Source organism: Aythya marila (genome assembly GCF_965140915.1).
Source record: "Aythya marila genome assembly, chromosome: 22".
Lineage (NCBI taxonomy): Eukaryota > Metazoa > Chordata > Aves > Anseriformes > Anatidae > Aythya > Aythya marila.
This window is the reverse complement of record NC_139063.1, coordinates 4,464,058-4,595,085: the sequence shown is the minus strand read 5'-3', so window position 1 is coordinate 4,595,085 and position 131,028 is coordinate 4,464,058. Positions and strand designations below refer to the sequence as shown.

Sequence of the window (131,028 nt, the reverse complement as noted above, 5' to 3'; positions counted from 1 at the left end):
AGAGCAAGCCAGGGAGCGGCTGTGGTGCACGCAGGGCACCGTGATGCTGCTGCCCTGTGAAACCTTTGGTGTGGGGTTACTGGGACGGTTTGGGTGGCTTTGGAGAGACGTTCTGTAGCTGCCCGTCTCCATGCCACAATTTCCCCACTGGGTTAATAAACAGTCCCTTCCCTTGCTGCTGCCACCCTTTTGCAGGTGCCATAGGGCACGGTGACCCAGGACAGGCTCTGCAGCACAGGGTGCAGTGGGATCATGGCCCTGCTGCCCTGCACAGCTCGGGGTTTTTAGGGCTTTGGCGGGTGTGAAGGAGCCCCTCAGCTCTTCCACCACCAAGCAGGGATGGAGAAATAACAAGAAGGAAGCAGGCAGGTGGGAGAGGAGAGCAAACCTGCTGGACCCTGATGTGGTGCAGCCCACGGGCTTGGTGTCCTTGTGGTCCCCATCCTCCTGATGCCCCCATAGCCACGGTGTCCCTTTGCCTCCCATGTTCTCAGCATCCCAGTGTCCCCGTGGTCCCCATGTCCCCACCATCCCATGCACGTGGACCCCCCCAGACCATCGAGTGACTTCTCCACCTCTTTTTCTCCCCTTCTCCCTTCCCCACCCTGCAGGAGGAGCGGCCGGGAGGGCGACGATGACTGCCGAGAGCGCCGAACCCAACGGCCCCGTGCGGGAGCCGGCGGCGGGGGGCACCAAACCGGCGGCCCCCCCAGCCCCACAGCGGCGCCGAGGCCGAAGGCTGCGCCGCAAGTCCCCGCCGGAGGTGCAGGTGAAGGGGCAGCTCCGCATGCGCTCGCCGTCGGGAGCCTTCGTCATGGTGGGCATCTCGGTGGTCTTGGTGGGCATGACCATCGCCGTGGTGGGCTACTGGCCCCACCGGGGGCACGGGGGTGCTGGAGCCGGAGCGGGGAACGCCAGCAGCACGGGGGACATGAGGAGGGAGGTGGCTGCCGGGCGCGCCGTGCCCCACAGCGAGAAGCTGAAGTTGATCGGCCCCGTCATCATGGGCATCGGGCTCTTCATCTTCATCTGCGCCAACACCATGCTCTACGAGAACAGGGACATGGAGACCCGCATGCTGATGCAGAAGGGGCTCTACTGCATGGCCACGGGGCTCCCCGAGGGGACCGGCCCCGAGGACGCGGACAGCCCGCTGGCACCCAAGGCCAGCCCCGAGTGCTTGGAGGGCTGCTACGAGGTGGACCTGTCCCTGGGCAGCAAGTGGGCTGACTGCTACGGCCCCAACCGGCTGCAGACCACGGCTGAGTTCCTGCAGCGCCCGGGGGCCTCCCCGACCGCCTCCCTGCTCAGCCTCCACTCAGAGGGCACCCTCGGGCTCTCCTCGGCCGTCGGCGCCTTGGCGCTGCCCATCATCAAGCTCAACAACCGCTTGCTGGATGCAGCAACACGGGGGGCCGGGAGGCCTGTGGAGGCAGCCGAGCCCCACGCTGAAGCCCCACTGCCCCCCTGGGCTCTGCTGTCCCCTGGTGGCAGCAGCGTCCCGCCCCGGGGCCAGGAGCACCGCGGTGGCCACGTCATCGTCACCGTGGAGGAAGGCTGCCCCGTGGCGGAGCTCGGCCCCGATGCTCAGCCCCACAACCCGGGGCACTCCAAGTCGCTGGACCTGGGCCGGCCGGGGGTGCTGCTGGTGGCTCCCATCAAGGACCGCAAAAATCGGAGCTGGCCCCGGCTCGACCACGTCACCCCAGGGGCTTACGCCAAACTGGAGAACCGGGGCGAGTCCTCGGACCGGCTGCTGGAGCCCAACGAGACCCCGCGCCGTGCCGAGCCCCGGCCCAGCTCCTGGGCAGTCGGGGTGGAGGGGGGCTCGCGGGTCTGACAGCCCCACAGGCTACAGGGTCATGGTTTTTAAGCGGACATCACCACACCGAGGGGTCCCCGATCTCGAGGAGGGCTCCTGGGTTGGGACCTGTGCTCCTCCCTGCCTGCTCCTCTTCCTCAGCAGCTTCCTCCTGGATGCTCTCGGCCCTACAAGTCCTGCTGGTGGCTTTCCCGGAGGAGCCCTCGCTTTGACACCCAGCGCAGACCACGGGACGGGGACACGGGGTGGGCAAAGCCCCAGGGCACTTCATTGCACCAGGGCGAGGGTGGGGGCACCGGGGGGGTTCCCTCACCCAGCCCCAGCGGGAAATTTGCTTGAGCAGCGCACGCCAGCCCGGCCGGGCCATTAAATGTTCTCTCGATGCCACGCGGTGCCGCCTCGTCTCGCCCTCAGGGTGCTTGGGGTCGGGAGTGCAATGTCCCCATTGCTTCAGCCCCAGGTGTGCATGGGAATATTTGTGGATGGGGAAAGTTTTGTTTTTTTTTTTTTTTTTTCCCCGGAGAAATGTCACCTCTTCCCTGTGGCCATTTGGCCCATGCAAATCGCTTCTGTCCCTGGAAGTGCCAAGGTTTGCCCTAAGGCAAGGTACAGACCTGTGTCAGTGCTCCTTTGCAAAGCCTGGAGCTCTCGCTTTTCCCTAGGGAGTGCCCAAGTGTCGGTACGGGTGGCATCTTCCAAAAATCAGAGGGGTTTTGTGTGCTTGGGCCACATTTCAGGATGTGAGCACTGCCACAGCCAAGTGTCGCGGGCACCAGTGTCCCAACACCTCGGCTGTGCTCAGAGCACGACTCGTTGTGGGAAGCCTCAGCCCTTTTTTTCCTCTCCTCATCCTCACCCCAGCAGGGTGGGTGAGCAGAACAGTGCCAGGTCCGTGGGTTTTGTGCCCCTCCGGGGTCCTGCTGCCTCCTTCTGGGCTCAGCATCCTCCAGGGAGAGCCAGCACCGCCCTGTGCAGTCAGGATGCTGTGTGCCCCCCCTGAGTATTTGCAGATAAGGTGACAAGCTCCAGGTGATGCTGAAGGTGCCCGGGGCAGCTGCAGGTGCTGCCCACCCTCGTGTTGTCCCAGCAGCTGTGAAATCCCAACAAATGGGGGAGTTTCTGGGGTGCAGCCATTCCCAAAGCTGGTTTTGGGGTGATGATAGATTTCCTGCTGGGATGTGGGCAGCAGGGGGATGTGATGGGGCAGAGAGGGCTGTGTGTGTGCTGGTTTTGTGGTGCTGCTGGATTCCCTCGTGTTATTTGGTGCTGTTTTGGCTCCAGGGGCCAGTGACGTGTGGGTGCCCGTGCTGGGATTTCAGGCCGGACAGCCACACAGGGGGGGAGGCTCACTGAGGGGAAGAAGCATCTGCTGCTCCTTTTTCTCGCAAATGAGCAATTTTTCCTCCAGCATTTCTTTCCCAACCCTTTCACGGTGCCTTTGCCATGCCCTGAATTACCCCAGGAAAGGAGCGGGGGGCGTCCCTCCTGTGTCCCCCTGGCTGCAGCCACCCAGCAGAGCTCACGGCCCTGGGCAGGGGGGACAGGAGGAGATGCGTGGTCCCAGTAGGAGGAGGCACCAGAGGTCCCAGAGGTCCCAGCAGTGCTCTGGCAGAGGCACAGGACATGGGGTGGGATGTGGGGTGGGACACAGGGGGCACCGGGTGGGCGCCGGGCTGCAAAGCCTCCCCCTGCGCTCCCCTTTTCCCTGCACGCCGCGGCGACACCACTTACGTGGGGACAAACCGGGGAGGATTTTTGCAGCATCCAGCACCATGACCCACGCCTGATCCTGCCCTGGGTCCAGAGGCGAGCGGCGCTCAGCAGTGCTCGTCCTGCCCCGGGTCTCCAGCCCCTCGCTGGAGGCAGCAGCGGGCGCCCCGGGGTGCTGAGGACGCGGCCGGGACGGGAGCGCCGCTCGCCAGCGACTTGGGAGGCACAGAAATGTGGCACCGCAGCTTGGGCTGGATCCCTGCCCTTTCCCATCCGGAGAACAAAGCCAGCCGTGGTGTGGAGCCGGGTGTCAATGGCTGAAATATGTTTTCTCTGTGTGAAAAGTTTTTTGTTTTTTGTTTTTTGTTTTTTTTTTTTCCTTTTGATCCCGTCACTGCTTCTCCTTCTGAAGCAAGCACAGAGCTTTGGACTCGGAGACTGCAGGGACAACGTCTTTCTTCAGACCAAGCCACCCCTGCAGAACATTTGGGCTTGGCAGCTGCACATTCTGGAAAAAAAACAAACACACATTGCCAGCACAATTGTCCCCAGCAGCTCTGGGGCAGAGCAACCCCATCCCGACCGCTGGCTCTTGTCACAGCCCAGGAGCCCCTTTGTCACCACGCGGGGCTGTGCCAGCTTTGTGCAGCGCTGGGGACAGGGACAGGGCAGCGGGATGAGGGGATAGCAGGCCTGGAGCTGTCGCTTGTCCAAGCTTTCATCAGCTGGCACCTCACCCCTCATTAGCGATAGCGCTTGGCACCAGGGCTGGGAAAAAGCAGATTAAAGCCTAAAGGATGCAAACGACCGGTTTTAGACCAGTCAGGGTTTTCCATGCCATGTTTCTTTTTCCCCCTTTGGAAATTTGGCATGGCTTGTTTCATTGCTTTTTTTTTTTTTTTTCTTTTACTTTTTCATTTGAATTTCCACCTTGTTTTTCGAACGCTTCACCTTCTCTTATCCCCCTTTGCTGCAAAGCACCCCCTAAGCCCCACATACACCTGCAGCGCGATGTCCCACGCTGCACGGGGACCCCCCTGGGGTGTCCCACACAGGCTCCCCCAGGGCTGCGGGGATGCAGAAAGGGGCTCGGGGTTTGGGTTCCTGCAGCGCTGCCCCGGGGTTGCCCTGGCTGCGATCCCGGCTTTTACGCTGCCACTTAATCTCCAAACGATTTAGGCACGGGTTCAATGCAATAAGCAAACAAACAAGAAGTCACCGAGGGGGCCTGCCCTGCAGCGGCAGTGTGGGGACGTGCCAGGAGGCTGCAATGGTCTGAAAATAACTTTTCCTTCACGTGGAAGCAGCTGCAGCCAAACTCAGTGCCGGGCCCAGGAGCCGTGCGTCGGAAAGCGGCAGCCAGAAACTCGAGGACAAACCCGGCCCTGGGTGGGTGCTGCGGGCTGGGCTCGGCTGCTCCTTCCTTCCCTCCTGGGCATCCATCCCCAACCAGGGCTGCCCCACGGAGGGGCAATTCCCAGCTGCAAAGGAGACGTTCCAAGTGCACAACTGCCTTCTTGGTTAACACGGCACAGCGAGGAGCCCTGTGCTCTATCCCTGGGGAGCATCCCCTGCACGTCCCCCACCTCCATCTCTGCTTTGGGACCCAGCATTGGTGTTTTCTTGCTGCAGCAGCGCTTCCCCTTCCCCTTGCCACAAAGTTAACCCATCCCGAAAGCCTCCCATGCTACACAAGGTGATGCTGGGCACTTCCTTCTTGCCCAGCCGTAATTTGGGACAAAAACGGACAAAACCTGGAAAAGAGGCTGGGGGAAAATGCTGCGTTTTGTGCCCGGGAGGTGCGGTGAGGAGGATGCAGCCGGGGAGCCCCCAGCTGGGTGGCATCGCCCACAGCTGTGCCCACCCCGGCACCCGGAGGTGCTCAGCTGCTGCCCACCCCGCTGCTGCCCCGGGGCTCGTCCGCAGCCATTTCCCCTCCTGCTCCTCTCCGAATGAAGCAACAACCACGACTGCCTGGCTGGTGAGTCCTTCCTATCTTTTTTTTTTTTTTTTTTTTTTTTTTTTTTAAAGAGATTTAAAGCCTATGCGAAGGAAAGCTCTCTGCTAGCAGCGGTGCACTTGTAGTACAGCCAGGGAATTCAAGTGCTGGTGCATTATTTAGGGAGAGTGCTGTGCTATAAATCTCCTTGTATAGGCACTGCGCAGGGAAGATAAAGCCGTGGGGCTTTGCGCACGGGGCTCAGGGCATCGCTTTGTGCACTGAGCAGTGGCGCGGTCCTTTTTGGTGGAGAGCCCCTGCTGGTTAACCACGGGGGTCCCTTTATAGGTTTGGGGTGGCCCTATGGGGCTCAGGGGCACCCACAGGCCTTTTGTGGGATCTGCTGGGTGGAAAGGGCTGAGCTGAGAGCTCTGAAGCCCAAATCTGCCACCAGCCCATTGCTGTGCTGGCTGCTGGCTGTCCACCGGCACTCGAACGCGGTGGAACTGGAGCCCAAATCTCTGGGGCTGTGGTTTGGAGCCCAGCAGGGAGCACTGCTCGTGCTGGGAGAACCAGGGGGAGGACAAAGCCGCTGCTGCGTGCCCGGGACCCGTGCTGGTGGCACCTGCTGGCTCAGCCTCCCCCCTACCTACTCCCTACCACTTCCCCCTCTCTTGCCAGATGCCCCCAGACCCAAAGTGTGGGGGGTGACCCCCATGGGGCCAGCCGTTGCAGCCCCTCCATCACCAAAGGGGATGCCCGTGGAGATGCTGAGCTGCAGGGCAGCAGTGTAGGGAGATGCCTGGCACGCAGCAGGCTGCGGCTTGGGGCTTTAAGGGCTGGAAACGTGGGTTTGGGGCAACAATTCCCATCCCAGGACAGCCTGTCTGGAAAAGCTCGGTAGGTGTGTGGTGCTGTGCTGGCTCCCTCCTGGAGGACCCTTTATCCCCCACGGGATCATTAGCTTTGAGGGGTTCGTTAACTGCTCTGCTTCCTCATCGCCCCCTCCCCATGGTGCTGGAGGTCCCCGTCCAGCCACGTGTTATCGAATCCAAACATCCAGGCTTGGGTTGGAAACCAATTTATTTATCCTGGGGCTTGGGGTTTGTTTTCCCCAGCCTTTGGATCGCAAATACAAAATTTCCAGAATTCTGTGACCTAGAAGATCTCCTTTTTGCTTTCCTTTACCCCCGAGAGTGTCCCACAGGAGAAAGGTCTGGAGGACCCAACCACCACGACCATCTGAGGTGCCCTGTGGGTGCTGGAGCTGCACCTACACGTTGGGGACACTGAGGCTGCAAGGCTGGGGTCCCCAAATGTCACTTGGCCATACTCTGGTGGGGAGCGGCACGAGGAGCTCTGGGCACTGTGGGACAATCAGCCCAGTTTCCCGGCTCTGTGGGTTTTGGAGGAGAGATGGTGCTGGTGATGGAGCAACGCGACGTCAGGGCTGCGGTGTTTGGGAAGCCCAATATGGAGCCACTGGGTGGTACTGGTGTGCACTGGAGAGAGGCCTCCTGGAGCTGTTGGAGGCTTCCTGGGGCTGGCTTGGTCCTGGGCGCTCTGCAGGGCCATGGGGATGCTCTGCTCCCCCAAATCTTGGGGGTGATGGAGAGAAGGGGACCAGGGCATCACAAGGCCTTACCCCCCTGTGCCTCAGTTTCCCCAGCTATGGAGGCCAAGGCTCAGGGCTCAGCCGCACCAGCTCCTGCAGATGCAGCTCCTCCACTTTTAGCCTTTAGAAGCCCAGCGGGGCACCCAGCAGGGCACAAAGGGCAGGTCTTCAGCCCTATCCCCCTTGCTGAAATGTGAATATTGGGGTGCAAGCCTGTCCCAGTGCCCTGGTCCTGGGCAGGGGAAGGGGCTGTGGGTCCTAAATGGGACCTAAATCCCTCCTGGCTTCTTCTGAACTGACAGCAGCGACCCTGTGGAGCAGAGCAGGGCCTGGGCACGCTGGCCCTGAGAGCGGCCCCAACCCCGGCCCCGTGCCCTGACCCACGGGAAAGCAGCGGCCGCCACGGCCCCCGAAACCGAAGGCACAGCCTAAAAATATCCCAAGCTGGGGTGCGAGTGGGAACTTTCTGCTCCCAGCGGGACCGGGGCAGGGGCTGGGAATGGGGGAGCGGTGCTTTTGGCTCCTCCAAATGGATGGGAGCCCCGAGATGGGGCCGTTCTCCTTGCTGTGGGGCCCCTGGGGGGCTCTGTTGTTGGGACGGGTTTGTTTTTCCCTTTTTATTTGCATCTCTTCAGATTTCCATGGTGTTTGTTTGCCTGTTGTTTTCCCCCCCCACTTGCAGCCAGGCAACAACACACCGCAGGGCTTGGGCGAGCTCCCTGCCTTTGCGGAAGGGAAACTGAGGCAGGGGCGAAAGGGAAGCAGAGCCCCGTCTCCAGGCCAAGTTTTAACTTCCCCAGCTGGATGCAATTCCAGGTTTTGCCAGCTTTGCCCCATATTCTGAGCCCAATGCATCTCCTGGCTGGCAGCCCCATGGGGACAGGGGCGATGGGGGTGGGCTGGGTGCCGACTGCCCCCCGGCACCGCGCAGGCTTCTGGCTGCATCGTGCTGGGGGATTTGCTGCAGTCCTCTGCATCCCCCGCTCCTGGGATGGGGTTATTTAAGGAGCATTTCGGCGTGCTGCCATACCTCGTGACCCTAATGGGGTTGGACAAAGCGAGGAGCCTGCGGCTGGAGCTCCGGGTGAACCAACACGCGTCTCGGCTCTGCCTCGCTGCGCTCCCTAAGTTGAGGCACCCTGACACATCGTGGGGGAGCCAGCTCCAGCAGTGGCTGTTACCCAACTCTGTGGCTGGCTTCTACGGCTCCTTTTTTAATTCTGCCTCCAGCTCACTGCGATGTAAAACTTGGAGTGGCTTGAAAGCATCCTGGCCCCGCAGCCAAGCGCACGCTGTCAGCGCAGCGTGGCAGATTTGGGTGAGAGAGGTTTGACTTCACGGCCACGTTGTCACTCACGGTCATGGCAACAGGGTTATGCAAACCTTTCCTGCCTGGTGGGGAAACTGAGGCGCGGGGATGCAACTTTGTGCCTGGTTAGGAGCCAGCAAAAGCAACCCCAGGCCCTGCAGGGAGCGCTCGGTGCTTGATCCCGCAGGTGCCAGCCCCATCCCGCCTGCAGCAATGGGCTTTTGGTCTCTTCTTTGGGCTAGCAGCCAAGGTGCCCCGTCAGCATTCTTGTCAGTACATCTCTTGCTCCTAGAGAAAGCTGCTGCAGCCAGAAAAATGAGACAGGCCCCAAAAAATCATTATTAGCCACTTTCCCTGCTCTGGTTCCATCACATTTGCTCTGGGCTTGGCAGCGGTCGCTTAGCAGAAGCTGTCACCTGCGCTCACCCTGAGCTCCACGGGCGGCTTTGATATTAAACGGTGATGCTTTAGTGAAAGAGGTGATCCTTGATGACAACAGGCTCCGTTACAACCATTGTGCCCCAGCACGTGCCTGGCTGGGAGCTGCTCCAGCCGCTGGGAGCAGCCGCGGTGGGCACGGAGCGCGGGAGAGCTCTAGCGGCTGCGGCGCACAGCAGCGGGACGGCACCGGCCTGAGCCTGGGAGGCAAGGGGCTGGAAAAGCAAATTGCCCCAGCTCTGGGCTGGGAACAGATTGCTAGACAAGGGGAGGAGGAAGAAGAAGGCTTCGGAGGCAGGGAGACGGTTTTGTTTGAAAATTTATTGAAAAATGCAATACAAGAAGCAATACTGAACACTTACGTCTGTCTAAATGCTACGGCCACTTTCCCTTTGATTTACTATGAAAGTCCAAAATAACAGCTCCCATCGCTATTAATCTATAAAGATTTGCCAATTTTAAAAGTCCCTATTTTTATAAAGAAGAATGTAAACAGCTAGCCTAGACAATTCACAATTGCCTTAAAAAAACTTTACAAAGCTCCTTCATATTCTCAACTAAATCTTTTTTTTTTTTTTTTTTTTTTTTACAAGTTTAATCTCTAAGGTCGGGGCACTACCACCTCTTAAGGTAATTGTACAATTAGGAAATCAGCAAACCACAGTTTATTAAAACCAGAAATCAGTCGGTCCTGTGATAACACCACTGCTGTTCAGAGCTTGCTGTGCGGCAGCTGGCGCTGCCCTTCCAGTTTAATGGATGCGACCAGGTCACGAGCTCCTCGCCTTCCTTTCTATAAAAACATTCATTCATATATAAATAGCTTCCATATAATGTATATTATACAATCAAGACAGTCTCCGGGTGAATTTGTAGAGTGGGAAGAGCTGGGAACGTTCATAAAAATAGACCTTACCGGGTTGTTTTGTCCCTGGGACTAACGCAGCGCGCCAGGAGCCAAGTTCTTAAAAGCGCGGTGTAGGAGGAGGGGGTGCCTGGGGGTAGCAGCTGCAGGGAGCTTTTCTCTTCTGCCCAGGCTGTGACTGCTCTGTCCAGCTGGGCTGGGGTGGCTGTGGGAGAGGGTCCCCCCTGCCATGGGGTCAGATCCGGGGAAAATGTCAGGGAAATGTCGGCTGATGCCCAACGAGCATGGCTAAAGGCTGCTCCAGCGAGCGCACTCGCCCCAAGGAGGACCCCGGGGCCAACTTGTTTGGAACAGGCGAAAAAAGCAGGAACTTAAAGGGAGGAGTGTGAGTGCGAGCAACGTGGAAACAGCCACCCAAAATCCAAGAAAAAAAATAGAAAAAAAGGGTTATTCTATTCTATGCCCACTTAAAAAAAGGGGCATGTGCAGCCACGGTAAGCACACGTTCCTGCAGCCCTTTGGGTAAGGAGCTGCCGCTGGTGGCAGTGGGTTTTGCAGCCTAGAAAGCTCCCATTCAGGGTGCTTTGCTCTGGTCAGGGCTCAGGACCCCCAGCTGAACACCAAGGGCCAAGCATCAGCCGTGCCCCACGTCCCCCTAAATGCTTGTGCCTGCCAAGTGCCTTTAAGTGCTACGGACAAACTTAATTCACCCCTGGCTTTGTCTGGGAGAGCTCAGAAATCCTCTTAATGGCTGCTCTGCCCTTTACTGCCCATTTACCCATCAGTGAGCGGCTACGGGGTGAGAAGGAAGGAGCGAGTGGCAAAAAATAAAATAAAATCCTAGAAAATGGGCATCACCAGACAGCTGCTCAGTGCGAAGGGTGTTTAAGGCAAGAGTTACCCAACTACGCCCAGGACAGAGCAGAGACACTGACCTAGTAAAGGGTCTGTGGTGCAGGAAAGGAAGCAGAGGGCTGTGCAGGCATGAAGAGGAAGACGTGATCTCCGCACTGCAGCTGTGGAGCACTGGGCTCCCTAATTCCTGCTGCTTGGGGTGCTCGCAGCGAGGAGAAGGTGCCTGCACGCAGAGGCAAAGCAGTGCAGGAGGGCACCGAGCCCCCCGCGCAGCCACCAGGATGGGAAGGCTGCAGACCCAGGGGCACCCGCAACCAGCAAGGTTCAAGGAAAGCAAGAATCCAGCAGCTCCAGTGTTTTCAGCATGGGCTCCAGTCAATACTGACAGCTTAATTAAAATTGCACCTGAACCTGAGAGGCTACACTCAGCCACAGTGTAGTTCGAAGGCTGTTTTTTTGGCTAAACAGCAAGTCCTTGCAGCCTGAGCTAAATCCAGTGACTTCTGAAAGAAATTATTCAAATTTAAAATAGCAGAGAGCTTTTTTTATTGCCATTTTCTTCCCGTCCTCGACTGAGGAGCAGCAGCGAAGCACTCCACGCCCTCAGCTACCAATGTGCCACACTACATAAAAAAATAAAATAATCACAACCTCAAAGTCTTCACAAGTGTCTGGGCAGACTTTACAATTTTTTTCCTTTTTTCTTTTCCTTTTTAAGTGCTGGAAGGAGAAACCAGGGCATGCCCACGAAGCTCAGGAAGCAGCAGCAAGCGCTCAGCCCCGGAGCGGTGGAGGGAAGTGCACCCAGCCCGAGGGGCAGGCGGGGAGAAGCGGTGAGTTTTGGGGTCATCGCCACCTGGCTGGTGACAGCCCCTGCAGGACACTCCAGCAGTGACTGCAGGAAGAGGCCATAATGTGGATTTGTGTGGTTCAGATGGCTGGAGTGTCAACTAAACAAGCACTATGCACTTTATTTTTCTTTTTTTTTTTTTAAAAAAAAAGACATTTTGTATGCGGTCTGTAAGCTAAGCCCAAAGATGCAGATGCCAGCCCTGGTATTTCATTCCAGCAAGGCGGTCACAAATCCAAACGAAGTACAGACCCTTAAACCAAGAGGGGGTGTCAGCACTTCCCACGTGTGCTGGATTGGCTTTATCACAACCAGCAACACCTGACACCTCCCAGTTGCTTGTTCAGCCTCTCCACATACAGCTTGCAGGCCTAGGGAAGGATTGTCTAAAGGATTTTAAATTAAATGGTAGTAGGATATAACACCTTGCCCTGATATATGGGTAATGTGTTTAGCTTTAAATAAGCACTGGCAAAGGGGAGAAAAAAAAAAAACACCCAACCCATGACTTACACACAAAAAAACACATTTAAAAATCAACAAAATTAACACCAACAAGTGAAAAACTATGACACTGAAAAAACTCAGTTACTGTGAATGCCGCATAAGCCTACCTTAATAGCATTCAGAGTCCAAACACCTTAAACACACACTTCTAAGGGCTTTTTAATATAATGGCATCTAGAAAACACAAACAGGCAGAGATGCACAGGAGGAAGGTGAGGTGCCTATCACAGTCCCCTTAAAGCTCTAGAATTCACAGTATAAGATACTCGAAGCAACTTCCAGTATTCCTTAAATCTAGCCAACTATTAATTTGTGTGCATACGCTACACCACACAACCCTACTGCGTTCAAACATCGGGGTCCGAAACCCAAAGGTAAGGAAACTCAAAGTGAAGGTAGAAGCTCTGGGTGCCCCCGTATCCCGGCTGGAGTCTCAAACTCCCTAGAGCTAAAAATCAAGAGGCAAGTGGAAATGCTGCACAAACTCAAGTCTGACCTTTTAAACTGACTCTTCTGGCAGAAGGACCCATTGCTTTATGAACACGAGCACAGATTCTGCGCTCGGGCTATGTGTTGGTGTGGCTTATCTCCATTATACCTGACAAGGCTGAGGGAATAAGACTTAAAAACAAAAGGAACACAAAACCAACCCTTTGAGCCCTGCAGTTCATGTTTGGGCCTGTATCTGAAGAGGCTATGCGTGAGAGGGAATGCAAAATTGAAAACCTGTAAAAAATATTCAGTACAGTTAGAAATATGGCATACTGTTTGTCACAATATATATATAAAAAAGAACTATATCCAAGAGGATCCAGTGGATTCTGGAAAATCACAAGTAAAATGTCAAAGCGCAACTCCTAATAAATGATATGAATGTTCAGTCTCTGAGTGTAAAGTCTTGTAAATCCGAGGTCTTTGTGCTCCAGGTAGTTTTTCTGTAGTTTTGCTGGGTTTCTTTTTCCTGGTGTTGTCTGGAAGGAACGCTTCCTAGGAAGAGAAACACAGTAAGTTACAGCTTCTAGCAACCAACTCTCTGTGAAAGAGCTGAACACACTTCCCTGAAGCCATCGGAGAGCTGAGAATAAAAGATGGGCTACTGCCAGTGGCACAGAGGCCAGGCTCAGCGCCTTTCCCCAAAGGGCCAATGTTGAGAGCTGCAGCCCCAGGAGCCCTTAGAAAACCCCTGTCATTTTTGTTAGAGTTTGTAGAGAGTTAAAAGGTGAAACCATAGTGCCCGTTAAATGACTTGCTCTTTCCTCTCACCTAACTTGTTCCCGTTCCACTTCCCAAGCCTGTGAGCAGCAGCTTTGTCTGCACAAGGGCACCAACACCACGGGCACACAGATGGAGCTGGAGTCCCCAGACTCTTTCCCCAAACCACCAAGCTGCAAAGTGACCTTCAGAGCACGTCAGGAGCAGCAGGATGGGGTGGCCCCACTGCCCGGAGCTGACACGGGCAGGGGTCTCTGTGACAGTCAGGGTGCTCCTGAGGTATTGGAGGTGGCCGGTGAGATCCAGCAGCCTCATCACACACGTAGCTTCTTTTAGACCTTTTTTTTTTGGCTGACTTCCACTGCAGGATTAGTCTGCATTTGTGACTGCTACATCAGCCTTAAATGATTTAGTAGGAACAGTCTGAGCAGGAGCCATCAGTGAACAATAATAATTTTAGGTAAATTTTGACCACATTGAGCCAAACAGCACTTGCACTGAGCTCCAGCTACCTGCCCCAAGGAGAAAACAGCACCTGCCCTTTCTTTGTGCATTGTCCCCTACTTACACAGCCTTGCTACTCCTCTGCAATCTCGGTCTCCTGGTGCACGACCACTTTGGTCACCGACATGTCCGGGTGCTGCTCCTTCGCCGCTTTTATGGCCTGCGCTAGCACCTGCAAGAGGCAAGAGACCACGCGTCAGAGAGGTGCCAGAGTCCGCACGCCAGCAAGGGTACTCGAGCTCACGAGACGCTTTCTAACTCCAGGGAGAGAAAAAGAGAAGTGAAACCACTTCAGCTGCACAGTTTGGAAGGAAACGTGGCTTTCTGCTTAAGCAGGCTGCAAATACTTAATTCCTCCTAGGAGTAAAGGCACGGCAGGAATAAATGTTGTGCATTGCGCTGAGCCGAGAATTAACAGGTCCTGAAGACTCCTGGTCCCAGTGGGAACACAAGGCAAGGAGGAAACTGCTGCAATCATTGGGTAATTTTGGATCCACACACATCGACACTATGGGAATTAAAGCCTGGCCATGAACTTCAAGCAGAGGAAGTGTGCCATCGGGCTGTGCTGGGGAGTCCTGGCACGCAGCGGGCAATGTGCCACCGCAGCACGAGCTGGGTCCTGCGGAGAGGACAACTTGCAGTGGCACTGGGTTATTTGTGAAAGGCAGGATGGTTTTCTAAGAATACATCACATCTCTCAGCTGCCCCATCCTAGAAGATAGATGGGAGCAATTAAGCCAACTGTTTATTCTTCCAGCAAGTGTGACTAGCACATTGAGGCTGTTCTCAGACATCTTCTGTCAGAATTAATTAACTAGTTCTTGTCGTACAAATATTTTCCAGGCCCATGATACTTGCAACTAAAATTAAATTCAAAGTATAATTCTCTGATGACAAAATCATCACTTCCAACACATGCTAGAGGCCAGTGAGGCTGACTCATCACAAAGGCTTTCATATAAAGCCTGCGAGATTTAATGCAGGCATCTCCTACCCAGTGCTAAGCACGGGTGGTGCTGAGGGCTATGCAGTGACGTCTGGCACTACACTGCAGCAATCCTGCTTCAAAGTTCTTAGAAAATGTATGCAGATAATCCAGATGTCAAGGAAAACCTTTATTTCACATTCTTGCAGATATTTTTAAATCGCATTTTTCCAAAACAACACTTGTATTAAAAAATTGTGCCAATACCAGCTTCGGAGCAGAATTAACCTTTGCTGGTCCAGCTATGAAACTGCATGCAGTCAAAAAGGAATTTATTATTGAAATCAGTTTTGAAGCTTTATTTCTACTCCAGAAAAATGTCCCTAGCTTGTTTTCTGTTAAAAGTTATCTTCAGAAAGGCAGTCTGGCTGTCTGGTTTGTGCCAACTCTGAAAAGCTCTTTTGGAATGCGTCCAAGCTCCTACCTGGTCGTGGTCTACATCTGCATCTCCTGTGATGACAATCCTCTTTTCAATCCGCGTCTCTGAAATGCCACCTTTTACAGTCTAGCACAGAGGAAATACTACTGTTAGTCGAGAAGTGAACAGGAATACAAGCGCACTGGGGCTGCCTGTCTAAAGATGGTATCCAAAAATAGCATTACCAAATACTGCTGGCATACCACAGTATCAGCATCACGGAGGAAAACTGCCACCACTCATAAAGAAAAGCTGTCAGGTATTCAATGATCTCCTCTTGTAACTGAGCCGGTGAGGAGCTTTGACTCAGTACATTTCTCTCCTGCTGTCCCAAGGGATGGCTAGAGCCATGTCCAGACCTGACTCCACTTAACACATAGCCTACAGTCTTAATGCATCAGAGGCAGTTCTGGGATCCTTGGGCTTTGTTATAGATATTAATCTCTTTTTTTATTTTTTTAAAGGAACCGGAGCTTAAACTTTTTTTTTCCTATTACTCAACCCTATGCTCTGTCATGTTGTTGTTTTACTTTATTGTTTTATTTTTGTCGTCACTGTTTTATCGCGTTCCCTGGCTGTTACCTTAGTGATCTGCGTGGTGGTGGTGCTGCTGGTGGTTTCTGAGGTGATGGTTTGGGCAGTGAGCAGGATGCCAGGGTCTAAATCTCCATTGCCACCATCCGTCTGTGGGAGACAAAAGAAGAGCCCGTCAGCCTCCATAGGCAGCGTGGACAGAAACAAGGCTTCACGTCAACAGAGCAGGGTGCAACCTGAGGATAAAAACTCATCTCAAAAGCAGACTGCAGGATTTATGAGATGAAAGGACCCGATCTGCAGTTGGCTGCACTGCTCTCAGCTGCACAGGACCCCTCTTGGTTCTCTGGAGACTCAGCCTCTTGGACCCACCAGCAGTGGTGCAGGAGGAGCTACTTCCCACTGGGCTGTACTTCCAAGCAACATTTGATTTGGAAGGAATTTTTTTTCCCCTACCCTTTCTCCCTCCTGCCACCACCTTGTACATCACTTACTTCAAGCTCTGCAGAAGCACTGACTTAAGCTACTGCCGAACTACACACTATTGGTTTTGCAGCTGGTTACTTGGTTCCCAGTTTGCACAACTTGACTTCTCAAGGTCTGCCTAAAAATCCCAAAGTCCTCTTTGCTAATCTGCCCTGGCTCTGCTGTCCGTGTCTCCCTAGGAGGGAAGGAACAATATCCATGAGCAGCCGGTACCTGGAGTTACCACAAGGTGGGACCATTGTCCACAGGCCAGGAGAAAGCTAATGGCACACCACAGCCCATGCACGGCTGACTTCTCCCAGCCCTGGAAACTCCCTTTTAGTTGTTGTTTCCCTGGAGTAACAGCAGTAACCTGAACAAAGCTCTTCTACCCCTCATTTCACCTGCTGAGAAATCAGGCAACATGCTGCTGTCCCACACAGATGCCCAAAAGCTTGCTGTGCTCCTGGGCTTGGGGACAATTGACACCACAGGAACATCTGAGCTACACAGAAGCATAAAGAGTATCTCCAAGTACCAACGTCTTTTTTCTTTTAAACCATTAAGAGCACAATTTTGGAGATGCTTCTCTAAGCACCCAGCGAGAGCTAGACCCAGCAGAGCCAGCTGCTATGTCCAATGCACACCATAGGCAGCAGAAGTGTTGGTGCTCAGCCTTGTTCTATTCCTCAGCACCCAGTATTCTGCCCTCCTCAGGAATCCCAAATCATACAAAAGTGGGTCATGGGGTATCCAAACCCGAACCTAATCACCATGCCCTACAGTCACTACACACCAGCACCATCGGCTGCTTTTAACAACCACAGTTCGGACAAAACCAAGCTAAAAAAGAATCCAAATTCTCAATACACATCTATTTAAAAAAAATCTATTTTATACTGAAGATTAAAATTGACCTTAGCAGTGAAACCATACCTGCATATGCCGGTATTGCTCCACTAGCATTTCCAGTTTCCAGTCACTGCAGACATACCCACTCTGATTATGGCTTTCTGCAATATTTTTGTTTTTCAACACCTGTTTCAGTGCTGAAGCCTAAGGGACAATCTTCAAACATTTTCAAACTCATTTATAAACAAAGTTCTGAAGAGGCATAAACAGCAAGGAGAGCTGGGGAAAACAAGCCAAACCATCTCTTGCAGAAAAAAGGCCAACTCAGGCCAGCTCTGCAGAGCCTAATCCACATCCCAAAGCGACCAGTGGCTGCAGATAAATTCTGTTTGCAAACACACACCTCGAAAAAGTAATTACAGCTCTTGAAAAGCTAATTACACATCCTGGAAAAGTAATTACTCTCCAGGGATAATAAAAACACTGCCACACTAAAAACATCAGATGCACCTGCAAATACTGTCCACGGGATTCGTTCACCTCTGTGCTGCACCTCGGACGTTCAGAGAAAGGCAGGTGGTAACAGACGGGGCTCCTGCCTCACCCAAAGGGTTCAGATACATTTGGATGAGTTTAATTAAGCCCCTGGAAAATTAATCCAAACACACCTTACCTGTGCAGCTTCGTAGGTGATGGTCTTAGTCTCCGTGTGAACGATGGGGACTTCTTTTGTTGGAATTTCGCTTTTGACAGCATTGGACACGTCGGAGATGGTGACTGTCTGTGTCTTCACTAGGGGCGGCTATGGAACAGGTTAAAAACAGCTCAGTGAACACCCAGGAAGAGTTCCCACAGAACTGTGTGGCTGCCAAATGTTCTGACACTGATCTGATAAAAGCACTGCGGGAACCCAGGTCAGCCCGGAGTCTTTATTTCTAAGCCTCTGGTACGACACACTTCCAAAGTCAAAGATCACGTGTGAGGATTAAACAGACAGAAATCCTCTGGACCCTCCCAAATGCCGCGGTCTCAAGGCAGCCCAACAAAGGCATTAAGGCTTTAAGCCGTGTGTCACAATACCGTGAGGAAACTGTCTCCACTGATCATTAACTTTCTAATTACTAGAAGCCCATTGCCAGCTGCCAGTAAGAGATGGCCCTCGTTTACTGGTATGTTAAGATTATCACAAACCCTGGACAAATGAAGACTTGCTCACAGCTGAGAAGCTTTATCCTGGCTACAAGGGAAACCCTTACTAAAAACCCTCATCACTTCCTAGGTCTTTAACTTTTATTAAATCAATGTCAGACAAAACAGAAAGGTGACATCTTGGAAGAGAAACGGGGTGGGGGGGAGAGAAATCAGTTGTTCCACCACCTGATAATCATCCAAAGGAAGACAGAGTTAGTTCAGACCCACGGTGCTTTCCCAGATCACTCCAGCTCTGCTCACCGGCCCCAGCCTGACAGATGCCACCGTGATTGTTAGCGGGGTGAACGGACACCTCTATCGAACGTAAGCGATTGACCGTCAGCAACACTGAAGCAGGCAAAAATATCTCCCACGGTGGGGAGCAGAAAGGGACGTCAAAGCCCACGGTTGCGATGTGAAAGCGCACTTGACAGCGCTTCAAATTTGCTCTGCTGCACTGTGGCTCAGCCTTGCAGTGCAGCAGGAGACAGCAAAATCCTTAAGGAGCTAAAATTACACGCCCCTGGAGCCTAAACGATTCCCTTTTGGGGGATGTGCCGGGACACTTTCATCGAAGAAAGGCAAACAGCGTTGCGCCGAGGCAAGCCTTGTATTTAATGCAAAAATAAATTGAGAGGGGCTCATGTGCAGTGACTGCGGGAGGTTAACCGGGTAATTAGCTCCAAGAAAGAGGCCAAGTAAGCGAAACTCCTCTTTGTGGGTGCGTGGCATCTGCTTGCTGCAGTGTTTGTTTGGGGTCCCAGCCCAAAGCCAAACGGGGAGGTTTGGGGGAGAGCAGGCGTCGGGGCTCACTACCTGGAAGCAGCGAATGACCGCCGGCAGCCCGTTATTAACGCTCGAGTCGGGCCGCTCGCCATTTAGCTTTCTAAGCGGCTCTCCCACAAAATTGTCTTCGCCATCCTCTGCCACCTCCTCTCTTCCCCAGGGCTGCGGCGGAGGGGCAGCAGGGACTGCTGCAGGCTCCAGCTCAGGCAGCTCTGAGTCAGCCGCCTGCTTTTCCACGGCTGCACAAAGCCCCTCGGCGCAGCTCGGGTCCTCCTGGCCCTCAGGGAGGCTGGGGGCAGCCTCCTCCTTCTCCTTCTCCTCCTCCTCCTCCTCCTCCTCCTCCTCCTCGTCCTTCTCCTCCTCGCTGCTTATGGAGGAAGCACCAAAGTCACGGCTCGGAGAAGGCTCTGAGGCGGGTGGCATTTGGGTCTCACTAAAAGCTACCGACTGCTTTGGGCCCTCCCATTCAAAGCCAGTGTTAACACTTTTCCTCTCTGGCACTGCAGCCACATCCTCTCTGGAGAGAAAGTCACTCATATTCTAAAAAGAAACGAATACACAAAAAGGCCAGAGAGAGAGAGAGAGAAAGAGAGAGTTAGGGAGAACAGAAGGTCATGAAGCATCAAGACAAAACATCGGCCTCTTATAATACATCACATCTCCAGTAATGCATGCAACAGCAGCGGGTCTTGAACATTTCAGAGCTTGACAGCCTTTGTGACACACGATGTATCCGGTGGATTTACTGCCACAGCCCTCCTGGTGCATTAGTAACCCATGGTCTGAAGGTTTAAGGAATTAACATTAAAACGACACTCTACACCTAAATGAAGAACCATCACTTCACAGTTTTTGCCCAGTTTGGAAACAGGAATAATTTCAGTGTAGCAAGCAGGGGCCTTTGTGCACATCCAAAATTCACACGTGCAACAAAACTCACCAGCTACACTGAAACCATACACCAATGCTGCTTTCAACTCTTTGAAATATTTCGTGTTGTGTTTTAATTTGCACATGGAGAGCAAGAGAATAAACCCAGAATTATTGTGCACGACCAATCTGCAGAGCCTGTGCTTTGCTGTCTTCCTGTCACCTGAGAACACACCTCTGAGCACCCTGTTTGCTGCTGCAGTCTCTAGGATAACACAGCCATGCCTGCAAAAAGTCGTAATGGCAAAATTATTGCAAGAATTGGTATTGAAATCAACTGATTCTGTTACCAAGAGGGTCCTGAGCTGGTGATGCAGCCTGGTCAGCTGAAAGAAATGGTACTGCTTCTTCTAGACAAGCCAGCTCCACGAACCTGCACAGCTTAGCACAAAAGTTTTCAGCTGAGGAATAAAGAATTGGGGCTTGAAACTGGAAAGCCAGACGTTGACAGTGATGTGTGCTGACCCCATCACCACCAAACGTGCAGTTCTCAGCTGCACTTAACCAGTTATTTGGGGCTACTGAAATATTTGTGACATACTTTATCGCAAAGCAGTTGGTGCAGGGAAACCTTTGCCATAGCTAAACCTCCTGAAGGTACAACACAATTGGTATTTGTGATGGTGCACGGTTGAGAAGATTGGTAATAAAGCAACCCAGCCTTCTGAGAAGCAAGCAAGCATGTCTATAGCACCTGAGGTATTTTAGAAGAGTGCCAAACCCGAGGGTTTAGCTAAGGCTGGTGCTATGCTGCCTTCCATTCAGCTCCTTAGCAAGTTCTCAACTAGGTCTTCGCACATCTCTGGGAGCCCTCTAGCCAGAAGGGAAGCAACAGTGACAAAAGAGAAGAGAAGGGTTAAAACATGAACAAGACAAAAAGCTTTAGCAAAAATCAGCTGTTTGCCCAAGTGATGAGTACTTAATACACACTAATTCTCAGAGAGAAGCAGCATTTTTGGCACAAGCTGTGAATGACGGCTCCAATCCTGCCATACCCTAGAAATTGTGTTTCTCTCCTTATTGGCATGGAAAGCTGCCTTTAAGGCAGGGCAGAATAGCAGTTATCGACACGTGCTATTTTAGACATATCAAAACTGCTGCCTCATCCAGCGTCAGGCAACAAGGAGGAAAGAACCCAGAAGGACGCCACTTCAATCAGTGCTAATTACTGCTTCTTATCAATAATTGACAGCCTCATGGATGATTTCTGGGAACTTTGTATAAAAACAGCCACATATCTGTACGTCCAAAAACAGTGATTAAATTTTCATTAAAGTACGGCAATTCTGTCATCGTCAACTTTTACCCTAATTCTGTGGTGGTACTAAGATGAACAAAAACTGTTGCATCATTTTCTATTACAAAGATTCTCTGGGCAACCAAAAAAAAAGTAATGTGCACTTAAAATACAGGATCTGAAGCCTGTGGGTTATTTGGTTCAATGCATCTTCTGTACACCAGAAGCTTTCACCCTGACTGTCCTCATCTAGTGACACAGTTCAATAGTATTTTAGGAATTGTAACTGCTTTATGTAGGAACAAACAGATGCTTTTTTTAGTAACATTTCAAGAAAGGACTCTTCCAACATTCCTCCAGGAACTTTTCAGTGCCCAGCTTCTGTTTGTTCTGTTCTTTAACGTTCCTTATGTCAGGTTCTTTATGTTATGATAGATTACCTGTAAGATTTCTGTCCTTTAGGATTTCCAGCCTCTTGGCCTCTGTTAAGTTCCTGGGCTATTGCTTAGGAAAATGCATTTAATAGGAGTGAAGTTGCAGCAATTAGCACTGTGATGATCAGATCAGACTACACACATATGGGAGTGCTATTTCTGAATGAAAACCACTTCCATATGTTCTCCTCCATAAGGTACACACAGATCCTACCCTCATTTTGCCTGACACAAGATACTATACTGCAATGTTTCCCAGAACAGAGAACGAACTGAGGTTATGAAGTTCGAATTCCCATGACTTAACCATGCTTTAAAACCTGGATTCATGTGCTGTCAATGTCTCTGACAATGTGCCTGATGTCTCCTAATTCTGTATGTCACAGCTTGCAAAGTAAGCAGGGCATCTTGAGAAGATATATTACGTCTTCTGCAGTTTAATGGCAAATAAATGCCTTAGGAACAAGATTTCCTTACATACCAGCTAGGGCACTACTTCGGCCAAGAGGCAGAATGAAATCCACAGTTAAAACAAAGCAGATTAAGCAGCTATAAAAACACGGGGCTGTTTAAGAGACAAACATTTGCATACAATAAAAACAACCTCCCAACTCCCTTTCGTACACAGAAAGTAATTTGCATTTGAGAAGCATCTTGCATAGTAAAAGCACGGAGGAACAGAAAAGCTTGAATGAAGCCTGTGGTGTGGATATACTGCTCTTCGATAGAGCACAGCGCAGCAATAAACATGCAGACTATAAAGACAGAAGGAAATCCTGATAAGATCAACTGACCAGAAGCACTTTTTTCTTGCCTTCCTATGCCACCATTAAGAAGACAAACTAATTAAAAGCTATTTCTTTCTACATGTAATTATCTATTTATACACACTTTTTCTTTTCCCCTTTATTTTTTTTTTAATACAACTATGTTTGTACCTATATTTCAAAATGCAGTTTACACGTAGGCTAAAAACGATCATTGCACACCAGAAGCAAACCACCAACCCAGCTCTCCAGGAATTTCAACATCTGTAACAAATTCTGATCTTATCAAGATTTTTTTTTTCAATTTGCAAATGCAAAAGCATTCCTACTTTCAAGGCTCAGATTTGCAGAGTTCCAAGTTCTCCTTGAGACCCATGAAACCTGGGAGTGCCTGGGCTGCAAACTACTCATTTCCAGAGAAACAAAACCAAACCAGGTACACCTAAATCAAACACGAAGCAGACTACTTGCATAAGCCATACGCAGTGTAAAGAAAATACAGGACAGGATGCAGTGCCCCAGAAGAAAAAAAAATCAACCAAACACGAATGCAACTAAAACTTTACCCTGCTAAATACAAATCTTGGTGCACCCGATGTTGGCAAATACTGAGCACACAGCTTATTTAAAGTTGTAGTGTAAAAAGTGGCACACGGTAACTCAGACTGGGGATAAATTAATAACAGGCTTTGATACCAGATACTGAAAGGATTATTTTCGAAGTATGTTTGCATAAAGTTATGGTTGCCTGTATTTTTTTAATTATATTTTTAAAATTTTTTTTTTTTTTTAAAGAACCTGCTATTTCGGATGGGGATATAACCACATGAACCAGCTGCCCTGACCACGCTCCTCGCACTGCCAAGGACAATTTCCATTTCCTTGCTCTGCATCTTTCCTCTCCCAGCAGAACTCCTGCACGACTGCTGCTGCAGCCCGTGCTAGCATGCTGCTCTGCTGCCCTTCTCCCTGCAACACTTCGATTATCCTCAGCCCCAAAGAGATTCCTGTCTCACTGGAAACTTAAGGATCGCCAAAATGAAGTCAACCTGTCAATTACCAAAGACAAGTAATAAAAATTATTAAAAATATTAAATGGCAATGTGTGCTAACTCCATACAACAACCACATCCAATGCTATAAATCCTAATTAGCATTTCCCATTGCCTTCTTCTTCAGCAGGGCGTTGCAGCAGCTAACGCTGGTGCATGTTATTAGGTTATCCCCAAACAAGTATGCACAGAAGCTAACAGGCTCAGTGTGACGTCTACAGATGCACGAGTAGATGAAGTTGCTTTTGCAGCAAGCCACACTCACCAGTAAGAAATCCCAGATCAAATGATGAACGCTCAATCTCACAGCTGTCAAAGTACTTGAGTAAAAAGTATTATAAAGCACAAAACAAGATATCCTTATTTTACAGTACCTGCTATGTCTTAGAGAATTTCTTTGCCTTAAACATAGAAATAAAAAAGTTTAGAAGCCATTCAAAAAAAGCTTGGCATTTGAAAATGACTGCCATTACCCACGGATTTGCATTTTTGGGCAGGTTTTTCAATTGCCATTGATCTGATTGCAACGTCCTGACAAGCCCAGTCAGACAGCAGAAAGAGAAAAGAGAATTTAACTGAAGTTAAAGGTAAGGCTAGAAAATACAGATCATGCTTTAAGCTTAATGAAAGGGTTATATTGCTGTCACGAACAAGAATCCCAAGAAATTACATGACACAGCAGCCCCTTCCAGTGCACTGCATCAACTACTTTGCAAGATGAAACAACCTCCAGATCGATGCTTAAGTTTCCACAATCCAGCTGCTGAAGAAGACACTTCCAAAAGCACTTCCCTCTTCCCTCCACCCGTCCCATCCCTCCAGGTGCCAGCCCCCCTCACACAGAGCCGTGTTTTGCTTGGCTCAAATTCCCTCAGCAGAGAAAAAGCTGCGGGTGGCATTCCAAATGCTGCCTCGGATTTGGTTTAGCTGCAGCAATGGAAAACAGAGTGAGGACACTGGCAGGGCTTATAACCGACACCACTTCTGTACTGCTGCATTTTGCCTGCCTCGTTTGGCAACGTTTGGGCTCTGCTCTGATGCAGGCTCATCGGGAGGGCACAGCAGAGCTGGTGCTGCTCCGGCACGGCCAGGTTTGCTTCTCCATGACTGCTCAGAGCAAGAGAGAGTAAGCTGAACAGTTCAGCCAAAAGTAAATAATCCCACAGAAGAAAAGTTGGGAGCTAAAATTTAAAATGTCTCTCTCTATGGCCTCTAGCCATGGTCACAACCCGGGCAGCTCCAACCAGCTCCAATTCATGTGAGACTTGCATTGTGCCACCGAGCAGAAAGGCAGGGGTTCATTAGGAATGCGGTTTCTTCACTCACAAAACCAGAAGGGAGCATTTTTCTCCTCAAATTAATACAATGCCACAGGGAAAGGCTCTCAAAGCTGCAGGGCACCATGTGCAGCACAGGGAATTCACAGTGGCACAATGGCACAGGACGATCCTCACCGAACAGCAGCGCATGAAACCCCTCGGCGTTACTGCAGCTACTGGCAAAGGAGCAGCACAGAAACACAGGACCTGCGACACTGCTGCTCTCCAAAGACTTTCTGCAAACTATTTTACCTACCATTCAGCCTCAAGAGTGAGAAGTTAGCATTGCATTAAGTATTTAGCAGAGGGCTGGACCTTTTGGCTCCTCTGCAAACAAAGCTCTTAACTGAGACAGATTTAATCCTGAATCAAATTATCCTGGCCTCCTTCTGAGCCTGCACGCTCCTCTGCACATCAGGATGAAGCTCGCACAGCTGTGTCCAGCTGCAAGCCAGGTGCTGGCTCTCAGACCCCACCTGAATCCCACCGCACGGGGCAGCTGCTAACAGCTCAGGGTCTGATGGTGCCTGGCTTGAGAAAGCAATACGTGAGTTAGTCCAAGTCACAGCACAGGTCATAAGCCTTTTTTGTTAATAAGCAGTGGAAAGAAGAATCTGATTTGCAATAACATTTATTAATGATAAATGTACATATTTACAAAGAAAAATCTGAGAAAAAATACAAAGCCAAAAAAGTGTTCCAAAAGAGAGCATTGTCGTTAAAAAAGAAAGTATTTTTAGTCCCCACAAACTGATCCAACACAACCATGTACCACTGCTAGAAGGTCACAAGGTGGCACAAACCAAGGCTCCTAGGACAGCCTTCACCCACAGCCTGCAGGCCTTCCCTCCAGCTTTACAAACCAAGAGATGCAAGCAGGGACACCAGGAAAACACCACGGGCAGGGTCTCCCACATCACCAGCACTAGAGAGCATAGACCAAAACGCTTTGAAATCAATCGCTAACTCTTCCTTGGGATAAGCTTTTCTGGGAAGCATCCTACCTCAGTCGGTTATGTCAGAACAGGTGTGATCAACTCATGACCACAAAAGAAGAAGAAAACCCAGTGAAACAGTGAGATAATCTCAGAGTGACAAATTCCCACCGCTGACACAGAGAGGCTTCACCTAAAACCTTCCTGAGGAGCCCCGAGGTGCAGATAGGGCAAGGCCAGTCCTGCAAACGAGGAATGCCAAGGAAACCTCTCCTTATTTCAGGGCTAGACACAAATATTGAATTCCTCCTCTTTAGAGCCATCCCCAGTTACTGCACAGACTGTATGGAAGGAGAACTGGTCTTATGCTCAACTCCGTATCCTAACACAACCTTCCTGTAGAGACTCAGTTCATCTTTGATCAACCCACTGGGTTGAAAAGCAAAGCAGCACACGACAGGAGATGCAGACAATACCAGCTGTCTACCCTAATCTCTCTGTTATCTTCTAACAATGGAAAAGAAAAGGTGGACTTTGTTTTACAGTACTGCATGCCTCTTCGATATCACCAGCGAACATCGTATACAGAGCCCACTACCTAATGCAGCCTCAGAGTTGAAGCCAAGTTTGAAGCCATCGGTCAGGCTCAGGTGCACTTGCTGCTTCTAAATATTCACATCCACCGTTTCTCAAAGCATGAAAGCCTAAGAAACCATTCTGCATTTTATCTGGAGATCAGAAAAGCTGCTGTCAGGACAAGAAGATTCGGAATAGAAAGTAAGCACAGAGCCAACCACAGGCTCCGCGATGGAAAAAGCTGAAGGGACTGAACCTCGGCTGGTCCCTTACTCCAGCTGCTGGCTGGAATTCAGGTGGAAGCACCAAAGTGTCCCTGCAGCAGAGCAGTCAGACTGCAAAGCACTGGGGAAGTCTAATTAACAGCAAACCACTGGCAGTCTTCTAGTGGTTAAGCCACTGGCATGGCAGAGTCACCGAGATGTCATTTCTGCAGCAGGTCACACTGAAGGATCAGGATTTCCCTTGAAGATCTGGATGAAGTTACATGCTGCAGACATTTTCAGCTTCCCTTTGGAAGAAATGACCGAGTTGTGCAACAGGGTGGAACTGCAGCACGCACAGCCAGGGGGCTTTAATCCTACCACCGTGAGCACTGCACGGTGCTGCTAGGGGCTAGGTGGGCTGCCAGCACCTTGCAGCCTGTTTGTTCCTGAGGAAGAAGGGAGCAAAGTACACGTTAGTTCCTTTAGGAAAACCTGAGACCTCTGCCCTTGAACTAAGCCAGATCGTGTCAAGTCTCCCCTGCACAACACCGAGCAACCTGAGTGGACGTCAGGAAAAAACAGGGAAATTGGGAATCAACCAGCACAGCACAAACGTGCCCAAGATACCTAACGCACAAAAACGAGACCCTAGGAAGGTTGCCACGGGCAAGATGACATTTCTGTTCCTGATAAGCTACAATCTTTCCCTGCCATTAAAGATCATATCCACCTGAATGAATATAGATAAGTGGCCTCTACACTGCCACAGAAATATAAAGAGTTTGTTCAGTTTCTTTATACTCTTCAGTGATAACTGCTCTATAAATTCCAAAAATGTTCCTGAGCATTCTCAGAATGTGAAGTTTAATTTTTTTTGCTGACAACCAACCTTATCTCAAAATTAAAAAAAAGGAAAAGTGAGAGAGAGACTATGTTAATTAATTAAATAATTGTGTTGCAGTGACCAACAGAGCGCATCTCTCATCACTCTGTGATAAGATTATCTTGAGCAATGCTTATGTTCAAACATTGCTCTGGGCAAAGATTTTAGACTTCAGGTCCTTTGGAAATGGCAGAGAGCTGCAGAAACCAGGGCTTTGCAAAAGCCACTGTTATGGCTTCAAGGAATTTGTCATTGGTTGGTGCGCAGTAACCCAAAGAGTGCTCAATGCAGCAATCCTCAAACAGCACCGTGACAGCTAACCTGAGCAATGGCTTTTTAAAAGGTTCATGTTTAAGCTGTTCTTCTCCCTGAAATATAGACAGAAAAAGGAAAGAGAAGGATCTGAACATCCCCTGTCCCTTCCCTCCCCACGTCGTGCTGTGGAGGACAAATGGTCCCTGCTTTTCCTTATGTCTGCTCCAATTTTTGAAGGGTAAACTTTTTGGAAAGCTTCTTCCATCCTGCATCTTCTGCATCGCACGCGGCACCTCAGCATCCTTCTTTAGCTTTCCTACCACTCCTCTCCAAGGCCCGCTTTCTCAAGATAATGTTCCTGAATCTCATCCACGGGCATCCCGAGCAGTGCCGGAACCCTGCTGGAACCGAGCGGCCACGGCTGCTGCACAGGCAGGAGGAGGCAGCTCTCCATCCAGCTGCACCACACCTGTAGCCACACAGCACTGAACACCCGTTTCCTTCTGCTATTTCTACTGCTGAAAGAGGAAGACTGTGTATCAAAGGCAGTGTATTAAAAAGGGAAGAATACTTTCCGAGGAAAATCAGCATTCAGAGAAAACAAAGTCCTAAAGGCACAAACTGGTGAACTCATCGGAGCACGTTACGAGATCTGGGGACAGAGTGATCGGATCAGAAAGATTCCTGGGAGATCAAAACGAAGGGTTCCACTTGCAACCTAAATTTCTGAGACAGAGTTTAGAGAGCCTCAGCCTACACACTGAGAGTAAGAGACAGCTCAAATAGTCCGTGATATGCTAGGATCCTTCCGACCAGGCAGCACATGCCAAGTTACGCACAAACCTTAATTGCCTTGCGTCTTTTTCCTGTAAGCGTATTTGCTAGCTTCCTAAAGTACACTGTTCACACAGATACAGACCTATAAAGGGTTATAAATACACATATTTATATATATTCACACTTTTTAGTCCCTGTAATAGAGTTCTACTCCTTTCTCTTCTATGCTGTTGGAGCAGCTGCCAACACTGCTGGCACTGGTGGCTGTTCTCAGAAGTAACTGCTTCTACACCACTACTCTAGAGAAAGCAACAGAAAGCACATTACTACTGGAAGGAGAAGCGGTTGGCTCAGCTCAGTCCCATAATTGCTATATACAGAAAAGAAACCCCTTAGACACAAAGTCCCATCTGCCCTCCAGCTCGCAAACCTCTTGTGCTCAGCCTGGCAGAGCAACTCCTCTCGCATCTTTCGCAGCTCGATCGCATTCACTATCAAGTTAACTTGGATAAACAAGAGCATTTTCCAGACATTTACATTTGTAGGCAATAAACAACAAGCGGCATGCAACGGTTTTGTTAAGGAAGTCAAAACAATTGATGGCTTTAACGTTAGAACCGTGTCCTGAGCACAATTGTCTTTTTACACGCTGGGGTGAACCGAACAGTGGGAAAGTCAACATGCTAACAAGGCGACGTGTAACAGGTTATTCCATTCCTGTGACCTAAGCAAACATGCTTCAGTTAGCTCACAACAAGTTAAAAAACACATCTGAAGTGCACCAAGACCACCAGGTTCAGAAAAAATGATTAATCTATGTTTACAATAAGTAGTTCCTGCTAATGGATTTTCTCCTACAACGCGATGGATTTTCTTTGAAATGAGAACTCGGGTGCGAGAGGGAAGCTGATGCTTTGCAGAAGGCTTCCCACTGGGAAAATCAAAAAGTTGCCTGTCCCTGTCTATAAGTTAACACTAATAGCAGCACTGACAATCAACACTTTTTATTTAAATGCCAATCTGTTTCCTAGAAAAGGAGTGGTTATGGATTAGATTCAGCACATTGCTATGAAGCCTCTTCAGGCTTTTGGATCACTATCAAATGCTCCTCTGCTTGTGAACAGCTTACGTTCAAAGCAACGAGCTTAAAAGAAGTCTTCAGCAATTGCTACATTAAGTCGAGAAGGGCTGCAGAGGCAAACACCCCCTGCCACGGATTTATGTTCTCAGTCTGCCCTCTTACAGCTGAAGCCTCTGGAATTGGGGACACGATTTAGAGAATTCATTTTTGTGCGCAGAGCTCTAGGAAATGTCAAAATAGATCTGGCAATCCATTACCACTCCTGCCAGGCCCCGGATCACAGCTACACAATAAAGACAGAGGGATTAACGCTAGCGTTGCAGGACGTCCCTCCCCGGGACAGCAAACTACGGAGATCAAAGACCAGGACAAGGAAGATGCAGCAGAGGCTACGGCCAAGAGATTCAGGAGCTTTGGTCTTGAGGTTTCAGTGTGACCCTGTTCCCACTCAGAGAAAGAGCAGCCACCAAATAGTCAGTGCTATCACCACAAGAAAAGACATCATAAAGGGAATACGCGGAGAAGGAAAAATACTAGAGTACAGCTGACACTTTTTGAGGGATTTCTGCTCTTCAGGAATTGGAATAGAAACCTTTGGAAGAGTTTCTTCACTTGCTTGCCGGGGAAAGGCTGTCTCAGTAGGTATCTCCTGCTTTTTTAGTTTGTCTTCATCCTGTACTAACAGAGGACGTTCCTGTGTCTGCTTTCGTGGTAGGAGATCAAGAAAGACAGAGAGAGATGAACAAAAATGACAGATGGAAAGTGCCCAACGTGACACTTGGAGGTGTGCAAAGTTTTCGGACAGTCTTCCTGTCAACGTGCTAATCGACTGCTCTTAAAAGCAGAGTTTTTATTTATTTATTTAATATTATTTAGAGCTCGAATCACCCTGCCACCCGAGCTGCAAAATATGGTTCTCTTACAGGGCTCATGGATCCCTGCATCACGATCCACGTGTGTTTTGCAACTGCCCTCCAAGAAAAGCGCATGGTTGAAGCCTACTGAAGGGTGTTTGGAATTGCAATGGTTCGGCAGAAAGGGAGCTTTGTGGCATCACCAAGAGAAATGGTGTAGTACAAAACGTGGTCTCTGACAACTTCCTATTCTACAGTGCCCTTAAAAAATAGCTTTTGTTAAATAACATTTAGACTTCAGTGCAGGTACAAAATTATCTTTTGAAAGTTCTGACAAGAGTATCAAAATTTCAATTTTTGAAAATTCTACTGGAACAAGTGAAAAACTTTTACATCTTAGAAATCCCGAGCGTGGAACAGGCAGGCTGCCAGCACGAGTGCTCCAAAGCCCTGAAATCTCGCTCTGCGTTTTAGCACTTTTGTTTCTGGAGCCTCGAGAATGTGAAAACCCAGAATGAATAAATCATCACACGGGATCATGCAAGGGCTCTAGCACTTTCGCTGGAGAAAGACAAGATTGTGGGAAGTGTTGCTGCGACCTGTCCAAGTGGCTCTCCAGCCCTTCAGGTCCGCAGCTGTGGTCAAACCCAAGTGCACCTAAGAAAGAAAGAACTTGGCTCTAAGCTCTCTCAGCTGAGCCAGCCTCCTCTGGTCAGTGCGGTATTTTGGGACTGGTTCTTTGCACACCCCTAAGTGCTGAGTATCAGGGAGAAAGTAGCTGGGAGACTGGGCAGCAAAAGAAAATATAAAATGCAAGAGTAACATGATCATTAAAACAAAAACGGAAAGAAAGACAACATAAAAAGAACAGGGTACAGTTAATCTTTCATAATTGCTTTTCTCTCCGAATATACGGTTACATCTTTCATGCAGCTTTTTTCCAACCAGCCATGCACCAAAGGAAGCAAATTGAAAGCTGCAAAAGCTGCAGCAGTGCAAAAAGTCCTCTCAAGTGTTAGGCTGTGAGTTATGAAACTACTCCATGTAGCCAAAAGAAAAATGTTATCCAGCAGCTGCTCTCGAGTTTTTGCTCGGTGCCATTGCAATAGCAAAAATCTGGTTCAGCAGCACATATCCGAACAGCAGCTTTACCTCAAGCCCACCAACCTGTCTCTCAGAAGATAGGACAGTGACTTTCTTGACCTGGACACACAAAGCGTGTAAGATTCAGTTGTCTTGCAGTAAAACATACGGGAACAGCAGAAAAGCAGCCCCTGGCAGAACACCCCTTCACCACCACAGCAGGGTTGTGATACCACCATGAGCAGTAGAAATAGGATTGCTTTGCATTATTCACCAGCCCTAAACATCACACACTGATGTGCAGGTCACGTAAAAATTCCTTCCCGGTAGGTGTCATCTCAAAGATGCATTTCTGGAAGTTCATGGCATAATGTGTCCACCTCCATCGCAGAGATGAGGCTGCTTCAAAGGAGCATATTAAGAGGCAGAGTGAATTTCCAGAAATGCAAATCAAGGGCCGACCCCAATCTTCATGTCACTGTGGTGCACTGCAGCCTTCCCAGCCCACATCAATCCAGTATTGTGCACAGCAGCCCCCTAAGACCCCACATGCCATCACCATGCAAGGATTTCTCCTGAATAACCAAGAATTTCTTTCTCAAACTGCAGCTGCTGAGCTTGAGAGCCCCTGCTCTGTTCCACCTGCACTCCATAAAACACTTGGTACAGCAGGCAGAGCTCTGTGTCGCTCTGCTGTGCCCTGCTTTGCCAATTCCTGCAGAAATTGCACTAAAAGACAGCAACCAAAGGGTGAAGTTCATCCAGGTGCTATACAGGCTAATTCCAAGGATGACAACAAGTTAATTTGGCGGGTGTGGGAGGGAAATGGTTTTGATAACAGGAAAAAAATCCCTATAATTTTCATGGCCTTTATGCTTTGAGCAGTCTGTAGTAAACTTGGCCACTAAAGCCCCTCGTATCCATTCTGATAACCCTCCATCCTCTGCAAGATTATTTCTGTTTAACAAATGCCACCCTTGCAGTGGGATGAAGAGCACCTGGAAGCTTATCTGCAGAGCTGTGGGCAGGAAGGGGAGAAGCTAGGGTTAAAGCAGGAGAGATTCTGCGACTGCCTTTGCTGCAGTCAGGATTCAATTTTTCAGTTTTAATGAAAATCTCATTCATTATTTAAGGGACTGATTACCACTTTCACTCACAAGCTTCAAATCTGAGCCAGGAAGCGCCAGTATTAATATAAAGAGAGAAGCTGCCTATTATCAAAGAAGAAACAAGCTGGCAGACATCTCTGCTGCTCCATCTCCATTTCTTTGAAAAGTCTGTTTTTTTTTGGAGGAAATTAGTGAGGGGACTGTGAATGTACGTGGCTACTGACGTACAGGCAGTGCTTCTGCAAGGAGAAAGCCTTCCATCAGGTAGGAACAGCCCTGCTCTCATCGCAGCACACCTCACACCTGTGTGCACTCGCAGATCCCAGTGCAAAACTAAACCCAGTGACTGGATTAACTGGAGATTGCAGCGACATTTGAAACTGATGGCATGCGAATGTTCCTGCACTGCATTACCTGCAACGATCCCTTCAATTTAGGGCTTTGAGGGGTTGGGGGACACCAGGAATAAGTCAAACCATGTGAAATATGCTATCAGCATGGATGACAGCAACGCTAGGAAAAGCATTATCGAAACCAGGTGAAGAACTCCCACGTTTTTTATACAATTCACAAAAATAAATCACGTTTTATGGTACTAAAACTAAAGCAGTCATTCTCTCTGAGACCATTAGGCATGTTAAAAGTCACCTCAGATGGAACCAAAGCTCCGGGGAGCTGAGGCTCGACCTGAGCTCGCGAGGCCGTCCCTGGATGCAGCACCTTAGGGCACGCAGCGAGCCTCCCCCCGCACGGCCTCAGGGTACTCACTCCGTCCGCTCCCGTGGGAATCTGCCCGTTGACGTTCAGCGTTCGGAAGGGGGAGTGAGTGGACAAACGTTTGTCCCATTCACTCGGCCGAGGCTCCGGGACAGACTCCATGAAGTTCTTCTTCAACTCGCTGATGTTGGCGTGGTGCTTCTTAATTTCTTCCTGGGTCTTATCTAGATCCTGGTAGCGAAAGGACAGAATGAATGGGGAGGCACAGAGACAGGCACCTACAGTTGCCTACGCTGCCACATAGCAAAGCTGCACTCAGCAGAGATGTTGCCGACTTCCATCAATTGTGCTCACACTGTAAACACACCAAGGGAACGTCCTCTCTCCTTTCTTGTCTTGTAGTGAGCAAATCTGCAACCAGCACAGCGGGGTGTCTGCCAGGAGCGAGACTTGCCGTCACTTCAGCTCAAGCTACACCGAAACAGATGACAGCCGAGTTGTTAGCTCGTGGGATTTCGGCACGTGGGATTTACTGAATTGCAAGACTAAGTTTGTTTGGGTTCTTCAATTTCAGGCTTCTAAATTGGGTGGGTTTGCTTTCTTTTCCCTTTGCTAGCCTGACTTTTCAAGGGTACAAAGGCAGTTAAAGTTAAGGAACTTTTTTCCAATTTCACTCATTCTCTTTTTATCTATTCTGTCATCTTATCAGAAGTTATCTGTGGTCCCAGAACACCCCCATCACTTTATTTTTTTTTCTCCTCTCATCTCCAGGAGCTATCATAAGAGCTTTAGACTTCAGAACTGAAGATGAGAGGGCAGACCTCTACAATTGAGCTGAGAATTTGCTTTATGCTGGATCAATCAGGAAACTCCTGCTGAAATTATTGATCTGGAAAGAGCCAGATTTCTACTCTGCAATGCCAGTTTACAGCATAAATGCACAGACTTCAAGGCAAGTCAGCTCAGTTCAACTGATGTGTTCAGAAATAGCCTTTCCTTGCAAGCAAAACAGTTGGTTTAAAACGAAGCTTTTGCATAAAATAGGCTTAAGCCAAACAACAACTTTTCTGGACAGTGCCAAAAAGCAGCAAGCCTCACTCATTAGAAAAGGGGAAAGTAAGGTCAGTAGAAGCATCACTGGCAGATTTCGCTCTTTTTATGCTTTTAGTTGTGACTCAGCCCATAGATTTTAGAAGATGGGAGAACAAGTGCTTCTGGAAGCAAATGCATCCCTAAAGGAAGCCCCCCTCCACCCCACCCCGATACCTGCATTCCTGCAGCGTACCCAGGACACGCCACCTTCAGTTTACGGGGTTATAGCCCCAACCGCCTCATTAACAACATTTGCTCTTTTTGGCATGGTGCTGGGGAAACAACAGCTTTGGCATCTGTCCCAGATAAAAGCACGAGGCAAGTGCTTGCTCATTAGAAGAAGCACGAATAGGTCTGCTGAGGACGCCGCGGTAAAGTCGGCCGCTGGGACCTCTGCGTGGGTCCAGGAGCCCTCCGGCTGCCCCTGGCTGAGAGAAGAGAAAGCCCCTCGCCTGCCTGCCACGAGCTGGTCCTGAGAGTCTGCAGAGAAGCTAAAGCCCCAGAGTGACACATGAAGCCACAACCAGTCTCAAAAAAGCATCTTAAGGAACAAGCTCTCGGAGCATTAAGCTCTCCCTTGTCTTTTTGCCTTTTCCTAAGACCACGGAGCGCGGGTTGCTGAGCACTGGGCGTTAAATGGCTTTCCATAAAACCAAGCAGCAGTGAGTGTGGAGTACTTCTCTGCAAGCAGTTGTGCTGGAAGTCACCCGATCTGCCAAACGCAGGGAGTAAAAAGAAGCAAAAGGGGGGAGGCGCCGGGGCCAGCCCTCTTCTAGGCAAGGGCAGGAGCACCTGCAACAGAACCGGGTGGAGGCGGGCGAGGGAGCAGAGCCCAGTGCCACACTGATGGGAAAAAGCCACTTAGGAGCAACGTGTAGGTAAAAGCTCTGCGTGGAGGAGGGGAGAAGGAGCTGCTCGCGTTGGCCTAAAGAAAGCGACAGGCACAGTCTTCGCAGCGCGCCGGCGGTGGCTGAACTCTGCCCGTCTGCTGACCGCTCGCTCGTGTCCGAAAGCTTAAATTGTAGCAGTCAAAAAAAAAAACCCAAAGCTGCAAAATGTTTAAAATTCAGATTAGGAGAAGGCAGTTAGTACACTTCAACTTTTGAGAGATACCGACAGGGAAACCCTACCAGCTGCTGGTGCTGCAAGGTTGAGTAGAAACACGTAAGGCAGGAACAGAGTACCAGAAGCCACAAACGTCTTCTGTAACACGGTGTGTAGGAAAATATATGATTGGCACGTTCTGTTCTGAGACTGTGCTTGGGTGGAACCAAGGGTGAAGGGCTCCCAGTGCCAAAGGGAACAGCTCTGCAGCCACACATTGCCCCGAGCCACCAGGCCAGCCCCAGGGGCTCAGCACCAAGCCATTGCTGGGGATGCTGCAAGGCAAGAGGGAGGTCGCAGGAGGATCACAGCGACTGTCCCACGTGGCCCCAGCTGAAAGTTGGGCTGGTTCGTGCCTCTGCTTTAAGCAACGTGGCTGGCCCAGTGGCCTGAAGGCCATGGTGGTCACTGAAATTTAATTTACTTTTTTATAAACTGTCTTTGCTCACAAGAAAATCATTTATTTCAGGCTAGGAGAGACTTGCAGACGAGCACTCCCACCACAATTCGTGCCAATAGGAGCACCCAGCTCATCACCCACGGGTCTAAGAACAGAGCAGGCTGAGCACACGGCTCTGCCAATCATATATTTTGGGTAAGTATGAGAGAATGAAAGTCAGAAGAGGTAGAAGGAAGAATGCTTGTGCATTGTCATGTTTACTGTCAGCATGCAAAAGCGTACTTAAAAAAAAGTCTTTCATGCAATGGCATGCAAAAACAAAGGCGGCAGCAGCAGAAGAGGAAGAAAAAGTTCAGCACAGAATGCAGAAGGTCTAGGCAAACGCAACTGAAAAAAGCTTCAAGTTCATACAAACCTCCAACATTAAATTGCTATGCCTGATATAAATGTTTTCACCATCTAGTCTCTTTGATCTTTTCTGTGAAAATGAAAGAAAAGGGGGAACAAAAAAAAGAAAAGCACAAAAAATTAAAATGTTGTTCTTGCGGGATTCACAAATTGGCAAATTAAAAAGTTAACTCAACGTTTGGAGCGCAGCGCTGTGCCGGTGTGGGATGGGCCACGGAGCCACAAGAACGCCTGCACCGAGTCACCACCAGGAAATGGAAGTTGGGGCTCATGAGAATGGGAAAATGCAATGGGTCCTTTAAAGAGACAGCTCCCAGTGTTTCATCGGCTTTTGCATTGATTTGGACTGCTCTCCACAAAGAGACAGCTCACTGTGCTGCTGTGGAAGCCTTGCACGAAGTCAAAACTTCATATTCCTGATAGTGATGCATGCCCGCCACAGTGTACTAGGCTGGTTTGGTGCTCTATGTGCAATTTTTACACGGTCTCAATGTGCATAGTAACTATACTTAAAACACCTTTCCCATCTTGAATTTTTCCCCTATTACTCAATCAGTACAAAAAAAGTATTTTTATTTTTTTTTTTTTTTGCATTTCCGGGAATGCAGACTGAACGGTTTTCTTTGGTTTCTAACTAAATTTGTTCCAGAGAAGCAAACATAAACTTTACAGGTCATATAGGTTTATAGGTATATGTTTCTCTCTAACATTCAACATGCAAATTTTAGCAATCAGACTGTCTATGGGAAAAAGCCATTCACTTTGAAATCAAGTATTTGATTGTTGCAGTTTAAAAACAACAAAAAACAAAAACCCAACCCAAAGCACATGAAGAAATTGGAGCACTGTCTTTTTAAATCGGTTACGTATGCATGAATGATATGGCAAATTTGTTTGGTGAAAGTGGAAAATGGCTAACCTTCCTCATTCTTATCAGTTCTTCCTCTTTTTCTGCAGGCTGCTGCTGTGTGGCAGTGATAAAAAAAAACAAAAAAACAAAAATTGTTGGTTCATTTAACCATGTTGAACCTTCAAAAATGTGAGCAACCTAACTGAATTATCGGCACAAACCTGGGGCTGGTCACCATTCGTAGTGGGTACTGTGACCTCAATGTGCGTTTTCCTCACCTACATTTAAGAAATAAATTGGTAAAAACATTTCTTGTTAGTAGACTTTTTTTTTTTTCAAGAGACAATTTAGTTTCAAAACACAGCTGCATCAGGTTGGTTTTGAGATGCTGGGTGAACATGCAAAAACCAACATGCAGCCTGCCAGAAGGAGTTAATAACACCGCAGCTCTCCATCAGTCTGTTAGTTCAACAGCACAGTCGAAACAATTCTTTCAGCTTGAGAAGTATTTGCATTTGCAGCTAGTGCTCTCTAGTGCTCCTGAAGGCTGGCTTCCCACTTGCGTTAGATTTGTCAGGCGATGTTTTAAGACCTCATTTGCAGCTGGATCTCCCAGGGAGACCGGTACCAAAAGCAACTTGTTCAGACCAACACAGAACTTCTCAAAACCAACAAATGAGATGTTACGCACGGATACTGTGATACGGTCATACGGTCAGTAAGAAGAGACCTATCTTTAAAATGAACCCAGCAGCACAAATTTAGTTCTTTACTGACCGTGAGTAGAGAGCCCAGATTGTCTTAACATTTTAAGGAATGTGTTTTAGGGAAACTGGATTGCCAAATACTCTGAAGGTGAAAGCATCGGGGGGTGTTAAAAGAAGTGATACAGCTACATTTGAGAAACAGGGTAAATTTGGCACGTTCAAATCCACAATTTCCCCCCCCCAACTACATTTAAAGGAAAAAAAAAACAACACACAATTTAAGCATTTAAGAAAAAAGAAACCCACAGACCTGTAATAAGGGAAACGGGATGAATAAAACATACTTATTCTCAGTTTAATGCTAGGGAGGGTCAGCAGCCGTGCAGGAACAGGGATACTCAAAGCAATGTCCTGAAGATCTCCTTCAGCATTTTTATTTAGAAATAACTGGCCATGCAGGCCAAGAAATTTTTTAAAGCAGCTGTCCTTTCTTCACCTCCACTTCCCAGCCCTAACTGACAGCGATCTCCCAGGGAGTATGGCACACAAGACCATACATCTAATGGCTTTTATGCATACAAGACCATATGCAGAACATGTCACAGGAAAAATGTGGCTCCAGTAATGCAGAGAACAACTGAACTTCTGGGTAATGTGGAAATCGTAACTCAAGGCATGCACCTCGGCTGCAACACTGAAAGCTTCCAGTCAATAACATTTGCAGAATATTAAGGACACTGTAATATGAACAATTTTTTTATACATCATTTTGACTTAATACCAATACACAATATCAGTATCATATCAACACCAGCAGAGGTCTCAGACATCTGTGGAAAGCGTGAGCATTCTTTAAAAAAATTCATTTAAATAACTCCCCTTCAAGGTCTGAACAGCACCGTTAGCAATGGAAGTTTCTGCCTAGTTTTCAGAAACATCCAGGGAAAGCATATTAATTTAAAAAAATTAAATGTTTAGACGCTTGGCTGCGGACCTGGTCTGTGTCAGTGCTTTCACTGGAATCCCTCCTGCTGTCATACCAGCAAACAGCAGACAGCTTAGCAAAGGGTGAGCCCCAAAATTCAAGTACCATGAACTCAAATATCAATGTGTGCAATTCTTGCCCATTTTTTAAGTGATGTATCAGCAAGATGGGTTTAGGCTGGAACTACCAAAGGCAGAACCACCCTGCCTTCACGTGGACATCCTTCTCTTTGTATCCTGAGGGGCAGGGCTGGGAATTCCCTCGGCCCCACGTCCCCGTACCTCCCTCCCATCCACTGCCTGGGTGAGGAATCCCCTTTCTCATCACAGAGGAAGGGAAGGCGCCCAGAGCTGCTGCTCGGGCTGGTTTTGAGCTGCGGCTCCAGCCTGGTACCAGCCTCTTCCAAAGAGAGCCCAGACTGCCATACCTTGGATGCATCAGCTGGCTCTGCCTTGGCTCTCTCTGGTGGGATCTCCTCACGCTTGGTCTCAGCTTTCACTGCTTCCTTTTCTGCTTTGGACACAGCGATGGCTTCCTTCGCATCGGGCTTAGCTGGAACAGCTTCAGCGAGGTGGCTCTGGGCAATGGCTGGGGCGGAGGTGGGCCGGGGGCTCCTCTCGGGTGTTATCACTGCCACTGCTGAGGGGGAGAGAGACAGCAACAAGGTTCAGAGTGGGCAAAGCTCCATGCAAAGTCTTCCCAAATTACAGTGCCGTAGTTTCAAGAGGAAGGGAGGAGGGGGAAGGGGGAAAAGGGGGGAAAAAGAAAGAAGATGTTGAGCAAAGCAGCTTGTGCGTTTAGTATGGGAAAGTTGAGATTATTTTCCTTATGGTTGAAATAAAATAAAATAAAACCCCACACGAGATGGTTTACAAAAAGCAAGCTTGCACTCTGCAGAGAAGCCACGCCAGAAAGGCTAATCTATTTTTGACGTTGTGCCATTGATTCCCGGGTCTTTCAGACACAATCGGAACAGAAGTCCATTACGATGCAACCTTCAAAATAGAAACACTTAAGAGCTGTGGTGAATTCCTGACCTCCTTTGGATGTCCTCAACCAGAAACGGATGGTTTCTAGAAGAGCAACACCGTTTTTTGTCCCATTTCCCCAAACTTTTCAGCAATCCAAAGAAGAAACTACTACAACAAACACTACAAGCATTTCTCCATAAAACTTTACAGCAACGTCCAGGTGGCCTTCAAAGCAGAGTCACGCTGTGGTCTGAGATGGGTAACTCCTGCTGCAGCACACGACACCACTCTAAGATATCCATTATCTCCAAATCAGTGAAAATGCAGAAATTAACAACATGCTTCAAAGAAATCATCTTTCAAGAGGATGACTGTCTTAAACAAGAGCACTAGGTATGCACAAAATCAACTGCCTCCTTCCTTCCGTGAGTTCTGACTTCCCAGACACGCTCCTGATCTCAGAGCTGACACTTCCAGCAATATCCAAGCTAATCCTAGGCAAGAAAGCCAGCCCGCAAGTAATTCACACTGCTTATCTATAGACACGATAAAGTATTTAGCTCTCCTGATGCTGCTTTTTGGGCCATTCCACTAAAAATATACCTAGTCATATTTACAGAGTCATAGTTTATAAAGGAAAAGGCACACTGTGCGAATTACCACAGCCAATACTAGGTTACTAGTGTCCATCCAGCTAGCCAACGACACCAGAAAATTGGGCATTAAAAAAGAAATTATAATTATAAATCAGACCAAAATTCCACTTTTAAAACAAGCTCCTGGACACCAGGTCTTCCTGCAATCCACACTAGAAGCCCAAGACACCACCACTCCCTGCATCCTCTCTGCCATTCTTCAGCTCGGCAGCTCACTTCCATGATCCAGGTATTTTGTTATCCCTTCACAAAGGCAAACAGCCCAACATCTTGGTGTTATTTATGCCCCAGAAGTGGTGACAGCTGCCGGACAGGTCGTACACAGGGGCTGCGAGATGGCAGCCGGTCAGGCTTAGAAGATGACACACAAACCATGCTGTGGGAACAGCCGTTGTGGTGGTACCCAGCTCCTGCAGGACCTGCTCTAATTCTCCCATCACCACCAATTTTTCTTCCTCTTCTTCAAATGGGCTTATCTCAACATTGCCAAGAACATGTTTGGCTAAAAATGTTGTGTGTGTGTTAAAATGGCACCTTGAAGACCATACAGGAAGGGAAATAAAGCCACCAGTAAACCTGCAAGGCTACCTCTTTTTAGGGACTTGTGCTTCTTTCACAGTGCTTCAGAGCATCGAGACATGGCAAAAGTGGTAAAAAGCACCCAGCTTTTCCTTTGCCATTTAGCGATGAGCTGTGTTCTGGCCAGAACTGTGTTACTCTAGTTAGGTTTACTTGGTTACCTACCTCTAGCTCTTCTGATATGCTGCTCTGGATTTAAACACAGTACAATGCACTACTCCAAAGTACACGACTTAAAATATCGATCTTTAACATCCTGGTCAAGAAAATGGGAAGAAAAGTATCAAGAGGAAGAAAAAGCGTGAAGGAGGTGAGTCAGAAGAAGGGGTGGCTGCAGTAGGAGACTCTCAGACGTGCTCAGGTTCGGGGCTAACACAGTCGCTGCTGTGTGCTCTGCTGCAGAAGGTACCAAGTGCAGGGAGTGGTTCAGTGTTTGCCATAATGTTCACAAAACCAGGTGAAGTTCTTGGTTACCCCCTCCACACCTTCAGTCTCCTCCTTCTGTAACAACCGACCTTGCTTAGAGTTATGATGGGGGTGTAGCTGCGAAGCTGCTGAAAGAAAACCCAGTTGGGGAGGAGCGGCCCCCACAGCCTGATTTTTAGGGACAGCAACCCAGGAGTGTTAGAAGGCCACCACACGTTAAGCTGCCGTTAATTCCAGCACACAGCCAAGCCACCGCACGACACTCCACTCGCGTTTCACGCAGAGGCAAACCCTGGTAGGAAACACTCCAGGGTTACAGCAGCAGGGCCCAGCACACCTGCAAAGCCAGGCTGCGATTTTACTGGCGTTAACACCACTGCAAACAGCACAGCCTGTGTCCTACAGCACTTCAACCACTTCAACCCCGCAGGATGCAGCACGGGCGGCTGACACCGCACTGCTGCGGCTGTACCTGACCGCTTCTGCAATGGTTCTGGCGGCTTTGGCTTGGCAACGGGAACCTGAGCCACCTCTACCTTCTCCTCCTCCTCCTCTTCCTCCTCTGCAATGGGTTTCATTTCAAAATTTTCAAGCGTGTGCTTGGCTAGAAAGAGTTTTGCATGCATTAGTGAAGCGTCTGGAGACTGGCACGGACACACAGCAGGAGACAGGGAGCAGAGATTCCTCGCCCAGGCAGTGTCTGAGAACAGCAACAAGTTTCTATACCAGGTTGATTAGTAATAATTCTCCACAGTGCAACTGTCTGTCAGCCCTTCTAGCACTGCCAGTCCCAGCAGTGGATTAGGTGAGAGTTAAAAGCAACGTGAACAAGCTTTGCGAGCTTCTTTCCTAGGCAGGGACAGAGCTGAGCTATGGGGGGGACAGGAAAACTGGTCTCGAGCACCTCACTCGCTCCCAGCTCTCAAATCTGAAAATTAAGGACATGCAGCCATCTGTCCTGGGGTCTTAAATCCTAACTTTCCATCTTCTGCTTTTACAGCAACAGGCTTTCTCTGCCAGGCTATGCTGACTAGTAGGAATAGAGAGGGAGACAGAGGTAGAGGAGTCAGCCACGTCACTCAAGGAAACCTTGATCTAGATTTCAGACCAGAAAAGCAGCAATGTCACAAGCACACTGTAAAACCTTCAAGGTAAAAGAAGGGAAGCAGAAAAACACACAATGCATTTGCATATGAATTATCTCCAGTCCTAACACACCACAGGCATTCCCTATTTAAGTGAGGAAGAAAGTAAATATTTGACACCATGACTGCTGATACACTCATTAATATTCAAATATCCTGTTGTACCTACAGACCTCTGTTTAGAGGGCATTAATATTTATTAATAATACCTATCTTAAGAGAAATCTAGGCTCCATGTAGCAAAATGGAAGGCATTTCTCAAAACCACCAACAGAAACCAAAATAGGCTTAAAAGTTGCAAGCAGTTCCAGGGATGAAGTCTTTCAGAAGCTTTACAAGAAGTTTCAGGATCACAGGTAAAGAAATTTGAAGTTTTCTAATCCACATTTATAGAACCACCAAAATTTATTAAGGAGACAGGTCTTAAGTGCCAGTACATCCTAAACATTCCCCCACCTCCCCAAATTGCTGTCTAGCCAGGTGCAAGGCAGAAATTTAACAAGTCTCCCAGAGCTGCCCATCCTCTGGCTGCAAAACTCTTCTTGCAAAGAAACGAAAAAGAAAGCCGCCAGGTTTGGTGAAACTTTTCAGAGTTGTCAGGAACAAGCATGTAAAGGTGTCTCAGTGGGGAAAGGATAGGAAAGGCGCTGCGGAGAGTTGTAGCCACCACCGCTATACCTGGCTTCTCTCGGAACTGATCCGCGGGTTTTGGTTCGGGAACCTCAACCACCACCACCTCCTCCTGCTTCTCTTCCTCTACGGCTCTGAACTCAACTTTTTGAGTCGCACGTTTAGCTGAAGAAATGGCGCACATGTTAACAACTGCCCACACAGCAGATGGAGAAAGGCTGCAGACTTCAACCCGGACAGAAGCGTTACATTCACAGGCTGCTCTTTCCATGCTCTGACATTCAGGCACGGGATTGCAGCCCCGGGCCCTGATTTTACAAGCACCCCACGACCCAGATCACGGGCAACCAACTCACGCACTCCCCCTTTCACACCTCACCTCCTCTAGTCTGCTGCTACCGTTTAGAAATGTCAGGGAAGAGCACACCTAATAGATGTGCCACCAGCTCCAATATTAGCATCCCTTTAACAGACACCAACAAAGTTTCAAACAGGAGTGGCAAAACTCTCCCCCTTGAGGAAAACAATGTAATTTAAGAAGCTACATTAAACAAACATCCTGGTAGAGGTTAATTCCTGATTTGCTAAGAGGAAAACATGCTGAGGTTGAACGAGGAAATACCAGAACTTTGCAATAAACCTTCAACACCCACCTACATCCATGCACCATTTTTGTCAGCCACTGCTTGGTGGTACTATTTGGTTTATCTTTTATATCCAGGTATTAAAGTGAGAAGTTTATCTTTTATATCCAGGTATTAAAGTGAGAAGTTATACTTTTGTTTTCTTTTTTAAATAAAGAATGCAATCTAGTAGTATTTAAGTAGTACTTAAAAATTTTCAAAGTAGTCAAAACTCTAAATCCACTAAATCACCTTTCACCTCTCATCAAAGCAAGAGTCAGACACACAGCAAGTGAGCAGCATCGTGCTGGATCCAGCCAGGACGCTGCTGGAAAGCGACGAAGCGCCAGGCACCAACCTCCGTCGAGGCTCCTGGAGGCCCGCTTGCTCGCTGTCCTCTCAAACTGGGGCGCGGGTCTGTCGATCATGGCACTCGCCTGCCTGGTCTGCGCCTGCGTCCGGCCGCTGTAGCGGAACTTGGAGCCCAGCGCCAGGAACCTGCTCTTGGGGATGGCCTCGGTGGAAGTCAGCCTGAAAACCACACACGCACGTTTTAAAAGCATGCCTCCAGATCTAGGAAGCAGCACGTCAAGGGAAATTAAAAGACATTTGTATTATTTTAATTTTAAAGCAGTCTCTGCATATGCTCAATTAAGGAAACAACACATACTAACAATAATCACCACCTCTACATAAAATAGAAGACCTCACATAGAAGCTGCCTAGAAATTTACTGCAACAAATTTTCCCTGCAATTATTTCACTCTAGTTGTTGCTGAACGCTAAGGAACACTGAATGAGTGTTCATTTTCCGCTTTCACCTACAGCATTACTTAGTCAACACTGACAAAGACAAGCCTGTGACTTAGAAAACTCACCTGAAAAACGTGTGATGCTCAACACAAACTTTCCACAGCTTCTTTGCTGCCCGGTAACTCGGTAACTTGAATCCAATTGTACTTTCATACTGTTCTTGCTGCAGGAAACACAAGTTATTTAGGTTTAGCAAGAAGTAAATGTGGCAAGAAGCCCGGTCCTCAGCCCATTGACCTGCCCTGCCTGCAGCTCTTGCCCAAGAGCACTGCGCTGGATGTGTATTTGCTTCCTTGTTGTTGTTGTTTTAAGTGAAAGCAAGACAAAAAGCCTTTGAATTGCCATGTTTCCAAAAAAGGAGGAAGTCCTCCATCAATTTCAGCTGGGAACTGCTTTCAGCCTGGATGTGGGAATACCACGCTGTGCCAGGAGGTGGTGCTGGATGACACCTTAAAGCTTCCACCGTTTCTTTTAGCACTTCAGCAAAGTTGCGCTCTACTTGAAGAGCAGAACTTGCCACCAAGTCAAGAACAGAAACACAGGAGAGTGTAAAATGCCCACTCAGCAGAAAGCTTGCTACCTTCCAGTTTGTTTAGTTGGTGATAATCAGAAGGTAGTTGAACAAAACAATCCAAGGAAGTCACAACGTACCTCCCCTGGCCGAATCTTAATAAAGAAGCTGCTGCGTTTGTAGGAAATCTTCAGGACTTTGGGCCAAGGAAAGCGGTTGATTCTCAGCTTATCTTTGTAAACAAGAAGGCCACTGGAACAGACTCCCAGAGTGATATCCACTCCTTCCAAGTCCTGAGGAAGAAAAGGAAGATTTAAGTGGAGACCAGTGTCAGGGTTACAAGTTTCAGGTCAATGTTTGTCCTCCAAATTACTTCAAATTATTTTGTCTTTCCATGAAGCTCTTAATTCATCCCCCCATCTCCCAGACTCCCATTTTCAGCTCCTTATGCAACCAGGGCCAGACTTGCTTTTCCTTCACATTTCTTGCAGTCTCCTCCCTTCTGTGATGCTGTTTGCTCAAGGGGCTGTGCCTGGAGCCTACCCTGCATGTCCCTGAGAGCAGTGCCTCACCTCACAGGGAGTGGCTCACCTTGCAGGCTCCTCAGAGCAAGGAGCCGTGTACATCAGCAGCTTTGTAAAGCTTCCTATAATATTTAAATAATGAACAATCAGGAAGAATCACTTCTCTTACAATGCTTGCAACAATGCTTGGAGCATTTCTTTTCTGTGTCTATGCTTTTGTAACAGTAGCCAGCTTAATTCCTATATCCTTCAAAGGGGGCTTCCTGAAATGGGTAAACTTGCTCCTAACAAGGGAAGAACGATCAATTTACAACATCTACAGTTGGTGCACACACACTCATTCTCACCTTGGCTTGGTGAAGGTCAACTCCGTACATGGACAGCTTTTTTGCATTCTCAAGAAATTCCAGATCTGCTTGGGCTGGAGTCATGGATCTGGGGAAAGAGAGGAAGGGCTTGGTATTCTCATACATGGAGAGTTAAGAGGGGACGCATCAGACTTCACAGAACCATTTACTCGTTAGATCTTTTGCTTTGAACACAAACAAATCTGTGCCCAGATGATTAATTATTAAGTTACTCAGAATGCACAAATTTGTGCTTTGAGACATCCTCATGAACACATGCACCGTATTTCTGCGGAGCACTACAGACACCGGCCTTGAAAGCAAGCTCTGTGGCAAGGAAGTGCAGGGTACAAAACCTGATGCTGTGGAAGAAACACCAATTAAGCTGAAGGCAAGGGGTGACACGTAGTGTGCACCTAGAAGTACCGCCTTGGGACCTTCCCAAACCCAGCTATTGTTCTCCAAAGGAAAGGCAAGGACAGCTGAAATCACTTAGCAGAGATTCCTGCTGGGACAGACTAGATGAATGAGCCGTTTTCTGGGAACAGATGGTACCCTGTCTGCAGGAGAGGCAACACATCAGAACTTCCCTTAAGAGAAACATCCTGATAATGGAGGCTATTATCGGTGTTATTGAAGCGCCCTTGTTAATAAGTTTCTGTTGTGCAAGGTGCCTCCAACAGCTCTGCTGGGGGAGTATTCAGTTGCATACATTTCATTTTGTTCGCGGCTTTGATGTCTTTCTTACTGAACACCCGCATACATCTCGTGGGCAATGCAAATAGAGGTATTTAGTGGTGCTGGACAATGAGCACAGTGAGGACAGTGCCCTGTGCAGGACCTGGGAGCAGTGACCATCTCCAGCACACGCTTTGTGCTTTGCAAATAAAGCAGCAAGAGACAGAGCATAGCTCAGCAGGTAGGTTTTCCACTGGAAACCCTCTGACAGTTTAACGTTAGAATATGGACGAGAAATGAAGTGGGGACAGATTATAACCTTCCTCCTGCACACACAAGTTCATTAAATAAATCTACATCCCATACTGTGAAGCAGCCTTGTAATGCAGCCATGAATAATTCAGCAATGCGATCTGCCACTTCCAGGACAGCTGACGGCCTTTGACTTCAAGTCATGAAGCCTGTCAGTGGCCCAGTACTTATTTTCCCTCATTTCCTCTCCTCTCGGTGCAAATGGAGGGGAATCAATTTAGAGTATCGATTTGCGGGGTTGAGTGAGGTGTTAATTGTAGCTTTGGTAACAGCCAGGGCCTCTGTCCACCCTCCAGTGCTGCACTTAGGTTATTAGCTTCCATGTGCCTGCGAGAAGGTCTCTGCTCTGCTCTGCTCTCGTTATTAGTGTCACAACCAGCAGCTTTCTGCAGGTCAAGGGGCTCCACAAGGCCTCAGTATCTGGGAGCAGTTTTATGTTTTTTTTTCCCCCAAAGCCCAGATGGACCGATCTGAACTGTGAACTGTGAATTGTGCAGAAGCTGCTGGCAGGCCACGGATGCTCCCCATGTCACTAAGCTCTGCGGAGCTTCTGCAATCAGAGCACTTGAGAGCATCTAGAAAAACAAGCTCAAAATAAGATGAGGAAGAGGTTCTGCTTTTATGACTCTCAAATCTAATATCAGAAGGACTCCCAGGAATCTTCTAACCTCACCAGGCCAAGACACATCTGCCCAGGTCACTGCCGCACTCAGAAACATGAGGAGGACAGCCTGACTGCAGCTTCATACCTCGAGCATTATCTGGAATATTTCCACATTATAACACGCTACTTAATGAGGAGGCAGAAAACCCCAAACATGCTGCAGGCTACACAAAGAGACAGGATCTGTTCCAACCAGATTACAATCCAAAAATTACATAAATCTAAGAGCAAAAATATGAAAAGACAAAGAACAAGGTTAAAAGAAACAAACTTGAATTTTCACATGAAGTAAAACCCATTTTCATGGATACTGTTGAAAAGGAGCTCCCACATGGAACACCTGTTAAAAAACAAAACTAAACTAAAAGCATGTTTTTTTCTTCAAGCAGGAAGAAAGAATTCTATATACTGGAAGGATTCTGTTATAACTCTAAACTATGAAATCTTTTCAGATTAGCTGATTTTCTCAGTAGCTGAAAATTCACACCTTACTGCTAAAGCTGCTGCCATAAAAACTGGTGCAGCATGAAAGCAAACCCATACAGCAGAGGTGGGAAAAATACAAGAAAGCCCCATTATTCCACCTGCTGCCTTCATGCTGCCGTGCACAAACGAATTCTCCAGCCATTGTACCTCACCTGTATGTTTTATGAAGTTCCATAACCTTCTCTTCAAGCTCTTTAGTCTGGTTTGGGGCCAATTTAAATTCACTGATATAATCTGCGCTGTGTAGATCAGGGTCATAGTCTCCCAATTCGGACTGCACTGTGTACGAGCCCAGCAGAGCCAAAGTCGCAAAGGAACAAGGCAGCCGCCCCGTAACGATGTCTTGTCGAAGCTGAAGACACAAGTAATACCTTTGGGGAATAAAAATGAAAAAAACTATTTATAGAGAACATAGTAACTTTAAGAAACTTGTTCCCAAGCACTGAACATCATCTTTTTTATACTGCTGATGTATGAAGCATGCTGTTTGTCTCTAACATGTATTTTTAATTATGGAGCAACATTCAACACAGTCAAGAGCAAGGAGGACAGAAGGACCTAAGGTCACCTCCACTCTGGAAAAGAAGCAGAGGACACTTACTATCAGAAGAAATTATTTTAAAACAGAAGTGTACTTTTGTATTCAAATATACACGTGCCAGGATTATCAATGACACTGCTTTATGCAGGTGGACTTCAGTGAAGAGAGGAAGCATCCCCACACACACAACCACTAAAACCAAACAACAATAACCCCTCCAAACAGTTCCTCAAGACATTGATCATCCTGTTGAAGGGTGGAAAAATGCTTCAGTATTAACAATTTCTACTCAATCTTCCAGTTGCTGTGGTTTCCCAAAAGTGATCACAACTTTGCTCAGTAAGCTCACTGTCTGGTAGCACAATTAGCAGGGAACTCACCTCGTTATATCCTCTGTCAGTTGTGCGGGATCTGGTGGATAAAACTTGACATTGAAGGTGAAATCCCAGGGGCCTCCTGAAATTACAAAACAAAATTGGAGAAAAACAAGCCCACCAGAACAGCTTCACAATATCCAGCTCTCAGATGCTAATACTGATTTTAAATGCTGCTCACTCACACAGCCTGCTGCTGCATAAGCAGGCGGTGTAAGACATGATTTCATTTACAAGAGCTAGGAAACACGCACGAACAAACAAAGCAGGGCAGACAAGTACACGTGAAAGATGTCACAACTTGTGGAAAAAGAAATAAATCCATTGCTAAGAGGCTAACTTACTCAAATATTTTTTCACTGATTAAAAGAAAAGATTCACGCAAAGAGGTCGGACATGTGCCATAGGTTAATGAATTGGTATTTTATCACTTGACCCAATTTTCAAATTTCTCATAAGGAACAGATGTGCTAATCCACTCAACAGCCTAATGCGCTGTGGTCGTGTGGTTGGACCACAGCTGAACCTCAGCACCATGCAAGCACCGGTCTCTGGATGAAACGGTGAGCGCTGCGACAGGAAGAGCTTGACAACTCGAGACCTAAATACTCCAATAAAGCTTGCTGCAAGCCTCGTACTGCAATGCTGCACACGTTAAATGGAGCGAGGGCTCCCTTAATTATATCTACAATAGACATTATTTGTGGTATGGTTAGCCTCTGTCTAGCTAAACAACACACTGCACGACTTACTTGTGTACACGGCCACGTATACCTAAAATGCAGCTCTCCATCACCCCTCCCAGCAACCACACAAGTGCAGCTTTGGGACTGATATTTAACAGTGTGCGTGTAAATCGCATGCTGGTGTAGGAACGGCCGACTGAGAACTGCTTGCCTGTGGTGGAAATGCCCCCTGCCTGCTCTTTTAAGCAGGACAGTAAAGCTACCAATTTTTTTTATCTTTCTTGAGAGTTAATCCTTAACTCTTTTTGAAGAGTTCAAGCCAAGGCTCCCTCTCTTCCCCGAAAAGAGTAATCACGTTTAGCCACAGAAATCATCCTGGCAGACCCGTTAAACTCCAGAACTAATTTTCAGTCGCAGCTCTCCCCTGCTGTGCCCTTCAGCAGTGTAGCTCAAAATATTTATTTCAGAAGACAAGATACCCTTGCTGTTAACTTGCTAGGAGATTGATCAAAATCGCAACCACACGATTCATGGATCTACTTCTTAGGCAACACCACAAACGGCATTGAACACAGGGCACCTTGCTTTCGTTACACAGAGTTCAACACAAGTTATTTCAAGAAGACAGCTTAGGCAGCAGAGTTTTCCTGTGCAATTCAAGGGAGACACAGAGACTGGCTCCCTGTGCATGTACACCAACACGGCTTCTTCAAGCAAACTCCAGTAAGGTGCCATTTAAAGCACCTCAGAGGGACGGATCGTACAGCAGGTTGTTTGTTACCCATATTTGCTGAATTTTACCTGCACTGCACTGCAAGGCAGGAGCAGCTCATGCCCTTTACACACATCCTGTTATTGACTCAAAGAGAAGCTGATAAAAGCAGGAGCTTTTCCTACTCCACGGCCCTGCAGCATTTCCCCCCCAGGCAGTGCTGACACGCCTCGTCCTGCGCCCCCACCACGCGTACAGAGAGCAGAGCTTTACTTGTGAGGCTGTCAGACCTTAGGCTTGTTCCTGAAACAAAACAAAAGCCTCTAGAGTTTATTTAACTTTGACACTGCCCTCGTCTTGAACTGATTCAGTGCTAGCAGAACTTAAAATACTCCAGAGAGCATCTGGCATTTGTCCTGATGCTACTCGAGCCCTCTGTTTATCATTCCAGTACCCCAATTTGGGCTCCGAAACAGCCTCGGAGTCCACAAAACCTTGCTCCAGCATGCAGCTTTGCTCAGGCTCTCCCCAGCTCCTTTTGGCTTTAAATGGTGCCCACTGACATCTGCTTTCCCATCCTATTTCAGTGCTGCATGGTAGTGAGGACAGCGTGGATTTGCACAGGACAAATACATCCCTGGCTATGTTTTTGCATGGAAATGACACTTTTCCTTAATTCTAGAGCATTGCCAAGCACTGAAGAAGAAGGGAAAGGAAGCACAGACTGCTTGAACTTGAGCTGATCACTGCCAGACACCCTGACTTGAACTCTCACCGATCCCTGGGCACTCAGGACTGCACCCAGAACCACACACACTCAGGGAAGGGAGAGAAGCCACACACACCCACATGATAAATTTGATCTACTTACCATGAACCTGTTTTTTTATTTCTTTGGCAGGATCCAGCCATGTCTGTAAGAGGATAAAAACATTCACAGTTTAACAGACGTTACAGAAACACCACAGCAAACTGCAACTCGCTAAAAATACAGCAAGGCGACAACGTTTGACATGAACGCAGCCATGGAAACTGAAGATATACAGCATTTTCTGAAACTTTTACTCCAGTCTGCAGTCCCTGTGTGTATTTCCAATCCCTCACGTACGAAGTACTCATAGGAGAGGAACAAGGAACATGGGTCCAATCTGAAGCTGTCCTCTCCATCGAGGTGACTCGTAATTCAGAGGCTCAGCACACGCAGCTGATGAGCATCCCACACCACATGGATGCTCTTTACAGAAAAGGATTTAAGTGAAGGAATTTATGGCGGCTCCTAACAACAAAGCAACAGCATCCAAGGCAACTCTGCCCAGCATATTCTGCCCTGTCAGATCCTGCTTTTACTAATATTGCAGCATAAAAGGCAGCAAGCACATACCAGCGGGCACGGTCTCAGCCACATCCAGCTAAGAGGGGCACTTGTGCAACACATTTTTTCTCAGAGACCTTTAAAACCAGACAAATTGGACACATGCATTCATTTTAGGCACCCTATCCACATACTTGCCCTATTCAGAACAAAGGTCGCCAAGACTTTCCATTATTAGCTACGTTCTTTAACAACCTAATTGCTGAAAGAGGAGTGAAAACATCCAGCAGCTGGGGAGCGTGACATAAACTTAGTCTCTTTTAAGTATGACTCAAGTTGCTAGTAATTATCTCAGCTACAAATTTAGAAATACATCCTTTTTTTCCCCCTCTGTAATTTGGGGTTTTGTGGGATGCTGGTGCAACATCAGCCTCAGAAAACCACTCCTGTTTTTGCCAGCACGGTCAGAGCAACACCTGGCATGCCAAAGCTGAGCCTGTCCTTTGCAGAGGCCACAATTTGCTCCCCGGAGGGGCTGGCATGAAGCTCCCAGCCCCCTGGAGAGGCTACAGGCAACCACCACGGTCGTTTTTGTGAGGTCTGAACAGGATTTGGACGTCCAGGTCTCCTGAGGTGAAAGAACTGACTCACTGAATCCTCCCAGCTAATCTTTCCTGACTAGAAGGACATTCAGCTTGATGGCAGGGAGACAGCGATACTTAGATGTAATCTTATCTTTTTATGTGCTTGCTCCTCTAACCTATAAAACCAGTGATAGGAGCTCCAGCGGAAAGGCAGACGTATCAGGCCCGCTTGCTTTCCAGTCACAGCCACTCTTTTAAGCAGAGAATCTCCATGCATGTACTGGTACCACGACTGCTTCAGCACCAAGCAGCTGCTCCTTCCACTTTCACCCTCTGTAATTTCTGCCTGGATTGCCTGTCCGCAGGAAGGTTTATTGCCTAAGTACAGGAAAACCTGCACACCTCCTCTCCCTGCCCATGAATATAGACGTGCATCTCCCTGCCTGCTCAGAGCAGCTGCATGAGCTCCTCTGTTGACTTCCTATCACGATCACTTCTACCAGCCAAGCAGTAACTCGATGTCAGGGTTTTGAAGTTACAGAGAGAGATGGAGCTTGAGGTTTTCAAGTTCAATGACGTGTAACCAGAAAGATTTAAAAAAGGAAAAAAAACACAACAGAAAACCCCACAGTGTTTTCCCCCATCACAACAGAACAGTCTCCAGGCGAGCAGCTTGCTCTGCACTGGAGCTAACCCCATGCACAGCTCTTTTCCTTCCTCCTCTGCCGGCTCTGACACACAAACCTGACAGAACTGTCTGTTTTCAGTCTCTACGGTTAAAAAGCTGCACAGCCTCTCAGCTCACGTCAAGCGGGGGCGAAGGAAGTGCACGTGGCTGCCTTCAGAAGAATCGTGGCGCTCCTGTGAGCGATCGGCGGCACACGGCTCCGGGAGATGTGGCAGCACGCTGCCCCCAGCACAAACAGGACAAATCGAGCCGTGTTTCGCCTGGATTAAAAATCCATATTTCCAATTATTGAGCCTTTTAACAACTAATATATATTGCAGCCACTGTAACCTTGCCCATAAGCGAAGCTATAGGTGAACAGTCAGAGCATGGATCAACGTAGCTGGTCTAGAGGACGTGAAGGTGGCCCCTTGTTTTCAATTTCACACACTTTTGGCTAGCTTTATTAAACAGAGCTTGAGTAATTGCTCGAGTTAAAGCATAACCAGGGGTTTAAAAGATAAGACACTGCTTAGGTCTAACCAAACAAAGCCCTTAAACTAAAACCATATGAGTCAGAGATTTGGTATGAAAAGCTGCACATGTTCTGTTTTGCAGGGCAAAGCCTTGGTTCAGAACCAAACTCTCCGACACCGGTGCCGGGTCGGCAGCTGGCACTCAGCGCTCCTCCTGCCATGCTCTCCCTTTTCGAGGGCAAAACGGTCATAGAAAAGGGATGTGCACTTTGCTGCTGGAACTCATCACTGTCCTTACACATCCGTGTTTTCCAATTGAGAATCCTCTGTACAAAACAAAACAAAATAACAAAAAAGAACAACCCAAGGCCCAGATCTCAGCCCAGAAGTCCTCCCAGTGCCTGTCTTTGGCTGGCACGCAGGCAGCAGGAGCTGAATCCATGCTGGGAGCCAGCAGTTGCTGCGAGCTCACTCGCTGCACATTTTAAGCCTTGATTCACTCCCACTCCCCTGCCTGTGTTCCCATTACGAAGGTGCTAAAGCTACCAGTGCAGTGCAGTATTACCACCCAGAGAATCCCCCGAACCAGTCATTATTAAGAATGGCAACATTTGCTGGCTCTGTATCGGAGGAGGAGGCCACCCAGGGTAAAATAAATACAGCATGAATTCATCCAACTCCCGGATTTGTTACCGAAGCAGGAGGAAGGCAGTCGCAAGTCAGAGAAGGAAGAGAAAGCAAACCCAAAGCCTCTTTGGGGACCACACTCCACGCCTGCAGAGACTTTAAACGAACACCTAAGGCACATGCAATGACTGCTCCGTGCCCAAACCACCGCAGTTTTACTGCTGCTGCCTGCTCAGCCGCATGCCTTCAGTGAACACAGGCTCCAGCACTGAAGTCCCCATGCAGCGTGTCAACATTTAGGTCCACCTTCTGCCATCTAAGCAGCGCTAATCTATTCTTAAAGTCCTCTTAGTCCTTTCCTGGGGAGGGGATCAAAGTAGTTTGAAGAAGAGCATCAGCAGCTTATGCACCACCTCGTCCATGGAGCCTTGCACAGAGCTGAATCCACCCAGGTGCAGACCATAAACCACCAACTTCTTACCCTGGAGGTCGGCGTGTCCCATATGGCCAAACCAAAGTAGTCTTCTTCCAAGAGATTGAGGTGGTCACAGACTTTCTTGAGTAGATCCTGCCCCTTGGCATGTTTCTGCAAATACACAAAAAACATTTTTTAGCGCAGGCTGCTCTTTGCCTGCAAAAAGGGAACATAAAACCACACTGGATGCTACCATGAAGGGAAAAAGTCCTGACTAGCTCAAAATCCCATGTCCTGGCTGCTTCTGGCTGCTCTTTCCTATAAGGCTTCCTTCTTTACAATATCCAAACTGAGAAGCAATGAGATCTGCAGCAGCTCTTCCTGCTCCCACCAGCTCCACATCCAAAGCCCCTCCAGAGCCGTGCTTTTCTAACAACCCCAAAACCAGAAGATTTGTGTGGTTTTCCCCTCCCAAAGCACACCTAAAGAACAGGCAGCTCCCAGCCCCAGGCTCTCAGACAATCAGGCACTGATCAAAGGATGAGCAGTGTGAGGGATGAAGCTGCTGCTCCAACCCACCCTGACAGCCCCCATTTGGGGCATTGTTTTTTTTGGGGGCAACCTGGCGAAGCAGGCTCACAAAAGAATCACGGGCTCAGAACAAAAGGCCCTCATTTCCACCCTCTCCTCAACCCGAGCTGCTGCTGGCAACCCAGCTTCCCCAGCTTTGCCCGCTTAGCACACTACTTCTCGCCTCCAGAAACACTCTTTGAGCATTTCTCATCTCCTCTTTTTTTTCAGAATCCTGCAGAAGTGAAGTGAAGGAGCTGGCCCTCGGAGCAGATACCCTTTTAGTCCACAGCGTGAAGGAAAACGTCCCTGAGGCGCAAAAACTATGGTAACCACAAGCAGCTAATTCTATTGGTGGCTTTGCTACAAGGAAAGTGCAGCTCCAGTGACGCAAAATAAGCTTTACTAATGCATCGCTTGTGCAGACAGCTCAAGCTGTATTTGCATGGCTACTGATCAAAGCCCATGGCTGTGTCTTCCTGTGGTCCTTCGGCTGTAGGGCTGTCAGTGCACACGCTGCAGCTCCCCCGTTAACACGCTGCATGCGTCAGCCTGGGAGCTTTCTCGGTGAACTGGCACTTAAAGACATGTAGGAATTAAAAGCCTTCTATGGCTGTCAGTGGGACAGAAGGTTTGAAAGCACTCATTCTTTTCGAATAAAGGCATTTGTGCTGGTCTTTGCCTACACCTTTGCAATTCCTTCCCAATTACATCTTCATAAATTACTTCTCCAAATGCTACAGCGGGATTACATTGGCATTAAAGCCAAGGGTACTCGACAAGTCAAGAGCTTCTCGCTGCATAGCAGCCCCTGCCCATCTGCTCCTCGGTGCCTCACGGGATGCTCCAGACCCATAGCAGCGCACCAGGGACACCGCATGCGATGTGACGGCACCCAGAACACAGCAGAGCTGGATCAGTGCTGTAGGGGAGCTGCCAAACACACCCACAACACCACGACAAACCAACTGGGGCCGCAGGGCCGAGAGCCACCGCTGCCGCACCAGCCTTCTGGAGGACAATTTGCTTTTTGGGGGGCTGAGCCTGATATCTCCAGTAAACATCCTGGGCTTTGGTAGCGCTGGGCGCCGATCCCACGCAGCGACAATAGCCGCGCTGTTACACAAACTGCTGACCTACTTGCCCAGGATCACCCAAGGTAACCGCTTCCACAGGGAGCCCCACGCCCCGATACCCTCCCGCAGCCCACAGAGCTAGCGGGATGGAGAAAAACAAGCTGGAAGCAGGCTCGAGTGGTAAATACCGGATTATTAATATTCCGGGCAAGTGCTTCGATACTGAAATAGGGATTTCTGCGAGCTTTTTATTGCCCTGACAGCAAGACAGCCCCGCGAGAGAATGCACAAAATAAAGCAAAATAAAAGCTCTCAGATGAAGGGTTTTGCGGTGCTGTAAGTCAACATAATGATTTTAAATTGTTTACTCCAAATATATTCAGCTCCAAGCTAAATGCAGCCTGTTTGTCTTTACATCCACCTGCAGGAGATGTGTTAGCCAGCAGCCTGATCGGCAAAGGTGCTCTGGGTGAACAGAAAGCACAAATCAACATGACAACAGGTTTTATTCAAATGAAAGGGGCAGAAAATATTTAGACAATCCCAACCTAACGCAATAAACTAAACTCTGGGATAAAAATGAGCAAAAAGATGAACAGCAAATGCAGTAACTTTTTTTTAAACTTCCACCTTTACAAAGCAACGTACCCTGCAAGTTCCAGAGCTATAAACAAAAAAGGCTCCTAGGCACAGAGAGATTTTTACAGCACACTAAATAAGTTATTATAGCTTACAGCAAGATTGTTCTGCAGTAAAGCCTGTCATGTAATTCACTGGCAGCAAATTAGACCCCTATTAAATAGTGTTTGTGGTGGTTTTCAAGGAGGAGAAGAGAAAGGGAAAAGAGAAGAAACAACCCCTGAATGTACTTACATCCACAGCACACTCAAAGATGGTGTCATCCAGCAAGACAACTTTGCAGTACATGTTTCTGTGTCTCTTTACAGCTCTCTGGGCAGCTTTCAAATCCTTGTCGGCTTTGGTCTCTGGAGTCTCCTGTTTGGGCTCTGGCTTGGTGCACTCCTCCTTTGCTTCTCCTCCTTCCTTGCCCTCCAGGTCTCTGCTGTCCGGCTCCTGGTCTTCCCTCCTCTCCTCCTGCGCAGGCTGAAAACCCCAGCACATCCAAGTCGCCAATTAGATGTGTCAAACAAAAAGCCATCACAAGAAACGAGCACTGCACCCCGGAATTAGTTATCTGGCCTAAATGTGTAGCCCAGGACCTGGAGCAGCAGCTTGGGTGGGCAGGGTAACAAGTGCGCTGCGTGGTGGCAATTTTTAAAGCCCTTCAAGTCATTCTCAACTCTTCATTTAATAAAAGATGTAAAAAAAAAACAAAGGGCCGATTAGAGAAATTAGGGCAGGTTAGATCATGCAAATCTTCATGGCCTTAATGACTGTGCCTTTTGGATTAGCAAGTGTTTTCTGTCCTAGGCTAGAGACCTCATGCCTCCACTGCCAGAAGAGCCAACAGCCACAGGGTGCCCCTCTGCTCCCGCTGTCACCCAGGAAGATTTGCTTTGCTCCAACACACTGTGCTCAGCACAGTAACAGCGGTACAAGGGACACTGGCACTGAGATTTTGTGGCCCTCTGAGCTGACCCAACAGTTCATGGCCACCGAAAGGGGAAGGCAGCCTTCACACCCCTGACGGCCTCCCCTTTTGCCCACCGAAGCACTTTATGAGCCAGCTGAATTCACTAAACTTGCAGAAAAAGACGCGGTTTGGGGACAGAAGGAGGAAGGAAGCTTTTTTTTTTTTTTACTGCCATTTCAGCGGGTTAAATAAGTTCATAGCAGGATTTGACAAGTGCTGGAAGTGGCTCAATGCAGCCGGAGCACGCAGCCGTGGCAGAGGAAGGGAGAGCAAAACCCTGTCTTTTCAGCCTGCGGTGAGCCGTTAATTCAGCCCATCGCATCTCATGAAATCACACCCAGGCACAACTGCACACAGCCAGCGCCGGCTCCAGTGTTTGAAACCTAAATAATGTCCACAAGCTGCTGACTTCTGTTCCAGCAGGGCCAGGATAATCGGGAGCAGAGAATCAGTCAAAGCTCGTAATGCCTGCTGGTCAGCATTTATCAAAGAGGCAGCACCTCGCAAATGCTTTCACGGCAGAAATATCTGCCGAGTGTCACAGTTCAAAAAGCCACTAACGTCAATCTAAAATAAGAACTAACAAAAACAAGTGCTTCGTCTGAAACAGACGGCGCTTGCTGAAGGAAGGTGGTGGGTTTTCTCTCCGTGCACGCTCACTTGTGCATAGAGCAAAAGCAAATCAAAGCTAAAAAGAGAAAGAAATCATGCATCCCCTCTTGAAGAGGCCTCTTCAGGGCTGAAATTGCCTGCAAATTTCCAGCTCCCCACCATGTCCCAATTCTGAAAGGTACAAAGCACTAGCAAAGATCAGCCTGTATTTTTCAAAGGCTCGGAAATCAGGGAAAACAGAAACACGTTACCTACAGCCTTCTCTACGACTTTGCAATTTTAAGGCAGTGGATTTACAGCTGCCTACTGTTGACAATACCAACCTGTAAAGTATTTCTCAAAAAGTTAGTAAAAACCTAGAGTTTGCAGTTCAAATCTAACACCCCACTGGAGACCATCCAAAACCTAAGGGCAGCAGGGAAAAAAATGCAGATGTTACCATAAACTTGCTGTCACTCTGGGACTCCAACAATACACACAGGTTGGCTGGGTTTTAGGAAATCCCCGTCTCACAAGAAGTAGCAATCACCTCCTCTAGCTCCATGCAGCCACACTAGTGATGGCAGGGCTGCAGCTAACCAAGATGCCCACCAACGAATAAGAGAGGCCAGCCAAATCAATAACCAGAGGCCCCCAGATCAATAACCAGCTGCTGCTTTGTGCATGTCTCACCACTGGTGTCTCTGCCTCACTTTCTACCCGGCTTTAAAAACTTTAAATCTTGCATGAAAAACAACCCTGGCTTTAAAGAGCAGAAATCAGAAAGCTACTAAGAGCTGGGCTCAGCACACGTGCTATGCAAAAATCCCTGTCTACATGATGCATAAGCAGAAAATATTTGTATTTGGCAGGCTCAGCAACAGCCCAGACTGAGCAGATGACCAAGTCCTGAAATGCCCCACTTACACTCCTCGAAGCTCACAAAACCCTTTCCCAGGTTCACTTTCTCTTGCAGTCCTCACCTCACAACACTGACCTGCCTTCTGGACATACCAAGCACACCCAAATAAGAAATATTGTCGTGAATAACAAATTCAAATCCAAGTCCCTGGGGGAATTTCCATGTTCAGCAGGGTAAAGAGTCAGTACGGGGTACTTTAATGTATGCTTTGAAGTGTTGTTACAATTTCAGGAATAGGAATTTTGCACTATGCTCTGATACAGGAGCATGCTATGCAGCACAAGGAGATGATGAGCCCTTTCAGCATCTCATGGGATTTTCTAATCTACCTTACTATCAGAGAATAAGATTTTTTTATGGTTTTGTCTGAAAAGATAGATTGACAAGAACAGAAGGAAGCGCGCCACACCGAGCAGGGTGTGTTACCTGTGTTTCGGCGCTGCTTAAGGAATGGAGGTCGAGCGATGGGTCAGTTTTCAGCTCAGGCTCGGGAGCTGCAATCGGGGCCTTCACCAGGATCTCTTCATCAGGGCTGGCTCCTAACCCCACGTCTTTCTGGTCACCTCCACCTTCTGTGGGTGCATCGGGGTCTTTGTCCTCTTCGGACACCTGAGACTTGGGCCTCCTGAGAAAGGAGGAGAAGAGGCGGGAGAGGCCGCGGCCCTCGGTGGCACGGCGCTCCTTCTTGCCCGGCTCCTCCTGCGTATCGCCACCAGAGGCCTTCTGCTTCTGCCCCTCGGCGGCCTGCTGAGCCCCTTCCTCCGGAGAGGCCTCTCCCTTGGGTGTTTCGGCGGCTCCTTCCTCCTCCTCCTTCGCTTGCTGCTGCTCTGAACTCTCGGTGTCTGCCGCTGGGCCCTTCTCTGTTGTCATGGTGGCGCTGTGGGAGAGGTACCAAAGGTGTCAAGCAGCAGGACATTGGAGCGGGCATAAAGCCAGTCAGACCGAGCAGCACAGACACACCACACTCTCCAGGCACACCACCCCGTCCTGCCAACCCCAGCCCTAAGCAATTAGGAACAAACAAATCCCTCCTTCCACTCAGGTTTGCTTTGACAGAAGCATCTCCACCACACACAGTGGTTGCCCACACATCTTCCACCCTTTGGCTGTCCCAAGGCCCTCTCCCACTCCAGGTCCTTCACCCCACTGCAGTACCGCCTGTAAGAGCAGAGCAGATGAGAACACGCACGAGACCCCACAATTTTCCTCCTACCAAGCCCTGCAAAAATCCCACACAGCCCACAGGGGCTTGCAGCAACCTTCGCCACAACTGCAAAAGGAAGCCGCCACTTGAGACAAACCCCACACAGCCAAGAAGAGTCATTATTAAGTCTAAAATCCTAGAACTATTAAGATTGGAAAGGACCTCCAAGCTCACCTGGTCCAATCATCCCCCTTACCACCACCACCCACTGACCCTGTCCCCAGACACCACGTCCAACCCCTCCCTGAACACCCCCAGGGACGGGGACTCCCCCACCTCCCTGGGCAACCCGTCCCAACGCCTGAGCACTTTTGCTGAGGAGAAATGTCTCCTCATTTCCAGCCTGAGCCTCCCCTAGCACAACTCAAGGCCGTTCCCTCTGGTCCTGTCACAGTTCCCTGTGAGCAGAGGCCGACCCCAGCTCCCCACCCCTTCCTTCCAGGCAGCTGCAGAGAGCAATGAGGTCTCCCTGAGCCTCCTCTGCTCCAGCCCAAACACCCCCAGTTCCCTCAGCCGCTCTTCACAGGACTTGTGCTCCAGACCCCTCACCAGCTCTGTAGCCCTTCTCAACCAACAAAAGCCGTTGCTCTCTTCCAAATGTCCCTAAAACAGGCCGCAGAACCTCACAAGGAACCAAGAAGAGGGACACAAAACAGGGAAAAGGCTCTGCTCAGAACCACTGCCCTGCTGCAACTCCGCTGGTCTACGTGGGACAGATCCGGCAAAGCCAAGCAGGCTTCGGGATTCACAAGACCTTTGTGCTGCACCATCGAGCATCTGAAAAATTTCCGATTAAAAGGCTTCCAAACAATCCCCATAATGGAGAGCAGATTTCTTCAGAGGCCGCGTCGTTAAGCTGATGCAATGTTTATTTCAACTTTAGCCTGGGCTGTTGACACAAAAAGATGGAAATCACATGAGAGGAGTATCTATTTAAGGTATAAAGAGGACCCAAAATAATCATGCTTTAGAGGGGATAGAACTAATCTTTGCGCGTTGCATCACATGTATCTGCAGCAATAAATTGCCACTGCTTACGCAGAGCAAATAGCATATAATCCAATACGCCTCCCAATCCCCCAGCCCAGCCCTCAGCGCACAAACATTTGCTCAAAACACGCACTTAAGAAACGTTTTGAGATGTCACCCTCCTACATAATTATTGCATTCGACAATTTTAAATTAATTCGTACTAATTGCCAAAATAACCGGAGTGCTTGGAAGACAAAAGCCTTCCCAGCTTCCAAAGCACTCTTCCCCTGCATTTAATGCAGAAGCTTAATACTATTTCTAAAGCTGTGGTTTATAAAGAAAGCAGCATTAGGGACCTGCTCTGGCTGTACTTCTCCAGACATGTAAATTCCCTGAGTTTAGCAGGGATTCTTTTTTTACAAGGAAAAAAAAAGGCTTTTTTTCAGGCTTTTTTTCTTTGGAAAGCCTGCTAGGGCCCAAGAGGCAGCAGTGATGGATCTGTGCACCCAGCAGTGTGCTTTGGAGACATGTCGGATTTGGGACAGGGGCTCTGAAACCTACGCATGATCCTCCCCTCAGTGAGCTTTCCTGGGAGAAAGATTTTTTTCCAAGCACGGAGAGGTGGAAGGCACTGAAGAAGCAGCTTTCTACACACAGAGAGGAAATGGCATGAGAGTAGCCACCCTGCACGTGGCCGCAGTCGAGCGCATCTGCGTGCACCTGATGCAGCCAGGATGCTGCAAGGGAAAAGGTGCTGCCAAACCCCAGGCATGCCACAGCTCTGAGTTGACCGAAGACAGATCTGTGGAAAGCCACACTTCAGCACTTCTCATACTCCAGAGCTTTGCACGGTGGAAAACAGGGCGGCACAGTGTAGTGACAGCACGGGCAGGTCATTCTCCAAAATGCGGTGAGTTGGACGTTAGGTCACCCTTCGTGGAAGTCTTGCAGGAGTTTGTTTTTGCAAGATTATCGCAGAACAGGCTCTCCGAGAAAGCCGTGAAATCCAAATCAAACAAAAAGCTACGGCAGACGCAGCACCCAGCCGGCTCCCACCGCCGCCCTCGGAGCGGCTGCGTCACGCCTGCTGCTCGCTGCCTGGGGAAGGCAAAGCCCCGCAGCGCTGGGCTGCCTCGTCCCCTGGGGGAAGCAGCACAGACTAACCCAGAAACATCGGCAAGAAGGAAAAGCAATTTCATCCAAACCACACACGAGACATGAGGGCGTTCAGGCCCTTGGCTCGTGCAGCTCTCGGTGCCGTAGGATACCTGGCGAGCACGCTGCTCACCGCCAGCTCAGCAACAGCCTGTGGAGTCGCACTGCCATCACACCACCAGGAATTCAATTCACACCCTCAACAGCTCTCCAAAAACGACTGGGTAGACGTCACAAGGCAGTGCAAGGGATAACAGACTACGTTTGTCACCCTGAGCCCATGGGACAACACACTCAATTGACATGGCCAATGGAGAGGGCAAAGCTCCCGCAGCACCAGCGCATACGGCCGTGTTACTGCCCCAGCACGAGCATGCAATAAACGGTGAGATCCCTCATGCACCAGCTGCCCAGACAGGCTGCTTTGTAGTTACTTCCCACTGTGTTTATTTTGAATAAATGCATTTGTAAGAATCGTTATCCAAACACACACTCGAAGCGCGCTGCTCTCTTAAAAACAAAAAGGCAAAATGCGGAGCAAAGGGAGGGGGCCTGGCAGAGCAGGCCTCAGCAACTGAGGCAAACAGAAGGGACAGCCCACAAACAAACACTTCCTCTGGACGTAGTTTGCTCCCTTTAAATGCTAACATTCCTGGAACAAGCCTGTTTACTTGCTTGGATTTCAAAGCAGCAACCGCGGCACACTGCGGACGGCACTCATCCCAGCGCTGGAAGGTGGGACTCGCTGGGGACCAACAAACATCCCCACGTCTTTCCTCTGCACCCCAGGAATCGCGTCAGAGCTCGGCTTCCTTCAGCCAAATCCCCTTCCCTGGGCTGGGGATGCGGTGACGGGCACGTAGGAGCATTTCCCTTCCCAATAAACATTTCATGTGGCAGCGAGATGCCAGCACCGAGAACTCACCGGGTGCAGCCGAACGTCCTGCGGCATGACCTGAGCGCGCTGCCCACTGCTTCTCTCCCTTTGAAGCTTTACATTCAGAAAGGGTTTCTTGAGCTTTCGAATGAAAGCAATGGAATTTGTAAGCAGGGCACATAACCGAGGGGCTGTACCACTTAAAAAAACTGTTCCTTCAACCTCTGTGGTACAGAGATGTTCACTACATAGCAGGACACGCACAGCAGAGCTGGCCTGAAGAGCCAGGTTCCTGCTCTGCTGCTTTTCTGCTCGCTATTTGGACAAGGCATGCCCACTCAAACCACAAGCAGGTTTTAAAAATCCATTTTCTTCCATCGCTGTTCCACCAGGCAGTTGTGCAGACCCCACAGGAGCCCCAGGAGCTCTGCGATACCAGCAGCAGAGGGACCTGGTCCTCCTGCTGACTGCACATCGCCGTGCTGCTCACCTCCCGCTCTGCCCCATCACATCTCTCACTGCTGGGTTTTGGGGGAGGGTTTTGGGAGAGGATGAGGGTTTGAAGCCAGACAGACCGAATAGCGGGATCATCACAAGTCTAACGGAGAGACAGCGCTTAATGCTACGGAAATGAGCAAAGCACAGCAAAACGTACACGCTGCCTTTGGAGATTTCTGAGTAGATATCTGCTCGCTTCAGAAAAGAGTTCAAGTACGTATTCGTATGTAAGCATTTTGATGTTTAAGAACATCCTGCTTCAGACAGGAAGTCTTCAGCAACAGGAAGCAATCTGAAGAAAACGTAATTAAAGGCACTCGGAGCAGGTTTTATGAACCTCCCGTCCCCTGCACAGCAGATCCTCCAACCCCCCAGACACCCTCTGACCTCCCCAGCCTCCCAGCTCACCTCCTTCTTTCTACCCAAGGCCCTGCAGCATCGCTGGGGGGAGCACACGGTGCCTCTGCAAGCTTGCTTTCACCTGCAGAGTCACTTCTCTCCTTTAAGCAAAATAAACTTGAGGCTTAAAGTGAGTAAAAAGCCTAACGGCTGATCCTGTTCCTAATACCTGTGGTTTGAGCCCATGCTCAGCAGCATTTGAGGAGCAGAGGGTATCAGAGCTCAGGTCCAGCCCCACACCGTGCTCTTGCAGACGTCAGAAGAAAACTCCCAGCAGAGCAAAGGCAGTGCTCGGGTCCGTCCCATCCACGGGCACACTCCCTCATACCTCTCCTTTCTTCCTCTTCCCCTCACCTCCAGCCCAGAAAAAGCCGAGACAGCTTCTGCATTAGTCACGTAAGAGTTTGCTGCCTCCCAACGACCCGAAACACGTGGGATTGCAATTGTGGCCACACGTGTGAGGCTGCGGCCGGGGCCAACAGCCTAAGGCAGCACAGCACACTTCGTTGGCATCTCCCGGGAGCAGAGCCCTCCCTTACGGCACCATTTTAGCTCAGCACAGTCCAGCTGCGGTCTCACACCTGCTTTAGGTCTTTGGAGCGGGACAGAGAGCACCCTGCACACGTGCTGGAGGCGACAGGCTGACAATTTATCTGAAATGCACATTTTGGAGTTGCTCAACAGATCCCTGCTGAGAAAGCCTTCCAGCCCCAGGGATGCAAAACTACTCACTTCGCTCCCAGGAAGCCGTCATTAGGTGACGATGCATTAGCGCTCTGGAAATAACCGTGCTGCTCGTTTGGGTCCTTTGCTGACAAATTTCAGTGGCTCAGAGAAACAACTGTGGTCAGATACACATCCCTCAGCGTCCTTACCTGACAGCGTGCTCCAGCCTCCCGCATCTAGGCGCATGAATAAGCTACAGCACGCTCGCTGCTCCAGCCAGGAGTAACACCTACGTCCTGCTCCCAAGCCCAGAAGAAAACAGCTCCCACCGTTCCTGTGACCCAATCCTGGGTGGTTTTGCCTTTCAAAGAGAGAGGAAGGCCTGCAGCCAGGCACACTCCCTTCTCAGAAGGCAAACGTTTCGCAGCGGTGCGCACCAGATAACCGCACCCGTGCTGCCTGAGCGCACTGCCTCCGCCTCCCTGCCCCGAAACGTGCGGCTCCACCGAACGCTCCTGCTCCGGCGAGAACTGGAGACAGTGAGAAATTGTCAGCGAGAAATTTCTGCTAAAAATAGACCCAAAAAAATCCAATAGTTGCAGCAACAGCAGGCTCTTTTTGAAGCACATTCTTTCCCATTTCACAAGAGGTGCAACTGCGCGCTGTGAGACACGGGGCTTGGGCTGAGCACGCGGCTCCCGGGGACCTGGTGCACATGCAGCGAGGCACACACGTGTAAAAGGTGTTTTCAGGTGGGAGATGGACACTGAAACTGCACTCACCTCGAGCAGAACACGTGTTTGAGCAATGCATCCTATAGATGATTTGTAATATGATTAAGAAAACGTAGCAGAGGACTCAGTGTGCTTTTCTTTCCAAATAAAATAAGAAATTCAGATGCCTCCCAGTAAACACCTCTAGAGATTTGAAGCTGAACCTCCACAGAGCTGCCACTGAAGGCTATGGGACAAATAGGTCTGGCAAAGCCAAGCAATAAAAAACTGTCTGTAAAATTCTTTTTATCATACTTGATTAGGAGAATAATTAGCATGGGCACTGTACAGAGCCAATGCGCATCATCTCCTTGTGCTGATACGCTGGGTGCTAACAAAGGGATGCTGTGGCCCGGCCGGCCCTACTCCCACCCCAGCAGTAGGACGAGGTGCTGCGGGCTCTACGAGCAGGGGAAGAAGGCAGAGGCACACCGCAGATGGTCCATTATAACCGCCCGGATTTAATTCTCACCAGCCCAGCCCTCGTAATCTACTGCACGGCGGCAGCACCGTGCCCTTCTTTCATCTTCTGGTGCCGTACAGCTTTCCTATTTAAATGAGGGCAAAAAATAGTAGCTTACCATCTGCTGGAAGCAAATCATTTCTGTCAAGCTGAATAGCGGGCTTACGGAATGACCGGACTAAACGGCGCATTAGAGGCGTGCATTACAAGCGAGCGGAGCCGCAGCACCGACCCCGGATCCCCAAACACCCTCTGGGATGCCACAGACCTGGATGTCACACGAGATCCAGAAGAGTGGCTCATCAGCAAACCCCGAAATTTAAATGAAGACATGTGCTTGAGGTCAACGACAGCGGGTTTGGCAGGGTATGCCCATTTGGGATGCGTTAAAACTGACTCAAACTTGGAACAGTCGGACCCAAAACAGAGGGACATGGGAACAGGCACCACAAGCATTGCTTCCCATCATGTAGGAGCAACTCTCGGGGCTCTCCCAGCCCTACATAGAGGGTAAAGCAGAACCAACCCCCCTTTGCCTCGAACACGAGGCAGAAACCCTGCACAGAAACAATTCTGCGAGCCGCCCAGGCGCACTAAACCCTACAAAGGAAGCAGCCAGCCCAGCTCGGGGCGGTCGCTGAGCTGAAACCCGGCTCTGCAGCAGCCTCCGGTATCTGCCCGGCCTCGGGGAGGAAGGGAGGGACCCGAGCACCCGTCCCCACCCAAGGCAGCTCCAGCACCCGCCGCCTGCACCTTGCCGATAGCGCCCAGGCTGCTGTGTCCCATGGGGGGGACCCGGCACGCACAGCACGGGGCTGGCACCAGAAATCTCGGCAAAAAGAAAAAGCACCGAGGCGCACGGCAGCAGGACCTGTGCTTGGGAGAGTGCTCCAAGCAAGCAAAGCCGAGGACAACCTGGCTTTGCTACACTGGAGTCAGGAGCTGGGTTTAGGATGTCCTTGTTCCCACTCCCACCCCATCCCAGACCCACTTTGCACTGGAGAAACGGCACAGCCAACCCGCGGCGGCTCCACGCGTGGCAGCAGCCCTCCTCCTCCTCCTCCTCCTCCTCCTGCAGCAGGATACTTCCTAAGGCACCAGTTAAACAGAAATAAGCCACACATCTCAATCGAGCCAATAGAAGGGGTTTTGCATGCATTATTCATGAGGGTTTTTTTTTTTTTTCCCTGCCTTAACACAGATGTGTTTACTCACACTGTGCCTCATTTACACTCGAGGTTTAACATAACAGGGCTCGTTTTCCTTCCTTACAGCTTCCAGCACAGGGTACAAACACTTTCCTCTTGTGCCGGTTTGCCTTTGGTTGTTTTCCTAGCGTGGCTATAATTGGAACCGGGGAGGGACCCGCACGCTGCTCCGACAGCCCCACGAGTGCCTGCGGGCACCGAGCACCAGGGGCAGGACGGACGCAGCCCCAGCTCGTGCACACCGTGGATGTTTCGGTGAGCTGCCCGAGCTGTGGTCATCCTTCTGCAGCACGCTGCGTCTTCCTCCAAAGCCTCGCCCTCGTGGAACGCCCGAAATTTTTTAAAAGGGAGAATAACTGGTCACGGTAAGAGTAAATAGAAGAAACGTCAAGTATGAAAGCAGGGCTGGCACGTCCTGAGTCACTCCGGGCTCACCTCCTGCCCAGCCCCAGTAAAGCAACCCGAAAGCATCCTCAGCACGGGCTTCACGCCACTGCTGTTCCACGCCTGCCACGGGGCGTGCAGGTATTTCAACGAGGCAGCACGACACGACCCTAAGCTGGTTCTGAGACCTCCTCCCTTGTAAAGCAGCTTCTGCTTCTCCGCCTTCCAACACCACAGAGAGCCGAGACGTTTGGTGCAGAGGCTGCTCCTTACCCCAGCAAGAGCCATGGCCAGGCTTTCCAGGGCTGCTCAGAGGCACCAGCAGCAGCAGCAGGGCAGCTTTGTTGCTGTTCAGAGCAATTTGGCAGCTCACACCAGCACCCAAGCCGCCAGGCTCAACTTATTTCTGTGTTTTGCCCCGGTGTGTTCACCACAACCATGGGGCAGCCAAGAATTTGTTTCGCTGCAATCGTGAGCGAGCCCCAAACATCGTACCTGTAAGGCTTAACGCAGGGACCGGGGATGCTCAGGGGCACGGAGGGGATGTGCTGGCCTGGAGGAAGGCTGGAGGGAGGAAGACCTCCGCTCTGGAGCCAGAGGCTGGGGAGAGACCCAGCCCTGGGGACAAGAACGATGGCTATAAAAGCTTGGTCAAGCCCCAAGGGAGTGAGTCAGCACCCAGGGAGATTCACCCGGCTGAGTTTCGCTGGGTGGGTGCACAGCACCGCAGGAACCGTGCTGCTGCAAGAGGCTTTGAGTCAGGCAGCCACCACCCTTCGGCCGTTTACCTCTTCTGAGGGCTTCTCCTTGCAGGGCTCAGCCCCGCACACAGCAGCACGGGGCAGGAAAACCTCAGCAGGGAGGAGAAAGCCGCTCCCATTGCAACCCCTGAGCTGCAGAGCATCACAGAAAGAGCCTCAACCTTGCCACTTGAAAACTTCCATGACCGTGGAAGCTTAGCTTTAAAAACACCAAAAAGCTCCTTGGAGTTGCCCAACAAAACCCCAAGCAGCTCCCCACTGCTGTGGTGCCACAAGCACGGGGAACGCAGGAGGGACAGACCCGGAGCAGGGACGCACCTTTGGGCACCAGGTGGGGGAATTCGGGAGCCAGAAGCTGTCTGTAAAGCCTCGAGGTGTGGATTTGGTTTGATCGAGACCAATTCAGGTTGTCCCCACCCCGAGGGCTGGCGATGGGTTTTGGGGCTGGGGGAGGCAGTGGGACACTCACCCACCCCGAGGCTGCACCGCAGCGTTCGGGTTCAAGTTTGCACAAAGAAGATATCGCTACCCAAACCTCCCCGATCCCCAAAAGGAATATAAATGGAAATAAAAGTGCTCCAGAACGAGTCAGGCACTGGGCACCGAGGTGTTTCTGTAGCACAAGGAATAGCAAGAGCCCTCAAGGTGCCCAGAGCCTCCCCGATCCCAAAACCACAACCGGCCCCTTCCACGCACAGCCGGTGCTGCCTGAACCCCCCCCGGGAACAGAACCCCACCGGGAGGGCCGCAGAGCAGTGAGTAACTGAATCCTCCCGTGCTCAAGAGCCAATTAGGCCCAAATTAGCGCAGCCCCGTCCTGCCCCTCTCCCCACAGCCTCTCCTTTTGGCACTCAGTGGCTGCAGCAGACCCGTGTGGAGCCCTGGCCTCGCAGCCATCCCCACCAGTGTTTGTTTGTTGTTGTTTTTTTTTTTTTTTTTTTTTTCCCAGCCGGCAGTGAAATCAGGCAGCTTTCGCTTTTAATCCCCTTAATTAGGGGGTGTGCGGCAGTTTTCATTCCTTAATTACATCCAGTGCCACAGCTGATGCAAGGCGTTTGCAAACAGCCGCTTCCAGCCTCTGGATCGCAGCCGGGTTCCCACGCGGCGCCGCCGGCAGCCCTCGGGGTGCTGTCCCCAGACACCCTCAGAGCACCCCAGGGGCAGCTGTCCCTACACACTCACCTCTTTTAGGGCAGGATCGAAGTCCTAAAACAGCACTAAAAAAGCCCCAGCAGCACAGCGGGGGTGCGGCTGCTGGAAGCTGGCAGGGGAAAAGCTGCAATTTCAGGCAGCGCCCTCGATATTGGCTCACGGGACAGAGGGGCAACATTTTGGGGTCTAACTCGGTTATTTTGGTGCGTTGCCTTTTGGTAGCCGGTCTCTAGGTTCACAATGGTGCTTCCATTGCAGTTGCTCAGCTGCCAGGAATCCCTTTGATCCCCTGGGAGGGCGAGTGCCTGTGAGCACTCAATTACCCCGCTCCTGCTGCCGAACCCAAAATAATTACGCCGCCACCTCCTGCCTGCCCACGGGGCCATCAGGCCGTTATTCCACGGGGGTCCTGCTTTGAATTACTGCGCCCAACGCGTGCCCTAATGCATTCATCGCTCCAGGGACACGGCAGCTGGGCTCCAGCAGGCAGCCTGTCCTACCAGCCATGGGAAATAGGACATTAAACATCACCTGGGGAAGAGGGGGAGCGCTGATTAAAGACACGCAGAGGAAGATAACGGGATGCTGCAGGTGTTTGCCACTGCTGGGGACCCCAGTGAGCAGCCCCGCTCCCCTGCACAGCGCCCACTTTGCTCATCTCTGGCACCGGTCCCCCAGCCCGCAGGTGCTGCAGTTGTTTGCAGGGAGGAAACGTGCCCCAGCGCTGCCTTCCTGAGACTGCAGGAAGGAAAAGGAAGCTCTGCTCGCTCCGAGTGACTGCAGGGACAGAGTCCCAGACACATTTTGAGCCCACATTACATGGGCTGCTTGTCGGCTGCTGCCTTCCCTTCTGAGCTCGCTGGGTGTGCACGGGAAGGAGCGAGCCTCACGGAGGTTTTGAGACCAGGGCAGCACCGAACAAACACCGGCCCTGCGATGTCTGAGGTTCTGGAGCAGCCTTTTTGCTTCTCCAATTCCCCTCCTCGCAGTGCAGGGCACCAGGAGGACAGCACCAGCACTGAGCATCGTGCTCCTGGCCCCTCGTTCCCGTATAACACGTCGCAGCAGCATCCTCTCCAGCCATGCTCAATTCTGCTGCTGATCCCAACAGCACCCAAGCAGGAGCCCGCAGGCTGCCCTATAGACAAGAAGGGCTAAAACTCACCTCCCACCCTGGCAGTCAGCAGCCCTCGACCTGCTCTGCCTCCTGCACCGCTCCTCTCTCGGGAAATTGTTCCCTGCTTTGTTCTCCCCACTCTCATTTCGCATTAAACACTGAACCAGGAGAAGCTTGAGGTCCCCAAACACACCAAAGAGAGCCCCGGGGCAAGCTCAGAGGCTCGCAGGCAGACCACAGGTGTGTGCTGGAGAAACCCAGGCTCAGCTTTGGGGATCGAAGCAGCTTTCCCTGCTCCACTGGTGTGGGGATGCTCCCGGCCAGGCTCAGGCTGAGGAGACAGCAGCAAATGGCACACAACTTCTTAAAGACTGCAGTATTAAATTAATAATAATGACGAGACGTGCCGGACAAAAATACTACTTTAGCAGGGGAAAGCAGATGGAGAAAAGAGAACACGACAGGTTAAATATCTCCTCATTAAAATAAATCGTTGTGATTGCTGTCAACTGACACTAACGCTGCTTTCTGGCCAAGCCACCCATCTTGGGCACGCAACTCAGTGTCCTACTGCTACTTGTTTTACAAGTTAGGTCCCCAATAATCCTTACCCTACTCAAAGTGTGCATGCTTGCGTGCACACGTATGCACCCAGCAATGCAAATTCAGTATTAACAGCTGCCTGTGGCTTTTTGGAGCAGCTCTGCTTATTTTTTCCCTTTTTCATATTTAAATCCCAGTTGTGCAATTGCCTCACGCCCGGCTGAAGCCTTTCTGAGCCTGACACGTCTTCATCCAGCTGAGAGCCACAGACCCATGGAGGGCTCAGACATGCAGCAAGCACCAAAACGCCCAGCAAATTAAGAATATCACCAGGGTTTTGGACTCGCTGGTCTTGTCCCGTTTGCAGAGGGAAGGCACCGAGCAGAGGAGCCGCAGCTCAAATTGTGCTGGGGAAGGGCTGTGGGTGCCCGCCAGACACGCGAGCTGCTGACGGCAGGAGCCGCACAACAATATCACTGAAAGCCGCATTCAGGGAGCACAAGGGAAGCAAATGCCACCCAAATCCTCTTTTCTGCAAGCTCCATGGATAGCATTGTCAGGGCTAAAACCGCGCTCAGGAGACCCTTCAAACGTAGCCAGGGCGAAAAAGTGGAGAGAGCAAAATGCGACCGTGAGCTCACCCGGCTGCCACCAGGCAGCCGGCTCGTGCCGGCCGGCTTTTTGCTTTTAAACGCCTTCTGAAGCCTCCTCTTTTGCATTTCCTCGCCGGCGACAGCTTCAGGTTCTCTTTATAAGCTGCAGGAGCTGAAGGCGGGCGGTACTCATTCCTCGGCAGCGGTTCCACAAGACGAAAATAACGAAGAGGCAAATGAGGTCTGGGCGCCGGGCACGTCCCCACCTCCAGGAAGCCGGCTGCTCTGCGTGGCCAGCACAGCGGCCAGGAGGGTGGCTTCGTAACAGGAGGAAAAAGATGAGACACACAAACATAGAACCAAGCTCCCCTCGATGTGCTACGCAGCACTGAGCATCCCTCGCCGTGCTGATGGCTCATTTCGGAGCTGCGACTTCAGCTCGTGCATGCACAGCCCCGGCTTGTTTCCATCACTCATGCTACAGAGATCACAGAAACTGCTCTGATGAATTAAAGCTCCCCGTTAAGAATATCCCATTACCTTATTCCTAAGCAAAGGGGATTCCTAAAGGCCTCACCTCCCCAGTGCTGTCCTGGGGGGGTGGTGGAGCCAGGCCCCAGGGCTGCGCATCGCGGCATCGCTGCGCTCGCTGGCCGAGCACACGGCGAGTGCCAGGCTGGGGGCAGCGGCACCAGGCCAGGATTGGCCATTTTTTACCATTTCCTGGCCATTTTACCTGCTGTCATTCCCCTCCTGAGCCTGTTTGTTTTGTTTAACCTCCCGCTCTTAAGCTACCATCCAATTACTGCTCCCAATTACTCAGCACTAAAGAGCCCGCGGTAATTACAGAGAGCGCTCGCCGCACGCGGGGTCGGTGGCACCGCTTCAAAGGGGCCCACATCGGGACAAAGCCCTGGGGGCTCGCGGGCCACCAGGCGAGCACGGAGCCCTCCTGGCCACCAAGGACTGAGCCTGGGCTGCCAGCACAAGCAGCAGCCGGGGTGCTCGGAGCCAGAGCAGGCTTGGGAAGGAGCACGGGGACCGCACAGCACGTGTCTGTGTCACCAGCACAGGGAGAGATTTTGCAACTTGCCTTACTCAGACTTAACACCCACCCAGGCATAAGACGTTCTTTTGCAGGACCCTGAGAAAACAAAGCATTTTGAAGGCAGATGTCAAGATTTCATCAACTTTGCTCTCTTTTCCTGCAGCTCTGCAGGCAGCCGCCCATTGCGCAGCGCCGGGGCAGTGCCACCCCTGCCAAAGAGCTGCAAGCCACTGCCACAGCCACCTTCTAATTTTTGTGTTGATAATCCTGGAAAATGTATGTTTCACTTTGGGTGGTGCTTTTTTGCACTTTCAGTGCTAAATTCACTCCCAATGACGTCAGGCCAGGGCAGCGCCAGCCTTCTAGGAAAGGGGAAAAAGATGGAGAACATCAAGGGCTCCTCTCCGCGCTTCGATTCTGCTGCCAGCCCACATTTGGGATGGTTCAGCTGAGTACTTAGGACAGCACAAGGTGTCTTTCTAACCCTGAATATATTTAGTATGAAGAGTCTGCCTGCTACCCTGCAGCACCCCTTCTCCTTGCAGGAAGGCAGCCTGCGTACAGGACACAGAGCCAGAAGGCACCACGCAAGGTGCCACGTGGGCCATCACATGCACGACAAAGTAGCCACTCAGAAGCCAAATGTCTGCACTGCTCTGAGTCAGAGTTATTTCCCATTTGCATTTAAAAAAATATATAATTCACTGCTTGGAGCAGCAGAGACCGATTTTCCTTTAAAAGAGAGCACCAACTTACAAGCCCTGCTTCCCAAAGCAGCACCAAAAGCTCCCAGACCCCACAGAGGAGGACGCACGGCTGCAGGGTCGCTCTGCGTCCTCTCCACCCCAGCAGAAACTCACCACGTTTCTGACAGGTGGTTTTGGTGCAGGGGGGGCTCCCCGCCTGCCCCCTGATGTTTTTCTAGCGGTGAAGTCGAAGTGCTGCTGGAGCTACAACTGATCAGCCTTCGGTTTCACTCTCACCAACCACCACTTGTTTGTTTTTTTTTTTTTTTGCTAGAGTCACAAGTTTCAGAAGGTGAAACTGCTTCCAAAGCGCCCACCTACCCGCATTTTTTAGCTGATCTCATGGGTAGTGCACCAACGGGGCACAGCTCCATGTTTCCTTGCGCTCCTGCTCGCCATGCCCAGGACAAAGCCCTGGTTGGAAGGGTGACAGCGCGGGGCAGAATCGGGGCTGTGGGGTTTTTGCAATTCTCAGCTACGTATGATGAGACCTCACCAAAAAACAACTCCCAGCCGCTCCCAGCAGCAGCCTTAGAGGAGAAATCGAGCTGCGGAAAAAGCAAAATACTAAATCTCACTTTAATTGCAAGCCTCCCTGCCTCGCCAGAGCCTTCCCCCCATTCAATAACCCACGGTGTTACAGGAGGAGGATCACCATGTGTCATCAGCGGGTCAGGTGAAATCAAACACCATTTTCAGGAGCTTTTTGTGGAGCTGAGGAGCCACGATGTACCCGGGGCTGGCAGGAAGGGACGGGCACTGAGCTGAACTGTCCCACCTGAGATGCTAAATGAGACAGAAAAAGCTTGGTCCAGCACACAGGTGGGGAGAAACGTCGGTCCTTGGATGAGCAGGAGAGCAAAGTGCCCGGCAGCCCCCATCCCCGTGGCCAAGGAGGGGATTTCAGCCAATTCCTGGGGAAGGGACGAGGAAGAGGAAGGGAAGGGGAAGGGGAAGGAGACACAGACAGGCGGGAGCTCAGAGCTGATAGCACCGCACGTAAATAAACAGAGGAAGCGTTTGTTGCAGCGAGCATCCCGGTGGCCGGGAGGGAAGCAGCCGCACACAAGACAAAACAAAAAGCTCCACAACAACCCGGCTCCAGAGGAGCTTCTTCCTCCAACACGGCACACAGGCCAGGAAGGCGACCAGGGAGCTCAGCACCCAGCCCTTCTCCATGCAGCCGCTCCCGGGACTCCTCCTGGCCTCACCTCCCACTGAATTATTTTTCAGGACCCCCCGAGGGCTGAAGGCAGCCGGTCTGTGTGATCAGCTCCGCACCCCGAGCACCGGCAGGAGCCCTCTCCCCGTCTGCACACACCGCAGGGGCTGGCTGCACAGGGAAACCCAGGGAAAAGCAACAAATACTGAATCTATATTTTTATCTCCCAAATTATCTTCTCCTCCTGGCTGTTCCTCCTCCCCAGGAAAGCACAGAAGCCCTTAAACCCTCCTTAGAAGCCAGATATCCAAAGTCTTGCTGAAAACAGTCGCTTTCCCCACAGCCGGGCACCTCCTCAAACCCCAAAAGCTCCTGATCTGCACCCAGAGGAGTTATTTCAGCAGCTGTAGCACAACTTGGGTGTCCTGCTGCCATCTTCCACGTGTTTATTCCTCGTCTCCTTCCTGGCTTCTGACTTCACGTGCTCACTTTCAAGTGGGCAGCTGGAGCTAAAAGCAGCAGCAGGGCAGGGGATGGGGACGGTGCCCCCACCTCTGCTCCAGCCCTTGCTCCTGAGCACCCCCAAAGCGCCGTTTCCTTGCCAGCAATCCTTGTCCTGCCTCCTACAAGAAGCTTGGGAGCACATCCTCTGCCTTCAGCCTGCGCTGAGGCACCTTTAGGGTGTGAATATGGGATTTATTGCCCCAAACACACCCACCCTCAGCCCCTCTCCAACAAGCTCCATGCCCAGCACTGCGAGCAGGACTAGACAGCCACGTGCGAGCACAGTTCGGTGTTTAAAACATTTCCTAGCTCAGGCTGCTGAACGTGGACCCGACCATTTGATGTTACCCTCCCACGAGCCCTGCCAGCGACAAACGAGGCTGCCGGGAGCGGCCGCTGCCCGCACGCTTCCCATTTTCTGGGTGAAAAGAAGCAGAAAACTGGGGCATGAATATAAAATATTCCATCACGTCAAAGGGATAAAAGCGAACCACGGCCCTCGAAATTTGTGCTGTGGCCTCTCCCTAAACACCCCCACCGTCTCTCGAGCAAACCCCAAATATCACCGCTCGGTTTTGCTGCCCGTGCACGCCGGCATCGCAGGGGAACACGGGCAGGAATTATCAGCCCTGGTTTTGGGGCCCAGCTGGGACACTGGGAAATAAATAACGCTTGGGGGGCTGCACAAAATGAGCCAGGATTGTCCCCGCTGGTGGCAGCCCCGTGGGTAAAAGCCCCGTCCCATCTTCTGCCTCCGAGGGTCTTGGACTCGGCGATCCGGCCGCAAAGCCGCGTGAGCAGCTTAGTCATTTATTTAACGAAAAGCTTTTAATTATCTCTCTCACACACACGCATTACGCGGGGCGGGGAAGGGGGGGAAATAATCAGCCTACAACCGGCGACCCGCGAGTTCAGGAGAATTGTGTTTTTCACAGAAACGGCCAACTCGCCCAAATCTGCTGCGCTCAAACCAGGCCCCGAGCTGCAGCCGTAATTCGGGGCCGGCTCGCAGCGTGCGAGCACCCAGGGGTGCCCGGTGCCCTCCGGGAGCTCCCGAGCGCGGGTGCTGTGCACTATGTGTGCTCTGAGCACACCTGGAACGCGTTTACACAGGGATCTGGATCACGATCCGGATGAGACTCATCGCCTGCGCCACGCACCCAATGCCCAAACTCTTTTCCTCACCGTGAAAAAAATTAATTTTAAAAACAAGCAAAAAAAGAGAGGGATTCCGCAGAATTAGGAGCGTTTGGGTCGCCGGCGTTACACAAGCCACGATTCCTGCGAACACGCAGCGAGCGTAAACAACGTCCGAGCGTAAAGAGCCCAGGGACGGTAATCTGGATTAACCACGGACCTCCCCGCATAATCCACCCGCTGGTGGAGGGCAAATCCCCGCCGTGCCGCAGCCTCCAGCCCTCTGCATCTTAAGGGCCCGCGGCCAAGAGGTGAGGGGCCCGAGGTGGACCCGCTCCGTACGGCCCCCCTGGGCTGTCTGCACGGGATTACGGCCAAAACTGAGCCCCGAGGAAGCGGAGCGACCGCTGCAAGGCATCGCCGAGCCCTGCTGGTGAGCCACGCGGGATACAAAGCGCTGCCGGCGGCTTCCCCAGGGGGATGCAGGAGACAAAAACAAAATCCGAGCCTGGATGCGCGCAGGCGGCATTTCTCAACGCCGGGGAGGTGGCATCGGGATGAAATGTGGTTAAGAAGAAGCTGGTAAACCTGAAACTGAGTTTAAAAGCACAAAACGGGATTCGTAACCAGAACTGATAACGGGACTGCTGCAGAGCCCTCTCACTCCAACCCCACCTGCTCCACAGCACGCACCCAGTGCCCAAAACCAAAAGGTTCCCATCCAACAGAGGCCAAATTACCAAATTCCTGCAACTCCAGCCACCCAAGGCTCCCCAGGGACGCTGAGCAGCCCCCAGCAGAAACCCCAAAGTGGGACCAGCACCGTCCATCAGCACCGTGCCCGCACACCCGGCCTTAGGGCAGCCCCAGCACCCAAATCCGGCATCACAGAGCCGCCGAGCGCCCCACGGCTCCAAGCCCACGAGCCCCCCCGGCAGAGCAGTGCTTCGACGGGTGCTGGATGGGTTCATAAAGGCTTTACAGGGAAGCAAAGTGCCTCCTGCCTGACATCCCAGCATTTAAATATCCACTCCACGAGCAGCAAACGGAGCGGCAGGGTGGATTTTTTTGCGCCGCTTTCCAAAAAGCAACCTGAAACGCTGCATCCATGCACGCGGGCAGCTGGCAGGCGCCCTCCTGGAGATGTGAGCGGTCGGCTCGGAGCAGAAGGAGCCCAAAGCGCTCGGGAAGGGGCTGTGAGGGCTCCTTCCCCATCCAGGCAGCGGTGCCGGGCAGGGGGCTGCCCCCAGCAGGGATCGGCTTCGCGCTGTTGGGGGCGATTCCAGCACAGGTCCCTCCTGTTCCTCTCACCCAGCCTCACACGAGCAGCAATTTGGGTGATTTCGTTAGGGAACAAAGCTCAGAGCTGTGTGTCACGGACTAGGTTTAACGGTAAGGATCCCTGCGCTCGTCCTGGTGCCGCCTTCGGGAGCGGGTTAGGTCTGCCCAGGATCCCAGCCCTATTGCAGAAGGTTTCGGTGTCAGCCGCCGCTCAAATCCCACCAAACATCCCCAAAACCATCGCGGAAACACACCTCAAGGTGCCACAGGTCAGCACCATCCATGCTGGACATTAAAATAAATGTCATGTGCACGGGGTGCCCAGCAAGGAGAACAGCCCCGTTAGCCACCGCCCCAAAACATCGCAGGAAAACCTTTAATGAATTCCTGACCCCATTACGGCACCACCACAACACCACAGGGGTCTCGGCCCCGTGCTGCCAGCCCTTCCAGGACGGCACTGAGCCTTTTTACCTTTTTACACTATTTTCTTTCAGTGGGGCTGTGAAATGAGAAGTGAGTGGTCAGGAGGAGCCTCCACGGGACAGCGTCCCCACACATCCCCCATAACTCACGAACAAAACCCGTTCAGTTAGGAAAGCCTTAAAACCCTAAACACTAAAAAGCGAGGGAATACAAAAGCTAGCATCGCGCTGCTGTTCACAAATAGGATTTTTTTTTTTTGCTGCCCTGTGTTTTTAGCAATATCCCCAGGAATAACCTGAGAAACAACCCAGGACCGGGGCAGACCCCGACACCGCCCCTTCCCGGTATCCAACTCACGGGGACACCGCGGTGCTCCCGGAGCGGGGGGCGGCTGCCTGCCCCTTCCCACCCTGCCACCCAGCTGTGTTGGGGTGGGCAATGGGGTGGGCAATGGGGTGGGCAATGGGGTGGGCAGGGACGTGCAGCTTGCCTGCGGGCTGGGACCCCAGCCCCAATAACACCCCCAGCCCTAATAACACCCCTGGCCCCAATGACACCCCCTGGTACTCCCCAGTCCCAATAACATCCCTGACCCCAATAGCATCCCTAGCCCTAATAACACCCCTAATCCCAATAACAGCCCCTGACCCCAATAACACCTCCTGGTACCTCCAATCCCACTGACACCCCCTGGCCCCAATAACCCCCCCCTGACGCCCCCGACCCCAATAACCCCCCCAGCCCCTCGTCCCCCTCCATGACACGCGCGCCCCCGCGGTAAAGGTCCGCGCGCGCGCCCCGTGCACGCCACCCGCGCACACGCCGGGGGGACCTTTACAACGCGAGCGCGCGCGCGCGCCCCCGCACGTGCAGGCAGGCGTTGCGGCAGGCAGGCAGCCCGCGCGCGCGCGCGCTCCCGCCGCGCCAAACCCGGGCGCGCCCCCCCGGGGTACGCCGCGCGCGCGCGCGCTCCCGCTCCCGCGCGCGCTGACTTACCCGCCCGCCGGCAGCGCGCGCGCGGCCGCCCCCGCCGCTTCTCGCGCAGCGCCTTCGGGGCCGCCCCGAGCCCCGCCGAAGCGAGCCGAGTCCCTCCGAACCCAGCCGAGCGGCTCCGAGCCCCGCCGAGCCGAACCGAACCGAACCGAGCCGAGCTCCTTCCGAACCCAGCCGAGCCCCGCCGGGAGCCGCTCGCCCGCCCGCCCGCCCGGTGGCTCTGCCCCCGGCCCCGCCCCCACCCACAACACTGTAGTAAGTTCCCATTGGCCGAGCTCAGGGGGCGGGACGCCAGCGGCGCCCTGCGATTGGTGCAACGGAAAGGGCGGCTGGCGGGGAGGGCGGGGGGAGCGGGAGCGCCCCCTCTCCCCCCCCCCCTCTTAGCCCCCCCTCCGCGCGCTCTCCCCTCAGGCCGGGCCGCGCAGGGCGCGGAGCCCGGCAGGGGCGGGCAGGGGGCGCACACACGGCTTGGGGGGGGAGTCCAAGAAGGGGGGCGATTTTCCGCTGGGAGCTGACTGGAAACGGCCCGGAACGGGCAGCGAGGGGCTGGAGGCGGCGGTGCCCGCCTGTAGTGCTCGGTGGGAGCGGGCCCCGTGCCCCTCAGTGCCCTGCACGGTAACGGCGGCACCGTCCCAGCGCCCGAGCGCTCCTCATGAGGAGAAATGGCTCAGCTCCAACCTGAACCTCCCCCCACAACTCGAGGCCAAAAGGGCTTCAAGGAGAAAACCATTTTGGGGCAGGGGGATTTGAACCTAGGCCATAGCAGCTCTTCCACTGGGAGCAGAAAAAAAAATAAAAAAAATATATAAAACCACACACACAACCTCTTCTGCATATGGAAGCACCACCGTCAACAACACGCTTGTGCTGTGAATTTCTGGGTTAGCTTCTAGCTTCTTCCTTCCTACACAGCCCCAAACTGACCTCTGAAATCCCATAGGAAGTAATGGAAATTTCTTAAATTCTTCCCTATAAGCACAGTTTGCCCTGTGCCAAGCCAAGATTGCAAATATTTAAAGAACTCTCCCAGTTGCAGCTGGTTTAGGTCACTTTGTAAGAGTCACTTAGAGACCGAGAATTATTTTAATAAGTCAGGATTTCTTGGTATTCAGCTGCTGCATATAGGAATCAGGAAAGGAATTATATTCATTTTAGGCATGCATTTGTAGTCTCTAAGGCAGAAGCCATTCCTTGAAAGCTGAAAGGCCGTTTTGCGAGTGCTCGGATCCTCAGGGACTTGGTCAGTGCCAATCCAGAGGGTCACAACAGGAGGAGGCAGGGGACCCTGCCCTCTGGTCATTTAATGGGCACGCAGCTCCGAAATCCACGCTCCAGCATCTTAGCAGCATCTAGACACCAGATTAACACCAGCTGAGCTAAGTTCTTCATAAAAAAAAATCCTTTGTAAGGTGATCCGATACTCTGTAGGGCCCCTGCAGGGTGCACGGCTGGTCAGATTCGTGCATTAATGCACAGTTATAAAACGGGGCTCCCAATTTATGGCAGTGCCGGTGAACGCTGTGTTAAAACCATTACTGCCACCAATAATAAACTGCACGGGGCTCTCCTTACCCCGAGGAGCTTCTCTAAACGAGGAATTCCCAGTCTGAACAAAGGAACCGAGCATCGCTCTGGTATTGGTTTTCCCTCCCCCAAAGCAAGCAGAATTTAGGGTGAAGAGAAACATTCGGGATTACTCCAAGCCCTAGGAAAACAAAGAAATTAAGCTGGTCAGGGGAATGATTTATCCACCACTGCTCCAAGCGAGCTGGTGGTGTGCACATTGTATGTCCATGCGTACACACAATAGGCTCACTGGGTTTACGTGCTACGTTCACACACTTTGCTAGCCAGTGAGCGTCTCAAAGGCGGCAGCGGCCATTTCACAAGAGCAAACAAGGTGGGAGGAGAGCAGGTGGCTCGGTTGTGCCAGCACTGGCCCTCTGCCCTTGGCTCCTCTTCTGAGATTTGCTGTCACCATCAGCAGTGCAGATCTGGCCGATAGCAGACAGCGAGAATGAGGTGTAAAGGAAATCTGCCTTCAACTTCACGAGCTTTGTTTTCGTGTAAAACAGCGATCGGGACCAAAGATAGCTCAGGTAAATAATTCACCCAGAAGGAAGGGGCGCTTCAGCTAGCGCTGCCTTTCTCAAGTGCTCACCTCTCGGTTTTAGCATGCGAAGCGGGAGGCACAGCAGGATTCAGCGCCAGAAAAAGCCTTCTAGCAATTTGCCTCCGACTGACTGAACTGCAAACTCGAGAAACGCTCCCAAAGACACAGAAGCTGCTGCAAAGCGTGTGCGCAGCCAAGGCAGCCCGGCGCATCCACGCGCAGCCCGCTCCCCATCAGGTATTGCCACCGAGATTAAATCTCCACCAGCCTGCCGTGGCACCCTCCCTCTCCAAACCCAACAGTCAATTCATTGTTGAGCAGGCTATCAGAGGGACAAACAGCACCCTCCGTAGTTAAACGGACTCAGTGCCTGGTATTGTGAGCCCACTCGGCGTTCTGGCAGCTAGTCCCGAGTTTTGCTAAATCCTGCTGCTTCTCCATAGCCTTTTTTTTCTGTGTGGTCCCCTACCGGAGAGTTTTCCCCTTTTTTTCCCCTCTCAGTTACAGGAGCTGTGCCATTTAAAGGCTGTTGTTGCAAAACAAAAAGCACATGTTCTTGCTTGTGGGGACGAGAAGCCAGTTGCTGAGCCGCTGTGGCTGCTTGGAACCGGGCTGGGTTACGTGGGTGCCCTCTGGGGAGACGGGGAGGGCAGAGGGGAACGGCAGACAGCGAAGCCTGTACACTCTGGGACTCCTATCCCACCCAGAACCTGGTTCATTTAAGTTCCCATCATGGGTTTCATTGATTTGCATGAAGTTCATGTTCATCTGAGTCCGTGTCTTGCTACGCAGCAGCCTTGCTCCAAGAAGGAGGAGGAATAAGGCAGACGAAGAGGAGCAGCAGCTCTCCCCAGGCTGCGTGCCAGGACAGGGAACAGCTCCCTGGAAAGTCAGCCTTGTTCCAGGGCTCAGAGGCAGCGTGTAAAGCACGGTTCTGCCAAGATGCACCGCATAAAGATTAGAGGAGGTCAGCTGCAGATCGCAGGATCAAGTTTTCATATGATGAATGTTTCTATGTTGAGAGAGAAATATTTTCCCCCTTCAGTTTGGGTAGGAAGTGTTAAACATACAAGAGGCTGCACTTAGAGTATCTAGAAAGTGCTTAAAACCCCTGGGGAATAGATTAGAAGCCATGCTGTGAATACAGCTAGCACAGGCTCAGGAAAAGGCAGAATCGGTGTGGCATGAGCCCGAACTCCAGAAACAGCCCGAGAAACAAACAGTGCAAGAGAGACAGCGGCATTTCAAGCATTCACCAATCTTCCATTGCCTAACAGTCTTAGTGGAAAGAAGACAACCAAAAATAGAGGAGTGTGCTCATAGGCAGTGCTCGATGCCCCAAATAAATTCCAGGAGATGCTGCTGGAAACCCCGGAGTTTGGGCAGCAGGAGGACATTGGAGCCCCTGTGCCAGCCTCCTCCACCAAGCACCAACAGCTCGGCTGGAGCCGCAGCTGTGGCTTCAGCAGGGGACAAGCTCAGCTATGCAGCCTTTGTTGAAATAAACCCAAAAATAACAGTTAGTGCCACCTAGGGACCAGAGCTCAGGCAGGGAGACAGAAGAGCCACACCACAAACAAAGGACGTCAGCGGCTGATGCACTCCCCGCACGGCTGAGGAGTCAGGCTGCAGCACGGAGAGGCTCTGCCCTGGTTAAATAACACCGGGAAGGCACCCGGGTAGGTGAAGCTTTCACAAAAGGTTGCTGAAGCGCGGATTTGACTCCGTGCTGCTGCTCTCCCAACCCGGGCAGAGCATCGCTCGGCTCCCAGACACCCCGAGCTCCTTGGTGCAGCTGGTGGAGGGCAGCGATGTTTCTAGCTGATGTTCCTAGCTCAGCGTTTATGTAAGAGCGGCGTCGATCTAGCAGTAAGTCAGAGCCCTCGTCTGCTCTACGCACCCCGTGTAACCAGGAGGCCAGGTGGCAAACTCCTGCAATGAATTTCTCCTAGTGCGAAGCCAGCTCTAGACACCTGACTGCAGTTCGTGATGGGGCTGGACCTGCAGACAGCGAGGGATATCTGGCAAGAGCCAACATTTATTTAACCAAAGAACTTTGCTACGGAGAGCAAACACAGCTTCTGAGCGGAGCACAGGCTGCCTCCCTGCTCACAAACACGAGCTACAGCTCTGCACCGCCTTGTCCAGCGCTGCTTCCCCTACCTGCTATCTCCTTGGACCTTGCAGGGTTTGTCTTAAGCTACTAACTGGATCAGATTTGTCACCCCGAGTCCTTTCCACAGATGATCCCATGACCTAATACAGCATAGCCAGCGTCTGCTGAGAGAGGCATTTCTGCAGGTGCGCAGTGATTAATTGGTGCACATTTCCATATCACAAATAAAAAAGACTTCTCGGCTTGGTTGAAACACGGCGTATTAACCTTTGAAACTGGCAGTCATGGATACCGGCTTCAAAAAGATTAATATCAATAAGACAAAATCCCAGAGGATAGCATCGCACTGCTGCCAGTTTTTCTGGAGCTTTACAAAATAAGGCGTTTTGAGACTTCATTTAAGGTCGTATATTTCCACGTTTGTTTTATAAAGAAAGCCCCAAGCTGTTCAGATTTATGGGCAGAACCCACGGGCTGGGGGCAGGGGGAAAGGGGAAACTGGAACTCGAGGAAAGCTGTGGGTACGTGTGGAGAGACTCGGAGGAAGGGGCAGGAGCCGTGCTTCATTTGGGCTGCTGCCACTGCCACAGCTAATTGCTGAGAGCCGTCCTCTGTGAGAAAGGTTTGTTACCGAAATAAATCACACAGCTCCGTTAGCTCAGAGCATTTTGCAGGTCCACGGAGGCACAGCTGCAGGATAACACAGGGCATGCAGTAAATCTGAGCGAGGTGCAGCAGCCGCTCGGGGATGCACGGAACCAGCCCTCACCCCTGCGTTCTGCCTCCACCACGGACTGCATCAGAAAGGAGCTCATAATCATTAAGCTGCCATCTTTTATTTCTAATTATTTGTCTCCACAGCAGGGTTCCTGCAACCATCAAGTACAAGGGAAGCAAGTCTCAAAGGAGTAACTGTTTTGAAGAGGGCTCGCAGCTGCCACCACATGAATGGCTCTCCAAGAACAGTGGCAACTGCTACGCGCTGCCCACAGGGCCGGGGGAAAGCATCCCTGTTTCGGCTGCTTTTCAGTGTTGATTTTTAGGTCAACGAAAACAGCTTTTCTTATGCAACAAGGCACACAGAAAGCCCACTTGCTTTGAGTTTTTGCTTTCATTTAATTAGATGGTAATTCAGAAGGCAGCACTGCTATTCTGAACACCACAATGAGAACGATTTCACTGCCTTACAAAGCGCTGAAGTAAAACCACCGAGCTAAGCCAGCCCCAGAACCTGACACCGCTTGGGATTCTGATAGTCTCTCCTGACAGAGGGGGACAGGGAAAGGGATACCCTGCTGCCACGTTTCCAGGAGAGATTCAAAGCAGAAAATGTCACTGGAAGGCAGAAAAGCAGGAGATCTTATTTGTTCTTCCTCTTTGAGCTACATTGGAAATAAAAATATGGAAAAGCCCAAGTTTGTTGAACACGACGTCTGTTCAGCAGCTCCATATAGCAATAAACTTCTCTAGGAGAAGAATATTCAATAATTAAGCAAGAGACAAATTATTTCCTAAGCAGATAAACACTGAGATCCCACCATACAGCTCCCAGTATCACCAGTGCCAACGTACAGGACACAGCCCAGCAGCAGGCAGGCAGCAGCCCCGCTGTGCTTATCACCTCCCTTATGACAAACAGCTCTGAACATTTTTTTTCCCAGACAGCTTGCATCGCCCCTGACCTCACTTAGGATTTCCTGACAGGCTTCACATGATGGCAACGTATGTGAATCTTAGCTTGAAGGTCAAGCACGCAGCCTCAGACATCGCAGGCTCCTCTTGCACTTGCATCCTCAGCATTTTTCGCCGTGGTTTCTGCCCTCCAGCTCCTCGCAGCATGGAAGAAGCTTCACAGAGGCTGCTGGTGTGTTACTTTTAGGATCAATACCCAATGCTCTTATCAGGCTAGGAGAGAAGATTCCCTCACTACAGCTCCCATGCATTTTACGTTTACCTCAGAGGTAAGCCAGGCTTAAAGATGGAAAGGCAACCTGAGCCGGCTGATTTCTCTGCTGGGTGAAGGTCAGGGCTACCCCTGATCCAGTGAAACTGGACCACGCAACCTTTATCTTTGCCATCTCTAACAAAGTACCACTTGGCCTTCTTGCTTGCTGACCAAGATTAAGACCAAGTGCTCATCAAGCAGCAGATTTCATCCAGTATCAGGGTCAAAACCCCAAAAGCTTAAAAGCAGCAGGGAAACAGAAAGCCTCTGCCCTCTGTGCAGTACACGGTGAGCAACAGACTGCTCATGCAGACAGAACTCAGGGAGACTGCTCCAGGGAGAGCAAAGCAGGGGTTGTTCAGCTGTCCCCAGGGAAGAAATTCACCCCTGACCACAGACAAGATATTTCACCATTCACACACAGAGATCTACACCAGAACAGGACCAGAATCAGCTTCACCCCGCACCAACCATCAAGGACACTTTATTTTTCAAAATGTTGCCTTCTCAAACAGCTCTGCAGTAGCAGTACTGCCCTGCACAGTCCCTGCTGCACTCCTGATGCAGGGCACACGAGATGCACGCAGGGTGCTGCATTCACCACGTCCCGCTGCAGGTAAGTAGGTAAACCAGGCAGACCTGAGCAAAAAACACAGCTGCGAGGTACTGGCAAGCTGTCACACTGTGCTGAGCGTGTCCTGAAGATCTGTGTCCCCTCATGCAGTCACAGCCACTTGCATTTTGCCCCAGATGCCGGCTCCTGGCCGGCACGAAGCCAGCCTGCAGGTAAGCCTTTTGTGCGGGGGCGTGCTGTTCTGCATTCAAATGACTGCTCGGGGGTTGGATGGGAGCTCGGCACCTCTGATCAAGGCAGATTCTCTGGTTAATTAATTATCCTTCTCTCAGAGGCTTGGTAGCAAAGAACAGCTCATTCAGAACAGGAGACAGCCACTCGGCTTCTAAATATAGGGCTTCACTTACTTCTGGGTACGAACAACAGGTTTATACTTGGATTTGATTCATCTCCTGCCCTCCCCTGTGAGGCACGGTGTAATAATGCTGAGTTAAGAATAAAGCAATCTGTTCCCAGCACCTTCCCTGCCTTCTCTTCAAGTCTCACCAGTGGCTGGCAGCGTACCGAGCGGCGGGGCAGGAGCGGAGCTGCTCTGCACACACTCGGTCCTTTCCGCCGCTGGGAGAGGAGGCGATACCACAGCGGGTGGGGAGAGACAGGCAGGAAAGGGGGAAGCTTAGCAGTGGGATGTTTTGCACTTCTGAAAGAAGAAGTCAGTTAAAAACTTCGAAAGCCTCCAGAGATAATCTCACCGCGTCCAGAGAACCAGCTGTACCCAAAGAGGCTCCTTCCTTTCCTCCTCCACGCACACCCGCCTTTATTTTGTTATTTTAGGTTTTAACAGCACCTCGCGGCCAGGCGCAGGGGTAGGCATCGACCCCCTGCTGCAAAGCCACAGGAATCAACCCCACCAAGATGGTTTTCCCCCACGCAGAGAAAGATCTCCACTAATGCCTGCCGCAAACATCAGTGCCCACTGCTCCAAGCTCGACGTGCATTTCCCTTCCTCTCCTGCCAGAAGGGCCTCAGGCTGCTCCCTGTACCCTGCACGCACATCTGCAGGTTTGCAGAGGGGAAGCCAGCCCAGAGCTGGGCTCCAGCCCTCAGAGAGCCTCTTACACAACCACAGCACAGATTTACCATCACCAGCTCTCAGGAGGAATCTGGGGAGAAACAGTGAGTGCTGCTTTCCGCTACCAGGACAATTTTCACTTCCATTTCCTCGCTTGCTGGTGCTTAGCGTGCTGCCAGCACGGGGTCAGCGCCCAGCAGGCCAGGCTGGCAAGAACAACTGCTGCTGGGGGCTTCTACATCCTACAAAGAGCCTGGAAATTGCTAGATGAAATGCTTGTAAGTGCCCGAAACATTAACACATGCACATACACACACACGATAAACCCCATTCTTTGTTAACAGACACCCCAACACTGCAGAGTTTAAGGCAAAAGGAACAAGTGGGCTCATTATTTAAGCCCAAGTGATCAGTAGAGTTTAAGGCAGAAGGAACAAGTGGGTTCGTTATGTAAGCCCAAGTGATTCCTTCCAGCTGCTTCCCCCCGTTGCTCTAACGAGGCAGGTACTTACCCAGAGATGAGGCAGCCGGGCAGACCACGGCGAGGCACCGCAATCCATCATGGGGCAGCGGATGGGAGAGAAAGAAGAAGAGACACTGGTTAATAAGCAGTTCCAGCCAAACGCAAAAACCCCCAAACATGCCAGAAAAATCCCTCCAGCCGCCCAGCCAGAGCTCACACCTGTACTCGACACGAGCGCCGCGGCAGCGTTCGCGTAAGCGAACTTGAGCGTCTGACTTTTCCCAGAACAGAAGGTGGAACCGGACGTTCACGTTGGGCCACTTCTTAGAAATGTAAACACGAAGCAGGGAAGGGGAAAAAAAAATAAAAAAAAAAAAAATCAGCCTGGCGTTACTTAACGCTGATAATGCAGCGAGCGGTGACGCCGACGTCCCGTGTCCGGCACCAGGAGGTGCGCGGGGCGGCACGGCCCCGGCACGGCCGAGCTGGAGCAGGGGAGAGCTCTGGCCGAGGCTGCAGACCGGCGTCTCTGGGGCCGTGCAGTTCCTCCAGCCTTGCATAACTTCTCTTTTAGACCTCACCAGGCAGGGGGTGGACGCACGGCGTGCCTCCGGCCCCAACTCCAAAGGGCTTCAGCTGAGCCCTCTAGTGGGCTTTAAAAACTCAACAAAACACCCACAGACCTAATTTAATTAACGCGCTGCCAGAGGCCTCTAAACCCTAATCCTCTCAACAAAAGGATCATTAACTAAATGAAGAGATCCAAGAGAGCAACGGGTCCCTCGGCCACAGCCAGCCGGGCTGCGTGCTCCAGTGGCACACGCCGGGGCCCACCAGGGGCTCCGAAATGTGGCTCGGTCCTCGGCCCCAGCAGGACCCAGCCAAGGAGCTGCTCAGACACGAGGCACAGCCACGGGCACGCACAGCAGAGCTCAGGGCATGCACGGGATGCTCAGCACGATGCCACGCTAGAGGGACACACAGAAGTTCATGCTTGCCCTTCGGGATGTGTCCATGGGACATCACAGCCGCCACACCATGCTGAAGGTCCCTGGGCTGTCATCTCCAGCGAGACTGAAGCCCCCAACAGCTGGAGCAGGAGGACTTGGAGCTGAGGCATTGGCTGTTTTTAAGGATTTATTCTTAAGGGTTATTATCCATTGGTGTGGAGAGCCTGGCGAGTAGGTGAAGAGCTCTCCTTTCCAGAGGCAGCCTCGGCCCTTCAACTGAAGGCTGGGAATCACCTCCACCTCGCCCATCCCGCCAGCAGGAAGGGTTTTCCCCACAGCAAGAGGCAAGGTGTACGTTGGCAGAGAAATTTACAGCACGCAAGGGTGCAGTCTGTTAAGGTACAGTTAGGGAGAAGGCTTTGAAGTCCAAGGTTCCCAGCCCACGAATTGCCCCAATGGGATGGAGATGGAGATGTGGATTCACCCCCTGCAGATGTCTCTCTGAAAGCCACCTCCAGCTTCCGAGCCACACGTGGGACCCAGAGCACCGTGGCTGCAAGGAGCACACCCGCGAGACTGCTCATTAGCAGGGTGAACAGGAACAGAAGAGCTTAATTACAGGGCAGGGACCGTTCCCTCTGGGTTCGTGTGTCGGTGGCAGCCCCACGGGACGGGTGCTCCTCGACAGAGCCGGGCCCTGCAGCAGCCTCTGCCCGTGCCACACACAGGGCCCACAGTCACCAGGAGCCCAGTGTGGCTCCTGTGAGCAGCTGCGGAGCCTCAGCCCATGCGTTGAGAACCCAAAAGGAGGAGGACTTTGGGCACTGCTTGCTAAAAACCTTCTGGCAGCAGCAGCCTGCACGGGTCTCTTTGGAGAGGCTGCTGCAGCCCACCTGTAGGTACCGGTACCTGGTTTTGGAGCTACGGGTGAGCGCTCCTGTCCGAGGAGCTCAGTCTCAGCAGGAGCTCCTAAAGCCCAAAGCTGAGCTCCAGCCGTGGTGCTCACCGGGGCAGGGGCTGCAGCAGCTGCTGGCAGGGCAGGCTCACACCCCAGAGGCTGCTGCAGCCCGAGGCTGGGCTTTTAGGATGGCCAGGAGGTGTTTCAGCACGCTGCCTCTCCCAGACCAACGCAGCCTGACCTGGAGAGACCTCACAGTCCCCTAGGCACCGTCTCAGAGCCTCGTTGGAAAGCATTCGTGCAGACCCCCATCTTCAGTACATGCGTTTTGGGGACAGATGCTGACACGTGGAGGCTTCCTCGCCTGAAGGGGCAGCACAACTGCTCCCAGAGCTAATGAGGCTGTCCTGCGCTGACCCGGGGCAGTTTTCAACAGACACAGAATAAACAGTCCTCTCCGCCTTGGCCTCCTGGAATAAATCCCAAGAGCTCCCGTCTCCCCGGCCCAGGCATGAACACAGATGGTCGCGGAGATTAAAACATGGAGAATTAACAGCCCCGCGCAAATGAGCTTCTACATCCAGCCCAGCACTGCCAGGTGGTTCGAGTGCAGCGCTGGGATACGGTCACCGAGCTTTGCTGAGCTCCAACAACAGCCCCAAATTCAGCAGCACAGGGGCCAGAGAGCCGGGAAATTCGAAGGCAGTTGCAGGGGAAGCGAGATGGAAACTGCCAGAGCCGGGCAGCTGCAGAGCCACATCTGGCTCCTGCTGCAGCGCTGGGGGAAAAGCTCCAGCACCAGGAAAAAGGAGCATGGACCCATCCTGCGCTTGGCTCGCTTTGTGCTCTCCCACCAAAAGCCAGCTTGGATGGATCAAAGAGCACCATGAGCCGCGTGTGACCACGAGGGCTTCCCCGGAGCACTGCGGGCTGGCAGCAGGCGGCCAGGGAAACCCAGAGGGGCCCCGCCACCATTCCTAGAAGGAATCTGTCAGCACTGCACACCCGGCAAGGATCGGACCAGCACATGGGGCTGAGCAGCATTCCTGATCCGGGTAACACGTGCCAGGCTGCCTCCGGTGGGGACACAGCCCCGAGCCCGCTGCCATCCCCAGCGCCAGCTCCAAACCCATTTTATTTTCCCTCAAAACCAGGCGAACAGTCGGGAAGGAGCGCGCTTCTCGCCCAGCCGCCAGGCGGTACATCTCGGGGACAGCTCTCGGGTTAGGCAACGGCTCACCCCGCTGCATTTCCTATTAAAAGCCCTCGCTCTGCATCCAAGGAAATCCCCAGGCGGCACCGACCCCATCTGCCAGCCCGCAGCGGGGCCTCGCGGCCGCAGATTGGAGGCAGCCGCCCCGCGCCATACGGGGGAGGCTGATCTCCACGGCGGGCACGCGTGCCTCCAGCTCAGCACCAGCACGGCCGCACCGAGTCACGTTCCAGCCCAACGTGGCTCAGGGCCGGGCCAGCTTCTGCCTCTGCTCCTTGTCTGTTTGGCCTTCCAGCTCGTGCAGATGCACAGAGGAGACTCAGGACGGGCACTCGCCCTGATACAAGCCCCTAATTCAGGGGGAGAGCTCCCCTGGGTTTTGAAATGCCAAGAAATGCTTACCCCATCTCCAAGGACTTTTAGAGAGCAGGTACAGAAATACAAGCCCCTAAAGGCCGGTGCTGCCTGGCAAGCAGCTAAACCATCGCTGCAATCTGGGGACAGCGACCAAGCAGGGGCCAGCTCGCAGAGGCAGCCTTTAAAGGCTTTGATGCAGCTGCTGTAACAGCCAAGGGCTGCAACGATGCTCCGGGCACTGCTCCACTGCAGCTCCCAGCCACGCCGAGCAGGGCTCAGCACCGATACCGGGTTTGCCAGGCTGCGAGCAAGCTCCAAGCCACTCTGCACCTCCCAGGAGGCTGCAACACCTCCAACCCACCGCCGTGGCAGCGGGGTCCCTCTGGAGACTCGCAGCACGCATCCAGCCTCACGCCCCCTGCTCAAATCCTGCTCAGGTCAAGCGTGGCCAGATGTAGTTACCTACACGAGGGGAGCTAGAGGCTGCCTCTGACTGGGGATGTGTTTGTGCCGCCAGGCCTGGGTTCCTCCTGTTTTGCTGCTTACTGGGATGCCAAAACTGGGCGCTTGCTAAATGGACCAGCAGGAGCTTAGCCTCGTCCCTTGCCACCAAACAAGACTTTCTCAGGAGCTGCAGGGAAACGCCGGTTCCTTAGTCACCCATGTACAAACAGGAGCAGAGAGCATTTTAATAGGATTCATTAATTTAATTGAATAGCGCAGAGGACGTCAGTGGCTTTATTTGTGCTGGCAAAGGGCGTTAGGATGAGCCAAGGGAAGAGCAGGGGCAGGCCCTGCAACCCGAACTGCTCCTGAGGGGCCGGGCGCCACCGAGCCCATGGGCTGGAGCGGGGCTGGGTCGCTTTCCAAGCTCCCTTCCAACCTCCCCTCCTCAAAACCCCCAGCAAGGGACAGCTCCAGAGCCTTCCCTCCCCGAGGACAGCAGGCTGAGGCTTGGGTGACAAAAACCCATTTCCCCAGGCCTTTTCTGCACCCAACCAGGCTCAGCACGGGGGCCCAGCTGGTGCCTGTGCGTGCACCGCTCCCGGCGCTCCGCAGGCACGGCCGATGGTTCAGGCTTTTCTCTAGGGGTATCAGGAGGGGACAGCAGACAAACCATGCTAATTGGATAGACGAAGAGTCCTCTGCAGCCCTATAAAGCTGCGAGCAGCTGCTCAAAACCTCTTGTGAGCAACAAAAATAGTTTCATCTAAGGAGCCAGGCGTGGATTAAACGCCACAACCCCTTTTCTTTCCACTAAGCGCAGCTCTCCCCGTTGCAGCCCCAAAAAATAAAAAAAGAATCAGAGCTGCAGACCCAACCAGGAAGTTCAGCAAACTCAGAGCAGCAACAATAGCAGGAGGATTTTCCAGGCCTTCAAGCTTGTTTTGCAAGTGCCAGGTTATGTAAAGCGCTGCCTTGCCTTGCCGAGGCCAGCTGGCACCGCACGGCGGGGGCTCGCGCAATGCCCACTGCTGGGATCCCTGCTCGGGCACCCTCCACCTCAGCTAGCATCACTTTTCATTTCACGTGTAATTGCTACTTAATTAATCACCTTCCCGGGGTCTGGGTTTGCCTTCCTAGCAGCCTGCCCAAGCACGAGGTCCCAAGGAGCTGCCCTGGAAGAAGAACCTCCTCTGCGGCCACACGGCAGCTCCGCCGCGCTGTGCCCGGGGCGATGCGATGCTCCCGACACGCAGCCAACCCTCGCTGCCAGCGGGGATCCACCGGAGGGGTGAGTGGTTATCGCTGCACGTGTCCTGCGGGAAACAACCCAAAGGCTCAGCTCGTTGCACGCTCAGCGCCCTGCCGCGACCAGCTGGGAAAAGCCCGGAGGCACCCCCGAGGCAGAGGGACCGAGCTGGCATCACCACGGCAGGATCCCATCAGCTGCGGCTCCTCCCGGCAATGTCATCGTACCCCAGGCATTTGCCTAATTGAGACCTAATGAAGTTCAGAGATGTATTGTGGGCCTGACAGGGGAGCAGCTGTGCCCCTGGACCCGGCCGCATCTCCAGGGTGAATCAGCAGCAAAGCCCAGGCCGGGATGCTCCGGGCAGCCGCCACCCGCTCAGCCCTGCAAACTCAAGCCCCCGCTGCTCCATCAGAGCCAAGGAAAGAAAATGTTGTGTTCATCAGCAGCCTCTAGTGGGGAAAAGCAGGCAGATGAGCCGGCTGCTTAGTATGGACCCTGCAAGCCTTGGGGCACGGAGACCCAAAGAGCCCACCCTGATGGGATGGGACTGGGCAGCTTGGTCCCAATGCTCGGGGTGTAGGGGACTGCAAGGTCAGAGAGTTGAGCCTTTAGCGTCACAGCCAGCACCAAGGGGACATCCCCAGGGCCAGCTGCCCCTGTGCCGGTCCCAGCTGAGCAAGCAGGCTGCAGCACCTCCCTGCGAGGCCTGACTCAGCCCCACACAAGTCACTGGAGGAAGCAAAAGGCACAGAAGGGACCGCTGGGGGACCCGGAGCCTTTCTGGGCAGCACAGGGAACGGGAAGCCTCCAGGTGGTGGTGGGTGCGTCCATCCCCCCTCCTGACTCACGCTGCAGGCAGCTCCCACACCTCCAGCCCACAGCACCCAACGTGGCCAAGAGCTGCCTTTAACCCCAAACCCGCAGCTTTCAGCCCCTTCCCACAGCCAGCCGTGAAAGTTAAAACGCCACCCCAAAAGCGGGATGCTGCCCTGCGGGGTAAAGACCACCAGCAGCCCACTCTCCTCCCAGGGAACAGCCACAGAAGAAGCTCAGAAAAAATCTGTGGGGTATCTGATCTGTGACCTCTGCCTCGGAGAACCACTGACACCGCTCACCCTCCCGACCAGCAGCAGCCGGGGACGCAGGGCGCAGCGCCGCAGCTCGCAGGCAGTTCCCGCAGCAGCCAGGCTGCACGCTGGGAGGCGGCGGCCGCTCCGAGCACGTCGCAGAGCGGCCCCGCCGCGGATGAGAAGGCACTTTCCGTCTCGGCAGGGTTTCAAACCCTCTGGAGAAGGCCTGGAGATGCTCTTAAGGGAAGGGGAAAGCACAGCGTGCAGACGGGGGAGGCTCGAGCCGCCGGCAGAACAGCTTGAGCCCAGCCGTGGGGAAGGAGTTGGATGCGCGGAGGAACTTCTCGCTGCTGCTAACTCCCCGTTTCCATCACGACTCGCAGAGGCAGCACGTGCCCAGCGTCGGGTGAGGAACAGGAGGGACCACGGCGCTGAGCTAAGCTGGGGGAGAACGTCTCTGAGCAGGACCCGGCACTCGGAGAGGAGCCGCGCACCCGAGGGGGGCAAAGGGCCCCGCTCCCACCCTACCTGAGCTCTGCCTGGGGGGGCAGGCACAGCGGAGCTGCACACCCGTGGGCACACACAGGGTGAGGGCAGGATTACACAGCACAGGGAACCTCAGCCCCGTGTCACCTGAAACTCTGGCACGGTCGCAAGTTACTCCCACGACTAACCCGGTTACCCAGCGGAAAGAGGACACGGAGGGGAGCAGCAGCACCGGCCCCGGCCGTGCCTCTGCTAAAGCCTCAAGGCCAGCACAGCAGAGGGCAGGGAGGGTTTCGGGGAGCACCTTGCACGACCCCAACTCGCATCAGCGCAGGGAAGCAGAGGGCTGGCAGGGATCCCTGCCCCTCCAGCCTCCCCATCCCGGCCGTGCCCCCCAGCTCTCCCCACCTTGGTGCAAGGGGACACGAGCGTGCCCCGTGCCAAGTCACGGCCCCGTGGCAAGGCTCCTCTCCGCACAGCGTGACCCGACGCAGGGCACGGCACCAGCTCCCTGCCACCAGCCCCGTGCCGAGCAGGGCCCAGCACCGCCCGGTCCCCACGCAGCACCGGGCACCCCGACACCGGCCCCGGGGGAGAGCCTGGGCGTGAGGCAACCCCGCGGCACGGAGGCGGCTGCGGCGCAGCGGCGAGCCAAGGCACACCCCCCCATTGCAACACAGCCCTAAAGATAGCGACGGGCCCCGGAGAGCCCCCACCGGGCACGGCCACGGGAACGGCCCCATGCACGGAGGAGCCGTGGGGCTGGCGGCGTGGGGGGGGGGGCGACAGGGACCGGCGGGACACGGGGAGGGGACAGCGCGGCCTGGAAGGGGAAGCGGGGAGGCGAAGCAACCCGGGACAAACCGGGCGGCGGGGCTCGAGGGCAGGCAGCGGGACCGGGGCACCGGGAGGGAACCGGGGGGGCACCGGGCACCCGGCTACGGGCATAGATGGGAGGGTGCCGGGGGGGGCAGCGCTGTGCAGCCGGAGCCGGGCAGGGGAAGGACGCCGAGGGGGGGACCCTGAGTTTGGGGAGGGGTCGTGGGGCTGCCCCCCGGCACCCCCGGGATCTCCCCGCGCTCACCGGGACCCCCCCGCAGCTCCCACCCCGCGCCCGGCCCGGCACCACCGGGGACTCCCCCACCACGGGGGGCACCCCCGGGCACCCCACGGCCCCCTCCGGCCCCGGACCCCCCCGGTCCCTCCCAACCCCCCCCCTGTTCCCGGACCCCCGCCCCCCCGTCCCCGCCGTTACCGGCCCGGGGCCGCTCCGCTCCGCGCTGCCTCCACCTGCGCCGCCGGCCCCGCCCCCGTGACGTCACGGCGCGCCACGCCTTCCCGCGCCGCCGGGCCCCGCCCCCTCCGCCGCACGCCCCGCCCACGACACCCGGGGGGGCGGAGCCGCCGCCGCGGCGCTGCAGTGGGCGGGGCGTGCAGGTGGCGCTGTGACGTCACGGAGCGAGGGGAGGAGGGGGTGTCCCCGAGAGGGGCGCGGGGCTCCGAGCGCCGCCGTTACGTCGCCGAACCATATAAGGAGCGGAGCGCGCGGGGATCCCCCCTGGGTCTCCCCCGGGGTCCCCCCGGCCCCTCCCCACGCGGGGGCCCGGCGGCGGCCTCCCAGCTCCGGCCTCTGCCAGGGCACTGGGCTCGGGGAGGTTTTGGGCTCATTTTTAGTGATTTCTGGTTATTGCAGCACAGGGCCGAGGCTCGGCCTCAGCCGCTCATTCCTCGGCAGGGCGAGGACCCCCCCAACCCTGCCTTACCCTCCCAAACCCTGCCTTACCCCCAAACCCTGCCTTTTCCCCAAAAAAACCCTGCCCTCTCCCCCCAAACCCTGCCTTATCCCCAGCAGCCACCCCGGGCCCTGCCCTGGTTATCGCGGCCACCCAGGCAGCAGGTGATAAGGGCTGATAAGGGGTGGTGGGGCCCCGGGACAACCCCAGAGCTGGCCTCGTGCTGCCACTGGGCTGTGGGGGACAGAGGCCACACTGGGTGCCTCGACCCCAGCAGCCTCCAGAACCTCGCTCCCAGCCCTGCCCATGGGGAGCTCAGCCCCAGGCCTGGGAGTGCTGCCCCTGGGGGTCCTGGTGTCCCCCCTGGTTCTTAGGGGACCCAGTGGGGTAATAAAAAAAAATTACAAAAAGCCCCCATGGCAGCACCTCCTCTCTGGGATCCCCCAACCATAAAGGCCAGGTCCAGCAGGAGCAAGGGCGCGCAGTTGGGGTGCAGGGGGCTCGTCCCCAGGGAGCCCCAGGCCCACCCCAGCAGCGAAGGGAGGCTGGGAGGGGGCAGAGCCAGCAGCCGTGAGCCGCTAAGCCGCCACAACCCCCTCGCGTTCTGGCCCCATTATCACCGATTTCTGCGCACATCTGCTGCCGGGGTTATTTTTAACCGGGTATTAAGGGCTTCAGGTCGTTAAGCGGCGAAGGGCGAGCTCCGCTCATCACCCCTAGAGCAGCGGCTGCACTTTGGGGGCCCCCAGGTGCCCGTGGCACTGCCCCCAGCACCGCTGTGTGTTGGGAGGGGGAAACAGGACCCCCCCGGCTCCCCACCCACCCCTCTGCTGCCAGCCCTGAGGGCACCAGGGCACCGATCCCAGCAGGGCCAGGGGCTGGGGCCATGCCCCGAGGGATGCTGCCAGGGATATACAAAATAGATTTATTAGCGGTGAGTGAGATGCAGCCTCGGCTTAGTTTTACGCTCAGAAGCCGTGTAAACAGCAGGAGAAAAGTCAAGAGCCAAACTGGAGGGCAAGGGGAAAATCTCCATCACGAAGAGGCCCCAAGCACGGTTGTGATAACAGGGTACAAAAACTGTACAAAGAGCTTTACAAAGAGAAGAAACAACCTCAGGAACCATCAGGGGAATTATTTACAGTTATAACTGATTACACGTAACGGGAGGCTGAAGGCTCGTGAGCTTCTGCAGGCTGAGAGCGAGGTGAGGGGCTGATGTGGGGCGCTGGCCTCGCGGCGGTGTTTTGGTGGCCAAGTCAGGGCGATGCGTTACGGGCTGCGAAGGGCAGCATCTGTGAGCAGCTCGGATTGTCCTCTGGCACTGAGTTTTGCCCCAAAACAGGAGCGGTGGTGGGGCAGGGCTCAGCGCCGCAGCTGCCCAGATGCACGGGGCAGCCTCAGCCTGGCCGCGGGCTCACGGGGATGCCGGTGGCCGGTCCCACAGGGCCGTGGTGAGCACCGAACCCAGAGGTGGAGAATACCAGCACCAAGGACTGGCCCTGTCACTGTCTAACTCCAGAGACACGCTCTGTTTACAAACACTGGCCCTGAGAACCCCCCAGGGAGATGAATGAGCTGAACCGTGCTGCTCCAGCTCCTGACCCACAGGCAGCAGAGCCCAGAGCCAAAACGCAGCCACAGCCCCGCTGGGCATGGACGAGCCAGCAAAGCCCGGCTCCCCCAGCCACCTCCGAAGTGATCACAGACTGGGACCACAGAAATGCTCCTCGCTGCGCTGAGATCTGCCGTGAGCTGCCCCCACAGGGGACACGCTTCAGACAGGCAGCCTGGCTCACCCCCATCCTGGAAGAGCTCCTTGGGTCTGAAACAGGCACCAGGGAGAGGGGTGAGCAATTTCCTTTTTTCTCCAAAGGAAATCCTTCCTGGGCTCAAATCTTCGGAAGGAGGCCCCGAGCCACACCTGGGCTCCTGCAAGGACACTGCACAGCTCACTGCTCCCTTCTTTGCTGTCATCCTCATGGGCACATGAGGCTAAAGGAATTGTACAGGAAAGAAAAAAAGAGCCTGGAGCTGCCTGGAGAGCAGGTCACCAGTGGAGGATCCGGCCTCTCCGGGAGCAAACTGGTCTGGAACAAAGCTGCTGATGGGAAAGCAGGTGGGAGGGGGAAAGGTGGGCAGAGGGATGGGAGAGAGCTTTTCCCAACTTGTTGGGTCCAATTAGCCAAAAATAAATGAAAGGCTCAGCAGGAGCTCAGCACGGGGCCAGGACCACGTTCCTCACCAAGACGCTTCGCATCCACACCCACCAGAGCCCCGCTCTGCTGGAAGAGAGGCTGCAGAGCCCTGCGCTAGCTCAGGCCTCCCGGACCTCCCCTGTCTCATTCTCTGGGTTTGCCACGGTTTGGGCAGGCCAGCGGCCACGGGGAACTGTACCCAGCGTGCTCGCAGCTGGAGACAGGCTGGAGCCGTGCGGCTTTGATCCGCTCTCCCGTCTCGTCTGTGGGAACATGGATCAAGTTTGCAGCTCGAGCCTGTTTCCAGTTCCCTCGCCGACCTTTGGGCAACCACGGGCTGCAGCTCAGCGGCCTGGGACAGGAGGGGCTGTTCCCCCACGCACCCTGGCTTGTCAGCACGGCCACCGGGACCGCTGGTGGCGAACGGCGCTGCCATGAAGAGCACAGCCCCTCACAGAGGGGGAAGAGGCTGCAATGTCCCGGGACACAGCCACGAAAGCACTGCAGAGCCCTCTTGACACCTCGGCCCGTGGGTCTGGCACGGGGGGGGCTACTGCCGCTCCGTCTTGACGTGGTCTCCGATCATCCTCCGGTGGTAGGTGGCCAGGAAGATGTCGTTGTCTCGCGGGCAGTCGTAGTGGCAGGAGCACATCTTGATGAACATCATCTTCCTCTGGAAGAAGTCCCCCTCGGGGCAGCGGAACTCCACCTCCACCGTGCTGGTGACGTACGGGGTGCAGCAGCGGCCGTCCGTGCAGCTGCCGCAGAACTTGGGCCGGTAGGAACGGGTGCTGGTGCAGCCCGAAAACTCGAAGTGGAGGCTCTGGCGTGGCTTCGGGGTCCGCACGCACTTCTTCCCCTTCTAGGGAGAGAGAGCAGCAACAAATGGGCTAACGGGAACGTGACAAAAAGCCCACCTAGCCCTGGGCGCTGTCTGTCTCTGGGCAGGAAGGCACAGAGACGGTGGAGCAGCCCCCAGGGGACAGGCTTATGCTTTCCAAGCACCTAACCAGGTGCTCCCTGGCACTCCTGGTGCCGTGTCCCCGCTCCCTGAGCCCCTACCTTGGTTTTCTCCATGGGGAAGTCGCAGGGCCGGACCATGCAGAGCCGGGTCTCCTTCTCCAGGCGGCACTGGGGGTTGTTGGTGGTGACCCGCGCAGAGATGCCCATGCCGCAGCTCTTGGAGCAGGCGCTCCACTCGGTGGTCTGCACCAAGCAGTTCTCCTGCACGTTGTTCAGCTCCGGCTTGCGTGCTGGGTCCTCCCTGAAGACTGAGCCAAGAGGAAGAGACACAAGGCAAGGTTCAGGGCTGGGGACAAAGCGCGGCACACAGCCGGGCAGAGGACCGTGGCTGCTCCCAGCCTGGTCCAGCTCTTCAGGGACAGCAGCAAAGGTGAGCAGCTGGCACTGACCCACCCCAGGAGGCGCTCAGCTCTTGGCAGAAGGAGCTCAGAGGCGAGCACAGGGACAGCTCCTACCCCAGTCTGATGGCAGCCAGTTCTGCTGCAGTATCAGGGGACGTGTGAGCCTCCCCTGGGTGCCATTAAGGGCTCAGCAGCTCTGGAGTTCAGCGCCTTGTGCCCACAACACAGCCACACACCCAGAAGGCTGCGCCACCATCCCTCAGCCTGGAACAGATGAAGCTAACTGGGAACGTGGCTGGGGAGGCTGGCTCAATCCTGCCATTTTACAGCTCCTCTGAGGCCTGACTTTCCCTCTGCTGCTCTTGGTGCTGCAAGATGCCAGGGTGCTACAGGAGCCACCCATCCCCAGCAGATGCCTGGCAGCTCTGGAGGACAATGAGTAGGAGACTGCTCGCTTTGTGCCAGGGGATGAGCTGTCACCACCAGCTGTAAGCAAGACGTGAGTGAAGGCAGCTCGGCCCTGCCTCGACCCTCCAGCAAACCTCTCCTGCCCCAGTCACACCAGCCCATCTCTCACCTGCCATGGCTGTTTCGAAGCGGTTTTCCTCGCTGCCCTCCTCGCAGATCCACTCCTCGCAGCATTTATTGCGGAACTTCACCCGCCGGGGGTTGGGGCACTCGGGGGACGGCAGCCGCAGGTCATCGGAGCACAGGGGGATGCAGCCGATGGCGCCATCCATGCAGATGCACTGCAGCTTGCAGGTGGGCTGGAAGCTCTCCCCGTTGTGGTAGATCTTGCCCAGCAGGTCGCACGTCGCACCCTCGTGAGCTGGAGGAAGAGGAAGAGGAGAAGCTGAGCCGATGCTGGGGGCTGGCAGCACGGCCTCTGCCTCGGGGGTTAAGGGGCTGCTGGCGAGGGGCAAGCCCCACGTGCAGACCCCTCCCCGACTTTGTGACCCTGGGGCTGGCTGCAGCACAACTGGCACGTTGAGTGTTTGGCTCCCTGACCCCAGGATGTTACTGAGGCTGATTTGTGGAAGTGGCTCCAGCTGTGCCAGACCGCCCAAAGCGCTCCACCAGACCCTGTCCCCCACTTGGACGAGCCACCAAGGGGCACTTTCTCTTTACTGCCCTCAGAGGTCCTCCCGTGGGGCTCAGAGTACCCAGCCCGTGGCGTTGTGCAAGGTGCATTCCTCACAGCACAGGAGCCAGCAGCTCTGCCCCTTGCTGTTCTTAAGAGGCCAAAAGGCAACGGGCTTCTCCTAAGAGCCGTTCTCCCACATCCACCAAAGGAAAGCAACACGCTGAGCTGATGACCTTTGGGGCCCCTCTGGTGGTCTTCCTTCCTGCCACAACTTTTCTCTTTCTCTCTGTTCACTCTGATCTCCAGACCTCTCCCCACCAGCCCTTCTCTGAATTTTTTCACTCCTTCCCGGTAAAGCTTAAATGAGAAAAAAGGAATCACGATGACATCTTACGCACAGGAGCGATCCTCAGTCTGTGGGTGTGAACAGCGCTCACGAGTTCTTACATTTGTATTAGCCCAAAGTTTTCCAGTCAAAGTTTTCCAGCAGAAAATTGTGATTTGATTAAAAGCTTCACAGGCACAGACCAAGTTTGTGAATGTTTCCAATGAGAAACAACTGAAGCATTTCAACTCGATACCAAAGATTTCCTTTATGCTCTTACAATAGCACGTGTCTGAACCAAAATACTTATTGGACAGTATCCATCGTGGGAAACCTTTTCCTTGGGTAATTATTTTAGATACTATAAATATCAAGATGAAATATTTTGATATAACCGAATTAGAAAGTTCTGGCACAGCCAAACAAGTATTCTAAATAATTCACAGGAAGTTTTGGTATTTTTTAATGTGTTGGGGTTTTTTTGTTTGTTTGTTTGTTTTGGTTTTGTTTTTGCCTTCAGTCTGAAGCAAAATGTTGAAATCTCAGAAGTTGTTCACAGGACAGAAATCCTGCTTTTGGATAGTCGGCTGCCGCTTTCTGCGATTCTGACCCCTTAAAAAAAAAATCCATGCAAACATTTATTGGGAAGTTACCAAAAAGAAGGATTCTTGGCGGCTTGAGGAGGCTTACCAGGAAACCCGATCTGTTTTCCTCTTAGTCCTGCTTGCCCGTGGAACAGAACGTTGTCTCCGACCAAGTGTTTGGCCCAAACAATGAGCCTCTTTCCATCCCTCCTCGTCCTCGAGGGGACACAAATCCTCCTGGTTTGCTACTGCCTCGTTTCTCACCAGCGCTGGATCTCAACTCGCAGCTCTTTTTGGTGCCATTGGTATAAAAATACTCCTGTGCTCTTACCGAGAAGTTTCAACCCCCTCACTTTTTCCATCGGAGTGGAAGCCATCCACTTTCCCTCTGCGGGGCCGTTCTGACTTATTTTTAAGCCCTCTCTCACTTGTTTAGCCCAAGCCCTCTCCCTCCCCGAGGAGCCGCTGACGCCGCTCCCTCCCCACCCAAGCGTGGCTTGGGGATTTTATGATGTTTTCGGAACCCAATCGTTCCGTCATGCCTCCTCCTACCCTACGGTGACCTCGCCTTCCCCTTGACCCAACGTGATGAAGCACCAAAAGGGATGGCAGCAGTGGCAGAGGGGGCTCTTTGCTATTCACCAGCTCTGTTTGGCACCACTGGCACTGCCCACGTCCACACACCACATCCAGCCACGGAGACACCTCTCTGCTCCTCCTGCTCCCCCTGTATCTTCCTATTTGGATTCCTCCAAGCCCTCTCTCCTCTACTCACACAGCCCGATCCTACCATTCATTGCAGTCATCACTCCAGCTTCACCTGCCTTCGCTGTCTCCAAAATTCCCCATCCTCCAAGAGAGCAGCGTGGACGTCACAAAAATATCACCCAAGGACACGGCCCAAATCCTCGGTCCAATTTAGGGAGAGGAGATGTCCTGCTCCGTATCCACCTGGGATTTTCGCCATGAAGATCTTAATTTCTCATTTAGAGGCAGGAAAGACCGTTGTGACCTTCAAGTCTGATTTTTTACAGAGCAGAGAGCCGGGGCTCTCACTCTGAGATCTGTGCATCAAGCCCCTACCTCACAGGAATAGGAAGCATTTTTTTTTTTTTTTTTTTTTTTTTTAAGAAAAACATCCAGGCTTCATGCAAAGTCTTTGAGATGGGGCCTTCTCCACACACAAGTAAATCATCCCAGTGATTCAGATACCTTTCCTGCTACAAACACATGCTTCATTTCCAGCCCTAATTAGGCAGTTTACACCCACTGGGTATTATCAGACTTGGCTTATTGAGTTTATTGAGTTGGGCTTATTGAGGTTTGGTGTACCGATGCCTACAGAAAGCACAAGGAAGCTCACGTGGCTTCTAAAGATCACAATAACCAGGGCAGGACATGACACATAACTTACCGAAACATCTCAAAAGGCAGGAGAAAACACCTTCATTATAGTTATATTCATTAATTCAGGTAAAAAGGAATGATTGTATGTGACCCTGGCATTGCAGGACAGTGTGGTTCCCCCAGAACTCCCAACTCCCCCACCTCAGGTTGATGTCTGAGCACCTCCACAGAAGCCACGTGCTGTGGCCGAACACTTCCCAAAGCGTTCACACCGACCTTCCTGCCCTTGGGTGTTCCTGACTATTTTGAAAAGCTTGAATTAAAAAGAAAAAAAGTCAGCACCTGGCAGAGACGGGCAGGTAAGTCTTGGTTTTAAACAAAGACCAGGAGACTGACAGAACACATTTTTTCCTTCTATACCAAAATACATTTCTGCATGCTTTAAAAATAGCTACTGAACAACCAGAGCAGCAATTCTTTCCGTGCTGAGAAGCGGCACCAGGATTAGCTTGGGGAGAACAGGTCTGTGTTTGTGTTTACCTGGCTCGGTGACTCTCAGGTTCCACGTGTGCTCTGTTTTACAAATGACCTGCTCAGCTATTTCCACCCAGGTGCTCAAGCCAGAAATGTGTTACGCCTCTTGCACGTAGGCAGTCGAGTGCAAAATGCCAATCTCCAGCGCAAGGCAGTGAGATTTGGGGTGAGATATTGCAAGCAGCAGCACTTCCCAGCAAAAGCCCAGCTGGCTGATATTTACCCGCAGGCACTACAGGGTTAGAGGCTCTCCCATCACATCCCAGGGACAGAGGAGAGCCCCAGGTCCCCAGTCGTGCCTTTGGAAATGTCCTTCGTTGCAGAAGGAAGTAGTTTGTGTGCGTATCGGTCCCCAAGAGCTGCAGGAAATTCTGGGCGCCGGGGGCTTTCTGGGGGGCTGCAGGGGCCACAGGAAAACTGCACAATAACAGAACGAACGTCTCTCACCTAAGCAGATCCCGCTGCCTCTGTGGATTTTGGAGAAGTCGCAGTAGAGTCCTTTGTGATGATCGCAGGGCTTCTGAAGGGAACAGAGCTCGCCAAGCTGCCTGGCACACACCTTGCAGCAACCGCAGGCATCCAACACGTGGCTGGTGCCAGCAGGGCACTGCAGAGGCTGCGAGGGACACTGGCAGGGGTACGTGCAGGCCTGCGGTTCTACCTGGAGGGCAGACAAGCCATGGAGAGAGTGAGTTTCCCACAAGCCAGCCAGGCAGGAGTCCCACACGCAGCTCAGCCCCCGCTGCCTTGGAAGTGATAAAAGAGTAAGCAGGAGCAGGAGCAGTGAGCAGTTCTTACACAGCCTGCTCAGGAGGAGACACCAAAGCGCTCTGCAGTAGCACCAGTAGGTCCAGCCCAAAGATGAGAAAAGCGAGGCACGGAGAGCAAGGCCTTGCCCAAAGTCAGCCAGCAGGGCTGAAAACCAAACCAAAAGCTCCCGAGTCCCATTTTGCCCCCTGGATCCTGCGCTGTCTTCGGTATTCGCAGAAGAGTGCTCTCCTCTCCCCTTTGCAGGGAGCACACTCAGGCAACCCTCCGTGGGACCCTGGGGCCCTGCTTGGAGCATTTCCCAGGGGCTGCCCACCCGCTGGAGCCCACCCTTGGCTTTTGGGCCACTCCAGACCCTGAACAGAGACACAACCATGGCTGGAGGAGGGCTGCCTTCTGCAGAAATCCCAGGGGCTCTCCAGTGCCTCGCTCTGGGGCCTCCTTGTCCTGAATCAGCTCGGAGAGCAAACACCAGCCTGAGCTCTGCACGTCCCCAGACTGGGGCAAGAACCAAAACCACAGCTGTGAAAGGTGCAGAGCATACGGCCTGTGGGCTCCTCTTACACCTCCTCGGAAAAATCTGGGTGCTAACCCTGGTCCCCTGTTCAGCTTCTGCCCACTCCAGCTCCCCGGGTAGTTTCGGGGGGATGCGAGGGCCCCAACCCGCAGCACTGCCCTGGGGAGCTGCCGCAGGGCTGGCACAGGCCTTGTGTGCAGGTGGTGGCAGCTGACACCTGCGGGACATTTTGGGGTCCTGCATCGCTGCAAGCTCATGCACAACGCATACATCTGTGCTCAGAGCTGCAAATGGGGTGGGTGAAGAGGAGGGAGCCCAACAGGACGAAAACGTCCAGCCAGGAAGGGGCTGCAGCCACTGGGAGAGGACGGACACCTGGATCAGAGAGAGCCAGGAGGCAAAAACCATCTCGGTGCAGCTCTGCTTGCACTTGCTATGCCCTATCCAGCCCTTGCCTGCGAAACATCTTCCTTGGATATTGTTTGTCACCAATACCAGTAGTAAAGCTTTTCCAGCTGTTTGACTGCTGCCCAAAGCAGCTGTTCTGACTTGAGATCACACGGGGCAGGAGATGCCAGCTGCTTTACACTTCTGCAACAATCGGCACAGTGTGGCACAGGAAAGGGATCAGCCTAAACCTCCGCTCACAAGACCTCCCAGAGCCTTACCCTGCTCAGAGGGAACCAGCACAATTCTTGAAAACCCCTGGTGCAAAGTATTTTGGAACTAAGCCTCTCCTGCCTGCAGCCCAGCTGTTCTCAGACTGCAGTGCTCGGACCTCTTGCTGCGAGCTGGCATGTCATCTGGAGCCCTCCCCAGCTGCTGAAGTGCATTAAAAGACGCTAAAAATACAGAACTGCTTCCCTACTGTTCTTCATGTATGGGGCTGCTGGAGCTGCCAAGAGGACGTGTTATTTAACCATGAATGAGTGGGTGGGGGGCACATGAGATCATACAAGAGGCAAAGCATTCCTAACACGGGGCCTATATTAAGATGCAATTCATGCACTGAAAAAAAACGACGACAACAAGCATTTTCCAGCGTGATGTCAGCCACAGGCCATATAAAGGAACACTCTCAAAATATCTCTCCTACTGAAAGCCAAAGCAAAACAACCTCTTTCAGGACAACAAAGAATCCGATGGGATTAAACCCAACCGAGCTTTCTTTCTTGCCTTCATTAATCATCGTTGGTGCTGTTTATTTCCTCTGAGAAGTCACCCAAAGAAGCCAGCCCACCTGGCTCTACCTCCTGTTTACAAGCAGCTCCGCTTGCTCCTTGCATTCCGGCTGCTCTCAGCACAAGGACATCTGGGTTCAGACCCCAGATGCATCAGAGACCTGCTGCCAGATTGCACCCCTACCTCTTCTGTGCCTCATTTCCCCACCCAGGCACAAAAGGACAGCTTAAAAGGCCCATTTTGGCCACATTTGTGGGGCTTTTTTCATTATTTAGAGATTTTCCTACCAGTCAGCTCAGCTGGGGCTGTTTTCCTCACCCCGTCCACCTGGCCTCAGGGTGTGTTGGGACTCCTGTTTGCTTGTTTTATTGCTGAGCAAAGTCAGCTCGTGCTATTTATAACTCCTCTCACAGGCCCAGGAGAGCAGAGAATGAGCTGAAATCTTTTTTGGCTCGTGCGCTCCCAACTGCGAGCACTGAATAGCTGGCTGGCCAGGGGAACTTCTCGAGCTGGGAGCAGCTGGTAGAAAGTCAATGTTGAACCAACTTCCTAGAGTTCTCCATTACTTAATTTGCTTTCACAGCAATTTCAAGGAGCCTAAACGATGGCTTATATTGCATTTCCACGGAGCACTCTCCGGCCTGTGTGATTTTCAAGGGCTGCTTCCAGGAGTCGTTTCAATACTGTGTGGAAACCACCCAAATGCTCCCAAAGAACTGCAGGCGCTCACATTCAGGCTCTGCTACCAACCCGAAGACCAACACCTCATGGAATCGTGGGACCATTAAGGTTGGAAAAGACCTCCAGGATCACCCAGTCCAACCATTAAGCTAGCACCTGGGTGCGGAGGGATTCCACCTAAAGACCTGACATTTCATGCCCCTCTGCAGAAGGGTCTGTCCCTAAAACTACACCCTTTTACCACCACTAACTTCAGATTGACAACAGCCTTGATCTTGTTTCTGTTGAGAATATATTTCTGGGAACTTGAAGAGCAGTGGGACCAGGATTACAGACCAAGGCTATGGAGTTAGGGCTAAAGCTCAGAATATTGACTCGCTGCTCCTGGCTTTGCTGGCAGCTCTCATGTGGATCTCAAACATCACGTGTGAATCCGCCACTCATGGGACCCTAAGCGATGGTCAAGCCCCAGTGGGATTAAACTCATCCTGGCCAGAGAAATCCCGTGTCTGTGCTCCACGTGTTTCCACCACTCCACCCAGGTCCCATCCGCTCAGCTGAGTCAGGACAAGCTTCCTGCCTGCCCTGCGGGCTGAACCCAGCTACCTGGGGGGAAAAGAGGTGAGAACGTGCCTCCTGCTTCATATTCACCTAAAACCTCTCCCCTACATCCTGAAGGTGTGAGCTGGGGGACACGAGCTCACACCGCTGCAGCAGTTCAGTGGCACCGCCAGGGATGGCTTCTCAGTCCTCTTCTATGTCTGTACGAGCCCAGGGAACCAGCCCAGAGGTCCAAACCAAAGAGCATTTCTAAAATTTGGGCTCACGACTGCCTTTGAAGGGCTGGGAAGCAGCATTTCAAAGCTGAGCTGGCTGCTTGAAAAGTGCCTTGGGAGCCAGGGGTTAATGCTGCGAGGTAGAAGTAATGCAATAAACACATAATTGGTTCCCTTTCACACTCCAAGCCTGGTATAGAACAAGCAGTCAAAACACAGCTATTCACGTACTGCAAACACCCAATTATCAGGGATAACACCTGCCTTCCCTGCACCACAGGGCTCGAGGCACCTTCCCAGGTTGCGGCAGCGCCCCGTGCACAGCCCCTTCCCAGGGGTGAGAACCACGACCCCGGTGTTGTGGGCAGAGAGCAGAGGCACGGAGACTTGCCCAGGCTGAGCCAAACCTAACTGCCAGCGCCCTGGTTCTGCGCTCACCTCTGAACACCCAGCAGCAGGTTTAGGGCAAGTGACAGCATCCTTGATCAGCGATGAAGTGACACAGCCACGCGATCCACTGCTGGTGTTTATATGTCTGGCACGATGCTGCCAGTGCAAGAAACAAGAGGATGACCCCAAAAAGCAGAAATTACCCTTAGATCTCAGCTGTGCCAGGTGCCCAGGACACCCCTCCCGGAAGGACAGGGGCTGGCACGTTGCTGAGCGCTGCCAGGAGCAATCAGAGCTAATCAGCCAGACGTTACTGCAGCTATCAGCACAAGCAGCCTGGCGAAGCAGCGGCTCTGCCTGTGAACCTGACTTCTTCCTCAATCTGAAAGGCACTTACTGCAATTTAGATCTCATGCTAACGAGGACATTAATGACTGCGGCAATGTTCCTGATATTACTGGCGCTGTAGTAGCACACGAACGTCGTAAGCAGAATCAGCTGCTCTGTGCAAGCACTTTTACACAAAAAAACAGACAGAACCCCTGCCCCGGAGAGGCTGCAGTCTAATTTCCTCCTCAGATCACTGCTTTCAGGGACAAATGGGTAGATTCAGTGGCAGCTGGGGGAGGATGATGATGGTAAGAAACGGGGATGAGGTTATTCCTTGCAGTGCTGTAAACCCAGCGATCTCACCTCTCTCTGTTCAATCCTTCCCTCTCGTAAACCAGGGCTGGCTTCTAGCTCCGGGGAGTGAAGCAAAACAAAACCCACCCTCGATTGCCAGGAGCTCAGAGATCCCGAGGTGCCGGGTGTCACGCACGGGGCAGCCCTGAGAGCGATGATTTGTGCTGCGCGTTTGCACAGCCACGCTCTGGGAAACCTCCGGAGGCAGGTGGCAGCTGCAGAGGGGTACTCAGCCTGAAGTGCTCACACGCATCGAAGCAAGAAGCTGCAATGCCCAGAGAGCAAACGGAGCGGCTGCAGGGCGATACGTACCCAGCCAGGTGCGAGGAGGAGGAGGAACAGGGTCCAGGTCACCGTCCCCACGCTGCCGGACATCCCGAGTCAAGGGAGGGGATTCGGGCTGCCGGCTGACTCGCTCACTCTCACTCCCTTCTCCTTCGGAGTTTCTCGTCTCTCTTTGGAGAAAGTTGCACATCAGCTTCTCTTTAAATAGCCTCCTGGAGGGGGCGTGCCCTGCGCTTGAGTGACAATCTGGAAAGCAACCCGAAATGGGTGCAACAAAAAATGTCCAAATTCCAGGGAACACGAGCAGATTCCTGTGGCCCTGGCAGTTACGGGGCTGCCGGCGGAGCCTGCGGATCGGTTACTTTCCACATGGGTAAATCACATCCCAGTAAAAGCAGGGTTATTATTTTTTTTATTTATCCCTCTAACTCCAGAAGTATGAAGCCTGGGACAGCTTTCTTGAGCTCCCCCCTCCTTCCCCTACTTACATCCATTCTTTTTTGGCTGCAAGAGCTGGGAACTTGAATAAGGACAGCTTTAGGGCTCACATTTCTTTTTCCCCCTTTGAACAGGAGAGAGAGATGGAAATTTCAGCACTGTGAGCAGCAAGTAGGTACCACATCTGACTGCGCATCACCAGCGCTTGCTGCCACCAGCTTCGAGAAATGAAAGCTTCATGACCATGAAGACAGATGTCTGGACTCCTGCAGCGAGGAGCAGTTTGTTTTACGAGGCAATGAAAAGCTACAGGGTGAAGGTTGTTGATAAAGGCCAGCAGTTCCCTGTAGCACTTTATTTGCACCTCAGGACTGATGCGGGATAGCACACAGTCTTATCTCAGGGCATGATCCTTTCTGTTTGCTGCTGAAATACAGAACCTGGCTTCTGCAGCACCTGCACAAAAAGACCTTTAGAATATGAAAGAGCTGCTCTGTGTACCAAACAGTTGGTTTGTTTATTCTCAAATAGCAAGCACAACGCTGCCATGAAAAGACGAGGAGAAGGAGTGCAGCAGAGGGCACTCTTAGTCCTCGCTGGCCTGGGATGGGACAGAGCAGGTTGGGTACCGGACAGCGATCCTTGCACTGCCCACGGAGTAGCCTTAAAAGACAGAGTTGTGCCTCTGGCTCGGGGACCTTCCCAGGGCAGAAGTGATGCCAGAACTGTGTACTGGCTTACTTTGGGCCAACATAAAGCAGAGGGCAGGAGCATACACAGAACGTGCTGTGCCATAGAGTCCCTACCATGTCCAAGCAGAGTGTGCTGGGAAGTAGGACAGAAGACAAAGAAAACTACAGGGACCGTGTAGCAGGTCCTACATGTATACATTCAGCCTCCTTCTTCCCCCTCTCCATGTATAGGGCATGTTAGCTGGCAGTCGAGCCCTGTGTTTTATTCCAGTCCCTTTACGTCTGTGTGCAAATCAGCTCAGCTTCCCCACTCCCTACGCTGCTGTTTGTCCACTGCTGAAATCAGACAACTCTGACTCTTAATTAATTAACACTTGGAAAGCTCCTGGGGATTTGGGGCTGGAAAGCATTAGCAGGGTGCAAAGCACCTCGGATGCACCTCCTTTTCCTCTTCTGTAAGACAAGGGATTTCACAACCACCTCCCTAACAGCTACCTCTCACATCACAACTAAAGATAATGTCTGAACACAGGAGATTTAATGTCCTGGGGGCATGGAAATGTCCAGTGCCCTAGAGCAGCTCGGAGCTAAAGGCTGTCTAGCTGGATATACATTCCTTCCCTTTTTGGAAGGCTTGGCACCTTGAACTATGTTGCTGCCTAAAATTAGCTGCTCACATTTTGCAAGATGTTCTCCCACAGCTCATAAATAAGACAGGGATAAAGTGCTACACACCTCTGTTCTCATCTCACACGGCAAGAACATTAACCACAGCTGAACTCCAAGAGGTACGGGGCACTTGAAGGTGTTATATTTGAGCATTTTTGAAAGGACAGTGCTTAATGTATAGATCGATCCATATATTGGTCCTCGCCCAAGAAGCAAAAATTTCACCTTGAGCTGGGATTTTCCAAATTCTGCTCTGGACATAAACCTGCTGCATGACCTCAAATGAACTGTTTGAGCAAAGCCGTAATAGTCACTCACCTGTCAGGAGCTTTGAGGAGAATACTCAGTACTGGACCAACAATGGTAGATTAAGTTTCCAACCTACAACAAAAATGAAGAATAATTCAATTATAAAACGCCCTTACCAAGCCACTCATCATCATCCACCTGACTGCTTTCACTTTTCCAGGACGGTAACAAAAGCGAACAGTCCTGAGCTGCAGTCGTGCTCCGCCTTCAAGCCACTTTAGCTCTGCCGTTGCCAGCCTGCTGTGCCCGTCCCTGCTCAGAGACAAGGGCAGGACACCCGTGGTCCTTTAGAGGGTTACAGAACCAACACCTTGCCCCAGGCTCCTCACTGCAAAGCGCCAGGCACAGTGCCAGAACCCTCCCAACAAGGATTTGTGGGGATGAAAAAGCCCACGTTGCCTCTCAGATCCCAGACCAAGTCTAACACCAAGGCACCTTTTGACTGTAAAATGAAAAAAAGGTCAGGGAGCAGCAGGACATGGATAATGTTAGCTGGAGATCCCTGGGAGCATCCTGTGCTCGTGGCCCAATGCTTTCTTAGGGCACTGGGACAACCCAAGCTCGCCCTGGTGCTAGCAGCTGAACTGCTCACCCCAGTGAGGATGTCACCTGCCAGGAGCCAAGAGAAGAACACGAGGGCTGAGTGACTCCGAATGATCAAAGGGAGAAAACACCCAAGCTAACACTGATTTCCAGCTCCTCTTCTTGCATGAGCTGCTTCAGGTGAAGGGATGAAGATGTCAACCCTGCTTAAAATCTCCCCCGAGCAAAGAATACTGGGTGTTTAATTCACCTTGTTACACTCTGGGCTCACTCACCCTGCCCAGCCAGTGGCTCTCCTGAATTCATGGTAATTAAAGAGGATGACATTTAGATAATTGCTAAACATCACATAAGCTTAAAGAATAAAATTAGGGCAAAACATGCAGATTTTATTTTTATTTTTTTTTTTTTTTTTCTCTGATCTCTCCCAGTGTCACTCTCCCTGCAGAAACCAAAATAAAAAATAGAGCAAGCAGCACAGCAAAAGGCATGGTGCTCACCCAGTCCACCAGGACTGTCACCTGACTCCCAGCCCTTCAGTCACCCATAGGACACACTGGTGGCTCTCAGGACTGCTTCTTCCAGGACGGTTTCTATTCTCATGGCTGGCTGGTCTGAGCATAAGCCACTGATGGAGTGGATCACAGGCAATCGCTCTGACTTGGCCCTCTTAACATTCCAGCCTCACTGAAGCTGTATCAAATTTGGCCTAGCAGAGGTGGTGAGATTCATCTGACGAGATGGCCTGAAACACACGAATTTCATTTCATTGTTCAATACCCAGCCACTGGTGCCAGCTTGATGCATCCTGCTCACATGGTCAGCTTAAAGAGATTGCCAGATCTGGGACCACGGAGGAGTCCTGTCCCTGGGGTTTTTGCCTTCTTCTGTACTCTGGGGATAAAAATGCATGGCCTAGGATTGGCTGGGCACTTGTTCCTGCCTTCTGCCTGATAATTTCTCCACCTGTGGCATATTACTGATTATAGCCCCCAAATTCATCAACATTTGTCAAAGCCCTAAATTTGCTGCAAGGTTTGGGAGTTCTGCAGGTCTGCATGCTGTGGGACAGGATGAGCCATCTCTGAATGCTTTTGGGCTGCACATGGCCCCCTGAGACCTGTTGACAGACGTGGTCCCTTCCGGACCTGCACTGCAGTTCAATTTCAGTGCTATTTCAGCCCCAGCCTAGAGAGACATTTGGGATCAGATTCATGCCACCTAATCCTTCCACACTTAATTAAGGCATCTACAAGAGAAGTCTAATCTCTCAAGGCTCTTCTTGTAATCAGTGGAGGAAGACCAAAGCTCCTGAGCTGCCTTCTGATGGCCCCATCCAGCTCCTTTGCTCCATATGCATCAACTGTACCACGATGTCAGTGTGAATTATCATGAGAAAGCAGCACACGAAGGCAGCACCAGAGCTCAGGAAAGGCTAAATGCTGCAGCACATCCGACTCCAGCCTGGGTGGGAAAGGCTACCCTGCCCTGAGGATGGAAAGGGCAGGAAAAGCCTTCCCTCCCTGCTTCAGCACAGCCGTGGGATGAGATCCCAACCGCACAGGCAACACCCTGTGGCTTCTGCAGGGCTAGGATTCCCCTCTCAGCCTCCCCTGCCAGATCCTTTGGCCTGAGGGCATGCTGTTGTGCCCATCTTCTATGGGAGCGGAGCATAGCACAAACTTTGTCCCTGGCTGCAGAGTTCACTGATAAAGTCTCCAGTTATTTTAGTGCTGGGAGGAACACTCCTTTGTATTTGAGGATTTACTCCGAAATCAAAGCCTACTGAAGGTCACAAAACTTGGGATGGGTGGAGTGCTTCTCGATGTCTTTATAAAGGAAGTAAATATATAAAACCCCCCTTGGCATCACAAGTTCAGAAAGAGATGGTGCTTAGGTACAAAGCTTGCCAGACAAAAAGCCCCCCTGAAGCCTGATCACAGCAGGAGGCACATAGCCACCTCTGCAGCTTACCACGGAGCACAAAACCAAGGGCACCCAGGGGGCTACCAGGAACGACACTGAACCCCATCGATCGATGCATAACACCATTAGCCAGACCCCACTGCTCACCTGCTTCAAAACAGGTGAAGAGTAAGAAAGTCACCACCTTAAGGACGTAACTGCAACGAGAAGTCACCCCACAGCAGCATACCACAGGCATTGAGCTCTTAGAAAGAAAAGAAAAGCAGGCCTTGGGTTTGAATCGGAGCACTTGACATTCATCTCCCTCCCTTTTGCCCCATTTCTGCTCTTGTGAGAAATCTGGCCTTTCGCCCCGACCCAGGACACAGCCAGCTGGGAGGCTCTCAGGCCAGCTAGGACCACCGCAGCTAGCTGACCCGACTTCTTGCATAACACAGGCAGGAGGATTTCACCCAAATAATGCAAATAATGATCAGGATCCTGAAATGAGGGCTCCTCTGTCCAGCTTGTGTGCTCTGCCTCCCGGCCGGCTGCAACCTGCTGTACACACGGCAAAAAAAACACTTTCCCAAATATTACCATATTTTATTTTCCTTGAAGGATCCTGGCTACAGAAGGGGTGAAGCTTTTGCTAGCTACAGCTGTGAGCAGAGGACATCTCCCTTCATCCAGGAGGGCAGAAGTTTATGGACACCCTGGCAGTAGGACGGGCAGCCCTGCTGCAGCCTCGCTGCCCAACCTGGGCTGCTCTGGCTCTGGCTGTAGCTGCAGCCCACACCCAGAGGCAGTGTGGGCACCAGGACAAGCTCAGCACCACGGCGTGCTGGTACAGGCAGTGCCCCAGGGCCCAAAAACACGGTCAATGGTCCACCAAGAAAACCAGACCTCATGGGCAATGCAAAGGCAAGGGCAATTTCTCCATGCCCCAGTTTTGGCAGGGTGCAACAACAACATATCCATCACCTGCAGGCAAGCACAGGTCTCCACTGGGTAGCAAATTAACCAGTTATCTTCTGAGACCCCTGCTACCTGTGAAATTTGGGTACGGTTGTGAACCACGGCCATGGCCAGGAGTGTTTGTGCCCAGGCTTTTGGCTTGCACAGATCCGCAGGAGGAAGAGGCCCCAGGAGGAAAGAGTCAGCTGCACCCACCTGTGAAAGAGATGCTTCCTGGGGTTTTTCCACTTCTTAACTTACTGCATGCTTAATTATCCTGAAGGAAAAATGCAGGGAGGGAGGGTATAGTTAAGGCAGACTCGGGCAGGCTCATTTAAGGAGGCCTTTTGGTCTAGAGGACTTCTGCGGTGCACACCTCTGACGTACCTGAGGAGCACTCCGTCCTTATAGGATTTGGTCCTCACTGGAATCCTACAATGGGGCACAAAAGGACTTGCTCAAGATAATAGGGCTTATGAAGGAGAGGGTGCTAAAGAGGTCTCTATTTTTTGGCTACTGCATTAATCACCGGCCCTGCAACCCCCTGACTGTGCAGTGAGCACGGTCACTAAGGGCTCTGGCATCACCTAAGCTCCAGGGATCTCTGCCCTGAAAACCCAGGACTTGTCCCCTCAGATCAGCTCTTCTGAACTGAAGGGGTCTCCCCAAATCTCCCCCCAGCCGCCCACCTCACCCAGCCCGACAGGCGGCCACAGGCCCCTGAGGAGGGGTCTGGTGGGGTGAGCGGCCTGTGGGACTGTGCCTCCTGGCAGGGGTTGTGATTCCAGTAGGATCCTGCCCCTTTTCCCTGTTATAGGGAATCGCTGAACGGTTTAGGTTGGAGGGGACCCTTGGGTTATTTGGTTTCTCTTGCAGCTGATCCCAACGCAGAAGAGGGGCAGGCGTCAGAGGCATGGGGTCAGTGGGGTCCGCAAGTTCAGGCCCAGCAGGGCTCCCCCCAGCCTGTCCCTGCATGGCAGAAATGAATCCCAGCACCAAGCCTAATTAGCTTTCTAGCCCTTGGGGCTGTAATTGTGAGCCAGCGTTAACACAAGTCTCGCACCTTGAGGGAGGCAGAGACTTCTCCCAGCTGAAGGGAGTGTTAGCCTTGGAATGCAGACACCTTTCAATTAGCTCTAAGCCAACTATTTCACTGCTAATTACAGAACTTGATCTTCCTCCAAAGATCTGCAGAGCCTGCAGTAAGTTATACGCAAACACAGTGATGCAAAATAAGTTGTGAATTGTGGTGTCAGACTTTCACTTACATGTTCCTAATTCTTTACTTTCCTCACAGTCACACACCAGTGAGGTCGGTCTGTCACAATTGTGTTGTGTGCTTTTTTTTCATTTGTTTTCTCACTAGTAGATTTTTTAGAAATTTCCTATCACAAACGTTTAAAAAAGACACGAGTTGAAAGCTTCATGAACAGACTTGTTATAAAAAAATGACATAATTTTACCAAAAAAAATGATAAGGAAAGAGGCTGTATTTGCAGCCATCGCTGCCTTCAGACAGCCTGAACTTACACAAGCTGAGGAAGATGACGTTTTTCAGCAGGCTGCAACCTGCTGAAAGTGGAGCTTTGATGGGAGCAGAGTCAGTGCCATGCAGTGCTCACCCTCTGCTTGCCTGTATGTTGCATGGTGCCTGCTGCTTCTCAGCACAACCTGCTGCTTCTCCCCTCCCCTAGCCCCCTGTCCCAAACAATTGTCCCCTAGCTCCTTCCCCAGAAACTCGTGTAATGGTAGAATCCCCCTTGGTGTATTTAGAGGTGACAGTTTTATTAGCTAGCAGTGAAACGCTATTAGTTCTGCCTACAAATGCTGCATTTTTCATACCCTTTTATGTATAGGCACAACGGCATTACTGTTACAAACCTGCTTAAAGCCCTTTAAATTCAGAGCCTTTTTATGCAGTATGGCTTTTACCATAACCTTTAAAATACTCTGTTGATGGTAAAACAACCACCCTGATGGACTACTCAGAGGTTTTACCATTTTACACCAGAGATGCAGCAACAGCCACTTTCAAAGCAGTTTTACAAAGCCCCAGTCTGTTGTTGTTGTTGCTATTTTTTTAAGGAAGTCATTGAAACCTGTAATTTTCATCTCTATAGTTTAAATTGTTTCACTCCCAGAAGCGTGATGTCATTCTGGCATCAGAGGTGCACAGAGATGGGTCTGAAAGCAGGCTGTAGGTGAATAAAGTCCACTTGTTTTTACAATCTGACCCCTGCAATACAGTCATGAGTCAGGTAAAAGAAAAGCCGTAGCTAGTTCCGTTTCTTTGCCAGGCAAATAGCCCCGAATCATCTTTACTCTAATGCCTCTTTATGCAGTCATTTCACAATGTTCTCCCTGGTGCATTAGACTGGAAATTAATGACCTGCCTGGCAGAGATAGGCCAATCTGTTAGGTCAAGAGGCTTTGTTAAAAAACAGTTATTGGGGATTCTAAAATTATTAAAATTTTGAGCCCAAAGTTTCCTGACCTCAAAAAAGGGGGATAGGAAAAATGAAAACGATGGAGCCTGGCCGTGTTTCAGGGAGGTAAGGAAAAAAGAGTTTTCCTGCCAGGGCAGCTCTTGGCCACTTGGCACTCAACACCTTCAAAAACCACAGAAATGTTCTCAACTCTGGCATTAACCGTCAGAGCTCTATTTGTCCCTGATGTTCCACGTGGGGAAATAAATAACCGACTGCACAGACTCACCAATGCCACTGCCTTTCTGCTAAAGCACTGAAACATGCTGTCCCTGTGCAAGCCCCCTTGACTGGTGAAGTTTGTTCCTCCTCTGCTGTGCTCATCTTCCTCCAGAGGAAACAGCAAGGGCCAGGACGCGGCTCGAACGCCAGCAAGCCTCGCAACCCGTTCATTCTGCCCCGAACAAGGAGGGCTGGCAGAGCCATGTGGATCCCTTTCCTAGAACAAAGGGAACAAAATTATTTCCAGCTTTTCAAATTCTTCTCAGAATAATATGTCAGCTTAGTCTGTATTGCTATCCTGTGACCAGAGTTTGGAGAAAAAAAAGGAATCAGACAAATTCCCATGCTGGCACAAAGGCTATTTGCTTTTCCAGAATGAGCACAGGGAAGAGCTTGCGAGACTATTTTAAGCCCTAGGTATGTTTCAAAGGGACATCACTCAAAGAGGCAAGGGAAGAGCCCAGGCAGTGCTGAGGCAAGAGGGAATCCCAAAGAACCAGCCTCATGACCAGGCTGCAAGACCCTCTTTCATCCTTCACATGAGGTAAAATAAGAGTTGAAAGGAAGAATGTTGTGGCAGGAAAATCACCCGCAACAAAGGGACCTCAGGAACAGAAGCAGGAGGTTAATTTGGTGCTGCGCTGATGTAACTGAAGCCAGAAGTTTACTCCTGGCATTCCTGTGACAACCGCAGTGATTATGTTAGCCCCTGGTTTCACCCGAGAATGATTTCAGCTGGCAGCGGGGCTCAAGTGCCATGTTCCCTGCAGGATGAACTTCTGAAGTTATGTACCCAGCACTCATTCCCTGGGCATTTTGAGTGTAACTTTAAGGACAGTCGTCCTGCAGCTCAAGCAAAGAGTTCTGAGATAGAGAAGTACATTTAAAGCAGCACTGTTGTGATCGGCAAGGCTTTTACACTCCAAACACAACTGCTCAGCTCCTGGCTGTGTGCGTTCTCAGCAGCAGCAGCTCTCCAACCTGCGACCCGAGGATCCCTGGTAGGAGTGCTGCTAACAGCAGGCAAGCAGCCTCACCCTCACCTACCAGGGGTCCCACAGCCATGCAGCTATGTCAGCACCAGTTTTCAGGGACATGGTGTTAGAACCAAATCTGTGAGCCCAAGACCAAACCCATTCTCCCTTTGCCATCTCAAGGCCCGAAATGGTGCTTGCTGCACGGCCCCCCACCAGGCTTGGCTGGCTGCTGCTGCAGCTCGTGCCAACATCTGCTCAGCTCTTTCCCACACTCACAATCTTATTTCTGCTCTTCCACAGGCTATGGCAAGATTAGCCTTGAGGGGAGACGTGTCAGTGCCTGCAAGCCTGGTCTCATCTGCTGCCATCGCTCGGTGCAGCCTCTCCTCCAGAGCCAGCACTGGGAGGTCATCGCTTGCCTTGGGTTTGAATGCCAGAAATACCCAACCCAGCAGTGATTTCTGGCTCAAAAGCTGCCACTTCCATAGGAGCCTCCGGGAAGGGGAAGGGATAGGCTTTGCTTAATCGCTTTGTTTTTAAAGTAGCACTCTCTCATCCTATTTTTGTCCCAGGGTTATTTTAATTGGACAGTTGGGAAGCTCTTTGCAGCTCATTCAAAAGGAGCAGACCCTTTAGCGCTACCCCATCCCTGTCCCTGCAGAGGCTTGTTCCAAGCCTTCCACACAGTGACTTACCAGACAAAAGGGAGAGCCCTTGATCTATGCCAGTGACTCCTAAGTGACGTGGGGCACAGCAGGGATGGGAAGGAGATGCTATGAAAGGGTTTTCTGTCTCCTTGAGCTGCTTCCTGAAGTTGTCATGCCCTGTGAATACCCTTGAGGCAGGTGAGTGGCACAGCAGGGAAGCAGCAGTGTGGGACACACTCACAGCGTGCTTGGCACGGGCAGGCTGCCTTGTAGCTGGGAGGCAGGACACAGCAGCACAGGAAAAGGCACCTTAAAATAATCTTGTCACTGGAGTCTCTCGGATGAGGCCGCTAAATGAGGTCAGGGTTTGGCAACTCCCGTCTTCCTGCAAGGCTGATAGTTTTATTTGGTGGTGGTTGAGCTCCTTTATGAATGTGGGTGTTCCTGTTCGCACATTCCTGCAACATCTCCAGTCAGTTCCTGGCAGAGGGAAGCTACAAGGGAACAACAGGTCTGGTCCTGATCTCTTCAGCACCACCACCACCTCAGCACGGTCTCTGTACCACTCAAGCCTCTCCTAAACACAAGATCAGAAACAGGTCCTTTCTATGCCCCAAGAGACACATCTGCAGCTGGGGCTCCTGGGCACGCTGTTCCATGTACAGGACATGGGCTCCTAATCTGGGAGCACCCTGGGTTGTTCTGCCCCAGGAAAGAGCAAATTGGGCAGTGCAAACCTCGGGATTTTGGATGGCACCTGCAGAGCTGAAGTAAGAACAGTCAGCAACCATTAATCCCCAAGTTTCTTCACACTCCCTCCTCAGGATACTGTAAAATTAAACTGCAAGAAGCATATTTGTGTCATGCAGACTGGTAAGTTCTAACAACTCTTCCTCAGTATTATACGCTTGCCCTTTTCTCAGGGAAGGATGCCAAAGGCATTGGACAACAACAGCCCTTGCAGCAGCCTCTGTGCTGCAGCCTCTGCTGCTAGAAAAGAGAGCATCCTGCTGGGGGCTGCAGCAGGTCTGGCCACACATCTCCCCCTGCTTTGTGCAGAGCCAGCAACACCTCCTAGGCCAGCAGCTAGCATGGCTGCAGCCCCTGCTGGAGCCAGGCTTCAGTGGGAGAGTCCTACTGATATGCTCCTACTGGGATTTGGGTCTTCCCCAGGCCGTAGGATGGAAGGCAAAAGCATTTCTCCTGTCCTGTCCTTTCCAACGCAGAACAGAGAAGCAGCCAGGAGCTGACCCTGCTCTGCCAGCCCCAGCTACATGAACCAGTGCTGAGATTACACGTGTGAGATATGAGCAAAGGGGAGGGAGGGTAGGGGCTCCACAGCAGATGTATTCTTCTTCCACGTCCTTTACAGGAAGATATTCATAAATATCATGGGTTACGGCTGGGCCTGGGGTTCATGCTGAGTTTAATGGACTGTGCTAAGCAAGCAGTGTGCGTGTGAATGTGCATGTGTATTTCTTTTCTCTTGGAGCAGGGAAGCTGTGCTGGGTTCTCCATACCTGGCTGACAGCCCCTGAGTCAGGGAGCTCTGCAGCTCAGCTCAGGTTAAGCTGGCATTTCAAAATAGTGCTGGTGTATTTATGGAGGGGAAGCAAGGCAAATCTGCTCAGTATAGGTGACCATGGAATATATTTATGAGAGCTGTGGGAACCTTGGACCTGGAGAAAGCTAGCAAAGACTGACCAGAGGTCAGCTCTGGGAGGAGCTACACCAGTTTCCACCAGTTGAGGATCTCACTTCAATTCCCCTAAGGCTTTTGGCACTCGAGCTGCTAGGGTGCTTTTGGAAATTATCCTAAGCATTTGTCTGCATCTTTAGACCCCTGCCTACCTTCAGTTCAGCACTGGAGCTCCATTTCTTCTAGCAGCTGGGGCTGTATGATCAAGGTTGTGGCCTGACTGGGGGCTCAGAGCCAGCAGAGAAGCTGCTGTCTGCATCCCCAGAGCTCAAAGCCCACCTCTGCTGGAGCATCCTGCTCCTCCCCATACCTGCAGCACCTCGCTGGAACCGCTGTGCCCGTGGCAGGATGACTCCTGGTTACACAGCCCCACGAACTGTCCCGCCGCAGTCCCCATGGCATCCATCAACACACTCCCTCCTTCTTTGTTTACAAACTAGAAAAACCCAAATTCTTGCGTTACTGAGAATTTCCGCTCAGCTGTGGGTCACATTTTGAGATTCCTCTGTTTTTCTTTCCAAGTAACAAATGTTTGTTTTGCTGAAGGAAAGGGAATGATTCTGTTCCACTCAAATGGGTGTAAATCAGAAGCAATTCCCTTGAATCCAAGGGGTCAGAAGCACAGAAAACCCAGAATAGGAATGTATCCTGCCCATGTCTATGAGCATATGAAGGCCAGATTTCTTAATTCCTTTACCCCCCACTGCTTTTGTTCTCTTCCCACCCTTACCCCGTCTCCCTGTTAGACAGAATGTCAAGACTGGGATTCAAAGAGCAGTTATCACTAGATGTTTGTTTTCTGTTTTTTTAATAAATATATGATGATCTCCAGATGCTAAAGAACCAAGCAGGTTTCAAATGATCGCCTCTGCTCCCATTTACACAGCTATAAATCCTGAGTCACTCCACTTACTTCACCAGACTAATGCCAGATGAGAGCAGAGGAACTACGATCAGCATCCAACCCCGAGTTACTAAAAGCAAACTGACCAAGTAAATTTCTTAGAGAAAGACTTTTACAAAGATTAATGACAGGCAGACAAAGAAACGAGGAGCCTTGGGACGCATTTCTCTAAGTCACAGCAATTTTCACTTAAGCAACTGGGACATTTTTTAAAGCCCAGAACAAGAGAGACAGAACTATTTAATGCGCTCAACTGACCTAGTTTATTTTTTTTTCAGTTTAAGAAGATACATGCTTACTGGGAACATGAATGAAAAGGTCCCGTTCACAACTTTGCCTTGACACCGCCTGAACTGAAAAGTCATCTGGGTTTAAGTCAACATGACTCAGGCATGAGGCAGAAAGAATGGTTCCCACAGCCCCGGATCAGGAATGGGTGCCCCTGAATACAACTGTTGCTGCTCCCGCTGGTGCCAGGAGCTCAGGCAGAGTCAAAGGAGCTTCTTCTGGGCTTATGCAGCTACTGCTGAAACCAGAATCAGATGCAGTTTTGAGATCCACCCGATAACAAAGCTCTTGCTCTCCTGGATCTGGTTATGTACAGTTAGTTGCAAATGTATTTAGCTTATTTTCAGTGGGCCAGGTTTACCACTGGTTGGAAGCTGGGAGATGGAAAGCATCTAATGGGAAAAAGTCTTGGAATTAAGGCCTGGTGATCCTGGTGATCCTGCATGGCTGAGAAGCAGAAATTTCTACACAAAATGTTCACACTTGCACACTCATCCAGCTCCTCAGGACTTCAAGACAGACTTTAACATCACCTGCACATTTTTTCTGACCAATTTGGGTTTGACATATGGTTAAGGCTCCTGTTTATGCCACTTCTGAAGCAAATCCTGGACGGTTGTGTTGTGTTGATATAAATTTACAGACAAAGTTATTTGATTCTTCAAACGCTTCCCAGATCCTGTTTACAAATTCTTTTATGCTTTAGCTCAGATGCGTCAGCATGAGCCAGGACACCTTTCATTGTTCTGCTGGTGCAAAGCAGCCATAAACCCAGTTTAGTCAGCCAGTTAAAGTGGATTTACTGGTGCTTTGGACCTGAAGCTGCTCAGACAGCCAGAGGATATCGGTGAATACCATCTGCATGGGGCACATTTCAGACGGCCCCTTACAAAAAGCGCATACTTTCCTAAGAGAGATGTTTGTGACACTTTATGCTCTCTTCCTTCCGTAAACACAGTGCACTTTATTGAAAACAGCTGGATTTGCACCGGTGTCCAAGAGATTATGGTCTGTACTGGTTTTGTTCTGATGGTTACAGGTGTCGAGGATGGTCAGTAAAGGGCTTTTCCTTTGAAGGTGCAAAATGGATGTGGCAAGAAAGCTGCGTTCTAGACACACACACAACCTCCTATACCGGAGCGTCTGGGCATGTTAAAATCTTTTTCACATGGCTTAGTGTTTACTGGTGTCAGAGGTGGATAGCCTCAGAGCAGCTGTTTGGCTCATTAGCTCTCAGACATGGAGAATGTTTGTCCTGGGAACAGTATTTATAACCTTCCGAGGCAAACCAGAGCCAAGATATTTCAAAACGCGGGTTGCTCTGGAGTGATATCTCTCCTCCCCAGCACCCCACCAGAAAAGCTTCTAACCAGTCACTGGGACAACCAGGACAACAGGAGATCTAGCAGAAAAAAAACATATTCTAGGTTTTGTAGGCCAGTTGTGGTTTGGGTTAACGTAAATAAAGAATAACTTGCTTGAATCGACAGATCTGTGGTGTAACGTGACCACAGCAGGTAAGGAGATAATCAGTTCCTATTCCTCCTTTATGAGAAGAAAGTTTGTGTTGTGAGAGAACCAGAAAGGGCTGTTTGCTGATGCACTTCTGTATGAATAGAGTTTACAAGCAGGCACCGTTGAGGCTTTCTAAAATGCCTAAGAACTGCGGGAGCCTCTTTGCACTACCGAAGTCATTCAGATCTGATCAATAAAAACTTGTGTGAGAAGTCAGAGAAGAAAAGGATTTTCTGCAGAATCGGTCACTTTCCTACAGTTCCCTTGTCAACTCCAAGGTTCAGGTATTTAGAAAAGTAGCACCTATTTGACTTTCCACCCAAGGTGCCTAGCTCCCACTGCACTAACCCCACGTCTCTGGCCGATGGATTTCTGTGACCAGCACTACCCAGCTAAAGGGGGCTGCCAGGCTTTCCAAAAAACATGAAACGGCCATATCCAAGCTCTCAATGCACTGTCCAAAAGCAGTAAGTGCCTCCCTTTTCACAGACAAGAGAGAAACAACTATTTCCAGGGTGACATGGTAAGCAGCAGTGAAGACAAGATTTGATCCAAACCCTACATTCTCACCAGCAGCCACTGATTTTGGGTATTCTCAGACTTGTGATGTATCACTCTGTTGATGCTAGACAAGCAGCTTGTGAAGAATCACTCAATCACTGACTTTCACACTGAGCAGGCGGACTCCAAGCATCCTTTCACATGTGCTGGTACAAATCAGAAGACCTCAAAAGACAACACCATGCCATGGTGAAACTGGCACAGTCATTGTCAGGAGGTAATTCCCACCACATACTCCTAGCTTGACTGCCAATCACATGAAACAGTCCTGTCTTTTCCCCTTAGCTCCATACACTCTCCTTTCGGTGCTTCTTGGCATGTTTACCATTTATGTGACTTTTTATCTTGATTATAACTTCTCAGCATTAGCAGGAATGGGATCAGATGGGAACAATCTGCTGCTGCTTCATTCAGAGGGTGTGAGTTGCGGCGAGTCTGAGCCTAGAAGGCATGATAAATGATAAAGTAGACAGATTATAAGCTCCTGTGAGGGAGGCTGGAAAAGCATCAAGAAGGAATAAAAAATGAAGCAAAAGAGAAAAGCCTGTTTTGAGAAAGGTGCTGGTGCCAGCTTGTTGTGTTTCTGAGGCCCAGATGTGCAGCTGTGTATTTTTACAGCAGCACCTGTCCATGTTCCTTCTTTGTGGACGCCCCCTGTAAGAAATTTCCACTAACACACCGATTCACATCTGCTTTCTCTCTCCTCTCTCACACAAAAGGCTTTGCTGTGTCCCTGGGGATGCCCCCGACCCATAAAACATCATTTCAGACAACGGTTAGAAGACCTTGACACCGACCAGGCTGCTAGGTGGTGTTCAGGTGTGACGGGACTGATGTGGGTACTGCACACAGACCCAGGGGGGAACACAAATCACCGAGTAGCAGAGCCAAAAAAAAACAAACTCACAGTGCAGCAAAAAGGGGGAAAAGCATTTCATGGAAGAGAGTCCAAGCGTGTTCCAGTCTGATCTCTCATGGTACCCAGCCGGCCTCTTTTTCTCCTTGCTTCATTTCTCATTTTCACTGGTGGCAAAACAAGCAGCCTTGTAACCAGCTGGCCTTTCAGCCGGACTTCTCAGCCTTGCTCCTCTTTTGAACCGCGTGTGAATGGTACGCCAGTATTGAACATTTACCAATTGTGCACACAGTACTTTCCAGCCACAAAGCACCTTGCAAAGTTTAAAAGCTTGGCCACAACCCCCCCGGGGAAGCAGCTTTCTATCACTGACCTCAGAGTGCAACAGGAGGAACCAGAGAGGAAGGAGGCAACTTGCTCGGGGCCACAGAGCAAGCGTCCGAGCGAGCCAAGAGCGAAGGCAGCTCCGCTCGCTCCCCGCTCAGAGCCTGAACCAGGCACTGCCTTTTCACCAGCCCTGACAAGACAGATATTCCAGTGATTTCAGTGAACAAAGAGGGCCCTCTCTGCCTTGCCGTACGCTGCCATGTGTTTCCCTGCTGTCAATGATTATCCACGGGATTCCCAACAAGGACCTACAGTCACTGGCAACATCTGCTGCAGGGTTTCTCAAGAGGCCGAGGCCGGGCTGTTTTTAGCCTTTGTTTATTTGGACAAGCTCAGTGCTTGCCAGAAGTGCTCCCCCCGCTGCACGCGTGCACACACACACACACACGCACCCCCCTTCGAGCAGGGGACCCTCCATCCCACACAGGCTGCTTTGTAGGGCCCGGCTCTGCAGGAGGTTGTTCCTCCCTTCTCCCCGGAGCCAGCTGCTAAAAGCAGTGCTGAGATCAGACAAAAGATTTCACTGATCGGTCAGGCTGGGGAACACAGGGATTGTTGTCCAGAGTCAGCCCAGTGGCCTGATAAACCCAGCATCCTGCTTCTGGCACCAACCACCCGTCCTCAATGCGTTAGAGGAATGCGATTTCCCGGTCCACACGCATCTCACCAGCCATGGCAGGATAAAGGTTTCCTTTCCACACAGCCAACAGAACAGGAAAAGACTGAGCTCCTGCTGTCCAGTTTGTCCCACAGGTCCCAGCTATTGGTTTCAGACAGAGCCAAGGTGATGTGCTCAGAGTTCACTTGCTCCTGAACTTCTACATGGACCAAAGAGGGCAAAGATGTTGTGGGATTCCGGAGAAGCCCCAGGGTTCGGATCTGCAGTGTACAGGAGGTGGGTGTTCGGTGCAGGCACTGCAACACATTCACAAGATCTTCTGTACCACACAGTGTGGGTAATATTATCCCTGAGAGGCAATTATAGGCAGGAGGCCTGAAAGTGTGCAGGACTGCCAGCCCTGGGGACTGTTCAGCAGTCCCAGTAGGGGATCCAGCCCTCCTTTCACGTACAGCAGTGTAAGACAAGACTCACCCACAGGAATCAAGGAGATCACACAAGTCTAAGTCTGGCTAGAGGAAAACACACACGAGAAGCAGCCACCCACCTCTCTTCCTCCTTAATGTTTTTACTCAGCTCCAACACTCTCTGATGCACTCAGCCCTTAGCCTCGGGACAGCTCTGATTAGACTTGTGGAGTGCGAAAGTTTCAGCGTGATTCACAGCTTTCACACAAGCAAATAGGATTCATGGACCTGGCACAGAAGAAGTGGTAGACTCTGGCTTGCTCCATAGGCAACCCCCCCTAAAACAGCCATCATCTGGCCCCAGTAATTTTCCTTTGCGCCCCATTTTCCCATATATGCAAAATAGTCAAGTGTTATCCAATAAAATGCTTTGCAATCTTTAGACAAAACCAAGAAATTAAACACAATAAGTTTTCCTCTTTCTTACCAAAGCCATTCCTGGAAATTAAAGTTCCATCCTCACTTTGTTGCTAGCTGGATCTGCACTCCTGGAAGGGCCACGCCAAGAGTTACCTGTCACACCCTCTCTTTCCATGACATTTGACAACAGAAATCACAAGTCCAGGTCTTTTTAGGCATCCTGACCATTGCTAAGGAGGGTTTCAGGACAGGAGGGCTCACATTATGGAAATAGAAGAGATGGCCAAGAGAGTGGTTGAAGAGGTGGATGGTGTCTATTCTGCAAAACAAGGAACTTTTGTAAGAAACATTCCAGGAGAAATAAGGTGAAAAAGAAACACAAATAACCTTGATCCACTTCTGTGATGGGAATAACAGCACTGGAGAGATCCCCTGGCACTGCCGGGGCTCTGCATGACCCTTTTCAAACGGAGACAAAGCAAGGCTGGCTGGGAGCTGCCTTCCTGGGGAGAGGAGAATGCAACATGAGAGCAGAGGGCAAGGAAGGACAGAGAAACGCTCAGGAAGGTCGAGAAGACCTCTTCTTTGTGTCACACAGTTAGCTGCAGAGGGAAGGCTGAGGCAGAACTAACTACCAGGGGAGGTGACTGAGGGAGGAGAGGTGGACAAGCACCCCCAGCGTGGCACCAGCAGGAAGCAGTGACCTGCCATCACTGCACAAGCAGCCTGGCTACATGTAGGTATATTCCAGGAGTATTCTGCAGCTCTAAGCCTTATCATATTGGGTGGGACCTTAGCTGATCTCAGCAGTTAATTGGGACGAAACGAGCAACAGATGGATCCAAAATCTGACCTCTAAGGAACACTCACATGCTTCAGGCCTCGGTGCTGCCAGTCCACCACCACCAGGCTGCCCAGTCACTCTCAGAGACTTCTGCAGTGATGCTGCAAGGTCAGGGAACACGCTGGGGCTGTCGAGTTGACAGAGCAGTTAAAAGTGAAATGAAGGTCAGCAGAGATGTCAGGAGAAAGGAAGCCTGATGGGTTGAGCTTGGTCCCAGGAGGGAGCTAGAGTTGCTCTGCCATGCATTATGAAATCAACAAAAAGAGATTCAGCCGGATCATAAGAAAAGAATGCCTCTGATCTCCCCTTCCTCACACCCCACACAATGGACAGGAAGGATGAACAAAGCAAGCTCGTGTCCCAGGCACCCAGTAAAGGGAATTGGGGGGTCCAGACCAAGGGAGGAATCCCAGATCTGTTTGTGTTGCTCAGGGTTAAGGGTTCTTGCTCTGCCTGCACTGGAAGCACTGCTAGCTCAGATTCAGGGTGGCCGTTTGGAGCTAGTGTTCTGCTGGGGCTATTGTTCTGCGTGACAAACACAAGGCATACAGTAAGTGAAATTACATGTTGGGCTTATTTTTAAAAGCAGTAACATTTGGGGAAAACTAGGACCACTTTGGGCTAAATCTGAACAACAGAAAAAATAAATCAGAACAGGCTTCATGCACATACTTTTCTATGAAGAAAGTTGTTTACAATACATTTTACACTCCAAAATAAATCTGGAATAAACAAAGCTGAACTCTTACTCATCTCTGTACTTCTTCATGTGAAAAAGTCTGCTCAGGAGAGAACCAGCCCACCATCCAGTCACCCCATAAGCCCTGTTTAACTCCTTGCGAATGGCAGTGCAGACATTGTGGAGGACAGCCTGCCCTCCTCGTTCTGTGTGCTGTCAGCTGCACAAGTGTTCCCAAATCTCCTTCCTTTGCTTCACTAGGTAAAATTCACCTTTCCTCCAAACACTGCAGAGTAGCTGCCTGTACGCCAGCTGCAGATCTGTTGTGGTAGGCACCAAGCACGAGCAGCTGAAGAAGAAAGCAGAAGATGAAACCACATTTGCAGGAAGCACTGAGCACACTTAAAAACTAGGTCTGCTCTTCCCTGTGTCTGAATGCGTGTCCCCCAGAGACGTTAGGAGGTTCAGGAGAACCTGACCCACCAAAACATTGTCGCCTGTTGCACCATGGTCAGATTTGTCCCATACTCTGCCTAGAATGATGGCCAGTTTCTCCTATTTGCCATGTTACACAAAGCACACATTGCCACGTTGCACAAAGATATGCCTTAAAGAATAAAAAGTGAAGCACTGATCCTTGAACATGCAGGACTTAGTTTAAAAATTCACATTCCTTCTGAAATGTAGAGAACCTGGCACTTTGCAGTCTCCTTACAACCCTTTTTTCCTGCAAACTTAGAGCCAGTCTGTGAGCTTGTTGACCATGGCAGAGTTTTCATGCCCAACAAATAGAAGAGCTTTCTACCCAGTGACCAAACACTGAAGACACAGACTGTCTCCTTGGACACAAACTCCCAACCACACACATATGTCTTTCTCGCTGCTGCAGCCAAAACTCACTTTGAGGTCCTCATGACTCAAGGGCAGGGCAAAAGAGAGCTTCAGCTTCGCCTCTAGTTGCACAAGCTGCTGTTTTTGCTTAAGCAGCTTCCATATTTCCACCCCTCACGGTCTCTAAGACTTGTTTCTGCAGCTCCAAAATGGATTAGGGAACTGAGCTGAAATAAAGAAAAAAAAAAAATAAAGAAAAAATTTAAAAGGGGATTTTGTGTTTTTTTTCTGTTTAAGTTGAGGTCAATTCCCTCGCTGGGCCACCCCGCAGCCATGCAGAGGTTACAAGAGGATGAGAGAAGGGAACAGTGCAGGGACAGGAACGAGCAGCCACAGCAAGGAGAAAGTGGCTGCGTCCAGAAGCGCACCGCTGCTGAAAAGGAATACTTGTGAAACAAAATCCTGAGCCTGTCCCAGTTTGGAGCTATTTGTTTTGCAGAGGAGGCTTCAGAGCCTGTCCGCTCGTGACCGAGAGCCTTCCACGAGGCGAAATCCCCGCCTGGCTGCCCATCAGCTCGAAGGCATCGCTGTGCCACCACACCGCCACGTTCCTGGGTCCTCCCCTGGCTGCTTGGAACAAAACCAGCCAGCAGGTCGCACACGAAGAAACAACCTCGTTGACAGAAGGAGAAAAACATAAACCTGTTAACGCAACTAGCGCTATTAATAATCTTTAAACACCCAGGCTGAAAGTCGGGTAAGGCCCACAGGAAGCCAGCAGGCAAGTTCCAGGTCCTTGTGGTTCGCGAGAATTTCCTGCCTTGTCAGTGCACATTTCCTCTGCCGTGGGGAGGGATGGCGTCCAAGGCGAACGGCATTCCTTTTACTCACCCACCACGGCATCGTCCGAAGGCAGGGGCGGCCGAGTAGCTCTAAGGCTGACAGCTGGTGGCTCAGAAACCGAACCGCTGGGAGCCCCGAGCCAAATCAGATACGGGGCCTCGGGGACACCGGTGGCAGCTCCTGCAAGGATGCGCAGCTATTACTCAAATTAATCCTGACTGCTGCTTTCCTCAGGAAGCCAGCAGGGCGAGGAGCCTTTCCGCACCCCCTGGAGACCCAGCTGCAGGCGCTGAGCAAGCCGATGGTTCCCCACCTGCCTCTGTAGGAACAGCCCACGGGGACTGGGGGTCAAGGCTGGGAAGCCGGGGGGCTGTGAAATTGGTCCAGGCGAGTGGCAGGATCCTGCTGGGAGGCAGTCCCGGGATCCCTCTGTTTGCAGAGGAAACATTCCCCAGCGCGTTCCTCTTCATCAGCAGACAAACTTCTGGAAATCGGGCCATTTTCAATTAGATGCCCACACATGGGTTTAGGAATCCGGGCAATCGGGTGTGTAAATGTCTGGGGCAGGATTTTTCAAAAGGGTTTGAGGTGCATGCTTGTGCAAATCAATTCTGTAGCAGTAAAGACCTGAAGGTGCTGTGGAAATGTTCTTTAATTAGTGCATGCAATTTGTGAGCTTGAATTATTTCCTTAGCCCCATTTTATAGATGGGAAAGCCAAGGTACAAATGAGGCAGCATGTTTCCCAAGGCTACATAGCGTGCTAGTGCCCGAGCCAGAAACAGACCCTACTGCTTCTGACTCCCAGCTTCTTGCTCTAATTACCAGAAAATTCCTCTCCTCTATGGCACAGCCAAATGGTTCCAATAATAAATCCAAGCTGTTGCAAAGATCAAGTCCATTTTTTCACTGCTTAACCCAAAAAAACATTTAATTTTCAAAACACAGGTTTGGCTTTTCACCAGAGAAAGGATTTGTTTTCCATTATTCATCTGTTTTTTGTTGTGTGCTTTTTTTTTCTTTTTTTTTTTCTTTTTTTTTTTTTTCCTCTTTTTAGAAGCCAAACATTCAATCACTCTGTTCCATATAGAGTTCCTAGGCTAGGAGCACTACAACTATCGTTACCCTATAAATCTTCATTATTCTTACTATAAATACTCTTATGTATTTTTCATTTTGTTATTTCTATGACTAAATATGGCACCTTTAGAAAACCTCAGAATGCTTTCCGAAATTAAGAACTTTGAATCAAACCCTGTAGTCTTTATTTCTGAGAAGAAATGCTTTTTTATTAAAAAAAAAAAAAAGTAACATTCCTTGATATATATCCAAAGCAATAACCCTAACCTATGCATTTTCAACACTACTTTAATTATGCCAGTCTGTGTTGGTAAAGATAACACTGCCTTACTTAGACACAGTCCTATTGCTATAATGGTGCCTTATGTTACCTATTACTGTATGGGAATAAGCCAAATGAGGATAAAATACATATATTTTTAAACTGTGCCCACTATAGGTTTGTCAGAACAAAAGAGTGGTGAAGGAGCTTTAATGTTAACAGGGCTTCTTCAAGCCTGTACAGTAATCACTGCCAGGCTAAAAAAAAAAAAAAAAAAAAAAAAAATAGTATATGAATATTTGTCCTTTCTGAAAAAAAAAAAGCAGGATATTATTTCTAGCTTTGCTTTTTGAGTTGTTTTCTAACCTGAAAATTCAGATTCTGTGGAG

General features: G+C 51.5%; 3 protein-coding genes across 22 annotated transcripts in view; 1 reads left to right on the top strand and 2 right to left on the bottom strand.

Moving 5' to 3' along the window:
- The window catches only part of TMEM200B (transmembrane protein 200B), an 8,191-nt gene extending 6,008 nt beyond the window's left edge, over nucleotides 1–2,183 (top strand). The window contains exon 2 of the mRNA XM_082777384.1: nucleotides 612–2,183. Within this exon, the coding sequence (XP_082633510.1) occupies nucleotides 635–1,840 (1,206 nt within the window). The 5' untranslated portion in view covers nucleotides 612–634 and the 3' untranslated portion in view covers nucleotides 1,841–2,183. The remainder of the gene's footprint in view (nucleotides 1–611) is intronic.
- Nucleotides 2,184–11,075: 8,892 nt separating this feature from the next.
- On the bottom strand, nucleotides 11,076–95,442 carry EPB41 (erythrocyte membrane protein band 4.1). 20 transcript variants are annotated; one of them, XM_082777694.1, is made up of 25 exons: nucleotides 95,404–95,442; nucleotides 59,560–59,993; nucleotides 56,900–57,130; nucleotides 54,447–54,551; nucleotides 51,171–51,213; nucleotides 48,908–48,983; nucleotides 48,139–48,357; nucleotides 45,847–45,934; nucleotides 45,116–45,268; nucleotides 44,530–44,627; nucleotides 44,010–44,182; nucleotides 43,077–43,193; nucleotides 41,726–41,857; nucleotides 39,049–39,260; nucleotides 37,151–37,207; nucleotides 36,999–37,043; nucleotides 36,087–36,149; nucleotides 33,127–33,306; nucleotides 31,334–31,369; nucleotides 18,891–19,400; nucleotides 17,557–17,685; nucleotides 15,615–15,716; nucleotides 15,039–15,119; nucleotides 13,691–13,798; nucleotides 11,076–12,897 (listed from the first exon to the last, which is right to left on the bottom strand). In XM_082777694.1, the coding sequence occupies exons 3-24, from the start codon at nucleotides 56,951–56,953 to the stop codon at nucleotides 13,700–13,702; spliced, it is 2,772 nt and encodes a 923-aa protein (XP_082633820.1). In that variant the 5' UTR covers nucleotides 56,954–57,130; nucleotides 59,560–59,993; nucleotides 95,404–95,442; the 3' UTR covers nucleotides 11,076–12,897; nucleotides 13,691–13,699. The 20 variants fall into 20 exon arrangements, with proteins under 20 accessions (XP_082633820.1, XP_082633826.1, XP_082633824.1 ...); XM_082777700.1 differs by lacking the exon at nucleotides 95,404–95,442 and adding an exon at nucleotides 87,528–87,670 and having other exon boundaries at nucleotides 59,560–60,010; XM_082777698.1 differs by lacking the exon at nucleotides 95,404–95,442 and adding an exon at nucleotides 79,199–79,383 and having other exon boundaries at nucleotides 59,560–60,010.
- Nucleotides 95,443–96,996: 1,554 nt separating this feature from the next.
- On the bottom strand, nucleotides 96,997–108,770 carry LOC309886646 (CCN family member 2-like). The gene is made up of 5 exons (XM_082777708.1): nucleotides 108,628–108,770; nucleotides 103,765–103,978; nucleotides 100,021–100,272; nucleotides 99,142–99,350; nucleotides 96,997–98,941 (listed from the first exon to the last, which is right to left on the bottom strand). The coding sequence occupies exons 1-5, from the start codon at nucleotides 108,688–108,690 to the stop codon at nucleotides 98,630–98,632; spliced, it is 1,050 nt and encodes a 349-aa protein (XP_082633834.1). The 5' UTR covers nucleotides 108,691–108,770; the 3' UTR covers nucleotides 96,997–98,629.
- Between the last annotated feature and the right edge of the window lie 22,258 nt (nucleotides 108,771–131,028).

What these genes read in the sequence shown, in the direction of transcription:
- LOC309886646 (XM_082777708.1), bottom strand. Translation starts at nt 108,690, where the DNA reads ATGTCCGGCAGCGTGGGGACGGTGACCTGGACCCTGTTCCTCCTCCTC. An exon ending in CTTCGAAACAGCCATGGCAG is followed by an intron (nt 99,351 to 100,020) that starts GTGAGAGATGGG and finishes CTCTTGGCTCAG; the next exon opens with TCTTCAGGGAGGACCCAGCA. An exon ending in TCCCCATGGAGAAAACCAAG is followed by an intron (nt 98,942 to 99,141) that starts GTAGGGGCTCAG and finishes CTCTCTCCCTAG; the next exon opens with AAGGGGAAGAAGTGCGTGCG.
- EPB41 (XM_082777700.1), bottom strand. Translation starts at nt 60,003, where the DNA reads ATGACAACAGAGAAGGGCCCAGCGGCAGACACCGAGAGTTCAGAGCAG. An exon ending in CTGACAGAGGATATAACGAG is followed by an intron (nt 48,358 to 48,907) that starts GTGAGTTCCCTG and finishes TATTCCCCAAAG; the next exon opens with GTATTACTTGTGTCTTCAGC. An exon ending in TCCTATCTTCTGAGAGACAG is followed by an intron (nt 19,401 to 31,333) that starts GTTGGTGGGCTT and finishes GTTTCTTTTTAG; the next exon opens with AATATGAGTGACTTTCTCTC.